Source organism: Oncorhynchus gorbuscha, linkage group LG01 (assembly GCF_021184085.1).
Source record: "Oncorhynchus gorbuscha isolate QuinsamMale2020 ecotype Even-year linkage group LG01, OgorEven_v1.0, whole genome shotgun sequence".
Taxonomy (NCBI): Eukaryota; Metazoa; Chordata; class Actinopteri; order Salmoniformes; family Salmonidae; genus Oncorhynchus; species Oncorhynchus gorbuscha.
In genome coordinates, this window is record NC_060173.1 from 42,464,928 (window position 1) to 42,585,860 (window position 120,933).

The window sequence follows — 120,933 nt, forward strand, 5'->3', positions numbered from 1 at the left end:
CGCCTCATGCCAATGACTCCTTATATGGCTGTGAATGAGCTACGAATCAGCTTACGTTTTCCACGCATTCCCCCAAGCTGTCTACAGCATTGTGACGTCTTTTTAGGCATTTCCATTGGAGAATGCCTGTAAGGGACCATATTTGACGAGTGGTCACATGCTGTCTCCCGGAGAAAATCTTGCGTAAAATACTGAGGTAGCCATTTTTCCAATCATTTCCTTATGAGAAAACAATTGCCTTGACGGATATATGATCGAATATATATGTTAAAAACACCTTGAGGATGGATCCTAAACAACGTTTGCCGTGTTTCTGTCGATATTATGGAGAAATGGAGTTTGGCGTTATAGTTGAAGTATTTTTTGGTCAATTTCTCAGCCAAAACTGATGAACAAATGGGACCTTTTTTTTGGAAAAAAGGAACATTTGCTATCTAACTGGGAGTCTCCTGGGTGAAAGCATCTGAAGTTCTTCAAAGGTAAATTATTTAATTTGGTTGCTTTTCTTATTTTTGTGAAAATGTATGTCAGCAGATTCTAGCATAACATTATACCATGATAAACTTACACAAATGCTTGTCTAGCCTTGGCTGTAACGCATATTTTGAAAATCTGAGATGACAGTGTTGTTAACAAAAGGCTAAGCTTGTGTTTGAATATATTTATTTCATTTCATTTGCGATTTTCATGAATAGGAAAAGTTGCGTTATGGTAATGCGCTTGAGGCTATGATTACGCTCCCGGATATGGGATTGCTAGTCGCTAGAGGTTAAAAACATCCTAAATATTGATTCTATACATCGTTTGACATGTTTCTACGAACTGTAATATAACTTTTTGAACTTTGTCTGAACTTTCGCCTGGACTTGCCTGCGCCTCGTGAGTTTGGATTTGTGAACTAAACGCGCTAACAAAAAGAGGTATTTAGACATAAATTATGGACTTTATCGAACAAAACAAACATTTATTGTGGAACTGGGATTCCTGGGAGTGCATTCTGATAAGTATTATCAAAGGTAAGTTAATATTTATAACGCTATTTCTGACTTTTACTGACTCCACAACATGGCAGGTATCTGTATGGCTTGTTTTTGTGTTTGAGCGCCGTACTCAGATTATTGTATGTTTTGCTTTTTCCGTCAAGCTCTTTTGAAATCTGACACAACAGTTGCATTAAGGTGAAGTATATCTATAATTCTGTGCATAATACTTGTATCTTTTATCAAAGTTTATGATGAGTATTTCTGTAAATTGATGTGGCTCTCTGCAAATTTGCCGTATGTTTTTGAGGCACAACATTACTGAACATAGCGCGCCAATGAAAACGGAGATTTTTGGATATAAATATGAACTTCATCGAACAACACATACATGTAAGTCCTATGAGTGCCATCTCATGAAGATCAAAGGTTAGTGATTAATTTTCTCTATTTCTGCTTTTTGTGACTAGGCTCTGACCTAACATAATCATACGGTGTGCTTTTGCTGTAAAGCCTTTTTGAAATTGGACACGATGGGTATATTAACAAGAAGTTAAGCTTTAATTTGGTGTATTGCACTTGTGAATGTATGAAAGTTAAATATTTCTGAACACAGACCTAAACTCACAAGCACTTAATGTGTCAGCATGTTTCAGTTTGGCTGGCGCTTAGTTGAACTCGGCTAGCTGAATTGAGCGAGTGTTCTCGCATACTCCTTTAAAAGACCTTTGCTTGAAAAATGAGAAAAAGCTGCAATAGTACTGGTTGTCCATTTTGAGACGCCATAGTCAGTATACACTTCCTCAAAATATTCCAAATTTATCCAAGACAACTCAAGAAATCTATAATTAAATTTAACGTTTTGCCATAGAGATTTTAGTTACGCAGTTTTGTATCTAACTAAGATGTTTGGTGCAGTGTTTAAAAAATAAATAAATGTGCATGAAAACGAGCCGTCTCTCGTTGAATGACAACAAAGACTTTATTGAATAATCCCTACTGTTGACCAATCACCTATGAAGGGGCGTAGACTTCGGCTTCGAACTTCGGGATACCTCCAGAAAAACTGTTGTGTGCCGAACAGCCGAGAAACCCTTGCGGAAGTCCAAAACGAACAAAAACGTCACAATGTTATCATAACAATATATATGCACGATCTCTACCAAACTGTTTTGGCTTGGAAGCATGCGGATGCCTTTACCCACTACGGAGCTGTCCTTGCAGATGGTTGAGTCGGAGTTGCAGGACAGGAATGCAGTGAAACTTATCCCTACCTTTAGGGTGTGGAGCTCTGTTCACTGTCTCACAGAGCTCTGACTCACAAACCACAGTCGCCACTCTACTGACTACATACAGCACACAGTTATACATATTTAATGACTAAAGAGATACATATTTTACATTTACATTACATTTACATTTCCGGTTCCGGTTGGAGCGAGTGGTCGCATCTGCACTTCGCTCCCGCGGGTAGTATAACTTTTTCATTATATTTCATTATATCACAACGGTTTGATTTGTCTAATCTTAGCAATTTCTTCTCAGCTAGCTACATAGCCGTCTTTGTATCAAAGATAATTGCGTAATTATCGTATTTCGCCGTCCTAACGTAGTCTTCACTAGCCAGCTAGCTAACGTCCACTGATTAGTTGCACTGGAGAAACTATTACACTCAACTGAATGACTTGATTAGTGTAGTGTTAGCTAGCTACATAGCTGTCTTTGCTGTCTTCGTATCATCGTATCCAAGATAATTGTGTTGTTTAGGTTTAGAGTGTGTAGTCTTGAGTGATTATCTTAATTTACCGAGGTTAGCTAGCCAGCTATTTGTCGTCCTTAACGTAGGTGACTCTGCTAGCTAGCCAACGCTAGCCAACGTCTTCTGTATAGAACTCAACTACCCGGTCGCATTCACAGGTAGTATCACATTTTCACTTCATTTCATTACAGTACAACGGTTTGATTTGTTTGATCGTAGCTAGCTACTTAGCTAGCTACATAGCCGTCTTTGTATCAAAGATAATTGTGTAGTCTAGAGCGATTTTCTAGGTTCGCTAGCCAGCTATTGTCGTTCTTTTAACGCAACGTAACGTAAACAACACTGCTAGCTAGCCAGCTAGCCCCGAATAGCAACACTGCAGAAACTATTACACTCAACGGAACGACTTGATTAGTGTAGTGTCAACAACGCACCCACTGCCAGCTGGCCTACTTCAGCAGTACAGTATCATTTTAATCATTTTAGTCAATAAGATTCTTGCTACGTAGCTTAACTTTCTGAACATTCGAGACGTGTAGTCCACTTGTCATTCAATCTCCTTTGCATTAGCGTAGCCTCTTCTGTAGCCTGTCAACTATGTGTCTGTTTATCCCTGTTCTCTCCTCTCTGCACAGACCATACAAACGCTCCTCACCGCGTGGCCGCGGCCACCCTACTCTGGTGGTCCCAGCGCGCACGACCCACGTGGAGTTCCAGGTCTCCGGTAGCCTCTGGAACTGCCAATCTGCGGTCAACAAGGCAGAGTTCATCTCAGCCTATGCCTCCCTCCAGTCCCTCGACTTCTTGGCACTGACGGAAACATGGATCACCACAGACAACACTGCTACTCCTACTGCTCTCTCTTCGTCCACCCACGTGTTCTCGCACACCCCGAGAGCGTCTGGTCAGCGGGGTGGTGGCACCGGGATCCTCATCTCTCCCAAGTGGTCATTCTCTCTTTCTCCCCTTACCCATCTGTCTATCGCCTCCTTTGAATTCCATGCTGTCACAGTTACTAGCCCTTTCAAGCTTAACATCCTTATCATTTATCGCCCTCCAGGTTCCCTCGGAGAGTTCATCAATGAGCTTGATGCCTTGATAAGCTCCTTTCCTGAGGACGGCTCACCTCTCACAGTTCTGGGCGACTTTAACCTCCCCACGTCTACCTTTGACTCTTTCCTCTCTGCCTCCTTCTTTCCACTCCTCTCCTCTTTTGACCTCACCCTCTCACCTTCCCCCTACTCACAAGGCAGGCAATACGCTCGACCTCATCTTTACTAGATGCTGTTCTTCCACTAACCTCATTGCAACTCCCCTCCAAGTCTCCGACCACTGCCTTGTATCCTTTTCCCTCTCGCTCTCATCCAACACCTCCCACACTGCCCCTACTCGGATGGTATCGCGCCGTCCCAACCTTCGCTCTCTCTCCCCCGCTACTCTCTCCTCTTCCATCCTATCATCTCTTCCCTCCGCTCAAACCTTCTCCCACCTATCTCCTGATTCTGCCTCCTCAACCCTCCTCTCCTCCCTCTCTGCATCCCTTGACTCTCTATGTCCCCTATCCTCCAGGCCGGCTCGGTCCTCCCCTCCCGCTCCGTGGCTCGATGACTCATTGCGAGCTCACAGAACAGGGCTCCGGGCAGCCGAGCGGAAATGGAGGAAAACTCGCCTCCCTGCGGACCTGGCATCCTTTCACTCCCTCCTCTCTACATTTTCCTCCTCTGTCTCTGCTGCTAAAGCCACTTTCTACCACGCTAAATTCCAAGCATCTGCCTCTAACCCTAGGAAGCTCTTTGCCACCTTCTCCTCCCTCCTGAATCCTCCGCCCCCCTCCTCCCTCTCTGCAGATGACTTCGTCAACCATTTTGAAAAGAAGGTCGACGACATCCCATCCTCGTTTGCTAAGTTAAACGACACCGCTGGTTCTGCTCACACTGCCCTACCCTGTGCTCTGACCTCTTTCTCCCCTCTCTCTCCAGATGAAATCTCGCGTCTTGTGACGGCCGGCCGCCCAACAACCTGCCCGCTTGACCCTATCCCCTCCTCTCTTCTCCAGACCATTTCCGGAGACCTTCTCCCTTACCTCACCTCGCTCATATCCCTTCTTTCTTTTCTCTCCAAAACTCTTGAACGTGCCGTCCTTGGCCAGCTCTCCCGCTATCTCTCTCTGAATGACCTTCTTGATCCAAATCAGTCAGGTTTCAAGACTAGTCATTCAACTGAGACTGCTCTCCTCTGTATCACGGAGGCGCTCCGCACTGCTAAAGCTAACTCTCTCTCCTCTGCTCTCATCCTTCTAGATCTATCGGCTGCCTTCGATACTGTGAACCATCAGATCCTCCTCTCCACCCTCTCCGAGTTGGGCATCTCCGGCGCGGCCCACGCTTGGATTGCGTCCTACCTGACAGGTCGCTCCTACCAGGTGGCGTGGCGAGAATCTGTCTCCTCACCACGCGCTCTCACCACTGGTGTCCCCCAGGGCTCTGTTCTTGGCCCTCTCCTATTCTCGCTATACACCAAGTCACTTGGCTCTGTCATAACCTCACATGGTCTCTCTTATCATTGCTATGCAGACGACACACAACTAATCTTCTCCTTTCCCCCTTCTGATGACTTACAACATTGGTTGTAAGTTAAGCTATTAAAAGAATAGTTCTCAACTAGTTTTGTGAAAATGATCAAAAATAGATGCAACAATTTAGTTAGTGATAGTGACAAGCACCATCTGTATGTGGCCTCATGATGGATTATCTTAAATTATTTCCACTACTAGCTTGCTAACTTGCTTATGATGGGGCGATATGCCAGACGATGGCATGCCATAGTCTGTTGTATATGACAGCTGGAAGGTCCTCTGTTCGGCAGATCCTAGAGCATATGTATGCTGTTTGACTTCAATCCTTGATTAGCGCAATTACTAAGGCAAAGAATAACAGAATGATCTACAGTTCAGTACAGTACATCAACATGACTATAAAAAATTATAGTAGGTTTGGAAGACAAAAATGGGCTGGCTCAAAAACATGACAAGTGATCAGAAATATACAGGCATTTATTTTCAGATACATAGAGTACCAGTCAAAAGTTTGGACACACTTATTCATTCAAGGGTTTTACTTTATTTTTACTGTTTTCTACATTGTAGAATAATAGTAAAGACAAACTATGAAATAACACATATGGAATCATGTAGTAACCAAAAAAAGCGTTAAACAAATCAAAATATATTTTATATTTGAGATTCTTCAATGTAGTCATCCTTTGCCTTTTTTTATTTTATTTATTTCACCTTTATTTAACCAGGTAGGCAAGTTGAGAACAAGTTCTCATTTACAATTGCGACCTGGCCAAGATAAAGCAAAGCAGTTCGACAGATACAACGACACAGAGTTACACATGGAGTAAAACAAACATACAGTCAATAATACAGTATAAACAAGTCTATATACAATGTGAGCAAATCAGGTGAGAAGGGAGGTAAAGGCAAAAAAGGCCATGGTGGCAAAGTAAATACAATATAGCAAGTAAAACACTGGAATGGTAGTTTTGCAATGGAAGAATGTGCAAAGTAGAAATAAAAATAATGGGGTGCAAAGGAGCAAAATAAATTAATTAATTAAATACAGTTGGGAAAGAGGTAGTTGTTTGGGCTAAATTATAGGTGGGCTATGTACAGGTGCAGTAATCTGTAAGATGCTCTGACAGTTGGTGCTTAAAGCTAGTGAGGGAGATAAGTGTTTCCAGTTTCAGAGATTTTTGTAGTTCGTTCCAGTCATTGGCAGCAGAGAACTGGAAGGAGAGGCGGCCAAAGAAAGAATTGGTTTTGGGGGTGACTAGAGAGATATACCTGCTGGAGCGTGTGCTACAGGTGGGAGATGCTATGGTGACCAGCGAGCTGAGATAAGGGGGGACTTTACTTAGCAGGGTCTTGTAGATGACATGGAGCCAGAGAGTTTGGCGACGAGTATGAAGCGAGGGCCAGCCAACGAGAGCGTACAGGTCGCAATGGTGGGTAGTATATGGGGCTTTGGTGACAAAACGGATTGCACTGTGATAGACTGCATCCAATTTGTTGAGTAGGGTATTGGAGGCTATTTTGTAAATGACATTGCCAAAGTCGAGGATTGGAAGGATGGTCAGTTTTACAAGGGTATGTTTGGCAGCATGAGTGAAGGATGCTTTGTTGTGAAATAGGAAGCCAATTCTAGATTTAACTTTGGATTGGAGATGTTTGATATGGGTCTGGAAGGAGAGTTTACAGTCTAACCAGACACCTAAGTATTTGTAGTTGTCCATGTATTCTAAGTCAGAGCCGTCCAGAGTAGTGATGTTGGACAGGCGGGTAGGTGCAGGTAGCGATCGGTTGAAGAGCATGCATTTACTTTTACTTGTATTTGAGAGCAATTGGAGGCCAAGGAATGAGAGTTGTATGGCACTGAAGCTTGCCTGGAGGGTTGTTAACACAGTGTCCAAAGAAGGGCCGGAAGTATACAGAATGGTGTCATCTGCATAGAGGTGGATCAGGGACTCACCAGCAGCAAGAGCGACCTCATTGATGTATACAGAGAAGAGAGTCGGTCCAAGAATTGAACCCTCTGGCACCCCCATAGACACTGCCAGAGGTCCGGACAGCAGACCCTCCGATTTGACATACTGAACTCTATCAGAGAAGTAGTTGGTGAACCAGGCGAGGCAATCATTTGAGAAACCAAGGCTGTCGAGTCTGCCGATGAGGATGTGGTGGTTGACAGAATCGAAAGCCTTGGCCAGATCAATGAATACGGCTGCACAGTAATGTTTCTTATCGATGGCGGTTAAGATATCGTTTAGGACCTTGAGCGTGGCTGAGGTGCACCCATGACCAGCTCTGAAACCAGATTGCATAGCAGAGAAGGTATGGTGAGATTCAAAATGGTCCGTAATCTGTTTGTTGACTTGGCTTTCGAAGACCTTAGAAAGGCATGGTAGGATAGATATAGGTCTGTAGCAGTTTGGGTCAAGAGTGTCCCCCCCCCTTTGAAGAGGGGGATGACTGCAGCTGCTTTCCAATCTTTGGGAATCTCAGACGACACGAAAGAGAGGTTGAACAGGCTAGTAATAGGGGTGGCAACAATTTCGGCAGATAATTTTAGAAAGAAAGGGTCCAGATTGTCTAGCCCGGCTGATTTGTAGGGGTCCAGATTTTTCAGCTCTTTCAGAACATCAGCTGAATGGATGTGGGAGAAGGAGAAATGGGGAAGGCTTGGGCGAGTTGCTGTTGGGGGTGCAGTGCTGTTGACCGGGGTAGGAGTAGCTAGGTGGAAAGCATGGCCAGCCGTAGAAAAATGCTTATTGAAATTCTCAATTATGGTGGATTTATCAGTGGTGACAGTGTTTCCTATCTTCAGTGCAGTGGGCAGCTGGGAGGAGGTGTTCTTATTCTCCATGGACTTTACAGTGTCCCAGAACTTTTTTGAGTTAGTGTTGCAGGAAGCAAATTTCTGCTTGAAAAAGCTAGCCTTGGCTTTTCTAACTGCCTGTGTATAACGGTTTCTAGCTTCCCTGAATAGCTGCATATCACGGGGGCTGTTCGATGCTAATGCAGAACGCCATAGGATGTTTTTGTGTTGGTTAAGGGCAGTCAGGTCTGGGGAGAACCAAGGGCTATATCTGTTCCTGGTTCTAAATTTCTTGAATGGGGCATGTTTATTTAAGATGGTTAGGAAGGCATTTAAAAAAAATATCCAGGCATCCTCTACTGACGGGATGAGATCAATATCCTTCCAGGATACCCCGGCCAGGTCGATTAGAAAGGCCTGCTCGCTGAAGTGTTTCAGGGAGCGTTTTACAGTGATGAGTGGAGGTCGTTTGACCGCTGACCCATTACGGATGCAGGCAATGAGGCAGTGATCGCTGAGATCTTGGTTGAAGACAGCAGAGGTGTATTTAGAGGGGAAGTTGGTTAGGATGATATCTATGAGGGTGCCCGTGTTTAAGGCTTTGGGGGGGTACCTGGTAGGTTCATTGATAATTTGAGTGAGATTGAGGGCATCAAGTTTAGATTGTAGGATGGCTGGGGTGTTAAGCATGTTCCAGTTTAGGTCGCCTAGCAGCACGAGCTCTGAAGATAGATGGGGGGGCAATCAGTTCACATATGGTGTCCAGAGCACAGCTGGGGGCAGAGGGTGGTCTATAGCAGGCGGCAACGGTGAGAGACTTGTTTTTAGAGAGGTGGATTTTTAGAAGTAGAAGTTCAAATTGTTTGGGTACAGACCTGGATAGTAGGACAGAACTCTGCAGGCTATCTTTGCAGTAGATTGCAACACCGCCCCCTTTGGCAGTTCTATCTTGTCTGAAAATGTTGTAATTTGGAATTAAAATTTCAGAATTTTTGGTGGTCTTCCTAAGCCTTGATGACAGCTTTTCACACTTGGCATTCTCTCAACCAACTTCACCTGGAATGCTTTTCCAACAGTTTTGAAGGAGTTCGCACATATGCTGAGCACTTGTTGGCTGCTTTTCCTTCACTCTGCGGTCCAACTCATCCCAAACCATCTCAATTGGGTAGACGTTGGGTGATTGTGGAGGCCAGGTCATCTGATACATCACTCCATCACTCTCCTGGGTCAAATAGTCCTTACTGTACACAGCCTGGAGGTGTCTTGGGTCATTGTCCTGTTGAAAAACAAATTATAGTCCCACTAAGCGCAAATCTGATGGGATGGAGTATCGCTGCACAATGCTGTGGTAGCCATGCGGGTTAAGTATGCCTTGAATTCTAAATAAATCACAGACAGTGCCACCAGGACAGATTTCCACTGGTCTAATGTGCATTGCTAGTGTTTCTTGGCCCAAACATTGGTGTACTTTATTGGTGTACTTTAGTAGTGGTTTCTTTGCAGAATTTCGACCATGAAGGCCTGATTCACGCAGTCTCCTCTGAACAGTTGATGTTGAGATGTGTCTGTTACTTGAACTCTGTGAAGCATTTATTTGGGATGAAATGGAGGCTGGTAACTCTAATGAACTTATCCTCTGCAGCAGAGGTAACTCTGGGTCTTACTTTCCTGTGGAGGTCCTCATGAGAGCCAGTTTCATCATAGAGCTTGATGGTTTTTGCGACTGGACTTGAAGAAACTTTAAAAGTTCTTGAAATTTTCCAGATTGACTAACCTTCAAGTCTTAAAGTAATGATGGACTGTTTCTCTTTGCTTGTTTGCGCTGTTCTTGCCCTAATATGAACTTGGTCTTTTACCAAATAGGGCTATCTTCTGTATACCACCCCTACCAAATTCCATCACGAACACCATCATTGTGCGCAGCTCGATGATGACAGATTTTGGCCTGCCTATGATCTCTGGATCTCTGTTACCCAGTAGCCCGTGTCCATGACATCAACCCCCTCCTGCCCACGGTTCTGGCCAACTACTCCAATATTGACACCATCATCACACACAGGTTTTAACAACCTTCCTTTTTTGCGATCTGAGAAACTGAGGAAGGAATACAAACCTTTTTTAGACACACTTGCTAGCACAAGGAAGATTATAATTATCTCTAGCCCCCTCCCGTACTGACAAAGGGGTTCAGAATGTTTCAGCCGACCCTTTGACCTGAACGAGTACCTGTAGAAACTTTGCAATGACAGAAATGTATTTTTTTGTGACAACACTGATTGGATGTAGGCACAACCAGCACTTTTTAAAAGAGACAGGATTCACCCTAACCACAGTGGTTCCAGGATTATTTCCAGCAACATCGCAAACTGTTTTAGAGACTGACAGACATGGTCTGGTAGTGCTCCAGTTCTCCCTGTCAGAATAAGCAACAGAGGACTTGGAAAACCAATCAACTCGTATAGAAATGGCACTATGGTTATTGTGAGTAACCTAATTTATGTTCCATTATCTCCGCCTACTGTAACATTCACTTTTCACAGAAACATGGCTATCTCGGGATATGTTGTCGGAATCGGTCCACTGGGCTTCTGCATGCATCACACCGACAGAGATAAACAGCTCTCTGGGAAGAGGAAGGGCGGGGTGTATGCTTTATGATTAACAACACACGGTGCGATAACAACAACACACAGGAACTAAAGTCCTTCTGCTCAACCAACCTAGAATTCCTTACAATCAAATGCCGACCATTCTACCTACCAAGAGAATTCTCTTCAGTTATAGTCACAGCTGTGTACATCCCCCCTCAAGCAAACACCAAGATGGTCCTCAAGGAACACTCGATTCTATGTAAACTGGAAACTATATACCCGGAGGCTACATTTTATTGTAGCTGGGGATTTTAACAAAGCAAATTTGAGATCAATGTTACCTACATTTTATCAGCATATTGATTGCACGACACGTAGGGCTAATACTCTCGACCACTGCTACTCTAACTTCCACGATGCAAACAAAGCCCTCCCCCACCCTACCTTCAGCAAATCTGACCACGACGCCATCTTGCTCGTCCCGGCTTATAGGCAGAAACTCAAACAAGATGTACCAGTGACGAGAACCATTCAACACTGGACTGACCAATCAGAAGCGACGCTCCAAGATTGTTTTGATCACGTGGACTGGAATATGTTCCAGTCAGCCCCAAAGAACGACATTGATCTATACGCTGACTCGGTGAGTCAGCGTATAGATAAGTGTATTAATAAGTGTATTGGAGATGACGTAACCACTGTGAATATTAAAACCTACCCTAACCAGAAACCGTGGATGGATGGCAGCATTCGCGCAAAACTGAAAGTGTGATCCACCACATTTCACCATGGAAAGAGGTCTGGGGATATGGCTGAATATAAACAGTGTAGTTATTCCCTCCGCCAGGCAATTAAACAAGCGAAATGCCAGTACAGGGACAAGGTGGAGTCGAAATTCAACGGCTCAGACACGAGACGTATGTGGCAGGGTCTACAGGAAATCACGTCTACAAAAACAGCCACATCACAGATGCCAACGTCACGCTTCCAGACAAACTAAACACCTTCTGTGCCTGCTTTGAGAATAATACGATGCCACCGTCGCGTCTCGCTAACAATGTCTGCGGTCCCCCACTCTCCTTCTCAGTGGCTGACATGAGTATAACATTTAAAAATATTAACCCTCGCAAGGCTGCTGGCCCAGACGGCATCCCTAACTACGTCCACAGAGCATGCGCAGACCAGCTGGCTGGTGTGTTTACTGACATATTTAATTGCTCCCTATCCCAAGTCTGTTGTCCCCAGATGCTTCAAGATGGTTACCATTGTTCCTGTACCCAAGAAGGCAACGATAACAACTAAATGACTACCGCCCCATAGCACTCAATTCTGTCAACATGAAGTGCTTTGAGAGGCTGGTCAAGGATCATATCTCTGCCACCTTACCGGCCACCCTAGACCCACTTCAGTTTGCATACCGCCCCAACAGGTCCGCAGGTGACGCAATCGCCATCACACTGCCCTATTGTTTTTTAAATATATATTTTTTTTACCTTTATTTAACTAGGCAAGTCAGTTAAGAACAAATTATTATTTTCAGTGATGGCCTAGGAACAGTGGACTGCCTGTTCAGGGGCAGAACAAACCATCTGGACAAAAATAATAGCTATGTAAGAATGCTGTTCATTGACTACAGCTCAGCATTCAACACAATAGTACCCTTCAAGCTCATCAAGCTGGAGGCCCTGAGTCTCAACACCTCCCTGTGCAACTGGGTCCTGGAATTTCTGAGGGGCCGCCCCCAGGTGGTGAAGGTAGGAAACAACAACTCCACTTCACTGACCTTCAGCACTGGGGCCCCACAAAGGTGTGTGCTCAGCCCTCTCATGTACTCCCTGTTCACCCACAACTGCATAGCCATGCACACCTTCAACTCAATCATCAAGTTTGCAGACGACACAACAGTAGTGGGCTTGATCACCAACAACAACGAGACAGCCTACAGGGAGGAGGTGAAGGCACTTGGAGTGTGGGGTCAGGAAAACATCCTCTCTCTCAACGTCAACAAACCAAAGGAGATGATCGTGGACTTCAGGAAACAGCAGAGGGAGCACCCCCATATCCACATCAAAGGGTCAGCAGTGGAGAAGGTGGAAAGTTAAGTTCCTGGGCGTACACATCACAGACAAACTGAAATGGTCGACCCACACAGACAGTGTGGTGAAGAGGGCACAACAGCGCCTCTTCAATCTCAGGAGGCTGAAGAAATTTGGCTTGTCACCCAAAACCCTGACAAAATTTTACAGATGCACAATTGAGAGCATCCTTTCCGGCTGTATCACAGCCTGGCACGGCAACTGCACTACCCTCAACCGCAAGGCTCTCCAGAGGGTGGTGCGGTGTGAACAACACATCAATGGGGGCAAACTATCTGCCCTCCATGACAGCTACAGCACCAGATGACACAGGAAGGCCAACAAGATCATCAAGGACAACAACCTCCCGAGCCACTGCCTGTTCACACCATCATCATCCAGAAGACGAGGTCAGTACAGGTGCATCATATCTGGGACTGGGAGATTGAGAAACAGCTGCTATCTCAAGGCCATCAGACTGCTAAAAAGCTATTTTTAACTCCGAGAGGCTGCTACCCACATTGAGACCCGATTACTGGACACTATAATAAATGGATCAATAGTAATTCTAAACAATAGCCACTTTAATAATGCCACAATAATGTTTACATATCTTACATGACTTATATCACATGTATATACTGTATTTTTTGCCATCTACTGCACCTTGCCTACGCCGCTTGGCCATCGCTCAGCCATATATTTATATGTACATATTCTCATTCACCCCTTTAGATTTGTGTGTATTAGGTAGTTGTTGGGGAATTGTGAGATATTACTGCACTGTTGGAACTAGAAGCACAAGCATTTCGCTACACTCTCATTAACATCTGCTAACCATGTGTATGTGACCAATAAAATTAGATTTCTAGTGAATTTATACAAGCCGTTATCTCCTACCTATAAGGGCAAAAGGCGAGACCCAGATGCAGACACAGGAGGCAGATGGTTTGAGTCTGTGATATTTATTAATAATTCAAAAGGGGTAGGCAAGAGAACGGTCATGGACAGGCAAAAGGTCAAAACCGGTTCAGAGTCCAGGAGGTACAGTGTGGCAAGCAGGCTCAAGGTCAGGGCAGGCAGAATGGTCAGACAGGCGGATACAGAGTCCAGAAAACAGGGAAGGTCAAAACCGGGAGGACTAGCAAAGAGAATAGAAAAGGCAGGCGCACGGGAAAAACACACTGATTGGCATGGAACATACAAGATGAACTGGCACAGACAAATAGAAAATACAGGGGATAATGGAAAAGATGGGTGACACCTGGAGGGGGTGGAGACAGGAGAAACAGATCAGGAGATCAGATCAGATCAGGAGAAACAGAACAGATAGATTGGAGACTGTCAGAAAACTTAGTTGTAATGTTAATAATTTGGTTGTTATTCCATTGGTTACCTCGAGGAAGATGCTCCAGGGGCAGAGTGGACCACACTCCTTGAATATGGCGTTTTTAAATGTTAGAGCAATCACAAGGAAAACCTTTCTCTTGAATGACCTCATTACTGAGCGCAAAATTGATTGCATGTATCTCACTGAAACATGGCTATCATCAGACTGTAGTGCTGCTCTTATTGAAGCCCCCCCCCCCGCCCCGGACTACATCTTTTAATACTCTATCAGAAAAGGAGAAAAGGGTGGGGGGACATCCTCTATTTTTACTCATGCTCTCAGCTGTAAGGACATTTCGTTTGGAGTCTTTGGATATTTTGAGCATCATGCTATACTGTTTAAATGTGAGCCACCAGTGCTGGCCATAACCCTGTATAGGCCAAAGTACTGCCCCACTTTCTTTACTGATTTATCTGAACTACTGTTTCTTGAGAACTATGATAAAATCATTATGTTGGGCGATTTTAATATTCATGTTGACAAATAGACTGACTCCAAAGCCATTGAATTTACAGTATGCATTTTTTGAGCTCTATGGACTTTATCCAACATGTTACTGGGCCCACCCGGCCATTCTCTGGACCCGGATATTACTAAGGGTCTTTCTACTGACATATCCTCTATTATTGATGTTGCTTTATCTGATCACCACTGAGTATTTTTTACTAGCTTGTTGCCCATAGCACAGTGTAATACTGAACGCATTATTAAGAAACACTATCTTACCTCTGAAGTGAACTTTCCTCCACATCTAAATGTGATGAGTTTGTGGCACACTTCAGAGATAAGGTTGGGCATCAGTCAAACAAGACCCGATGAGAAGTTTGATATGTGCCCTAGCCTACCACGCAAAGGCACTATGGATTTATTTCCCCTGGTTGACACAAAAAATGTTCAGGAAAGTGATATCACAACAAGCTTTAAGAGAAAATGAGAGAAATAAGCTTTTTGTGCGTGTGACACATTTCTGGGATCTTTTATTTCAGCTCATGAAACATGGGACCAACACTTTACATGTTGCGTTTATATTTTTGTTCAGTATAGATATTGGTGACTGAGTTATTTTATTGTTGGCGGAAGGTGTTATTCAATAAGTTAGCTAGGTTAAGTTTTAGGAGCATAATTAGACACTACCATGACACACTTCCACATCTCATCGCTAGGTGCAGCAGCAACAGAGTCCAGGTGCTGCGGATCAATTGACAGGTGGAAGCAATCAGGTGGATTATGTGAGAGGTGGCAGGAAGCCACTCAGCCTGCCTTTGTTTATTTTGTATTACCTTTACTTTTTGGCATGCCTTTGTGTATATATTTCTGTTTCGTCATCATCTGAACAAATAATAATGACCTTGGACTGGCTGACCATGGGAGTCATGACTCAGCTGGACCTAAGGTAAGGTTGCTGTCTCCCAGGTACATGCATTCAACACCTGGTCACATACGTTTATGCATACATCAAATCAGGCCACAGACCATGTAGCTATGTCTAAGACTCCTAGACATAATGAGAGCAGCAAAAATCAGTAGGCTAGTTATTGGTTTTGTAACAACAGTAATATTATTAAGAGCTGCACTTCACCCCCCTGAGTGCCACCCCAGTTATAGCTCTCCACCGGCTACATTGTTCCAACCGGGGCAGGATGTTGACGTGTTTGCCATCCCTCCATCCTGCTTAGTTCCAAGAGGAACAGGACGACAGAACACCAGTTGCCATCAAGCGCCATTCCTGTTGCATCCAGGCACCTGGCCAAGAGCACAGAGCAACAAAAAAGAGATTCCTCGTTGCGCCACTAGAGGTCATCGGTCCCTCAGGTGAGCGAGATTCCTCGTCACTTAGGACATCCTTACAGGCTGGGGAAGATTTTCATGCATGTGCAGTCTCCCCACCGGTGATGGACTGTGGTAGCTTGGGAACATTAAGCATCAGTCTGGTATCCTATTATGCGTTTGTGCATTTTTGCCTTTTGGCAACTTGGCTCCATTACTAGAGGATGGTGCTGCGTCCTTTATTAGAGCCAGGGAACATGAAGTATGTGTTCACGCTACTTCTCAGTTCCTGAAGAAGGTGAAGGGGGCAGGTCCTGTCGGACTGGGGGCAGGTCCTGTCGGACTAGGCCCCCGACAACTACCTTTTGTCTTAAGCCAACAATGCTATTGTATCTCTCGCCTAATCCTTGTACCCTGAATTGGTTTCCTTCGCCACACTTTAGAGTGGATGTTTTTCCCTCTCTCGGCTGTCACCCTGCATGAGCATAGCGTCATGGGAATAGCCTTCTAGGATCAGCTAGGCTCGTACAATCTCCTAGCTAACTAGTTCCCCATCCACTTGGTTAACTGTCCTGCAATGTCATTTCCATTCTATGCTACAAGAGGAATTTGACTGCACTGATGACACACAACCGATAGGGCTCGTTCGCACCCTTCATCTAATGGGCTAGTTCCAGACTGTTGGAGACAGCAGGCACTCTTCACTTTGCTGCTAGTAATGTGTGTACTTCCTAAGTTAATGTCTCTGTAACAGATCACCCTGCTCTGTTCCTGTGTTGGACTCATGCTAGACAGAGTGGCTTATATGGTACAGTGGTTACAGCCGCAGACCCCTGCTTGGGTTCTATTCCGGTCCACTGTCTTTTGTATGGATGTCTAGCAGTGGAGGCTGCGGAGAGGAAGGTTCATAATAATGGCTGGAATGGAGTAGAATGGTATCAAACACATGAAAACCATTCCATTTACTCCATTCCAGCCATTGTGAGCCATTCACCACTCAGCAGCCTCCCCTAATGTCTAGCCTCCCCAGTGTGGGCATGACTGTATACATGGGTGTTGGAGCAATGCGACGAGGGAAGCCTCCCTCTGATAGGTTGCTGTTAGGAGGGAGTGTGTTATACACACTAATCTCCAGTCCTATATTCACATTGCGCGCCCTGTCTGTTTTAGCGGTATCCAGTATAGTGACCAAGCAGACAGTCCCATACTGGAACTGTGCTTAAGACTATTTCACAGCCGCTGTCCATCCACACCAGACACGATCAGGACACACAGGTTGAAATATCAAAACGATCTCTGAACCAACTATATTAATTTGGGTACAGGTCGAAATGCATGAAACATTCAAGGCAATTTAGCTAGCTACGTTGATGTTGCTAGTTATACATTGGGTTGTTATTTTACCTGAAATGCACAAGGTCCTCAACTCCAACAATGAATCCACCGATAAAAGGGTCAACCGAGTTTGTTTCTAGTAATCTCTCCTCCTTCAGTCCTTTGGACTTTATATGGCGGTTGGCAATCAACTTTAAGGTGCATTACCACCACCGACTGGAGTGTGGACCTAATTTCATCTTTCAATCACCCACGTGGGTACATGCTCCTGAAAAACAATAAGGAGATGGAGGCGGGACTTGCAGCGCATCAAAAACAGAACCAAGTTCTATTTTAGTGCCTGGCTGTGCAGATGCTCTTTGACGCACGTGAGCTGTTTGGATTAAATGATTGAATAACATGTATTTTACAACGCTTGCGCACGTAATGTGAGCGATGTGGTCAGCATGTCAGTTTCACCACTTGTGGCTATACCTTGACCCGGGTTACTCCTAGTCCGTCAAACTCAATCAGCCTACAGGCCATATTTAAAAAACACAATGAATTTGTGGGCCAGACATAGTTTGTTTGACCACAATATGTCACCAAATTATTTCCCCAACACTTTCCCTGACTGCCACTGCTCTTACTCAACAACAATAAATGTCCTCTGTGTCATCACAACTTTTGGAGATATTTAAACAAATATCTTTGGTAAGTTGATCAAATGTTTTGAAATGTTGAAAAAGTTGGAGATATATTCCAATGAAGTTAGATCTATATACTGTTCAAAAGTTTGGGGTCACTTAAATGGCCTTGATTTTGAAAGAAAAGCATGTTTGTTGTCCATTAAAATAACATCAAATTGATCATAAATACAGTGTAGACATTGTTACTGTTGTAAATGACTATTGTAGCTGAACGGCTGATTGTTTTATGGAATATCTACAGAGGCGTACAGAGGCCCATAATCTGCAACCATCACTCCTGTGTTCCAATGGCACGTTTGTGTTAGCTTATCTGAGTTTATCATTTTGAAAGGCTAATTGATTATTAGAAAACCCTATTGCAATTATGTTAACACAGCTGAAAACGGTTCTGATTTAAAGAAGAAATGGCCTTCTTTAGACTAGTTGAGTATCTGGAGCATCAGCATTTGTGGGTTCGATTACAAGCTCAAAATGGGCAGAAACAAAGACATTTCTTCTGAAACTAGTCAGTCTATTCTTGTTCTGAGAAATGAAGGCTATTCCATGCGAGAAATTGCCAAGAGACTGAAGATCTGGAACAACGCTGTGTACTACTCTCTTCACAGAACGGCACAAACTGGCCTAACAAGAAAGGGGGTGGGAGGCCCCGGTGCACAACTGAGTTACCCTTTAACGTTATGAATGTGTTTCTACCTGTCATTTAGGCAGGTAGCCTAGTGGTTAGTGTTGGGCCAGTAACTGAAAGGTTGCTGGATCAAATCCCTGAGCTGACAAGGTAAAAATCTGTCATTCTGCCCCTGAACAAGGCAGTTAATCCACTGTTCCCCGGTAGGCCGTCATTGTCAATAAGAATTTGTTCTTAACTGACTTGCCTAGTTATTTTAAAACATTGTTTTGACAATGACTAGCCCAGTTAATGCTAGTTTATGCTAACTTGCAACTTCACTACCAGTAAATGATAACCAGCTAGCTAGTTAGCATAAGCTGCTAGGAGTGCAACTAGCGACCTTACTACCAGATCGCCTGAGGTAAAATACACAAAAAAAAGAAAATGGAACTCATTGCAGTTGTAAATGTTTTCACTAGTGACAGCTTTACAGTTAATGCTACTTTATAGCCTTTTATCTATTTTACACAGCATTTTATGTCATATAGCTAGATGGCTAGGTATGTTTTTTAAGAGTTTTTCCATTGGCTTCTCTCCCCCTGTTTTCAGTCACAGGTGGGGACTGGATTAGGTGTGAGCAGTGCAGGAGGTGGGCTCATGAGTTGTGCTACAATTTTACTGGGGATAGCTTTATTTGTGACCCATTTACAAATTGGAATTGTGCAATAGCAGAGCACAAGAGTTGCCACGATGTTACACTGAATTAATTAGTTAAATTAGTTATTGTTCTTAAAATCAAATCAATCCAATTATATTTGCCATGCGCCGAATACAACAGGTGTAGACCATACAGGAAAATGCTTACTTACAAGCCCTAAAACAACAATGCAGTTTTAAGAGAAATGTGTTGAAACCTCTTGAGGATCCGCCCCTTTTTCCAATTTTGTCCAACCTTTGCTGCTATGCCTGCAGATGTGCATAATATGCTGTAACCATAATCAAAGTATTTAATAACTCCAAATAACTTATTTTATTTTTTTAAACGCGCTTGGATCATAGATCACCGGTGCGATTGAGTGCAGCATTGCTGTGTGACGCAATCAATGTCTTGTAGTTGAGTAGCCAGCCTAGGCTACTGCTCAAATGTTGTATCAAATGTTGTATTAGGCTTACATGTTTCTCCTTCGCATGGTGTTTTTTTTTTGGGGGTGGTAGTATTAATTGTCAAGCTTTAAAAACCGAAGCCAGACTGCAACATTTTAGTAGCCTAGCTAGGACTGTGGCATGTCCGTACACTTTCCCTCCGCTGTGCAGGCTGTAAACGGGAGTCATGAAAGCAGCGCATTTGATGTTGAATTCACCGACGGGAGCGCATCAGGCTATGATGTCATGAAGTAAATGACTCAACTGTTGACTCATTACTCGCGCGCAGTGGTGGGAAAAGTAACCAGTTGTCATTAAAAGTAAAGATACCTTAATAGAAATGACTCAAGTAAAAGTGAGTTACCCAGTAAAACCCTTCTTGAGTAAAAGTATTTGGTATTAAATATACGTAAGTATCAAAAGTAAAAGTATAAATAATTTCAAATTTCCCATTAAGCAAACCAGACAGCACAATTGTATTTATTATTTTTATTTACGGAAAACCAGGGGCACAGTCCAACACTAACTTATTTAGGAACGAAGCATGTGTTTGGTGAGTCTGCTAGATCAGAGGTAGTAGGGATGACCAGGGATATTCTCTTGATAAGTGTGTGAATTAGACAATTTTCTGTCCTGCTAACCATTCAAAATGTAACGAGTACTTTTGGGTGTCAGGGAAAATGTATGGAGTAAAAAGTACATACGTTTTACTTAACTACTTTACACCACTGCTCGCGTGTGTCTTTGTCCTTTAGTAGTAATTTATACCCGCGTGTGAATGCTTTATTTTATAACTTTTTGACAACCAAGATTACATTTTCTGTAGGATACAGCAATGACCCGTTGGAACCGAAACTTGGCATGGACATTTAGCCTACAACACGTTCACACTTTTGGTCCCGTAGAAGATTCATCCAGTGTCATTAATGATGATATGATACAGCACACTGGCTGGCTCGTGTGTGGGTCTTGGAGGGGTGTGTGTGTGGCACTACTTGCTGTGACTTGTAGAGCAGGGCATCATGGGCGTTATGGAAGCGGCCCAAAATCAATTAACAACGCAAATCATTGCACAGCTGATAGAAATGTCATTTGCCGGATTGACAGTGTATGCAACAAGTGTATCATTAAACTTCTGCTACCATTTCTGCCAATCCGTCTACGCATACAGTTTGACGAATACGTTTGATAAATCCAAGGTATGCACCACACCCTACACACTGCAACTGCCTCTGCAACGCAAAAGCAGCGTTTCATTGGAAATTCATGTAATTCTGGTGTATCAAAATGCCAAGACGCTGTCGGTGTTTTCGAAGCGTCAACAGGCCAATTTTATCCTTTGGAGGAGTGGAGGTTAATATAATCGTGATGGTTTCGGAGCTCTTCCACCAGAAATATGGCTGCATCATGGGAATGGTTTAACCTGTTTTGGAGACAAAACAGTTTTTTTGTTCGGAATTTCGGATGACTGACATGCCCAAAGTAAACTGCCTGTTACTCGGGCCCAGAAGCTAGGATATGCATATAATTGGTAGCATTGGATAGAAAACACTCTGAAGTTTCTAAAACGGCTAAAATAATGTCACATGTTTGAGTATAAAAGAACTGATATGGCAGGCGAAAATCCATCCAGAATGTGTGTTTTGTTTTTAGGTCACAGGCCATTTCAGTGCTAGCCTATGGGAAATACAAATAGATAGGACCCAGATTGCAGTTTCTTATGGCTTCCACTAGAAAGGGAAGTGATAATTGCACAAGGGATTGCATAGGTTAATCAGCAAGGATGGTGGAATTGGAATTGACCACACCCATAAAGTAGGTGTTACCCCAGAAATGAGTGACCTCAACTCATATTAACATAGAACCAGGGTTACGTAACCTTGCATTTTTCTCTTTTAGAAGGTCAAATGATAGAAATGCACAAATGAAACTTAGTCTTTTTCCAACTAGAGCAAGAAAGAGAAATAGCCTACAGTGAAGTGTGATGATTTTATTTGGCTGAACATAACCATCTCCACTCAATCCAACACATCATCCACATATTCCATTTTAAAAGATGCATATGAATATAGTATGTATCCCAAAATCAAGTTAATCATTACTCCTTATGTTTTAACATTTTGTAAAATCTTCAAATAATTTATCATTTGATTTTAGGTTTAATGTGCGTGAAGTGTACAATGTAACAGTCATTATGTGAAAGTACGTAAAACACTGGAAGAAAAATATATATATAGCCAATTAAAAACGTGCATAGTATGTGCCAGACAAAGTCCAAAGCTACCCAGTATTTCAAGAAATCTGACACATAAACTGAAGCTGCAAAGCTACACCGCTTCAGTCCATGGCCCCTGCCTCTAGTATCTTACATGCCTTATAAAGCAAAGCAGGTTCAGAATGAAAACCTGAGTTTCTGCATCAGCTGAGACTGCACCAACCAGATGCTAACAACACTTCCTACCTTAATATGGCGGTCTATTTAAGCTGACCAGGTTCTGCTCACACATCCTCTGTCGCTTGCTGCTACTGCTAGTATGCATTTGTTTTTCTTGCTACAAACCACCACCAAAACCTCCACCACCCCAACCTCCACCTGTTTGGTTCTGTTTTCCTTCCTGCGGGTGGATTGGTATACCCATAGTTATTATATGTTGACGCTTTGCTCTGACAGTGAGCTACCCTGAAGGAGCGGAACCTATTGCCATGACCTATTGTACTGTTCATATTCTCTAATAAATGGTTAAACGAATACCTGGTGTTTCCTTTCTGGAATGTATTTATGCCTGGAGAGGGAGTCCTTCAGAGGGAGATACTGAGAGAGCTTCTCAGACTGGCTGACTCCAGGGTTTAGGTTCACAGGCCAAACAGACGTGTCTTTATATGCTCCTGTCCGCCCTCGTTATGGCAGCTAATTCTAACGAGCCCCATAGTCCAGACCACCACTTGAAGAGCAACAGGACACTCACTCTCCCACAGGGGCTTCATAGCTTCTGTAGGAGTCAAAAGGAGATGTTTGATTGTCAGATGCCAGTTTGTTCCAGTAACTGGCAGGGATTTTCTATATTATTAGTGATTATTCTTGATTAGGTCATTCTTACCTGCTGCCCTAGAGCTTGCATAGAGTTAAACTCGATCTGTTCCCTCTTGATTCTGACCCAGTCAGGCTCATCTGGGATCATAAAGGCTAGAACCATCTTGACCAGGATCAGGACATGCTAACAAACACATTTTAGTCATTAAGCAGATGCTCTTATCCAGAGCAACTTACAGGAGCAATTAGGGTTATGTGCCTTGCTCAAGGGCACATCGGCAGATTTTTCACCTAGTCTGCTTGGGGATTCTTCCCAGCAACCTGTCGGTTACTGGCCCAATGCTCTTAACCACTAGGCTACACTCACCTATGTTGGTTGGGCAGATAATGACACTAACATTCTGTAAATAAGACAATTGTTATGAACCATGTACTGTTATGAACAAGATACTGTACCTCCACCAGGAAGGCTCCCCAAACCTAACTCTCCTCCCTCATACTGTACCTCCACCAGGATGGATCCCCAAACCTAACTCTCCTCCCTCATACTGTACCTCCACCAGGATGGCTCCCCAAACCTAACTCCCCTCCCTCATACTGTACCTCCACCAGGATGGCTCCCCAAACCTAACTCCCCACCAGGATGGCTCCCCAAACCTACTGTCCCTCCTCCACCAGGATGGCTCCCCAAACCTAACTCCCCTCCCTCATACTGTACCTCCACCAGGATGGCTCCCCAAACCTAACTCCCCTCCCTCATACTGTACCTCCACCAGGATGGCTCCCCAAACCTAACTCCCCTCCCTCATACTGTACCTCCACCAGGATGGCTCCCCAAACCTAACTCCCCTCCCTCATACTGTACCTCCACCAGGATGGCTCCCAGTATGATGTTCTTCCACCAGGATGGCTCCCTAACTCCCCCCTCATACTGTACCTCCACCAGGATGGCTCCCAGTATGATCCCTCCCTCCAGACAGAACTCCTGGACGCGAGGGGACAGCAGTAGCAGCCAGCAGTTAGACATGACTGAGACAAAGCCCAGAACCTCAAACGCTGTCTGAAACATACACACAGGTATACAGTAATATGGTTACAGGTACATACAAGGACAGGCGCAAATACAGACATGTGCATAGGGACATAGATGGGCACTGATAAGGAAATAACATTGACCACTGCACGTTGCTCACATCTACTTATTTACCAGATTTAGCTTCATAACATTTCTGTCTGCATTAAAAATGCCCTCTCTGTTTGTTCAAATTCTCACATCGCCCCAAAACCCTCCTGACCTGCCACACCCCCATATTGGACACTGGGGCAGAGAATGGCTTCCGGAACAGTTTGCAGATCTTGTAGGCATCCCCTCGGATCTCTGTGATGTTGTTGAGAAGCAGGAGGACGGCGGTGAGCGGGTACACACAGGAGAACAGACTCAAATACCCAAACTGCAGCAGCAATTCAATGTACTCCGCAAACAGGCCCTGCAACGTAGCAACAGACGCAATAACACCAAAACAAATATACACCAAACATACAGTACATATGCAAATGCACCCAACCCTGATTCTATCCCTTATGGCACAGATGCAAAGAAACCAAGGCAGGCGAGCACAATGAAGAGAAATACAAAAGAAGAAAAAAATACACATTTTACATGGACTTACTGGATAAGGGGGAAGGCTTCTCTGGGCTCTGAGTTTGTCCATCTCTAGGTCGTCCTCCTGCTCTTTCTTATGGGGAGCACTAAGGAAGCGGTCGACTATAAACGGCACTACGACCTCTGTACACTGGTTTACCAGCTGGTTCCCAATTAGCATAGAGGCAAGCCTCTGGGCAGAAATCGATAGTAAACAAACATAAATAGTTACATACTGCATACACACTCTCTCTGGGATCAATTACTACAGACAGTGCACAGAGAGAATGTGATCTGCTCTGTTGTAGAGCTCAAGAAAATCTATTTGAGATCCATCTACCCTTTAAAATTAGGTATTTCCACATTGTATAACTTTTCCTCCGGCCATAGACAAACAGTGCTGCCCAGCTGAAATCTCTTACCTTGCGTAGCAGTGGTAGGTCCTGTTTGTAAAAGGCAATGTGGAAGAGCACAGCAAAGTTGTTGAAGAAAGTAAACTGAAAAGTAGAAGATGTTGGGGAGATGTTGGCTTCAATTAATATCTCTGGAGGCATGACTACAGATCCTGTATCTGATTTGCCTCCCACATCTGTTTATAAAAAAACAGCTGATACTATATGCACAGTACTCTTATCTGTATCACAATACATTTAGCTCTGCACCATTTTTTTAAATATTTGTCATTTACCAGAAGCGCCTATCCAGAGCAACTTACAGGCTAAATCCCTTGCTCAAGGGCACAACAACAGATGTAGCACTTAGTCGGCTCTGGGATTCGATCCAGCTACCTTTCGTTTACTGGCCGAATGCTTTTAACAGCTATGCTACCTTTCTCCTGGGAGGAGGAGGATGATAGACTGACAGATGGGGAAGGAACACTGACCAGGAGGACTTTGGTGGTATGATGGTTCTGGAAGGAGGACTCCTCTCTGTGGTTTTCTATGTGGGTAAATCAGAAAGATTTTCAGTGGACTTATCACTTATCACACACAAACTGTGATACTTTGCATCCAAATGCATTCTCTATTATTATATGACTCTCTGCTCTTTGAACTTAGCTCTGTGTTCCCAAACATTCTAACCCCTACTGCAATTATTCATCAACCTCACATTTATTTTCTCCCCCTCTTTTATAACCCTTCTCTATCATCTCTAACCCATCTCCCTCCCCAGTGCTCTCTCTCTCACCCCACTCGGTGAGTTGCATGGCCACAGCGTGGTACACATTCCCCAGCATGTTGGTGTAGACAATGTGGGCCATGGAGGGCATGTAGAGCAGAACTCCAGAGAACAGGGAGCCGCTGTCCTGATGGAAGCCCTGTACCAGGGCCTCTCCGTGGTAGAAGCAAGTCATTCCCAGCACCACCAGTCCCATTAACAGCCCCACTAGGGGCAACGACACCAGGCCCACACGCAGCTGCCTCTGCCACTCCGGGAACAGGGGCTCCAGACGGCCTGTTTCAGGGTTGAGCCCCAGGGTACCGTGGAAGCCAGGACGGGGCCCGGCGAAGCGCTCGGCCAGGTTCAGTGTGCCCCAGCGGTGGGAGAGGGAGGAGCTCCGGCGCTTCCACAATTCGATGAACAGCGTGGACCACAGCATGCTGAATACAGCCTGTACCATGTGACCGCTGACCGAGGGGCCATCGTCGTCCTCCTCCATCACCCCCTCCCCGGCCTGCTCCTTCACCACCCCACCACCTCCAGGCAGCAGAAAGGTCAGGACAAGGCCCAGGAAGGCAGGGGGAACCAGGGCCCAGGTGTAGAAGTCTAGAAAACTGAAGTAAAACGCCACGGTACTTCCAAAATATGATTGTATTGCATCTGCACAGGAAGAGAGCGATCATTAGCAGGACAAAGGAGCAAATGTTTGTTAGAGCCGGGCGATATGGATAGAAAATTAATATCACAATAAATTCACACATTTTTTGCGATAATGATAAATCAGCAATAAATTACAACAAAAAACATCCGGGATGGGCTAGGTGATATGGGCAAAAAGTCATATCGCGAATGTAACTTTTTTGCCCAATAACAACAATATACAACAATAATAAAAAAAATGTCAATGGACAGTTACTTTACATTAGTGGTCAGTGCCAGGTAAAACAACAGAGATGGTAGCATATGATTAAAACAGTAAGCTATTTCATTGAACTTATCCAGGAAATATATGATTTGAGATTTTGATGTGCAACCTGTCAAAATTCTTCAGAGAATTTGACAACATCTTTGCATATTGGCCTCATGGCTGTATTATTCACCACCTGAGGAAGTGGGAACTCAAAACATTTAGCGAGATTGCTAACGCTAAATATGATATTGTTGCTATATAGCCATGTAAGCTCAGTAAATGTAGGCTCGGTAAATGTCGTCTAATGTCCTACAAAAACCTTTCACCGCTATGCCTAAGCTACAGTTCCACTTGTAAAGTCGTACCATGAACTCAATATTAAGAGGTGAGAAATGCATGATCTACTCACAGAAATCTGTGACTCTCCTTTCTGTAACTAGAACAACATGAGTTGCTTTGAAAACGGTATTTTTCTCACATTATCATTTTGAGCAAAGGTCATATGCATCTCTACCTCCTCACAGTGGGGATTTGATTTGGATCTTTTAGTCCCCATTTGGACTAATCTTCCAAGAATCCGTAAACATTCAAATACAATTTATAATACGAACACATTTTCACATATAACACACTATTACAAACATACATAATATACCAACAATGACCCAATAAATACTCAATCTAAAAAATATTGATTATTCATCTACTATAGTCCCACATTTCTATGTATTTAAATGGTTTGAATTTATATTGAAATGTTTTTGGTTTGCTAAGTTAATTAATTCAATTTCTTTATTGCTCTAATTCATTTTTTTTGCCTATTTCTCTTTTCTGTCTGGATAACGCATAGATGGTGGACAATCTATTTTTAGTATTTACAGAATGTCTGTCTCTTACCAACTGAATACCGTTATGAATAGAACTTGGCCGTTTTAAATTATGTATATTATGAAATAACGTAAGTATGTTTTTTTCCAATTATCTTGTCGATTGATGACCTCACAGTGGGGAGATGGGCATGAGAGTCAGCAGCCAACAGCAAAACAGGGACAGGCAGATACTTTCATAGCAAGAATAAACATAATGCATAGACTATTGCTGTTGACCAAATTATGGTTTTAGCACCATCTACAGGAACGTTGTGTAACAAAATCACCAACATAGGAGGAAGGCAGTGTCTGTGTCTGTCATTTTGTTTATCATCCCAGCTCTAGTGTGTGGGTGAATACAGTATGTAACTATATTGTGTGTGTTTACTGTATGTTGTTGTTTACCGAGAGGCTGTCCCCATATCTGCTTCTTAGAGTACCACCTTCTGCCGAGGTCATTCAGTCTCTGCTGGTCATGTAGAGGGAAGATGTCCTTTATCACTCCTGCCCTCACCAGCTTCTGACCTACAGCACAGAGACAGGATGGATGGGCAACATCAGGGAACTGTACAATACCTCTATAATTATTACGCATACAGACGGGTAACCGGGGTTAACATAGCCAGAAGCTTGGCAGCATATGTAAGGGACAGTGCAGATCACAGAGCAGTGAGAGCAGACCGGAGAGAGCACTGAACTGATGAGCCAGAGGTGGTGCTCTGCTCTGCTGCAGAACAGCTTAGCTAAGCAAGATCATGACCAGAGGACAGAACATGCTGAGGTAAACCAGATAGCACACATGCGCACAAACAATACTACTCATATTACAGAGCAAGTGATAAAGCTTCAAATGATACCAACTTTTGCTTCGTAGCACCGACTTGGCAGTACATTGTGGAGTCACATATTCCAATTAATAATTTTTCAATTATGCATTAAAATACAAATGTCAAGTACATGTCAACAATCATTCCTATTGAAGGACCTTTCAATGGACATTTAGTGAAAATACCCTAAATAAGTCCTTTTTTGATCTAGTTTCGTGAGGAATCACCCAACATCCCAATTAATAGTATATCACTCTATTCACATACCTAAACACACACACGCACATGTAAAGACTCACAGATGTTTTCCCAGGCCTCTAGGACCCCTGGAGCCTCTGTGATTCCAGGGATTCTCTGCTTCTTCTGGGCCTGTAGAGAGTCCAGCTCATTCTTGACTATGTACTGACGCTCTGCTAGCGTCAGGAACTCCTGCATGTCATCTGGTAACACAGAGGACAGGCCTCAATCAAGACTGTCGTGTGTGTGTGGATATATAATATATATATACACACACACACACACACACAGTTCTGGAAAAAAATTAAGAGACCACTGCAAAATTCTTATTTTACTATTTAAAGGTATGTGTTTGGTAAATTGAACATTTTTGTTTTATTCCATAAACTAAAATAACGAAAAAATATGCAGTGTTGTCAGACCTCAAATAATGCAAAGAAAATAAGAAATCAATATTTGGTGAAAAAACTCAGATTTTCTATTACAGCTTTCATGCGTCTTGGCATGCTCTCCGCCAGTCTTTCACATTGATGTTGGGTGACTTTATGCCACTCCCGGCACAAAAATTCAAGCAGCTCGACTTTGTTTGATGGCTTGTGACCATCCATCTTCCTATTGATCACATTCCAGAGGTTTTCAATGTGGTTCACATCTGGAGATCGGGCTGGCTATGACAGGGTCTTGATCTGGTGGTCCTTCATCCACACCTTGATTGTCCTGGCTGTGTGGCATGGACCATTGTCCTGCTGGAAAAATCAACCCTCAGAGTTGGAACTTTGTCAGAGCAGAAGGAAGCAAGTTTTCTTCCAGGAAAACCTTGTACGTGGCTTGATTCATGCATGGATGTGAAACCTGGAGAGGCCTACAAGCCACAGTGTCCCGCACCCACTGCAAAGAAAAAGCCATATCTCAGACTGGCCAATAAAAAGAAAAGATTAAGATGGCAAAAGAACACACACTGGACTGAGGCACTCTGCCTAGAAGGCCAGCATCCTGGAGTCGCCTCTTCACTGTTGACGTTGAGACTGGGGTTTGCGGATACTCTTTAATGAAGCTGCCAGTTGAGGTCTTGTGAGGCGTCTGTTTCTCAAACTAGACACTCTAATGTACTTTTCCTCTCGCTCAGTTGTGCACTGGGCCTCCCACTCCTCTTTCTATTCTGGTTTGAGCCAGTTTACGCTGTTCTGTGAAGGGAGTGGTACACAGCGTTGTATGAGATCTTCAGTTTCTTGGCAATTCCTCGCATGGAATAGCCGTAATTTCTCAGAACAAGAAGAGACTGACAAGTTTCAGAAGAAAGGTCTTTGTTTCTGGCCTTTTTGAGCCTGGAATTGAACCCACAAATGCTGATGTTCCAGTCGCTCTGGATAAGAGCGTCTGCTAAATGACTTAAATGTAAATGTAAATGTAGTCTAAAGAAGGCCAGTTTTATTGCTTCTTTAATCAGAACAACCATTTTCAGCTGTGCTAACATAATTGCAAAAAGGTTTTCTAATGATCAATTAGACTTTTAAAATGATGAACTTGGATTAGCTAACACAACGTGCCATTGGAACACAGGAGTGATGGTTGCTGATAATGGGCCTCTTATGGAATATCTACATATGCGTACAAAAATCAGCTGTCTCAGCTACAATAGTCATTTACAACATTAACAATATCTACACTGTATTTCTGATGAATTTGATGTCATATTAATGGACAATAAATAAGAGCATTTCTAAGTGACCCCAAAATTTTGAACTGGTGTGTGTGTATATATATATATACAGTTGAAGTCGGATGTTTACATACACCTTAGCCAAATACATTTGAAGTAAGATTCACAATTCCTGACATTTAATCCTAGTAAAAATTCCCTGTCTTAGGTCAGTTAGGATCACCACCTTATTTTAAGAATGTGAAATGTCAGAACAATACTAGTTATTTATTTCAGCTTTTATTTCTTTCATCACATTCCCAGTGGGTCAGAAGTTTACATTCACTCAGTTAGTATTTGGTAGCATTGCCTTTAAATTGTTTAACTTGGGTCAAACGTTTCAGGCAGCCTCCCACAAGCTTCCCACAATAAGTTGGGTGAATTTTGGCCCATTCCTCCTGACACAGCTGGTGTAACTGAGTCAGGTTTGTAGGCCTCCTTGCTCGCACAACCTTTTTCAGTTCTGCCCACAAATTTTCTATAGGATTGAGAAAAGGGCTTTGTGATGGCCACCCCAATACCTTGACTTTGTAGTCTTTAAGCCATTTTGCCACAACTTTGGAAGTATGCTTGGGGTCATTGTCCATTTAACTTCCTGCCTGATGTCTTGAGATGATGCTTCAATATATCTACATTATTTCCCGCCTCATGATGCCATCTATTCTGTGAAGTGCACCAGCCCCTCCTGCAGCAAAGCACCCCCACAACATGATGCTGCCACCCCCGTGCTTCACGGCTGGGATGGTGACCTTCGGCTTGCAAGCCCCCCCTTTTTTCTACTTATCTATTGTTCACCTAATACCTATTTTTTTACTTAAATTGCACTGTTGGTTAGGGCCTGTAAGTAAGCATTTCACTGTAAGGTCTACACCTGTTGTATTCTGCGCACGTGACAAACCTTGATTTGAATGCAATTCAATTAACAGGTGTGCTTTGTTAAGTTCATTTGTGGAATTTCTTTCCTCCTTAATGCGTTTGAGCCAATCAGCTGTGTTGTGACAAGGTAGGGGTGGTATACAGAAGGTAAAGGACCAAGTCCATATTATGGCAAGAACAGCTCAAATAAGCAAAGAGAAACGACAGCCCATTACTTTAAGACATGAAGGTCAGTCAATACGGAAAATTAAGAACTTTGAAAGTTTCTTCAAGTGCAGTCGGAAAAACCATCAAGCGCTATGATGAAACTGGCTCTCATGAGGACCGCCACAGGAAAGGAAGACCCAGAGTTACCTCTGCTGTACATTAGAGTTACCAGCCTCAGAAATGTCAGCCTAAAGAAATGCTTCACAGAATTCAAGTAACACACACGTCTCAACATCAACAGTTCAGAGGAGACTGTGTGAATCAGGCCATCATGGTCTAATTGCTGCAAAGAAACCACTATGTACTAAAGGTTACCAATAAGAAGAAGAGACTTGCTTGGGCCAAGAAACACAAGCAATGGACATTAGACCGGTGGAAATCTGTCCTTTGTTCTGATGAGTCCAGATTTGAGATTTTTAGTTCCAACTGCCATGTCTTTGTGAGACGCAGAGTAAGTGAACGGATGATCTCTACATGTGTGGTTTCTATCATGAAGTATGGAAGAGGTGTGATGGTGTGGTGGTGCTTTGCTGGTGACACTGTCTGTGATTTATTTAGGATTCAAGGCACACTTAACCAGCATGGCTACCACAGAATTATGCAGTGATACACCATATGGTCTGCGCTTAGTGGGACTATAATTTGTTTTTTAAAGTTAAAATGTCCTAACACACCTCCAGACTGTGTAAAGGCTATTTCACAAAGAAGGGGAGTGATGGAGTGCTGCATCAGAAGACCTGGTCTCCACAATCACCCGATCTCAAACAAATTGAGATGGTTTGGGATGAGTTGGACTGCAGAGTGAAGGAAAAGCAGCCACAAGTGCTCAGCATATGTGGGAACTCCTTCAAGATTGTTGGAAAAGCATTCCAGGTGAAGCTGGTTGAGAGCATGCCAAGAGTGTGCAAAGCTGTCACCAAGGCAAAGGGTGGCTACTTTGAAGAATGTGAAAAATAAAATATATTAGTATTTGTTTAACACTTTTTTTGGTTACTACACGTGTTATTTCATAGTTGTGATGTCTTCACTATTATTATACAATGGAGAAAATAGTACAAAATAAAGAAAAACCTTGAATGAGTAGGTGTGTCCAAACTTTTGACTGGTACTTATATATATATAGTCCCACTAGTGTGTGTGTGTGTGTGTGTGTGTGTGTGTGTGTGTGTGTGTGTGTGTGTGTGTGTGTGTGTGTGTGTGTGTGTGTGTGTGTGTGTGTGTGTGTGTGTGTGTGTGTGTGTGTGTGTGTGTGTGTGTGTGTGTATCTATTCCTACAGAAGGTGTATTGGGTACTGAAGATCTACACAACAAGTTCAATTACTTATTAACTGCTGATACTGTTAATCTCCCTCTACTTTTCCCCCACCATTACCAACATTCTTACCAACATTGCTGAAGTTGTCTCTGTCGTGGTAGGAGAAAGCAACCATGTCTTCATTGTGGTATTTCTTACACAGACCCAGGTCCTCCGTGGCTTTGAGGAATGTGCAGCGAGGAGCAGACACCATGACCACATCCCCACACTCATCCTCTCCAGGGTGGGCCAGCAAAGCTGCTCCTAGTACAGTGAGGAGAAAAGGGTCAACTTCAATACTTCTGCCTCTACTGCAGTGATCTTAGAGGGTGTATATGCTTTTGTTTCAGTCCAGTACTTAATGACACAGCTAATAAACTAAGATACCCGTGCACTGATATATTCCCCCGCAGTTGTATTGTACAACACTTTGAGTCAAAAGTCTTTGTCAGGCTTAACCCACATGCATAAAGCATTCACTGGATGAGGGTACACTACTTTTAAACTCTTGATTCAATAAGAGAATCATCAAGCCCAGGGGAATCAATTGAATCAGAAGTGTTAATAGCACTCAGCAGGACCAAAACAAGCGACACAGACTGAAGAACAGTCAGACCTCTGCTGATAACCCAACATGACCTCTCACCTCCGTGTCTCTTTGAAGTTTCAATCAGGGAGATGAGCCACCTCTTAGTGACAGGCTGGACGTTGTCTGACAGCTGGATGAGGACCAGGGGCTCCACCTGCTTAGACACACAGCAGGGACAGCTGACCTGCGTCCATGAGTCCTGGGACAGGACCTTAGTCTGTGTCTGGACAGAGCCTTTATCACCCATAGACGTCATCACGTCCCTGTGGAGAGGCAGTGTGAGGAGGACAAGGAGTTTTACTGTATCTGTTATACACTCTGTAATCCACACATTTACAAGGGTCGTTCCACCCCAAAAAGGCACAAGAAAGAGGATTTTGACACCCACCATCTCAGATTGTTCTGAAATGGTTTCTGTAGTTTAGAAACAGATAAGATAAGCATTCCTGCAACATTATTTGGATGAAACATAATTTAATCTGAGAAATTAAACTAATAGATTGCACCTAAATTGGCCATTTTAATTTATAGTATTTATATAATATTCAATAAATATAGTACCCAACATCCAAATTGGACAAAACTTCTTCCTACCAATGAGTATTTAGATAGGTTTGCCAGTGTATATCTGTAATGGTAGACTCAGTAATTCCAGTTTAGTCTATTGTTTTTTTTTTTTTTTAGTCTATTGTTATTCCTACAGATTTAATCATACTTAATTATCCATTGTCTCCTGGCCACAGAACAATTAGCAAAAAATATTTGATATCGCTACTAATGTCACACATTACATTCATCCTAGGTGCTCTACTATCAACTGGCATGCTAAATTAGGCAGTTGTAGATGTGAAGGGGAAACAAAAATATTCATATTATCTATAAAGATTATAAAAAGGCCATTCGGTAGCGAGCCATCTTAAACACAATAGGATTATGATCAGGATGTCTGGTCTCTGTTTCACTGCATCTTAACTAAGCCTGTTGGATGAGCTAGCTAGCTAGGTTGAAACCAGACAGTATCAAAAAGATGGGCTACAGAGACAGGATGGATGTCGTTTCGCTCGTGCTGATGCTTTCTCCGGGTGAGATACACTATATACACATACAAAAGTATGTAGACACCCCTTCAAAATATTGGATTAGGTTATTTCTGCCACATCCGTTGCTGACATGTAAATAAAATTGATCACCAAGCCATGCAATCTCCATAGACAAAAATACTTTTTTTCATGGTTTGGGCTAGGCCCATTAGTTCCAGTGAAGGGAAATATTAACACTAGAGTATACAATGACATTCTAGACGATTCTGTGTTCCCAACTTTGTGACAACAGTTTGGGGAAGGCCCTTTGCTGTTTCAGCATGACAATGCCCCCATGCACAAACTGAGGTTCATACAGAAATGGTTTGCCGAGATTGGTGTGCAAGAACTTGACAGGCCTGCACAGAGACATGACCTCAACCCCATCGAACACCTTTGGGATGAATTGGAACGCCCACTGTGAACCAGGTTTAATTGCCCAACATCAGTGCCCGACTTCCAATAATGCTCTGTGGCTGAATGGAAGCAAGTCCTGCAGCAATGTTCCAACATCTAGTGGAAAGCCTTCCCAGAAGAGTGGAGTCTGTTATAGCAACAAAGGGGGAACTAACTCCAAATTAATGCCCATGATTTTGGAATGAGATGTTTGATTAGTAAGTCTCCACATACACTACATAACCTTTCATTTCGACATACTTTTGGTAAACTTACAAATATGTGCATAACATGGTGTTTTATGTAGGCTACACTTCCAATGGTGTAGCCTCATAGGCCTATGCTTATTATCTTGTCAATGTAGGTCACGGATTGTGTGGAGAAGGATTGCGAGTCCTTTCGGGATCAAGGGCTGCCCCCAAAACCGTGTCATGGACCTTGCCAGAGGGGCAAAGCCCCGTCTGAGACAGGTTATAATAATGTAACGTAAAATTATATAACAGGTCTAGCCACTAGCCTCTGGCTAAGGTGAACTAGTGGTAGCCTAAGTTAGCTTAATAACTTAATAACAAATAGCCTATAACGGAGATGATGCCCCTGTTTTGGGATAACCTATACATCCTTCATTCCTCCCATCCTTGAAGACTGATAGATGGATAGTTTATTTCACTTTTGTATATTATCTACTTCACTTGCTTTGGCAATGTCAACACGTTTTCCATGCCACTATAGCAAAACTTTATAGAGAATTCGGAGGGCAGACTGACAGGGACTCCCCAAATTCAGTTAAAGTTTTTTTTTGTGCTCACAACGCACCATGGCATTTAGAGTGTATTCCTCTAATCTGAAATGGACAGTTATTGATGCGCATTAAAACTATATATATAATTATGCGCGTGAATGCGCAGTGACACATGTTTGAACGAGTGTATTAGTTCACTTGATTGATAGCCGTTTGTTTTGCATACACACACAACCTGGCGTCTCTACCTATGTATGTAACCACGGTTCCTCATTCTGAAAATAATTTGTGGCACAACCTTTTCCAGGTCCTAATACTTATAATAATATGGTTATTATATGCTAAAATAGCTAGGATTTCCTTCTTACTAAAGCTAATTCTAAAGTATACAGTAGTTTCAGGGAGGCACTTATCCAAATCTCTACATTAATCTTGCAACATAACTGAGACTTTTTTCTCATAATGTCGAATTTATTCTTGAAGTATTGTCACTTTATTCTCGAAATGTCGTTGCTTTATTCACAATTTAATTTGTACTTTATCCTCGAAATATTGCCACTTTTTGAAGTACTATTATGCAAAAAATAATAATCCAGGTATCACCACCTATTGCTTGGCCCTAAAATTCTTCTGTAGCATAGACATTTAAAATTGCTGTGTTAGTTGACAAGTATAGGCTGTTTCGGTTTTCGTTACGTTTATTGTTTTGTAGTGTTTGTGTTTATTCGTGTTTACGTTGTTTATTAAACATGGATCGCAATCTACACGCTGCGGTTTGGTCCGACTCTCCTTCACACCTAGAAAACCGTTACAGAATCACCCACCACAAACGGACCAAGCAGCGTGTCAACAGGCAGGAGCCACAGAAGAAGCAACAAAGGCAGCAACAGCGGCGCAATGAGGATTGGATATGGGACGATATATTGGATGGCAAGGGTTGCTACACATGGTAGGAGATCCTGGCGGGAAGGGATCGCTTTCCAAGGGAACAGGTGGAGGCACTTAGGAGAGCAGAGGCAGCCGAGGGAACGAGGGATACGAGGGAACATGTTTGGCAAGGAAGCCCGGGAGTCAGCCCCAAAAATTTATTGGGGGGGGCGGAGGCTCACAGGGAGTATGGCTACGCCAGGTAGGAGACCTCCGCAAACTCCCTGTGCTTACCGGGGGGCTAGAGAGACCGGGCAGGCACCGTGTTATGCAGTGGTGCGCACAGTGTCCCCAGTGCGGGTGCATAGCCCGGTGCGGTATATTCCAGCTCCTCCTATCGGCTCAGTGCTCAAGAGCTCCAGTGCGCCTGCACGGTCCGGTCTATTCAGTACCACCTCCACACCCCAGCCCTCCGGTGGCAGCTCCCCGCACCAGGCTTCCTGTGCGTGTCCTCGGTCCAGTACCACCAGTACCAGCACCACTCATCAGGCCTACAGTGCGCCTCACCTCTCCAGCGCTGTCGGAGCCTTTCTCCTCTCCTGAGCTGCCGGAGTCTCCCGCCTGTTCAGCGCAGCCAGAGCCTTCCTCCTCTACAACGCTGCCGGAGTCTCCCGCCTGTTCAGCGCAGCCAGAGCCTTCCTCCTCTCCTGCGCTGCCGGAGTCTCCCGCCTGTTCAGCGCAGCTAGAGCCTTCTTCCTCTACAGCGCTGCTGGAGTCTCCTGCCTGTTCAGCGCAGCCAGAGATGCCAGCCTGCATGGAGCAGCCAGAGCTGTCAGTCTGCATGGAGCAGCCAGAGCTGTCAGTCTGCACGGAGCTGCCAGTCTGCAAGGAGCTGTCAGTCTGCAAGGAGCTGTCAGTCTGCATGAAGCTGCCAGTCTGCATGAAACAGCCAGAGTTGTCAGTCTGCATGAAGCAGCCAGAGCTGTCAGTCTGCATGAAGCAGCCAGAGCTGTCAGTCTGCATGGAGCAGCCAGAGCTGTCAGTCTGCATGAAGCAGCCAGAGCTGTCAGTCTACAAGGAGCTGTCAGTCTGCATGGAGCAGCCAGAGCTGTCAGTCTGCAAGGAGCTGTCAGTCTGCAAGGAGCTGTCAGTCTACATAGAGCAGCCAGAGCTGTCAGTCTGCAAGGAGCTGCCAGTCTGCAAGGAGCTGCCAGTCTGCATGGAGCTGTCAGTCTGCAAGGAGCTGCCAGTCTGCAAGGAGCTGTCCGTCTGCATGGAGCAGCCAGAGCTGTCAGTCTGCATTAAGCAGCCAGAGATGCCAGTCTGCATGGAGCAGCCAGAGCTGTAAGTCTGCATGAAGCAGCCAGAGATGTCAGTCTGCATGGAGCAGCCAGAGCTGTCAGTCTACAAGGAGCTGCCAGTCTGCAAGGAGCTGCCAGTCTGCACGGAGCTGTCAGTCTGCACGGAGCTGCCAGTCTGCACGGAGCTGCCAGTTTGCACGGAGCTGTCAGTGTGCAAGGAGCTGTCAGTCTGCATGGAGCAGCCAGAGCTGTCAGTATGCATGAAGCAGCCAGAGCTGCCAGTCTGCATGGAGCAGCCAGAGCTGTCAGTCTGCAAGGAGCTGCCAGTCTGCAAGGAGCTGCCGGATCCGTCAGTCAGCCAGGATCCGCCAGTCGGCCAGGATCAGCCAGGATCCGCCAGTCAGCCAGGATCCGCCAGTCAGCCAGGATCTGCCAGTCAGCCAGGATCTGCCGAAACCACCAGCCAGCCAGGATCTGGTAGATCCATCAACCTGTCTGAGCTTCCTCTCACTCCTGAGCTTCCTTTCACTCCTGAGCTTCCTCTCACTCCTGAGCTTCCTCTCACTCCTGAGCTTCCTCTCACTCCTGAGCTTCCCCTCAGTCCCGAGCTACCCCTCAGTCCCGAGCTACCCCTCAGTCCTGAGCTACCTCAGTCCGGAGCTGCCCCTCAGTCCAGTGGGGCCCGTCGTTAGGTTTCCTAGGCCAAGGTTAGCGGCGAGGGTCGCCACTCAAGGGACGCTAAGGAGGTGGACTAAGACAACTATGGAGTGGGGTCCACATCCAGCGCCAGAGCCGCCACCGCGGACAGATGCCCACCCAGACCCTCCCCTATAGGTTTAGGTTGTGCGTTCGGAGTCCGCACCTTGGGGGTTCTGTCACAGTCTGACCATCGTTCGTATGTGTTTTCCTTGTTTTAGTGTTGGTCAGGACGTGAGCTGGGTGGGCATTCTATGTTGTGTGTCTCGTTTGTCTATTTCCATGTTTGGCCTGATATGGTTCTCAATCAGAGGCAGGTGTTAGTCATTGTCTCTGATTGGGAACCATATTTAGGTAGCCCGTTTTGTGTTGGGTTTTGTGGGTGATTGTCCTTAGTGTCTTTGTTCCTGTCGCTGTGTTAGTTGACAAGTATAGGCTGTTTCGGTTTTCGTTACGTTTATTGTTTTGTAGTGTTTGTGTTTATTCGTGTTTACGTTGTTTATTAAACATGGATCGCAATCTACACGCTGAGGTTTGGTCCGACTCTCCTTCACACCTAGAAAACCGTTACAAGAATGTCTACACCCCCCTTGGAATTCATCACATTTTATTGTGTTACAAAGTGGGATTCAAATGGATTTAATTGTCTTTTTCTGTCAATGATTTATACAAAATACTGTCAGTGTTGGTACACATGCATGTTTTGGAATATTTTTATTGTATATTTTTGTTATTTTCTCTCTGTCATTTAGTTCATTATTGTGGAGTAACTATAATGTTGTTTTGGCCATCCTCGGTTTTCTCCCATCACAGCCATTGAACTCTGTAGCTGTTTTAAATCACCAATGGCTTGGTGACATCGCTCAGCAGTTTCCTTCCTGTCCTGCAGGTCAGTTCAGAAGGATGACTGCACCTTTGATATGTGTGAGTGCTCTAATACATCAGCCACAGTATAATTTTTTAACTTGACCATGCTTGAAGATGCATTCAATGTATGATTTATTATTTTTACCTATATACCAATCACTGCTCAGGCTTTCAAAAATTTCCCGGGTCTTTATTTGAATCTGTGCTTGAAATTCAACACTCGACTGAGGGACTTTAAAGATGTTCTATGCATGGGGGACAGAGGAAGGGGTAGTCCTTCAAAAGACATGTCAACCTCTATTTCAGAGTCCAAATAACGAATTATGTGATTTGTTAAGCCACATTTTACTTCTGAAATAATTTAGGTTTACCTAAACAAAGGAGGTGAATACTTATGCAAAGTACAGACTTTCTATGGCACTGTAAGTCTATTCACACAGTCATTGTTTGAATTTTGATATCACAAACAGTTTGTTTTAAGTTGTTTTAGGCAGTGGTGGCCCGCCCATTAGTTGCCCCACTGGTGTTGTTATTTTTGTGAAGGGTTTCAACACTGTTTCCCATGCATGTTCAATGATCCATAAACAATTAATGAACATGCACCTAAGAAACTAACAGTTTAGACGGTAGGCAATTAAGGTCACAGTTATGAAAACGTAGGACACTAAAAAAGGCCTTTCTACTGACTCTGGAAAAGCACCAAAAGAAAGATGCCCAGGGTCCCTGCTCATCTGCGTGAATGTGCCTTAGGCATGCTGCAAGGAGGCATGAGGACCGCAATGTGGCCAGGTCAATAAATTGCTATGTCCGTACATCGAGACGCCTAAGACAGCACTACAGGGAGACAGGACGGACAGCTGATCGTCCTCGCAGTGGCAGACCACGTGTAACAACACCTGCACAGGATCGATACATCCGAACATCACACCTGTGGGACAGGTACAGGATGGCAACAACAACTGCCCGAGTTACACCAGGAACGCACAATCCCTCCATCAGTGCTCAGACTGTCCACAATAGGCTGAGAGAGGCTGGACTGAGGGCTTGTATGCCTGTTGTAAGGCAGGTCATCACTAGACATCAATGGCAACAACAACTTTGGGCACAAACCCACCGTTGCTGGACCAGACAGGACTTGCAAAAAGTGCTCTTCACTGACGTTTTGTCTCACCAGAGGTGATGGTCAGATTCGCATTTATTGTCAAAGGAATGAACGTTACACTGAGGCCTGTACTCTGGAGCGGGATCGATTTGGAGGTGGAGGGTCCGTCATGGTCTGGGGCGGTGTGTCACAGCATCATTGGACTGAGCTTGTTGTCATTGCAGGCAATTTCAACGCTGTGGTTTACAGGGAAGACATCCTCCTCCCACATGTGGTACCCTTCCTGCAGGTTCATCCTGACATGACCCCGCAGCATGACAATGCCACCCCCCCTTTGTTCAGGGACACATTTTTCCATTTTTGTTAGTCACATGTCTGTGGAACTTGTTCAGTTTATGTCTCAGTTTTTGAATCTTATCTTCATTCAAATATTTACATGTTAAATTTGCTGAAAAACACAATTGTCAGTGAGAGGACTTTTTTTTTTTTGCTGAGTTTATGAAGTTATTTCAGAATGAAAGTTAACTGGCTCGGGCATCATGCTTTGTGACATTGTTTGATCATGTATTTTCAGTTATTGCATAGGCATGCTTGTTGCGTTCTCCCTAGTGCACTTATTCATTTATGCATTGCACCCCCCACCACACAGACAGCATCGTGAAGAAGGCGCAGCAGCGCCTCTTCAACCTCAGGAGGCTGAAGAAATTTGGCTTGTCACCAAAAGCACTCACAAACTTCTACAGATGCACAATCGAGAGCATCCTGTCGGGCTGTATCACCGCCTGGTACGGCAACTGCTCCGCCCACAACCGTAAGGCTCTCCAGAGGGTAGTGAGGTCTGCACAACGCATAACCGGGGGCAAACTACCTGCCCTCCAGGACACCTACACCACCCGATGTCACAGGAAGGCCATAAAGATCATCAAGGACAACAACCACCCAAGCCACTGCCTGTTCACCCCGCTATCATCCAGGAGGCGAGGTCAGTACAGGTGCATCAAAGCTGGGACCGAGAGACTGAAAAACAGCTTCTATCTCAAGGCCATCAGACTGTTAAACAGCCACCACTAACATTGAGTGGCTGCTGCCAACACACTGACTCAACTCCAGCCACTTTAATAATGGGAATTGATGGGAAAATATAAAATATATCACTAGCCACTTTAAACAATGCTACCTAATATAATGTTTACATACACTACTTTATTCATCTCATATGTATACGTATATACTGTACTCTATCATCTACTGCATCCTTATGTAATACATGTATCACTAGCCACTTTAACTATGCCACTTTGTTTACATACTCATCTCATATCTATATACTGCACTCAATACCATCTACTGTATCTTGCCTATGCCGCTCTGTACCATCACTCAATCATATATCTTTATGTACATATTCTTTATCCCCTTACACTTGTGTCTATAAGACAGTAGTTTAGGATCTGTTAGTTAGATTACTTGTTGGTTATTACTGCATTGTCGGAACTAGAAGCACAAGCATTTCGCTACACTCGCACTAACATCTGCTAACCATGTGTATGTGACAAATACAATTTGATTTGATTTGAGCTGCCTGCTTGTTGTGAACGGTATAATCGAATCTGTTCAAAACAGTGGCAGCATGTGCAGGAGTGGTCATGTTTTTTTTTACATGTTAGTGAAATAGGTGTATTTATGCTCTTGTTGAAATGCACAGATCGCTTTATATATCTCCTCTCCGAGAAACTACTGGTAGTTCGAAAACTTGGCATCATATTTCTGTCATGCTGCTTTGTTGACAACTCCAACCACCACCATGACCCTCCCCCTCACTGCCTGGGTAATCAGCAGCTGCAGCCACTGGTTTTATGAGGAGGTTATTTTTTTCTGCCTGCCTTTCCTTCACCAGTTGGCTGCCATCTGACAATGGCCCATAGAAACAACATCAAAACTATATCAACTAATTTCCTACAAAGGCATATAATAACAGATGTAGCCTAAAGACAAGATTACATTGACAGTAGTCTGATGGGTGACAATATTATCAATTGCCTTGTAGCCTCTGCCGAGTACATTTGCCAAACAACTTAAAATGAAGGCATGGGGCCTCCCGGGTGGCGCAGTGTCTAGGGCTCTGCTGTGCCACCAGAGACTCTGGTTTCGAGCCCAGGCTCTGTCACAGCCGGCTGTGACCGGGAGGTCCATGGGGCGACACACAATTGGCATAGGGTCGTCCAAGCCCTCGCTTGGCAGGTAGGGATGTCCTTGTCTCATCTCAAGCGACTCCTGTGGCGGGCCGGGGCGCAGTGCATGCTGACCAGGTCGCCAGGTGCACAGTGTTTCCTTCGACACATTGGTGCGGCTGGCTTCTGGGTTGAATGCGCGCTGTGTTAAGAAGCTGTGCGGCTTGGTTGGGTTGTGTTTCGGAGGACGCATGGCCCTCGACCTTCGTCTCTCCCGAGCTCGTATGGGAGTTGTAGCGATGAGATTGTCAATAGTAATTACTAACAATTGGATACCACGAAGCACAGACTACTAACATAATACAATTTAAAGTATGATATTCTGGTCTTTTGAAATAAAATGTACATATTTTTGAAACGTTTATAAAGACCTTTCTTATCAAAATAATGTTGACTTTCTTGTGAAGGTGTATAACACTTGAATTGTGGTGTGTTTTTTTTAACGTAGTGAGTAAACCAAACATCAGGAACACTTTCCTAATATTGCATTGCACCCCCCCACCCCTACTTTTGCCTTCAGAACAGCCTCAATCTGTACAAGACATGGACTCCTGTGTTGACTCCAATGCTTCCCACAGTTGTGTCAAGTTGGCTGGATGTCCTTTGGGTGGTGGATCCTTCTTGATACACACAGGAGACTGTTGAGTGTGAAAAACCCAGCGGGGTTGCAAGTCTTGACACAAACCGGTGCACCTGGCACCTACTACCATACACCGGTCAAAGGCACTTCAATCTTTTGTCTTTCCCATTAACCCTCTGAATGGCACACATACTCCATTGTGAACATGCACAATCCATGTCTCAATTATCTGAAGGCTTAAAAAATCCTTCTTTAACCTGTCTCCTCCCCTTCATCTACACTGATTTGAAGTGGATTTAACAAGTGATATCAATAAGGGATCATAGACTGACCAGGTGAATCCAGGTGAAAGCTGTCATGGAAAGAGCAGGTTCTAGATGTTTTGTATCCTCAGTGTACAATGTAAAACCAACTTTACCTCAGTGCCTACCTGCTTTAAAAAGTTGGGTAAACAATATTTTCTTGTGGATATTATGTCTCAAGTTTCAAGCAGCTGAAGGACAAGTTGCACAGACAACCGGTAGAGTAAGTTTAAATGTAAACATTTTTTCAACATTCTGGCTTGTAAGAAACATTCACACAATTTTTCAGGCATTAGTTTCAGGCTGAATATACCACATCTTGTATGACAGCCTGATTAATCAGACTAGCAGTATTTGAACAGACCAGCAACTTCCTCTTAGCTCTGCCTCTGTATACAGAGATACAACATGTAACATCAAGGCCAAGAAAAATGAATGAGAAGGGAGTGGGTAAGGAAAGAACGAGTGAATGAGGGGCTGTACAGTACCTGACAATGTGCTGAGGTTTAGGTCAATAGGCGTATGCGGATGTCTGGCCCACACCCCCTCCGATGTGATGTTTCAACACAAACTAATATACACACAATGTGGTCCTGAAATCAAGGTGGGGGCCTGTTCAGGGGTCCTGAACAGAGCCACAAACACACACACACTACGGATATGTCCTTGCAGATGGGTGAGTCGGAGTTGCAGGACAGGAATGCAGTGAAACTTCTACCTCCCTTCAGGGTGTGGAGCTCCCTGACTGGCACCTCCCAGCTCTGCCTCGGTCTGTCTGCAGCTCTGGGTCCTACTGTCCGACAGAGTAGAGGACTCTATTCCCACAGGAATCTCACAGTAGTCAGACACACAGCATTGGGATTACTTTTTATTTTTTACTTTATTTTTTTGTCCTGCAGATTATTTGGAAACAATAACAAACCAATGTAGATATTTATACATGCAACTTAGAAGTTTTATATCACAAAATGTTGATTTTAAAATATTTTGATCCTCAGAGCAATCTTATTTGATTTAGAAAAGGATATTCAAATGATCAGTAAGCTATACAAAACCTTGCGGAGCCTATCCAACTGACAATCTCTTAGGAAAAAAATATAAGCTATTGGAACCAAGACTCAAAAAGAACTGATGGCACAAGATGGAGGGAATGTTGGAACATAACTAATGAAATGACAGTCAACGAAAATATCCGCTTAATGCAGTATAAACCAATGTATAGAAAGAGACACAATTCACTAATTCTACAGCACAATGGCAGAGTCATGTCTTAAGTGTAAAACTAACAATGACTCAAGCCTTGCCTTCTGGGAATGTTATGAAGTCCAAAAGTGTTATGTGCGACGTTAGAAAGTTTTCTGTCAGAATTATTACAATGTAAATGCATTTTGAATCAGTCTGTCTGCATGTTTCAAGACATGACATAAGAGGGTGCAGTGAGATACCTGATGGGTTGGACCATACTTTTCTCGTCAATCATCTTGGAACATTTTCCAATTAAGAACATTCAAAACAAAAGTGAACAAAATATTAGACAACAATAGAACAATGTAACAGACGAGCGTAAAAATTTAATTATTTATATATACAAACATGCAATAAATACGTCATAATAAAGAGTAAAATAATAATGAGACATTGGATCATATGGTCACCTGCTGTAAGCTGCATATTATACATTAGGTGTGAAATATTATATAAGGATAAAATCAATGTGATGTGGGGGGAGATTCTCCATATAGTCAATAAAAGGTTGCCAAGTTCTGTAAAATGTCTAACTTATTCCTCAAGCAGTAAGTGATTTTCTCCAGTGAGATACAACTATTAACTTCCGATAGCCACATTGCAACTTGCAGGGAGGAATCCGATTTCCATTTCAAGGCAATACATTTCTTGGCAATCGCTAGCAATATTTCTGTTAGCTTTATAGTATGGCTTTGCCTAAGATTGGTGTTAGTAAAGTTACCCAGTAGACAGACCTCCGGGTCTAAAGGGAATGCAACCCCGTGAATTGAGGATATGGTATCGCAGACCCCCTGCCAGAAACCGTGTAGTTTTAAACACTGCCAAGTGGAATGGAGGAATGTTCCTTCATCTGTGCCACATCTAAAACATAGGGAGGAGATATCAGTGTTGGACTTGTTCAGTCTAGATGGGGTGATATAGAGCTGATGGAGGAAATTAAACTGGATCAGTCTGTATCTGGAGTTCAATGTGGATGTAACACCATCCCTGCATAGGCCACTTCATAGACCCTCATCAAGATCAATACCCAAATCTTTTGCCCATCTAAGTCGGGGTTTCTCTAGCTCAGGCAGTGTTAGTCCTGAAGTTAGAGCATCGTAAACATGGGAAATGGTCTTGACAAGTGGTTGGTCTGCGTGGCAGAGTTGTTCAATAGGTGACATCTTAGGTAGGTTCCATTGTCCCTTGAGTCACCCTAATAAAGTTTCATAGCTGTAGGTAGCTAAAGAAGTCCCTGTTAGGCAAGTGGTATTTCTGCTTCAGCTGATCAAAAGATCATAAGAACTCCCTCCTCATAACAATGTTCCAGAAGAGTGATCCCCTTATCAGACCATGGATTTTTCAACACCGATACCGATTATTGGAGGACCATCCCCCAAAAAGCCGATACCGATTAATCGGACGATTTTATTTATTTTATAAAAATCAATGACAATTACAACAATACTGAATGAACACTTATTTTAACTTATTATAATACATCAATAAAATAAATTTAGCCTCAAATAAATAATGAAACATGTTCAATTTGGGGGCGGCAGGGTAGCCAAGTGGTTACTAGTGTTGTACTAGTGACCGGAAGGTTGCAAGTTCAAACCCCCGAGCTGACAAGGTACAAATCTGTCATTCTGCCCCTGAACAGGCAGTTAACCCACTGTTCCTAGGCAGTCATTGAAAATAAGATTTTGTTCTTAACTGACTAATTGGTTTGGGATTTGAACCAGTGACCTGCAGTTACTGGCCCAACACTCTTAACCGCTAGGATACCTGATGCCTCAACACATTGGTAGGTTGCACTATTTAGATACTTCAAATATCTGCTATGCGGAGTTGGCAGCAGGACAGCTCTTTCATTGTTCAGCAGGATACTTCTGTAAGGAGTGGGGTGTACTCTGTGGGGATCTCAAACTTCAATATAGATATAGAGAAGGGATGGTGGAGACGGCCTGGTGACATTGAGCTGCCTGCCTATCCTTGGATATGCTGACCATCTATGAGCTTCCTCACCTCCCAGGATGCCCCTCATAGCGCTCCGGTGCTGGGAGATGAGCCTCCCGAAGAGGAAGAAATTGAGCTCGAGGATGGAGGATTAGGAACAGCCACAGGTGCAGCAGCCTTTGCTCCCATCTGTCCTGTCTGCAGAGCGAACATAAGTTATTAAATCATCCGATAATGCCTGCAGCCGCACCTCATGGTGGCCAATCACAGTTCATTGGTGGATGAGAGCCGACCGTAAGAGTTCAGCATGTTCCTCCTCTGCTGGGTCCATTGTTGGCTGCTGGGTCCATTGTAGGTCTACTGTTACAGTGATGCTGGTATGAACTCAAACTTAGTCGCAGAGAAACACCGTAAGCAGAGGTAACAGTAAATTCAGCTCTTTACTTAAAATCTTGACAAAAACAAGGCAACAGCACAAAACAAAACACAAGACCTAAGCACAGATACAAGCAACAGAGGAACCTAAATAGCAAGGCAACCAGGTGAACAGAAGGTAATCAAAACCAGGTGAAACCAATAAGTAATAATTAGGGTAACATGTAAACTAGAACACAAGGCAAGGGTGCCCTCCAGCAGTAACCCAAGGGAACAACAATCAAATAAACGGAACCTGTGACACTCATGACCATGGCTGCCCATCTGCTGGAGGTTTCAAGAAGCAGAGTTTATTGAGATGATCTAGCTACTATTGTAGCCTATAATTATTTTAAAATGACTTGCTGTTTATTTAGCGAAACAAGCACTTAGAGATTTTGTCTGTAAGGAAAAACACTATAAAAGTGTAATTTATTAATATTATGAAATACTACCTGAGACACCTTTTTGCTATTTGTCTCTGTACTCAATAAAAAAACATGAACATTATGCATGCCCACCATAGTATTGGGCAGCTGCTATTTGAGAACTCATCTGGTTTACAAATGATTGCAGAGCACAATGTACAACTGTTTTTAAAAGTTTTTTTTTTGCAATGTATGCTATATGTGTAGTTTATTCCATGAAAAAAATCAAAATATATGTCACATGCACCAAATACAACTGGTGTAGACATTACTGTAAAATAGTAACAAAAGAGGAATACAATAAAATACACAAGAATGGAGCTATACACGATGTGCACAATTATTAGGCATATTGTATTCCTCAGGATTCATCTTATTGTTGAATAAACACAATGTCAGTCAAGCCAAAATGTTATTGAACCTCAAACCTGAATGTTTAACAAAGGAAAAGTGAGTTTTGTCTTTCACAGAGGAATATATATGTGCACAATTATTATGCGACTATTAGTGTCCAGAAATAATTAGGCAACTAAATAATTTCTCCCAACCCATTTGTTTATTCTCAATGTTTAGCGTAAGTGTAACAAATAAGTAACACAAAATGACTAACAGTTTTGACCTTTCAAAAATATTCAGTGACCAATGTAGCCACCTTTCTTGCCATAACTACCATGAAACCTTCCATCCATGGAGAGAGACTGTCAGTTTGTTGATCTGTTCACAATCAACTTTCGCTTTGAACAGCCTCCCAAATGCTGTTCAAAGCGGTGTATTGTATTCCCTCACTGCAAATCTCACCTTTGAGAAGGGCCCACAAGTTCTCAATAGGATTTAAGTCAGGTGAGGAAGGGGGCCAAGTCATTATTCGGGCATCTTTCAGGCCTTTGCTTGCTAGCCAAGCAGGGGAGTGCTTGGATGCATGTGATGGAGCATTGTCCTGCATAAAGATCATGGCCTTCTTGAATGCTGATGACTTCTTCCTGTACCATTACTTGAACGAAAGACTCTTCCAGAAACTCTTCCCTGCTGATGGAGAGGTTGTTGTCCTGGTACCACACTGCTTGGTCTTTGACCTCCATCTTGTAGGCTGACTCATCGTCGTCGAAGATTAGGCCTACCACTGTCATGTCGTCAGCAAGATTTGATGATGGCGTTGGAGTCGTGGGTGAACAAGGAGTAGAGGAGGGTAATAAGCACAGCCAAAGCACTTCATAATTACAGATGTGAGCACTACAGGGTGATAGTCATTTAGGCAGGTTACCTTGAAGCTGTTGGTAATAGGGACAACGGTTGTCATCTTGAAACATGTTGGGATTACAGACTGGGACAAGGAGATTGAAAATGTGAGGACACTTGCCTGCTAGTCAGTGCATGCTTTGAGAACGTGTCCATTTACATAAGTATTTAGAACCTTTACTCAGTACTTTGTGAAGCGCCTTTGGCAACGATTACAGCCTCGAGTCTTCTTAGGTATGACGCAACAAGCTTGGCATCTTCTCTGCAGATCCTCTCAAGCTCTGTCAGGTTGGTTCGGGAGCGTCTCTGCACAGCTATTTCCAGGTCTCTTCAGAGATGTTAGATCGGGTTCAAGACCGGGCTCTGGTTGGGCCACTCAAGGACATTCAGAGACTTATCACAAAGCCACACCTGTGTTGTCTTTTAATGGTCAAAAAAACATGCTTTTCTTTCAAAGTGACCCCAAAGTTTTGAACGGCAGTGTACATATTGTGGTAGACGGCAGGGAGATGTGAGGGGAGTGGTTATTGAGGGGAGATATCTTGGACTGCCTGCCCCAACAAGGCAAGGCTGTGGTTCATTAAGCCAAGGAGTCCGGCACACAGGGGCAGAGAGGGGAGAAGAAAGAGCACAGGGAGAAGAAAGAGCATGAGCTGTGTGATTACCTGTTGTGATCTGGACTGTCTGATTACCCCCCTTGTGTACTGAACTGGATTGGCTGAGGACCTGAGTTTTAGGATTACCCCAGGAGAATGGAACGGACAACGAGACCAGTTTGTGGACTGTGAAATAATTTGTGAACCCCCTCCCCCTTTCCCCAGTGTACAAAAAACCCTAATAAACTCCCCATTTGCATTCTAGTTGTGCTACTGGTTTGTGTTTTGTTATTGAACTGGTTGACGTGGAAACCCCACAACCTTGAGCTTGCTACAATATGAATATAATATATATTCCAACATGAAGATCATCATTATTCATTGTTTTAACATTGTAAAATATTCCAGTAAAATGTATCATGTGATCTTAGGTTTATAATGTGTCTGAAGCGTACAATGTAACACTCATGAGGTGAAAGTACATAAATCACTGTGGAGAACATATTTTTTAATGATACAGCACTTGTGTGATTAGAGCAAATTAGATACTTGCATAGTATGTGCCACACAAAGTCCAAAGCTACCCAGTATTTTAGAAATCTCAGACACCTTAAGCTGAAGATGCAATACTGCATTAACACAATTAACAACGCTCCAAGCTCTTCATTTGGTTTGCCTTCAGTCTCAGACCCCCGCCTCTTGTATCTTCCATGACATGAGACTTATAAAGCAAAGCAGGTTCAGAAGGAAAACCTGAGTTTCTGCATCAGCTGAGACTGCACCAACCAGATGCTAACAACACTTCCTACCTTAATATGGCGGTCTATTTAAGCTGACCAGGTTCTGCTCAGACATCCTCTGCTGCTGTTTGCTGCTGCTGCTAGTATGCATTTGTTTTTCTTGCTGCCCACCACCGCCCCAAACCCACCTGTTTGGTTCTGTTTTCCTTCCTGAAGGTGGATTGGTATAGTAAACCTTAATCACTGCCTGTAGTCATTTTGTTATGTATTGATGCTTTGCTCTGACAGTGAGCTACCCTGACGGAGCAGAGCATATTGCCAAGACCTATTGTACTGTTCATATTCTCTAATAAATGGTTAAACGAATACCTGGTGTTTACTTTCTGGAATGTATTTATGCCTGGAGAGGGAGTCCTTCAGAGGGAGATACTGAGAGAGCTTCTCAGACTGGCTGACGCCAGGTTCACAGGCCAAACAGATGTGTCTTTATATCCTCCTGTCCGCCCTCGTTATGGCAGCTAATTCTAATGAGCCCCTTAGTCCAGACCACCACTTGAAGAGCAACAGGACACTCACTCTCCCACAGGGGCTTCATAGCTTCTGTAGGAGTCAAAAGGAGATGTTTGATTGTCGGATGCCAGGTTGTTCCAGTAACTGGCAGGGATTTTCTATATTATTAGTGATTATTCTTGATTAGGTCATTCTTACCTGCTTCCCTAGAGCTTGCATAGAGTTAAACTCGATCTGCTCCCTCTTGATTCTGACCCAGTCAGGCTCTTCTGGGATCATAAAGGCTAGAATCATCTTGACCAGGATCAGGACATGCTAACAAACACATTTTAGTCATTTATCAGATGCTCTTATCCAGAGCAACTTACAGGAGCAATTAGGGTTACGTGCCTTGCTCAAGGGCACATCGGCAGATTTTTCACCTAGTCCGCTTGGGGATTCTTCCCAGCAACCTGTCGGTTACTGGCCCAATGCTCTTAACCACTAGGCTACCCTCACCTATGTTGGTTGGGCAGATGATGACACTGTAACATTCTGTAAATAAGACAATTGTTATGAACCATGTACTGTTATGAACAAGATACTGTACCTCCACTAGGAAGGCTCCCCAAACCCAACTCCCCTCCCTCATACTGTACCTCCACCAGGATGGCTCCCCAAACCTAACTCCCCTCCCTCATACTGTACCTCCACCAGGATGGCTCCCCAAACCTAACTCCCCTCCCTCATACTGTACCTCCACCAGGAAGGCTCCCCAAACCCAACTCCCCTCCCTCATACTGTACCTCCACCAGGATGGATCCCCAAACCTTACTCCCCTCCCTCATACTGTACCTCCACCAGGAAGGCTCCCCAAACCTTACTCCCCTCCCTCATACTGTTCTCCACCAGGATGGCTCCCCAAACCTAACTCCCCTCCCTCAGTACCTCCACCAGGATGGCTCCCCAAACCTAACTCCCCTCCCTCATACAGTACCTCCACCAGGATGGCTCCCCAAACCTAACTCCCCTCCCTCATACTGTACCTCCACCAGGATGGCTCCCCAAACCTAACTCCCCTCCCTCATACTGTACCTCCACCAGGATGGCTCCCCAAACCTAACTCCCCAGGAAGGCTCCCTCATACTGTACCTCCACCAGGATGGCTCCCCCTCAAACCTCCAAGGAAGGCTCCCAAACCTTACTCCTCCCTCATACTGTACCTCCACCAGGATGGCTCCCTAACTCCCTCATACTGTACCTCCACCAGGATGGCTCCCCAAACCTAACTCCCCTCCCTCATACTGTACCTCCACCAGGATGGCTCCCCAAACCTAACTCCCCTCCCTCATACTGTACCTCCACCAGGATGGATCCCCAAACCTAACTCCCTCCCTCATACTGTACCTCCACCAGGATGGATCCCCAAACCTAACTCCCCTCCCTCATACTGTACCTCCACCAGGATGGATCCCCAAACCTAACTCCCCTCCCTCAAACCTCCACCAGGATGGATCCCCAAACCTAACTCCCCTCCCTCATACTGTACCTCCACCAGGATGGATCCCCAAACCTAACTCCCTCCCTCATACTGTACCTCCACCAGGATGGATCCCCAAACTAACTCCCCTCCCTCATACCTCCACCAGGATGGATCCCCAAACCTAACTCCCCTCCCTCATACTGTACCTCCACCAGGATGGCTCCCCAAACCTAACTCCCTCCCTCATACTGTACCTCCACCAGGATGGCTCCCCAAACCTAACTCCCTCCCTCATACTGTACCTCCACCAGGATGGATCCCCAAACCTAACTCCCCTCCCTCATACTGTACCTCCACCAGGATGGATCCCCAAACCTAACTCCCCTCCCTCAAACCTCCAAGGATGGCTCCCCTCCCTCCCTCATACTGTACCTCCACCAGGATGGCTCCCCAAACCTAACTCCCCTCCCTCATACTGTACCTCCACCAGGATGGATCCCCAAACCTAACTCCCCTCCCTCATACTGTACCTCCACCAGGATGGATCCCCAAACCTAACTCCCTCCCTCATACTGTACCTCCACCAGGATGGCTCCCCAAACCTAACTCCCCTCCCTCATACTGTACCTCCACCAGGATGGCTCCCCAAACCTAACTCCCCTCCCTCATACTGTACCTCCACCAGGATGGATCCCCAAACCTAACTCCCCTCCCTCATACTGTACCTCCACCAGGATGGATCCCCAAACCTAACTCCCCTCCCTCATACTGTACCTCCACCAGGATGGCTCCCCAAACCTAACTCCCCTCCCTCATACTGTACCTCCACCAGGATGGCTCCCCAAACCTAACTCCCTTCCCTCATACTGTACCTCCACCAGGATGGATCCCCAAACCTAACTCCCTTCCCTCATACTGTACCTCCACCAGGATGGATCCCCAAACCTAACTCCCCTCCCTCATACTGTACCTCCACCAGGATGGCTCCCCAAACCTAACTCCCTCCCTCATACTGTACCTCCACCAGGATGGCTCCCCAAACCTAACTCCCCTCCCTCATACTGTACCTCCACCAGGATGGCTCCCCAAACCTAACTCTCCTCCCTCATACTGTACCTCCACCAGGATGGCTCCCCAAACCTAACTCCCCTCCCTCATACTGTACCTCCACCAGGATGGCTCCCCAAACCTAACTCCCCTCCCTCATACTGTACCTCCACCAGGATGGATCCCCAAACCTAACTCCCTCCCTCATACTGTACCTCCACCAGGATGGCTCCCCAAACCTAACTCCCTCCCTCATACTGTACCTCCACCAGGATGGCTCCCCAAACCTAACTCCCCTCCCTCATACTGTACCTCCACCAGGATGGATCCCCAAACCTAACTCCCCTCCCTCATACTGTACCTCCACCAGGATGGCTCCCCAAACCTAACTCCCCTCCCTCATACTGTACCTCCACCAGGATGGCTCCCCAAACCTATCTCCCCTCCATCATACTGTACCTCCACCAGGATGGCTCCCAGTATGATGTTCTTGCCGCTGATCCCTCCCTCCAGACAGAACTCCTGGACGCGAGGGGACAGCAGTAGCAGCCAGCAGTTAGACATGACTGAGACAAAGCCCAGAACCTCAAACGCTGTCTGAAACATACACACAGGCATACAGTAATATGGTTACAGGTACATACAAGGACAGGAGCAAATACAGACATGTGCATAGGGACATAGATGGGCACTGATTAGAAAATAACATTGACCACTGCACGTTGCTCACATTTATTTTTTTACCAGATTTGGCTTCATAACACATTTGTCTGCATTAAAAATGCCCTCTCTGTTTGTTCAAATTCTCACATCGCCCCAAAACCCTCCTGACCTGCCACACCCCCATATTGGACACTGGGGCAGAGAATGGCTTCCGGAACAGTTTGCAGATCTTGTAGGCATCTCCTGGGATCTCTGTGACATTGTTGAGAAGCAGGAGGACGGCGGTGAGCGGGTACACACAGGAGAACAGACTCAAATACCCAAACTTCACCAGCAACTCAATGTACTCCGCAAACAGGCCCTGAAACGTAGCCACAGACGCAATAAGTTAATCACCAAAACAAAGAGACCCCTAACATACGACATGCAAATATTATAGGGTTGAAATAGACATTCGTGGTTGTATGAGTTTTGCCATAATTAAGCAGCTATGGTTATGTATATGTATGTGTAGTTGTGGAGCCACTTATTTGTGGAACTGCATCTCTGTGTATGCATGTGCCTATGATCACCCAGGATCCAACCAAAGAGTTCCTCATCTTTGATGGAGGTATGTATCGGGATCCATAATATCTAATGTCTGTTAGGCTGAAAACGATACTGCTTTAAATCCCTATGTTATTATGTGATAGTGTTACAGTTGTGTCCTGTATTTACAATATTATTGTCATTTTACAAATTTAGCACGTTGCTGTACGCTAAAGGTTAGCTAGCGTCTGTCCTGTACATTCCTTGCTAATGAGGCTAGTCACCATGTGAAGAGTAAATGTATTTTTATTTCATGTCTCTCATGTCTCTCAGATTTCATGACGGATTGGCAGTTGCTCTAAAGTGTGTGTGTGTGTCTGCAGGTACGGGCTCTCAAACTGTTATGGAACAGTATGTTACTGTACACGTGTATGGCCATCAGATGGAGTTTATAAGATGAGTGCACCTCTGTAGTCATGTTGTTAAAAATCTAAACAGCATTGAACCGTTACACATATACACCCAACCTTGATTCCATCCCCTAAGGCACAGATGCAAAGAAACCAAGGCAGACGAGCACAATGAAGAGACAAACAAAACAAACAAACACATTTTACATGGACTTACTGGAAAAGGGGGAAGTCTTCTCTGGGCTCTGAGTTTGTCCATCTCTAGGTCGTCCTCCTGCTCTTTCTTATGGGGAGCACTGAGGAAGTGGTCGACTATAAACGGCACCACCACCTCTGTACACTGGTTCACCAGCTGGTTCAGAATTAGCAGAGAGGCAAGCTTCTGTGTGCACAAATCGACAAAACAAATAAATAGTTGCATACTGTATACACACACACTGTCTGGGATCAATTACCACGCACAGTGCACAGAGAGAACATGATCTGTTCTGTTGCAGAGTGCAAGAAAACATATATTTTAGATCTACCATTTAAAATGAGGTATTTCCACATTGTATAACTTTTCCTCCGGCCATAGACAAACAGTGCTGGCCAGCTGAAATCTCTTACCTTGCGTAGCAGTGGTAGGTCCTGTTTGTAAAAGGCAATGTGGAAGAGCACAGCAAAGTTGTTGAAGAAAGTAAACTGAAAATGAGAAAGGGAGATTTTGGCATATTATTTGACAGTATTATTTGGCATTAATAGACTAGTTTTATGCACAACAACTTTCTATCCAAGCTGGGAGAGTGCACAAGGACAGCTCATGTTATGTATGTGTAAGCTCATGTTATGCAGGTTCAATAAGGCTATACAGCGCAGTAGTATTTCTTGTTTTTTATCAATTGGTTGTTGATTAGTATCCTGTTGTACAATCTGTAATGTTTGAATTTCCAACTTCAATAACTAAACAAGTAATTACATTATTGCCGCCAGCCAGCAGTTTAAATCATGGCAGCCTTGTAACACAGACCTAGGAGGGTTCCACAGAAACAGTGTTATGCGAGTGTACACCTACCTGTATCAGAATACATTTAGCACCAGGGACTATTGCAACACATGTACAGTGCCTCTCGGAAAATATTCAGATCCCTTGACTTTTTCCACATTTTGTTACTTTACAGCCTGATTCTAAAATGGATTAAATAAAAAATATCCTCATCAATCTACACACAATACCTCATAATGACAAAGCAAAAACATATTTTTTTAACATTTTTGCAAATGTATTAAAAATAAAAAACAATTAATTTTGCTATGACCCTTTGCTATGAGACTCAAAATTGTGACCTGGTGTATCCTGTTTCCATTGATCATCCTTTAGATGTTTCTACAAGTTGATTGGAGTCCACCTGTGGTAAATTCAATTGATTGGACATGATGTGAAAACACATCTGTCTTTATAATGTCCCACAGTTGACAGCAAAAACCAAGCCACGAGGTCGAAGGGATTGTCCGTAAAACTCCAAGACAGGATTGTGAAGCCACTCCCCAGTAAAATGCACATGACAGCCCGCTTGGAGTTTGCCAAAAGGCACCTAAAGACTCTCAGACCATGAGAAGCAAGTGTTAGAGCCGATTTGGACATATTTGTATAAAAGACCGAACATATGGAGCTCCATGTATATTTGTGTAAATATATTAAATATTAATGTAAATGATGAAATATTAGGTACGTACCTTTATGATTTATATTTACCCGATTGAGATATATTCATTTGTTGTTAGTGTAACTTAGTTTTTGGCCCCCCCTCTTGCCTATTCATTGTATTGTGGTAAGTGTGTTAGGATAAAGGCAGGAAGTTGGGCCTTCGGGAAAGAGTCCTTGCTAGATGCGGGAGCTGTATAGTTTTTTGACCATACATACAGACAGACAGACAGACAGACAGACAGACAGACAGACAGACAGACATAGACATACAGGTCATAATATGTATTTTCCATATCAAGTATTTTGTGCTTTAAGTTGATTGGAGACTCATTTATTTGTTAGATATAAGAAGAATAAACATTTTTGTTGCACCATATCCCTGGATGTCATGGAATGTTTGGCCGTTTGGAAACCTTTGAGTGTGGACTGTATGCGTACCAAACAACCCCGCTTCAGGCTTGGGCAGTGGCTATGGTAAAGACGAAAGGAAGCCACTACATTCAAGTCAAAAAACTCCGCGAAGGATTACTATCGGAAGGAAATCTCCGGTTCTGACACGCGCCGGATACTGTTCTATTTGTAATTGCATTCGGATCGTAAGGACAGCTCGCTTGGAAGGATTTGAACTCCTAGAATTCGCCAGCCGTGAGTAACCACTGCGAATGAATGAGCTGCCCTGTTCAATGCGATCATTTGATCATGCATATTATGGAAGCGCAAATGTGCTTTTAAATGGAATGTTTGATAAACTTGGGAATGGAATTCAAAACACAGCGTTGTGAAAACAATTAAGAAGTTTAAGTTTGGGAAACACTGAGATCCTACGCACAATGTAGCCTAATCTTATGTCTAATATTTGGCCTAACGTGGAAATGCAATGCATCAACGCAACAAATTGCAATCCAAGGATCTAAATATACTGCGTGTTTAAACTTAATTGAAGGGACAACTTATAATGGGATGAAATGTTTAAAACGCATCTAAAATGCCGAACTTGCACATGTTCAATTCAAAATGGGTCAATATGCTGAAATGGAGGACTGTGTTTTAAAGCATTAAAGGAGGTCTAAAGGGGCATTACGTTTAACAATCAAAAACCAACAACTGTGTCATTGTAAATTGAGTGAACTAAAAGTGAATGATGGAGGATGAAATCCCAAATAAGACTCCACTGGAGAGGGCAGAGGAGCATCTAAATTCACTCTATGCAGCCCGGAGAGGCAAACTTGGAGTGTGTACACGAAAAATGAATGAAATAAAAGCCCTTCTTGTTGATGGAGGAAACATTGAAACTGTGGATGAGAGTCTTGAAGCATTCCATGCTGTTCTCAATGACTTTAAGAATGCTCATAATTCTGTGCTAGAGCTGGTCGCAGAGGAGGAACAGGAAAGCATTAACTATTATCAACCAAGAATGAGAACTTATGAACATTTCCTGAAAGAGGTGGAAATATGGAAAAAAGCTGAAATCGAGCCACAAACGCTCATTGAACCACACGACAGCATTTCCAATGTGTCAAAAACATCAAGTAAAACGAAGTCTTCTAAAACTGCTTCCTCAGTGTCCTCTGCACGCCTAAAAGCTGAGGCAGAACGAGCAGCTCTACTAGCTCGCCAAGCATCATTACAGGACAAGCATGCATTGGAACTGGAGAAAGCTCAACTGAATGTTAGGATGGAAAAAATGGCACTGGAAACGGACATAGCAGCATATAATGCCAAACTGAAGGTTCTGGAGAGTGTTGAGTCAACTTCTCAATCCCATTCTGTGGCAGCCCATTTTCTAAGCCAAGAAGATGGAATGAACTCTTATTTTGAGAACCAGGAACCTGAGGTCTATAAGGAACCTGAACCATCACCTGTTGCATTTGCTGCATTAGGTGCAGTTCCAAAGACCCCACTACAAAGAGTTTTACAACAACCGACCACAAAGCCATCAAAACCTATTCAGAAAACAGTCATAAACCACACCCTTCAGCAGCCAACATCGAGGTCTAGCAATCAACACAGAATCAACACTGCGGGTATCAGCCATAATACCAGCCATGATAACCTCACTACTGTCATGCAAAGGCAGAATGAAATTGCTGACCTTGTACTACAGCACAAACAGGCCACACTCCCTGTTAGGGAGATACCTATGTTTGACGGTGATCCTCTAAACTTTAGGCCATTTATGCGTGCATTTGAGCATGGAATAGAAGATAAGACAAGCAGTCACCAGGATAGGCTCTATTACCTGGAACAGTACACCTCTGGTCAGCCCAAGGACCTGGTCCGTAGTTGTCTGCATATGGAAGCCAGAAGAGGCTATGCAGAGGCTAAGAGGTTGTTAAAGGAACACTTTGGCAATGAAATCAAAGTCACCACTGCTTACATGGAAAAAGCTTGGAACTGGATAAACATCAAACCGGATGATGGAAAGGGACTGGGTGGCTATGCACTCTATCTTAGAGGATGCTGAAACGCTATGCAAGACCTACAGAACATGGAAGAGCTTAATCTTCCCTCCAACATAAAGTTGATCATGTCAAAACTTCCCTACAAACTAAGGGAAAAATGGAGGTCTACAGCATGTGATATGTTAGAGAGAAGACACCTGAGGGCCCAGTTCAGTGACCTTGTGACGTTCATGGAAAAACAGGCCAAAATACTGCAGGATCCGTTGTACGGAGATATCCAAGATCCCCTGACCAACAAAAGGTTTTTTAAAACCAAAACAGAAGCTGACTTTAAACAGCAGTTCAAATCCAAGAGTAGGGGAAGCAGCTTTGCCACTGCAGTAGATGTACTGGTAGATTGTTCTTTTAGAGGTTTTTCCGAGTCACAAACATTCAAAGTCAAGAAACCAGGCGCCTACCCTTCTGATGCTCCCAGTATCTCATGTGTATTTTGCGCTGTTGAGCATTTCCTGGTCGACTGCCAACAGGTGAAGGCACAGCCACAGCCACACGAAGCCAAGGTTGAGTTTCTGAGATCAAAAGGCCTTTGTTTTGGCTGTTTGATGAGAGGACACTTAAGCAAAGAATGTAAAAGAAGGATGACCTGTCAGAAATGTCAAAGAAAGCACCCCACTATCCTGCACATTGAAGGAAGAGAGGGATTTAGATCTCTGAAGGCAGATACGAGGGGTGTAGCAGTAAAGCGGGAGGAGACTGTCAGCAGTGCTCTTGTTTCACTGGAAGCTGGTGAAGATACCGGGGCCGGTACAGATTGTGCACTTGCGATTGTGCCAGTTCAAGTAAAGATGGCAAATGGAAGCAAGTCTACGTTAACCTATGCATTTCTCGATTCTGGTAGCTCAGCAACATTTTGTACGGAGCGACTCATGAGGCAGTTGCAAGCTAAAGGCAGTGAGACTGAAATTCTGCTACGCACAATGGGGCAGGAGAGTCCTACCAAGAGCTTTGAGATATCTGGATTAGAGATTGGCAATGTGGAAGGTGACACATTTCTTGCATTACCAAAGGTCTACACCCAAAATAAGATCCCAGTGACAAGAGAGAACATTCCCACTCAGAAAGATCTCAAAAGGTGGCCATACCTGAAAGAAGTTCAGTTGAAGGAAATTGACGCCGACCTCCTGATTGGCGTAAATGCTCCAAAGGCAATGGAACCCTGGAAAATCATAAATAGCCAAGGCAACGGACCGTATGCAGTGAAAACTCTCTTTGGATGGGTGATGAACGGTCCTCTTAACAATTGTACCATGGCAGAAGAATCTGGGCATCCTACGGTGATGGCCAATCGTATCTCAATTGCCGACCTGGGGGTTCTTCTTGTAAATCAGTACAACCATGACTTCCCTGAGAGAGGGTATGAAGAGAAAAGTGAGATGTCAGCTGAGGATCGTAGGTTTATGGAGATCGTATCAAGTTCCATAACCCTCAAAGACCATCACTACTACTTACCGTTGCCCTTTTGCAAAAAAGACGTAGTCCTGCCAAACAATCGTGACATGGCAAAGCAGCGGGCTCTAAATATTGTCAGGAAGTTCAAGAAGGACAAAGGTTACGCTGCAGAGTACAAAGGCTTCATGGAAGAGATGATAACAAAAGGTTACGCCGAGAAGGTACCACAAGAACAGCTCCTCAGAGAGAAAGGCAAGGTATGGTACATACCACACCATGGCGTTCACCATAAGCGCAAAGGAACGATACGAGTAGTGTTTGACTGTTCATCATCCTATAAAGGTATATCTCTTAACAGTGAACTCCTTCAAGGCCCTGACCTGGCAAACACGCTTATAGGAGTCTTGCTAAGATTTCGGCAAGAGCACATTGCCATGATGGCAGACATCGAAGGAATGTTCCATCAAGTACGTGTCCATGAAGATTACTTAGACTTCCTGCGATTCCTATGGTGGCCGGATGGTGATACTAACAAAAGATTGGAGGAGTACAGAATGACGGTACATCTTTTTTGTGCTATATCCTCTCCAAGTAGTGCAAACTTTGCACTGCGAAAGACTGCAGAAGACAACTGTGAGAGGTACGATGAAGAGGTAATTCAAACAGTCAAGTCCAACTTCTATGTTGATGACTGCCTCAAGTCAGTGGCCACAGAAGAACAAGCCATAGCTCTCACGAAAAACCTCAGGGATGTGTGGATAGAAGCCGCACTGTGCTGGCTTCTATCCCTGATGAACACAAAGCCAAGCAGATAAAAGAACTGGACCTGGACAGAGAAAAGCTGCCTGTTGAAAGAGCACTTGGAATCCGATGGAACATTGAAAGTGATGCATTTACCTTCCGAGTCACTGTCAAGAACAGACCCCTTACAAGAAGAGGTATTCTCTCAACTGTCAGCTCTATTTATGATCCATTAGGTTTCCTCGCCCCATTTGTATTAAAGGCAAAGCAAATTCTTCAAGTGCTCTGCAAGCTGAAGTGTGGATGGGACGAAGTCATCCCTGAAGAACACTCTATTTCATGGCAGAGATGGCTCTCAGAGCTGGACCAGCTCTCCAGATTCCAGATAGACCGGTGTATGATGCCTGAGAACTTTGGTCAAGTCAAGACGGCACAGCTGCATCACATCGGTGATGCAAGTGAACAAGGTTATGGCACGGCAAGTTACCTTAGGTTCACAAACGGTATGGAAAAGGTTCACATTGCATTCATACTGGGGAAATCAAGGGTGACTCCACTCAAGCAGATGACAATCCCCAGACTGGAACTTGCTGCAGCAACATTGGCAGTGCGAGTGGACAGGATGTTAAAGTTGGAGCTCCAGATTGAACTTGAGGAGTCAACTTTTTGGACGGACAGCCAGTCTGTGCTAAAATACATCCGCAATGATACCAAGAGATTCCATACCTTTGTGGCTAATAGGGTTGCTATGATCCATGACCTATCGAAAGCAAAACAGTGGAGGTATTTGAACTCAAAACACAACCCAGCCGATGATGCCTCAAGAGGATTAAACGTTGAAATGTTCCTGGACTCAAAGAGATGGCGCAAAGGACCAGAATTCCTGGAGAAACCAGAAACTCAATGGCCGAAAGTCCCAGAGGAGCTTAGCTCCATCCCTCCGGATGATCCAGAGGTGAGAAAAGACGTAATCGTAAACCATACAAGTGTGAAAGAAAAGAGTCCAGCAAACTGATTGAGTACTATTCAACATGGAACAGCTTGAAGAAAGCAGTTGCCTGGATGCTGAAACTGAAGAAACGTCTTCTACAGTTAAGCCAGAAAAGGAAAATTATCTCTCAAACTGATCAAAGATCAGAGTCTGACAAACTCACTGAAGGAACAAATTGACAAGTTCAAACTGACGTTTGGAAAAGAAAGTCTGTCTGTGGATGACCTAGATGAAGCAGAAAAGGTCATCATTCGATTTGAACAACGACAGCACTTTAAACAAGAAATTGCACTAGTTGTGAAAGGAAAACAATGTGCCAAGAGAAGTGGCTCAATCTGTAAGCTTGATCCAATTATTGACAATGGCATTCTGAGAGTAGGAGGAAGGTTAAGCAAAGCTGCTATGCCTACGGAACTAAAGAATCCTATGATCCTGCCCAAAGACTCCTACATCTCTAGACTGATCTTACTCCACATCCATGAGCAGGTTGGCCACTCTGGGAGAGGTCACATGCTTTCTAGACTTCGCCAGCGATATTGGATACCCTGTGCCAACTCTTTAGCAAGGAAGATCCTTAAGAGCTGTGTCTTTTGCAAACCTTGAGTGTGGACTGTATGCGTACCAAACAACCCCGCTTCAGGCTTGGGCAGTGGCTATGGTAAAGACGAAAGGAAGCCACTACAGCAAGATTCTCTTGTCTGATGAAACCAAGATTGAACTCTTTTGCCTGAATGCCAGCCATCATCTCTGGAGTGACCTGAAAATAGCTGAGCAGCAACGCTCCCCATCCAACCTGACAGAGTTTGAGAGGATCTGCAGAAAAGAATGGGAGAAGCTCCCCAAATATAGGTTTGCCAAGCTTGTAGCTTTGTACCCAAGAAGACTCCAGGCTGTAATCGCTGCCAACGGTGCTTCAACAAAGTACTGAGTAAAGGGTCGGAATAATTATTTTTCCGTTTTTTTTATTCTAAAAACCTGTTTTTGCTTTGTCATTATGGGGTATTGGGTGTAGATTGATGAGGGGAAACAAATATTTCATACATTTTAGAATAAGGCTGTAGCGTAACAAAATGTGGAAAAAGTGAAGGAATCTGAATACTTTCCGTATGCACTGTATATATACAGTAGAGAAAGGGGCGACTAGAGGAGAGGGAGGAAGAGGATAATAGACTGACAGATGGGAGAGGACGACTGGGACTGACCAGGAGGACTTTGGTGATATGATGGTTCTGGAAGGAGGACTCCTCTCTGTGGTTTTCTATGAGGGGAAATCAGACTGATTTTCAGTGGACTTATCACTTATCACACACAAACTGTGACACCTTGCATCCAATTGCATTCTCTATTATTCTATGACTCTCTGCTTTTTGGTGAACTTAGCTCTGTGTTCCCAAACATTCTACCCCCTACTGCAATTATTCATCAACCTCACACTTATTTTCTCTCTCCCTCTTCTCTAACCCCTTCTATCATCTCTTCCCTATCTAACTCATCTCCCTCCCCATTGCCTAGTGCCCTCTCTCACCCCACTTGGTAAGTTGCATGGCCACAGCGTGGTACACATTCTTTAATATGGTGGTGTAGACTGTGTGGGCTATGGAGGGCATGTAGAGCAGAACTCCAGAGAACAGGGAGCCGCTGTCCTGATGGAAGCCCTGTACCAGGGCCTCTCCGTGGTAGAAGCCTGTCATTCCCAGCACCACCAGTCCCAGGAACAGCCCCACTAGGGGCAACGACACCAGGCCCACACGCAGCTGCCTCTGCCACTCCGGGAACAGTGGCTCCAGACGGCCTGTCACAGGGTTGATCCCCAGTGTGCCATGGAACCCAGGGCGGGGCTCAGCGAAACGCTCTGTCAGGTGCCGTGTGCCCCAGCGGTGGGAGAGGGAGGAGCTCCGGCGCTTCCAGAACTCGATGAACACCGTGGACCACAGCATGCTGAATACAGCCTGTACAATGTGACCGCTGACTGAGAGGCCATAATCTTCCTCCTCCATCACCTCCTCCCCGGCCTGCTCCTTCACCACCCCACCACCTCCAGGCAGCAGAAAGGTCAGGACAAGGCCCAGGAAGGCAGGGGGAACCAGGGCCCAGGTGTAGAATTGCAGAAAGCTGAAGTAAAACGCCATGGTGCCTCCAAAGTATGACTGGATTGCATCTGCACAGGAAGAGAGCGATCAAAATTGGTAAATGTTTGCGGTGGTGCCAGAGCTTGGCGATATAGAAAAAAAGTCCTATCGCGATAAATGTAACTATTTCGCCCGAAAACAACAAATACAATGATAAACCCCCCAAAATAAATGGACAGTTACTTTACATTAGCAGCAGGGGTCTGGATTTTTTTTTGTCAGTGCCAGGTAAGACATCTGAGATGGTAGCCGATGATTATAACAGTAAGCTATTTCATCGAACATATCCAGGAAATGCATGATTTCCACAAACCGATGCTGGCACTAAGACCATACTCAATGAGCTGTATACGGCCCTAAGCAAACAGGAAAACGCTCATCCAGAGGCGGCGCTCCTAGTGGCCGGGGACTTTTAATCCGTTTTACCTCATCTTTACCAGCATGTTTGTTAGAGGAAATTATAGTTGAAATGATTAATTATGTATACATTATTGATTAGAACCATTTATTCTAATACTATTATGTTATGATATGAAAAATATGAGTTTTTGGTTAAGCTGTTTACTGAAAATGTAAGCAGAACGAATTAATTGTCTGTGCCTCTTGGGAGGTTTAAGGGGAGTGATTCTATAGCTTTTCAGACAGATAAGAAATGTTTGGTGGTGTTCCATTAAGGGGAAAAGTATATCATTTAGACAGTTTGTAATGTAGTTATATGGGGGGAGTAGAGGGAGAGTCCAGACCTAAAAACAATGGGCTCTTGTGAGAATCGGAGAGAGGGTGGGAATCTGATGATGTCATTTCCAGTTTATAACCTGTGGAAAAATGTGTATGCGTTTAGTACTCTCTGGAATTAAACGCTCTAACCTGACTTTTAAGACTGGTCTCGATCTACTTCATACATAATTAATGAACTTACACCTCATTAATGAATTAGAAACGAGTGCGAATTTGGTTTTGGCTGTAAAACAATAAGGAATTTAGAAATTCCTCTATCAATGTTAAACGTGCATCCATAGGAAAATAAACTATAGACCACCTATAGTCCACACACAGATGTTTACAAAGCTCTGCCTCTCCCTCCATTTGGCAAATCTGACTATAACTCTATCCTCCTGATTCCTGCTTACAAGCAAAAACTAAAGTAGAAAGCACCAGTGAATCAGTCAATAAAGATGTGGTCAGATGACAAAGATGCTAAGCTACAGGACTGTTTTGCTAGCACAGACTGGAATATGTTCCGGGATTCTTCCGAGGGCATTGAGGAGTACAGCACATCAGTCACTGGCTTCATTAATAAGTGCCTTGATGACGTCGTCCCTACAGTGACTGTACGTACAGTGGGGAGAACAAGTATTTGATACACTGCCGATTTTGCAGGTTTTCCTACTTACAAAGCATGTCGAGGTCTGTAATTTTTTTATCATAGGTACACTTCAACTGTGAGAGATGGAATCTAAAACAAAAATCCGTAAAATCACATTGTATGATTTTAATTCATTTAAGTAATCAACACCATTATCCCTGAAACCTTAGACCCTCTCCAATTTGCATACCGCACCAACAGATCCACAGTTGATGCAATCTCTATTGCACTCCACACTGCCCTTTCCCACCTGGACAAAAGGAACACTTATGTGAGAATGCTGTTCATTGACTACAGCTCAGCGGTCAAAACGATAGTGCCCTCAAAGCTCATCACTAAGCTAAGGACCCTGGGACTAATCACTTCCCTCTGCAACTGGATTCTGGACTTCCTGATGGACCGCCCCCAGATCATAAGGGTAGGTAACAACCCATCTGCCACACTGATCCTCAACATGGGGGCCCCTCAGGGGTGGTTGCATGCTCAGTCCCCTCCTGTACTTCCTGTTCACTCATGACTGCATGGCCAGGTACGACTCCAACACCATCATTAGGTTTTCCGACGACACAACAGTGCTTGATCAACAACAAAGATGAGACTGCTTATAGGGAGGAGGTGCCAGGATAACGACCTCTCCCTCAACGTGATCAAGACAAAGGAGATGATTGTGGACTATAGGAAAAGGAGGACCAAGCACACCCACATTCTCATTGACCGGACTGTAGTGGAGCAGGTTGAGAGCTTCAAGTTCCTTGGTGTCCACATCACCAACAAACTATCATCTTCCAAACACACAAAGACAGTCGTGAAGAGGACACGACAATGTCTATTACCCCTCAGGAGACTGAAAAGATTTTGCAAGGGTCCTCAGATCCTCAAAAGTTCTACAGCTGCACCATCGAGAGCATGGTTGCATCACTGCCTGGTATGGCGACTGCTCGGCCTCCGATCACAAAGTCACTACAGAGGGTAGTGCGTACGGCCCAGTACTTGGGGCCAAGATTCCAGCAATTCAGGAACTCTATACCAGGTGGTGTCAGAGGAAGGCCCTAAAATGGTCAAAGACTCCAGCCACCCTAGTCATAGACTGTTCTCTCTGCTACCGCACGGCAAGCAGTACCGGAGCGCCAAGTCTAGGTCCAAAAGGCTTCTTAACTGCTGTCCCTGTACAGGGATCAACATCAGCGGAAATGTCAAGTTACAACTAATAGTACTCGATACAACTCAAACTTTCATTAAAACACACATGCAGGGTACTCAATTAAAGCTACACCCGTTGTGAATCTAGCCAACATGTCAGATTTTTAAAATGCTTTTCAGCGAAAGCATGAGAAGCTATTATCCGATAGCATGCAACCCCCGAAATACCCAAAGGGGACATAAAACAAAATAATTAGCGTAGCCGGCGCTACACAAAACGCAGAAATAAAATATAAAACATTAATTACCTTTGACGAGCTTCTTTGGCACTCCTATATGTCCCATAAACATCACAATTGGGTCTTTTCTTCGATTAAATCCGTCCATGTATACCCAAAAATGTCCATTTATGAAGCCCGTCTGATCCAGGAAAAAACTGCTTTCCAAAACGCAGCGTCATTTTTGTTAATTTAAAAAGTTGCCTATAAACTTTGACAAAACACTTCAAACTACTTTTGTAATCCAACTTTAGGTATTAGTAAACGTACTCGATGACAGGAAGTGCCTATTTCTCATTTCACCAAGGATTAACTTCAACCAAATTGCCAAGATTGCGACATAGTGTGGAAGCTGTAGGAACTGTAAACTGGGCCCTATCTATTTTGCCTTGCCATAGACAACAGAGACTGGCGGAGGGATGTTTTTTTGTGAACAGTTTTCCTTGGGGTTTTGACTGCTACACACGTTCTGTTATAGTCACAGACATGATTGAACCAGTTTTAGAAACTTCCAGAGTGTTTTCTATCCACACATACTACTCATATGCATATACTATATTCCTGGCATGAGTAGCAGGACGTTGAAATTTTTGTGCATTTATTTATTTATTTATTTATTTTTATTTATTTATTTATTTTAACAAAAAGCTGAAAAAATTCACAGCCTCTTTAAGAGGTTCAGCTTCAAAGATGGCATAGCAGTCAGACGTCCTTTGTCCTCGTCTTGTCGTGTCCAGTGTATATTTATATACAAAGATGAGTTGGGCATCTCCGGCGCGGCCCACGCTTGGATTGCGTCCTACCTGACAGGTCGCTCCTACCAGGTGGCGTGGCGAGAATCTGTCTCCTCACCACGCGCTCTCACCACTGGTGTCCCCCAGGGCTCTGTTCTAGGCCCTCTCCTATTCTCGCTATACACCAAGTCACTTGGCTCTGTCATAACCTCACATGGTCTCTCCTATCATTGCTACGCAGACGACACACAATTAATCTTCTCCTTTCCCCCTTCTGATGACCAGGTGGCGAATCGCATCTCTGCATGTCTGGCAGACATATCAGTGTGGATGACGGATCACCACCTCAAGCTGAACCTCGGCAAGACGGAGCTGCTCTTCCTCCCGGGGAAGGACTGCCCGTTCCATGATCTCGCCATCACGGTTGACAACTCCATTGTGTCCTCCTCCCAGAGCGCTAAGAACCTTGGCGTGATCCTGGACAACACCCTGTCGTTCTCAACTAACATCAAGGCGGTGGCCCGTTCCTGTAGGTTCATGCTCTACAACATCCGCAGAGTACGACCCTGCCTCACACAGGAAGCGGGGCAGGTCCTAGTCCAGGCACTTGTCATCTCCCGTCTGGATTACTGCAACTCGCTGTTGGCTGGGCTCCCTGCCTGTGCCATTAAACCCCTACAACTCATCCAGAACGCCGCATCCCGTCTGGTGTTCAACCTTCCCAAGTTCTCTCACGTCACCCCGCTCCTCCGCTCTCTCCACTGGCTTCCAGTTGAAGCTCGCATCCGCTACAAGACCATGGTGCTTGCCCTACGGAGCTGTGAGGGGAACGGCACCTCAGTACCTCCAGGCTCTGATCAGGCCCTACACCCAAACAAGGGCACTGCGTTCATCCACCTCTGGCCTGCTCGCCTCCCTACCACTGAGGAAGTACAGTTCCCGCTCAGCCCAGTCAAAACTGTTCGCTGCTCTGGCCCCCCAATGGTGGAACAAACTCCCTCACGACGCCAGGACAGAGGAGTCAATCACCACCTTCCGGAGACACCTGAAACCCCACCTCTTTAAGGAATACCTAGGATAGGATAAGTAATCCTTCTCACCCCCCTTTAAGATTTAGATGCACTATTGTAAAGTGACTGTTCCACTGAATGTCATAAGGTGAATGCACCAATTTGTAAGTCGCTCTGGATAAGAGCGTCTGCTAAATGACGTAAATGTAAATGTAGATAGCCTGCAGAGTTCTGTCCTACTATCCAGGTCTGTACCCAAACAATTTGAACTTCTACTTTTTAAAGTCCACCTCTCTAAATACAAGTCTCTCATCGTTGCCACTTGCTATAGACCACCCTCTGCCCCCAGCTGTGCTCTGGACACCATATGTGAACTGATTGCCCCCCATCTATCTTCAGAGCTCATGCTGCTAGGTGACCTAAACTGGGACATGCTTAACACCCCATCCATCCTACAATCTAAGCTTGATGCCCTCAATCTCACACAAATTATCAATGAACCTACCAGGTACCAGCCCAAAGCCGTAAACACGGGCACCCTCATAGATATCATCCTAACCAACTTGCCCTCTAAATATACCTCTGTTGTTTTCAACCAAGATCACTGCCTCATTGCCTGCATCCGTAATGGGTCAGCGGTCAAACGACCTCCACTCATCACTGTCAATAAGCATTTTTCTACGGCCGGCCATGCTTTCAACCTGGCTACCCCTACCCCGGTCAACAGCACTGGACCCCTCACAACAACTCGCCCAAGCCTTCCCCATTTCTTTTGTGCCGTCCGTTTTGTCACTAAAGCCCCATACTACCCACTACTGCGACCTGTACTCTCTCGTTGGCTGGCCGTCGCTTCATACTCGTCGCCAAACCCACTGGCTCCACGTCATCTACAAGACCCTGCTAAGTAAAGTCCCCCTTATCTCAGCTCGCTGGTCACCATAGCAGCACCCACCTGTAGCACGCTCTCCAGCATGTTTATCTCTCTGGTCACCCCCAATGCCAATTCCTCCTTTGGCCGCCTCTCCTTCCAGTTCTCTGCTGCCAAATGACTGGAACGAACTACAAAAATCTCTGGAACTGGAAACACTTATCTCCTTCACTAGCTTTAAGCACCAGCTGTCAGAGCAGCTCACAGAAGTAATCTGTGAGCTGCTCTGACAGCTGGTGCTTAAAGCTAGTGAAGGAGATAAGTGTTTCCAGTTCCAGAGATAGTAGTTCGTTGTAGTTCGTTCCAGTCATTTGGCAGCAGAGAACCTGTACATAGCCCATCTATAATTTAGCCCAAACAACTACATCTTCCCCTACTGTATTTATTTATTTTGCTCCTTTGCACACCATTATTTCTATTTCGACTTTGCACATTATTCCACTGCAAATCTACCATTCCAGTGTTTTACTTGCTATATTGTATTTACTTCGCCACCATGGCCTTTTTTTGCCTTTACCTCCCTTATCTCACCTGATTTGCTCACATTGTATATAGATGTATTTTTCTACTGTTTTATTGCCTGTATGGGAAGTGGTGCGCACATCGCGCACCACTTCCCAGTATTCTTCATGCCAATGTCCAGTCTCTCGACAACAAGGTTGATGAAATCCGAGCAAGGGTGGCATTCCAGAGGGACATCAGAGACTGCAACGTTCTCTGCTTTACGGAAACATGGCTTACTGGGAAAACGCTATCCAGGGCGGTGCAGCCAACGGGTTTCTCCACGCATCGCGCCGACAGAAACAAACATCTATCTGGTAAGAAGAGTGGCGGGGGCGTATGCCTCATGACTAACGGGACATGGTGTGATGAAGGAAACATACAGGAACTCAAATCCTTCTGTTCACCTGATTTAGAATTCCTCACAATCAAATGTAGACCGCATTATCTTCCAAGAGAATTCTCTTCGATTATAATCACAGCCGTATATATCCCCCCCAAGCAGACACATCGATGGCTCTGAACGAACTTTATTTAACTCTTTGCAAACTGGAAAACATTTATCCGGAGGCTGCATTCATTGTAGCTGGGGATTTTAACAAAGCCAATCTGAAAACAAGACTCCCTAAATTTTATCAGCATATCGATTGTGCAACCAGGGGTGGTAAAACCTTGGATCATTGTTACTCTAACTTCCGCGACGCATATAAGGCCCTGCCCCGCCCCCCTTTCGGAAAAGCTGACCACGACTCCATTTTGCTGATCCCTGCCTACAGACAGAAATTAAAACAAGAGGCTCCCACGCTGAGGTCTGTCCAACGCTGGTCACAGACCAAGCTGACTCTACACTCCAAGACTGCTTCCATCACGTGGACTGGGACATGTTTCGTATTGCGTCAGATGGGAATATTGACGAATACGCTGATTCGGTGTGCGAGTTCATTAGAACGTGCGTCGAAGATGTCGTTCCCATAGCAACGATAAAAACATTCCCTAACCAGAAACCGTGGATTGATGGCAGCATTCGCGTGAAACTGAAAGCGCGAACCACTGCTTTTAATCAGGGCAAGGTGTCTGGCAACATGACTGAATACAAACAGTGCAGCTATTCCCTCCGTAAGGCTATCAAACAAGCTAAGCGTCAGTACAGAGACAAAGTGGAATCTCAATTCAATGGCTCAGACACAAGAGGCATGTGGCAGGGTCTACAGTCAATCACGGACTACAAGATGAAATCCAGCCCAGTCACGGACCAGGATGTCTTGCTCCCAGGCAGACTAAATAACTTTTTGCCCGCTTTGAGGACAATACAGTGCCACTGACACGGCCTGCAACGGAAACATGCAGTCTCTCCTTCACTGCAGCCGAGGTGAGTAAGACATTTAAACGTGTTAACCCTCGCAAGGCTGCAGGCCCAGACTGCATCCCCAGCCGCGCCCTCAGAGCATGCGCAGACCAGCTGGCCGGTGTGTTTACGGACATATTCAATCAATCCCTATACCAGTCTGCTGTTCCCACATGCTTCAAGAGGGCCACCATTGTTCCTGTTCCCAAGAAAGCTAAGGTAACTGAGCTAAACGACTACCGCCCCGTAGCACTCACTTCCGTCATCATGAAGTGCTTTGAGAGACTAGTCAAGGACCATATCACCTCCACCCTACCTGGCACCCTAGACCCACTACAATTTGCTTACCGCCCAAATAGGTCCACAGACGATGCAATCTCAACCACACTGCACACTGCCCTAACCCACCTGGACAAGAGGAATACCTATGTGAGAATGCTGTTCATCGACTACAGCTCGGCATTCAACACCATAGTACCCTCCAAGCTCGTCATCAAGCTCGAGACCCTGGGTCTCCACCCCGCCCTGTGCAACTGGGTACTGGACTTCCTGACGGGCCCCCCCAGGTGGTGAAGGTAGGCAACAACATCTCCTCCCCGCTGATCCTCAACATGGGGGCCCCACAAGGGTGCGTTCTGAGCCCTCTCCTGTACTCCCTGTTCACCCACGACTGCGTGGCCACGCACGCCTCCAACTCAATCATCAAGTTTGCGGACGACACAACAGTGGTAGGCTTGATTACCAACAACGACGAGACGGCCTACAGGGAGGAGGTGAGGGCCCTCTGAGTGTGGTGTCAGGAAAATAACCTCACACTCAACGTCAACAAAACTAAGGAGATGATTGTGTACTTCAGGAAACAGCAGAGGGAACACCCCCCTATCCACATCGATGGAACAGTAGTGGAGAGGGTAGCTAGTTTTAAGTTCCTCGGCATACACATCACAGACAAACTGAATTGGTCCACTCACACTGACAGCGTCATGAAGAAGCGCAGCAGCGCCTATTCAACCTCAGGAGGCTGAAGAAATTCGGCTTGTCACCAAAAGCACTCACAAACTTCTACAGATGCACAATCGAGAGCATCCTGGCGGGCTGTATCACCGCCTGGTACGGCAACTGCTCCGCCCTCAACCGTAAGGCTCTCCAGAGGGTAGTGAGGACTGCACAACGCATCACCGGGGGCAAACTACCTGCCCTCCAGGACACCTACACCACCCGTTGTTACAGGAAGGCCATAAAAATCATCAAGGACATCAACCACCCGAACCACTGCCTGTTCACCCCGCTATCATCCAGAAGGCGAGGTCAGTACAGGTGCATCAAAGCTGGGACCGAGAGACTGAAAAACAGCTTCTATCTCAAGGCCATCAGACTGTTAAACAGCCACCACTAACATTGAGTGGCTGCTGCCAACACACTGTCATTGACACTGACCCAACTCCAGCCATTTTAATAATGGGAATTGATGGGAAATGATGTAAATATATCACTAGCCACTTTAAACAATGCTACCTTATATAATGTTACTTACCCTACATTATTCATCTCATATGCGTATGTATATACTGTACTCTACATCATCAACTGCATCCTTATGTAACACATGTATCACTAGCCACTTTAACTATGCCACTTTGTTTACTTTGTCTACACACTCATCTCATATGTATATATTGTACTCGATACCATCTACTGTATGCTGCTCTGTACCATCACTCATTCATATATCCTTATGTACATGTTCCTTATCCCCTTACACTGTGTATAAGACAGTAGTTTTGGAATTGTTAGTTAGATTACTTGTTGGTTATCACTGCATTGTCGGAACTAGAAGCACAAGCATTTCGCTACACTCGCATTAACATCTGCTAACCATGTGTATGTGACAAATAAAATTTGATTTGATTTTGATGTTTGTATTACTCCATGTGTAACTCTGTGTTGTTGTATGTGTCGAACTGCTTTGCTTTATCTTGGCCAGGTCGCAATTGTAAATGAGAACTTGTTCTCAACTTGCCTATGTGGTTGGTTAAGGGCTTGTAAGTAAGCATTTCACTGTAAGGTGACAACTGTTGTATTCGGCGCATGTGACAAATAACATTTGATTTGATATGATTGATATTTTGATGTGCAACCTGTCAAAATAGGATCCAGAATTATGAGTTTTATTTTGTTGACATCTTTGTGCATATTGGCCTAGAGCCTATACACTCTTCGAAAAAAAGGTTTTTATCTAAAACCGGATCTATAAGCGGAACCCTTTTCCCAGAGTGTTCTACATGGATCCCAATGGGGACAGCCAAATATCCCTTTTGGAACCCTTTTTTCTAAGAGTGTATTATTCAGCACCTGAGGAAGTAGGAAATCAAAACACACAGCTAGATTGCTCACTCTAAAAGAATTATGTCACTTTTTTGTGTGTGTTTACTGTATGTTGTTGTTTACCGAGAGGCTGTCTCCATATCTGCTTCTTAGAGTACCACCTTCTGCCGAGGTCATTCAGTCTCTGCTGGTCATGTAGAGGGAAGATGTCCTTTATCACTCCTGCCCTCACCAGCTTCTGACCTACAGCACAGAGACAGGACGGATGGGCAACATCAGGGAACTGTACAATACCTCTACCATTATTACACATACATGCAGAGGTTAGCAAATGGCACACATGTGCACAAGCAATATATTGACAGATGTGTCAAATTGTATTCTTTCATGTTTATATTATTCAATGTCCATTAATGTATGTAAGCAATGTGTTGTTGAAATCAAAATACTACTCATATTACAGAGCAAGCGGTAAAGCTTCATATGACACCAACTTTTGATTTGTAGCACCTTGTAGCACACCATTACAGTCTTAAAGGAGGCTTGGGTAAGTCCACAAATATTCTAACTTCAATGAATTATTTCTCAAGTATGTTTAAAGATACAAATGTCAAATATATGTAAACAATACTTTCTCCAAAAGAAAATCCCCCAAATCTTGTTCCTTATTTGTTCTAGTTTTGAAGGAATCACCCAACATCCCCCTTTACATCACTCTATACACACACACACACACACACACACACACGTAAAGACTCACAGATGTTTTCCCAGGCCTCCAGGACCCCCGGAGCCTCTGGGGCTCCAGGGATTCTCTGCTTCTTCTGGGCCTGTAGAGAGTCCAGCTCATTCTTGACTATGTACTGACGCTCCGCTAGCGTCAGGAACTCCTGCATGTCATCTGGTAACACAGAGGACAGGCCTCAATCAAGACTGTCATATACAGGACCAGTCAAAAGTTTGGACACATATATTGTAGAATAATAGTGAAGACATCAAAACTATTAAATAACACATATGGAATCATGTAGTAACCAAAAAAGTGTTAAACAAATCTAAATACATTTTATATTTGAGATTCTTCAAAGTAGCCACCCTTTGCCTTGATGACAGCTTTGCACACTCTTGGCATTCTCTCAACCAGCTTCATGAGGTAGTCACCTGGAATGCATTTCAATTAACAGATGTGCCTTGTTAAAGGTTAATTTGTGGAATTTCTTTCCTTATTAATGCGTTTGAGCCAATCATTGTGTTGTGACAAGGTAGGGGTGGTATACAGAAGATAGCCCTATTTGGTAAAAGACCAAATCCATATTATGGCAAGATCAGCTCAAATAAGCAAAGAGAAACGACAATCCATCATTACTTTAAAACATGAAGGTCAGTCAATCCGGAAAATGTTATGAACTGTCTGTGATTTATTTAGAATTCTAAGCACACTTATCCAGCATGACTACGCCAATCTGGTTTGCACTTAGTGGGACTATCATTTGTTTTCAACAGGACAATGACCCAAAACACACCTCCAGGCTGTGTAAGGGCTATTTGACCAAGGGGAGTGATAGAGTGCTGCATCAGATGACCTGGCCTCCACAATCTCCCGACATCAACCAAATTGAGATGGTTTATGATGAGTCGGACTGCAGAGTGAAGGAAAAGCAGCCAACAAGTGCTCAGCATATGTAGGAACTCCTTCAAGGCTATTGGAAAAGCATTCCTCGTGAAGCTGGTTCAGAGAGAGTGATTCTGTCACTATATTTTGATTAGTTTAACACTTTTGTCTTGCTTACTACATTATTCCATGTGTGTTATTTCATAGTTTTGATGTCTTCACTATTATTCTACAATGTAGAACATTTTACAAATACATTTTAAAAACCTTGAATGAGTAGGTGTATCCAAACTTTTGACTGGTACTGTATATTACATTTAATATGTCATTTTGTCTATATTACCACACTATTACAACAGTGAATGTGTATTTTGTTGATTCTATTCCTACAGAAGGTGTATTGGGTGCTGAAGATCTGTTACAACTTGTAACTGGTATTACCTTTAATATCCCTCTACTCCTCCCCCACTATTACCAACATTCTTACCAACATTGGTGAAGTTGTCTCTGTCGTGGTAGGAGAAAGAAGCCATCTCTTCGTTGCGGTATTTCTTACACAGACCCAGATCCTCCGTGGCTCTGAGAAGGGTGCAGCGAGGAGCAGACACCACGATCACATTTCCACACTCATCCTCTCCAGGGTGGGTCAGCAATGCTGCTCCTAGTCCAGGGAGGAGAGGGTCAACTACAGTACTCCTGCCTCTACTGCAGTGAGGGAATTATTGACACTTAATTCAGCTAATAAACTAAGATACACGGATTGCCCCTGCAGTTGTATTGTGCAACATTTCATCAGGATTAACCTGATGTTAGCTGACTACTTTGAAACTAGAGACTCAACTAATAAACAAATCATCAAGCCCAGGTGAATCAGTTGAATCAGATGTGTTCTACTCGGCTGGAACAAAACAAGCAACACAGACTGAAGAACAGTCAGGCCTCTGATCTGCTGCTGACTCTATCTGACCTGACCTCTCACCTCCATGTCTCTTTGAAGCTTCAATCAGGGAGATGAGCCACCTCTTGGTGACAGGCTGGACGCTGTCTGACAGCTGGATGAGGACCAGGGGCTCCACCTGCTTAGACACACAGCAGGGACAGCTGACCTGCGTCCATGAGTCCTGGGACAGGATCTTAGTCTGTGTCTGGACAGAGCCTTTATCACCCATAGATGTCATCACGTCCCTGTGGAGAGGCAGTGTGAGGAGGACAAGGAGTTTTACTGTATTTGTTATACACTCTGTAATCCACACACATTACATGGGTCGTTCCAACAACAACAAGCCCAGTCAAAACTGTTCGCTGCTCTGGCCCCCCAATGGTGGAACAAACTCCCTCACGACGCCAGGACAGCGGAGTCAATCACCACCTTCCGGAGACACCTGAAACCCCACCTCTTTAAGGAATACCTAGGTTAGGATAAGTATTCCCTCTCACCCCCCCCCCTTTAAGATTTAGATGCACTATTGTAAAGTGACTGTTCCACTGGATGTCATAAGGTGAATGCACCAATTTGTAAGTCGCTCTGGATAAGAGCGTCTGCTAAATGACTTAAATGTAAATGTAAATGTAAACAACAAAAAGGCACAACAAAGAGGATCTGACACCCACCATCGGAGTGTTCTAAAATGGTTTCTGTAGTTAGACATTATTATTTGGTTGAAATATAATTTGATCTGAGAAATTAAGCTAATAGATTGCACCTAAATTGGCCATTTTAAATTATAGGATTTATATAATATTCAGTAAATATAGTACCCAACATCCAATTTGGACTAAACTTCTTCCTACCAATGCTGAAATGACATGGGGGTCATACGGGGTTTAGATTGGTTTGGGTTTTGTTCACCTGCATCTGGTTGTCTTGACTTACAGAGATGCAGGACTGAGATGAAAGGTCTACTTGTTTGGCTTGATAGCTAGCTAGCTGGCTATTTGAACAACAAATGCATGCGGTGGTCGGGGATGGCAGAGAAGGCTGAGGGACTAGTTCCTAACCACTGTCGATGTGTTTTGGCTTTTGAGAGCTATTTCAGCAGCCGTGACACAATATCGGCAAGGGAGGACCAGTATTGCGGATTTTGTAATATTCCTGTCAAGTTTTTTTATATGAATGTCCCCTATGTTTAAAAACAACAACTCAATCAATCAATCAATCCATCAACGACTCACATGGAGATCTCAAATGGCCATAGAAGGCTGTGGCTACAGGTTAGAGAGCAGTCCCATTTGCATGTGATGCGGATAGGAGATGGTAACAGCCCACTAAGCACAGACCGGCCTTGATCTAAATGTCCACGGACGTTGGTCCGGCCTCGATTTGGCCCAAACATCGACATCTAAAATTGGTTCCGATTTGGTCTGGACCAGCCTTGATTTTTTACCCCAAACATAGACATCTATGTTTCACAAGTTTGGACAGCACCATACAACACAGTACAGTACAATAGAGCACAGCAGAGTACAGTACATTACAGTACAATAAAGAAAAGTAGAGTACAGTACAGTAAAGAAAAGTAAAGTATAGATAGATAGGTACAGTAGAGCACAGTAGAGTTTTGTACAGTATAATGTACCCTACTTTACTCTAATGTAATCTACTATACTGAACTAAACTGTACTGTACTCTACTCTACTAAATTGAACTGTACTGTACTTTACTTTATTTCTACTGAAATAAAAACAGCCTAGATGTCTATGACTCACAAAAATTTGGTTTGGTCCCAACTACCCAATTTTGTACTTGTTTGGTGGCGGACTTCAGTAGAATAATACCCAGTATCCCTTTCAAGTGTTTGTTTTTACATTTACATTTACATTGTGGTCATTCAGTAGACACTCTTATCCAGAGCAACCAGAGCAAGTATTGATGTCAACTGCACAAGTACAGTGAAATGCATTTTTTGCAAGCCAGCTAAACCCAGCAATGTGGTAATCAATATCAATATAGTACTAAAAATAACATAAGGTAGAACAAAAACACAAATAACAAATAAGAAGAACACATGAAGGTAAGAAGCTAAACTCAGCAAAAAAAAGAAACGTCCTCTCACTGTCAACGTTTATTTTGAGCAAACTTAACATGTGTAAATATTTGTATGAACATAACAAGATTCAACAACTGAAACATAAACTGAATAAGTTCCACAGACATGTGACAAACATAAATTGAATAATGTGTCCCTGAACAAAGGGGTGGTCAAAATCAAAAGTAAACAGTCAGTATCTGGTGTGGCCACCAGCTATCTGCATTAAGTACTGCAGTGAATCTTCTCCTCATGGACTGCACCAGATTTGCCAGTTCTCGCTGTGAGATGTTACCCCACTCTTCCACCAAGGCACCTGCAAGTTCCCAGACATTTCTGGGGGGGAATGGCCCTAGCCCTCACCCTCCGATCCAACAGGTCCCAGATGTGCTCAATGGGATTGAGATTCAGGCTCTTCGTTGGCCATGGCAGAACACTGACATTCCTGTCTTGCAGGAAATCATGCACAGAACGAGCAGTATGGCTGGTGGCATTGTCATGTTGCGGGGTCATGTCAGGATGAGCCTGCAGGAAGGGTACCACATGAAGGAGGAGGATGTCTTCCCTGTAACGCACAGTGTTGAGATTGCCTGCAATGACAACAAGCTCAGGCTGATGATGCTGTGACACACCGCCCCAGACCATGATGGACCCTCCGCCTTCAAATTGATCCCGCTCCAGAGTACAGGCCTCGGTGTAACGCTCATTCCTTCTACGATAAACGCAAATCCGACCATCACCTCTGGTGAGACAAAACCACGACTCGTCAGTGAAGAGCACTTTTTGCCAGTCCTGTCTGGTCCAGCAACGGTGGGTTTGTGCCCATAGGCAATGATGTTGCCAGTGATGTCTGGTGAGCCCTCAGTCCAGCCTCTCTCAGCCTATTGAGGAACGTTTGACTAATGATGGAGGGATTGTGCATTCCTGATGTAACTCGGACAGTTGTTGTTGCCATCCTTTACCTGTCCCGCAGGTGTGATGTTTGAATGTACCGATCTGTGCAGGTGTTGTTACACGTGGTCTGCCACTGCGAAGACAATCAGCTATCCGTTCTGTCTCCCTGTAGCTATGTCTTAGGCATCTCACGTTATGGGCATTGCAATTTCTTGCCCTTGCCACATCTGCAGTCCTCATGCCTCCTTGTAGCATGCCTAAGGCACGTTCACACAGATGAGCAGGGACCCTGGGCATCTTTGTTTTATTTTATTTTTTAGAGTCAGTAGAAAGGCCTCTTCAGTGTCCTAAGTTTTCGTAACTGTGACCTTAATAGCCTACCGTCTGTAAGCTGTTAGTGCATGTTCATTAATTGTTTATGGTTCATTGAACAAGCATGGGAAACAGTGTTTAAACCCTTTACAATGAAGATCTGTGAAGTTACTTGGATTTTTACAAATTATCTTTGAAAGACAAGGTCCTGAAAAAGGGGTGTTTCTTTTTTTTCTGAGTTTATATACCGGATCAATTCCAATACCATATTTATAATGTGTAGGGATACTGGAGTGACAAAGGTAGATATGTATAGGGGTAAGGTGTCCAGGCATCAGGATCAACAAAATAGCAGCAGCACAAATGAAGAATGTATGTGTGTGTGTGTTGTGGTAGACCAGGGGGTTTGGTCAAGACGTTTACACAGATCAGACACGGACAGAGTAAGATTAGCTCGGTTTCAAGGGTGTTTATTTAAATAATAAATAAAAAAGGATAGGTCTCCCCCAGGAGACCCTCTCCACGACACCGTCTTCTGGGTCTTGCTGTACGGCACAAAACTGCACTCACACCTGTTACATTCCCCAACTTTACAGGATTATTTTCTTACCCAACTCTCTCCCTGTGTGCTGTCCTTCTGGCAGCTTTATGGGCCTTGTACAGCTGGTGAGCAATCAGCCCTTGATTACTCCCAATCAGCCCCAATTAGTCCTGGCCGGAGCACCCGTCGAGACCTGGCATGTCCAGGAGATGTAGCCATCGCCTTGAGACATATACACCGTCTGTCACCAGGCCTCGACGAGTCTCCCACTGGTGGCTGACCTGCTGTATACCACAGTGTGGAGTCATTTTTTTTTTTTTTTAATCTTTTGCCCTCAGAACAGCCTTAATTTGTTGGGCCATGGACTCTACAACTGTCAAAAGCATCCACAGGGATTTTGGCCCATGTTGACTCCAATGCTTCATACAGTTGTGTCAAGTTGGCTGGTAGTGGATCTCTACTCTGAATAGCTCGTTCCATCTCATCCCTTAAAAAGTCTAATAAATCCATGTAATACATCTTGCTCCTTCACAATAAATCCATCCTTTATTTTAGACAGGTCTAAAGGAAAATGTAGTCTACTTCAGAAAAACAGAATTGCATACTCTGAGTTGTCCTTATGTTAGGTCCTTATCTGGCTATGCCAAATATCTGTGGGCCACCCTAGTTCATTTAGCAGACAAGATTGTCTTAGAATTCCGTGGCATTATTTTATAATATTTTATAGTACATAGTTTAAAGAGTATAATTGATAAAAGCTGAATAAAACGTAAGTATTTTATCCAAAAGATTTGAGGGAGTGTGCACATATGGCTATTCTGTGTTGAGCGGTTAACAAAGAAATAGGTACTCCTATATGCTTAACTTAGTCATTCGTGTAACTTTAGTTGTTCTACAAACTTTGGGCTACATTACCAGTCAAAAGTTTCAGAACACATACTCAATCAAGGGATTTTCAGATTTTTTTATATATGTTCTACATTGTAGTGAAGACATCAAAACTATGAAATAGCACATATGGAATCATGAAGTAACCAAAAAAGTGTGAAACAAAATATATTTTATACTTTAGATTCTTCAAATAGCCACCCTTTGCCTTCATGACAGCTTTGCACACTTGGCATTCTCTCAAACAGCTTCATGAGGTTGTCACCTGGTCCTTCTGTAGCTCAGTTGGTAGAGCATGGCGCTTGTAACGCCAGGGTAGTGGGTTCGATTCCCGGGACCACCCATACGTAGAATGTATGCACACATGACTGTAAGTCGCTTTGGATAAAAGCGTCTGCTAAATGGCATATATTATTATTATTATATTAAATAACCGGTGTGCCTTCTTAAAAGTTCATTTGTGCTCTGATATATGACACTGTTATAGATCCGTCCTCCCTTACAGACACTGTTGCTTATACAACTCTTTTAGCTAGATGGCTAATACTACAGAACTGGAAGATGGCAGCTCCCCGCCATCTTATAAATATTGGGTGAGAGATGTGTTGTGCTCTCTGAAACTAGAAAAATTTCAATTCAATTCACGTGGGAACCTCAAACTGTTTAATGAGGCTTGGACTCCATTCCGTTCTTACTTTAAACAGTCCATCCTCTGACGGCATTCCAATTAAAACTAAGTCTGTATTTGACCCCCCTGTGACTTAAGGGTTGGAGGAGCTTCTCTCTGTGTTTTTGCTGGGGGGTTATTAAGGTCCATGTGCTTATTGATTGTGACCCGCGGATGCCTTGTTCATCTTGCCCAGGCAGAGACTGAAGTGTGAGCTTGTTTTCCCCAGTTATTTTTACATTTTGTTCGGCACTACATTAATAATCATTCTATATTTATTTTATTTTAAAGCATTGTAAACTTTATTTTTGGTCCAGTGGAGGGTCAGTCTGTGGCCATGACTGTCTGTGAGTGGTTGCATTTCTCCACCCTTATCCCTTGACTGTTTACAGGAATCAGTGTGAATCAGCCCTTCATGGTCGAATTGCTGCAAATAAACCACTACTAAAGGACACCAATTAGAAGAAGAGACTTGCTTTGGCCAAGAAACTCGAGCAATGAACATTAGACCAGTGGAAATCTGTTCTTTGGTCTGATGAGTCCAAATTTGTGATTTTTGGTTCTAACCGCTGTGTCTTTGTGAGCCGCAGTGTGGGTGACCAGATGATCTCCGCATGTGTATTTCCCACCGTAAAGCATGGAGGAGGAGGTGTGGTGGTGTGCGGGTGCTTTGCTGGTGACACTGTCAGTGATTCATTTAGAATTCAAGGCACACTTAACCAGCATGGCTACCACAGCATTCTGCAGCGATACGCCATCGCATCTGGTTTGGGCTTAGTGGGACTATCATTTGTTTTTCAACAGGAAATGACCAACACACCTCCAGGCTGTGTGAGGGCTATTTGACCAAGAAGGGGAGTGATGGAGTGCTGCATCAAATGACCTGGCCTCCACATTCCCCTGACCTCAACCAAATTGAGATGGTTTGGGATGAGTCGGACCAGAGTGAAGGAAAAGCAGCCAACAAATGCTCAGCATATGTGGGAACTCAAGACTGTTGGAAAAGCATTCTAGGTGAAGCTGGTTAAGAGTGTGAAAAGCTGTCATCAAGGCAAAGGGTAGCTATTGAAGAATCTCAAATATAAAATATATTTTATATTTGTTTAACACTGTTTTTGTTTACTACATGATTCCATATGTGTTATTTCATAGTTTTGATGCCTTCACTATTATTCTTCAATGTAGATGAAAATTGTAAATAATAAAAACTCTTGAATGAGTAGGTGTTCTAAAACTTTTGGCCGGTAGTGTATATGTTTTGATTTTAAATACATTGTAAGGCTACATGATATGACTCTAATAATGATTTGAAAAAAATCAGTGACATCACTTTTTGGCAATAATGCACCCTAAACAAATCCATGCATTTTGCATTGTGCTGTTCTCCCTGAGTGCTGGGTGCTCCTAAGCACCTCACATTCACATGGCTCTCCATCACGTGATTGGGTCTTTCTCACAGGCTACAAGTGAAGACCTGCATTGCTTGCTGTTCTGTACTGATGTAAGCTTTATAAATAACTTTGATTGATTCATTTATTGACAGACACATTGGTGATGCAACTGCTCGCGTCCTTATCCAATTCAGAGATGCATATTGAAGATATTGGAAGAACTGTCCACATTTACTTTTCGGCAGCAAAACAAAATGAGTAGGCCTAACGAACAGCAATCTGTCAATCTACTATCCCCCGTAGTACAAAAGTCGACCTATTCTATTCTGTGAGAGAAATAAATATTCCAAGCATAGTCTGGGACAGTTGTGGAATGCAATAGATCCCAAATCAATACAACCACTTGCATCAAAAAAGAAAAACGTTTTAATGCAATGTGGCTGACGCAACAGATCAGAATATTTAGCCTAAAATGTTGATAAACTATTAGGCTATTTCTTCACATTATACGTGAAGCAACGCACACATGGCAGTAGGCTATAAGCGCAAATGTTCCAGTAGTGGGAAAACACCATTATCCAAAGTGACCACAAATGTGATTATGCATGTAATGCTTTTATTATAAAGGTGCATTTTTATGGTGAAAATTATCTTCCCCAAACTTGAAACTCACGCACTGTTTATGTATGCCAGTTAGTCTTTAAACCCCTTGGAAAGCTGATTAATATGCTTAATTTTAAGAAGTTGTTTAGCCACTTTAGCTGTGATACAAACCTTATAAAAACATATAGGCCTATGGGCTAGACTGCATGAGATGTGCGACAATGAATAGAAAAAGTCGCAAAAAAATATGTTTCTTATGCGTTGCATCATTTACAAGTGATAGTATATAATTCACAAGTGATAGGCTAATATTGTCACCCATCAGACTATTCTTGATTTAATCTTGTCTTTACATATACTAAATAATATATGTGTTAAATTGGTTTGGATTTAGAATGGACCATTATCATGCACCTGTCTTGAATCTGTGTAACGGCGTTCGTTTGTCAAAAGAGAGTCAGACCGAAATGCAGCGTGGTGGTTACTCATGACTTTAATGAAAAAAAGTGACACAGGAAATAACTATACAAAAGCAAAACAACAAACGGAACGTGAAAACCTATCTGGTGAAACTACACAGAGACAGGAACAATCACCCACGAAATACAAAGCGAAACTCAGGCTACCTAAATACGGTTCCCAATCAGAGACAACGAGAATCACCTGACTCTGATTGAGAACCGCCTCAGGCAGCCAAGCCATTACAACACCCCTAATCAGCTGCGATCCCAAATACTACAAACCCCAAATACGAAAATACAATAACATAAACCCATGTCACACCCTGGCCTGACCAAATATATGACGAAAACAGAAAATACACTGACCAAGGCGTGACAGAACCCCCCCCCTAAGGTGCGGACTCCCGGACGCACCTCAAAACCATAGGGAGGGTCCGGGTGGGCGTCTGTCCATGGTGGCGGTTCCGGCTCGGGACGTGGACCCCACTCCATTAAAGTCATAGTTCCTCCCCTTCGCGTCCTGGGATAATCCACACTCGCCGCCGACCATGGCCTAATAGTCCTCACCCAGAACCCCACAGAACTGAGGAGCAGCTCGTGACTGAGGGGCAGCTCGGGACTGAGGGGTAGCCCGGGACTGAGGGGTAGCCCGGAACTGAGGGGTAGCCCGGAACTGAGGGGCAGCCCGGAACTGAGGGGCAGCCCGAACTGAGGGGCAGCTCGTGACTGAGGGGCAGCCCGGGACTGAGGGGCAGCCCGGAACTGAGGGGCAGCCCGGAACTGAGGGGCAGCCCGGAACTGAGGGGCAGCCCGGAACTGAGGGGCAGCCCAGTATTGAGAGAAAGCCCAGTACTGAGAGGAAGCCCAGTATTGAGAGGAAGCCCAGTACTGAGATGAAGCTCAGGTAGGTAGTAGGCTCCGGTAGATCCTGGCTGGCTGGCGGATCTGGAAGATTCATGTTGACTAGCAGATCTGGAAGATTCTGGTTGACTGGCAGATCTGGTAGAATCTGGTTGACTGGCAGATCTAGCAGATCATGGCTGACTGGCGGATCTAGAAGATCATGGCTGACTGGTGGATCTAGCTGCTCTATGCAGGCTGACAGCTCCTTGCAGACTGACAGCTCTTTGCAGACTGGCAGCTCTGGCTGCTTTATGCAGACTGACAGCTCTGGCTGCTTCATGTAGACTGACAGCTCTGACTGCTCCATGCAGGCTGACTGCTCCTTGCAGACTGACAGCTCCTTGCAGACTGACAGCTCCCTGCAGACTGGCAGCTCAGGCTGCTCCAAACAGGCAGGAGGCTCTGGCAGCGCTGTAGAGGAGGAAGGCTCTGATAGCGCTGAACAGGCGGGAGACTCCGACAGCGCAGGAGGGAAGGAAGGCTCTGGCTGTGCTGAACAGGCGGGAGACTCCGACAGCGCAGGAGGGAAGGAAGGCTCTGGCTGTGCTGAACAGGCGAGGCGCACAGAAGGCCTGGTGCGTGGTGCTGGAACTGGTGCTACAGGATCGAGGACACGCACAGGAAGCCTGGTGCGGGGAGCTGCTACCGGAGGACTGGTGTGTGGAGGTGGCTCTGGATAGACCGGACCGTGCAGGCGCACTGGAGCTCTTGAGCACCGAGCCTGCCCAAGCTTACCTGGCTCGATGCCCACTCTAGCCCGGCCAATACGAAGGGCTGGTATGTGCTGCACCTGTCTATGCACCCGCACTGGAAACACTGTGCGCTCCATAGCATAACACGGTGTCTGCCCGGTCTCTCTAGCCCACCGGTAAGCACAGGGAGTTTGAGCAGGTCTCCTACCTGGCATAGCCATACTCCCATTAAGCCCCCGCCCCCCCAATAATTTTTGGGGCTGCTTTTCGGGCTTCCATCCGTGTCGCCGTGCTGCCTCCTCATACCAGCGCCTCTCCGCTTTATCCGCTCTAGTTCCTCCTTGGGACTGCAATATTCTCCCGGCTGCACCCAGGGTCCTGTTCCGTCTAATATCATCTCCCAAGACCAGAAGTCCCTATATCGCTGTTCCTCACGATTAACAGGGAGAGTTGGCACAGGTCTGACTCCTGACTCAGCCACTCTCTCTCTGAGCCCTCCCCCAATAAATATTTGGGGGTTACTTTCAGTTTTCGCTCTGCGCCGCCGTGTTTTTCTTTTCAACTCCATTCGCCTATAGCCCTCTTCGCACTGCTCCAGCGAATCCCAGGCGGGCTCCTGCACTCTCTCTGGGTCGGCCGCCCACCTGTCGATTTCTTCCCACGTCGTGTACTCCATGCCTCTGCTGTCCATAACGTCCTCCCTTCACTGTTCAAGCTGTCGCTGCCTGTTAACACGCTGCTCGGTCCGTGTGTGGTGGGTGATTCTGTGTAACGGCGTTCTTCGTTTGTCAAAAGAGAGTCGGACCGAAATGCAGCGTGGTGGTTACTCATGACTTTAATGAAAAAAGTGACACAGGAAATAACTATACAAAAGCAAAACAACAAACGGAACGTGAAAACCTAATTACAGCCTATCTGGTGAAACTACACAGAGACAGGAACAATCACCCACGAAATACAAAGCGAAACTCAGGCTACCTAAATACGGTTCCCAATCAGAGACAACGAGAATCACCTGACTCTGATTGAGAACCGCCTCAGGCAGCCAAGCCATTACAACACCCCTAATCAGCCGCGATCCCAAATACTACAAACCCCAAATACGAAAATACAATAACATAAACCCATGTCACACCCTGGCCTGACCAAATATATAACGAAAACACAAAATACAATGACCAAGGCGTGACAATCTGGGGCAGCGGGAAAAGAATACATATCATCTATGCACGTAAATAGCGAATGGAGATTGCTTTTCCCATGGTTCATTTTCATGGCAGCCAAGTAGGCTATACTCCTGTTGTAAATATAAACCATGTGCTTAATATTAGGAAAGTAGATAAATAAGTATAGTAGGCCTAGCCTATAGAAAACAGATTGATGGCCTCTACTAAAAATAGGAGGATTCCATCTGTTTTCTCGTGCAATTGCATAGCCTATAGAAATGTTGAGCAACATGAGCTCATGGGCTCTCATGAAGTGTTTGATTAGATTTTCGAACATATCTGCATTGATGTCAGAGTGATTGGAGGGACAATAGAGTGCTAGGCAGTTAGTAAGTTTGGTTGGCTTCTAATGACCATCAGCAGCATCAGAGCTTGGAGAGGCTTAATTACCGTGACTAAATGGTCACGTGGAATTTGACTGCCTTCATGACTCGTGACCACCGATGTGTCGGTATTACGGTCACCGCAACAGCCCTATCCAATTCTCCAGTGTCCATTGTTTTTGTTCTTTAGTTCACTGCAATAGCAGTTTCTTGTTTTTTTGCTGAAAGAAGCGGAACTCTGTAAGGTCATTGGCTGCCATACCCCATTCGTGTCAAGGTACGACGAGTTGTGCATTATTTTATGGGTCTTTGGGCACCAATGTTGCACTGGACTGTCAGTTGACTAACTGTCTTTTGCTCTGCACAATTTGTGTCAGCCTCCTTTGTCCTTTTTCATCAATGGCCAGTGTTCGACCACTGGCCTGATGTTGGCTGGATGTTCTTTGGGTGGTGGGCCAATCTTGATACACGGGAGAAACGGTTGAGAATGAAAAACCCAGCAGCGTCGCAGTTCTTGACACATACTGGTGCACCTGGCACCTACAACCATACCCTGTTCAAATATTCAATATTTTGTATTGCCCATTCACCCTCTGAATGGCACTCATACACAATCCATGTCTCAATTGTCTTAAAGCGTATGTCTTTAACCTGTCTCCTCCCTTTCATCTACACTGATTGAAGTGGATTTAACAAGTGACATCAATAAGGAATCATAGCTTTCTCCTGGATTTACCTGGGCAGTCTATGTCATGGAAAGAGTAGGTGTTTCTAATGTGTTGTACATTCAGTGTAAATATGTTATGTGTGTGTTGGAGTGTCAGTGTGTTTGAGTGTGTAGATGCCTGAGAGTGTGCATAAAGACAATGCAAAAATCTAAATAAAATACAAGGGTCAACACAGATAGGCTGTGCAGCCATATTGTTAGCTATTTAGCAGTCTACTAGGCCACTCCGGAACATTCAATGTCATCTTGGTAAGCAACTCCACTGTATTTGACCTTGTGTTTTAGCTTATTGTCCTGCTGATAGTAAAATGTGTCTACCAGTGTTGGAAAGCAGACTGAACCAGGTTTTCCTCTAGGATTTAGCCTGTGCTATTCCGTTTCTTTTCATCCTAAAAAAAACTCCCTAGTCCTTGCCAATGACAAGCATACCCATAATATGATGCACTGACCACCATGCAGAGTGGTACTCAGTGATGTGTTTTGTTGGATTTGCCCCAAACATAACACTTTGTACTCAGGACATGAAGTACATTTCCTTGCCAATGTTTTTGCTGTTTTATTTTAGTGCCTGATTGCAAACAGGATGCATGTGTCACATTCGTCGTAGTGAGAAGACCAAGGCGCAGCGTAATGCGTATACATGATACTTTTAATAAAGATAGACACTAAATAAACTATACAAAATAACATGCCGCTACGATACAAAAGTGCAAACACAGGCACATAGACAATAACCCACATAATACCAAAAGATGGCTGACTAAATATGGTTCCCAATTAGAGACAACGATAAACAGCTGCCTCTAATTGAGAACCAATCCAGGCAACCATAGACATACATAAACACCTAGATAGTAAACGACCCCATAAACCTACAAAAACCCCTAGACAGTAAAAAACACATACATCACCCATGTCACACCCTGACCTAACCAAAACAATAAAGAAAACAATGAATACTAAGGTCAGGGCGTGACAGCATGTTTTGAAATATTTTTATTCGGCAAAGGCTTCTTTTCATTCTTGCATTTAGGTTAGTATTGTGGAGTAACTACAATGTTGTTGATCCATCATCAGTTTTTAACTTATCACAACCATTAAACTGTTTTAAAGTCACCATTGGCCTCATGGTGAAATTCCTGAGCAGTTTCCTTCATCTCCAGCAACTGAGTTAGGGAGGATGCCTGTATCTTTTTAGTATGTGGGTGTTATGATACACCATCCAAGTGTAATTAATAATTTCACTATGCTCAAAGGGATATTCAATGTCATTTTTATTTATTTACCCATCTACCATTAGGTCCCCTTCTTTGCAAGGCATTGGAAACCCTTCCTAGTCTGTGTGGTTGAATCTGTGTTCGAAATTCATTGCTCGACTGAGGGACCTTATTGCACACAGAATGTGTCCATGCAATTGATTATGTGACTTGATATGCAAATTATTACTCCTGGACTTAACTTATTTAGACTTTCCATAACAAAGGGGTTGAATACTTATTGACTGAAGATATTCCAGCTTTAAATTTTTAATTCATTTGTTAAAACTTTTTTTTAATCCACTTTGGCATTATGGGGTATAGGCCAATGACACAAAATCTAAATTTAATAAATGTTCAATTCAGGCTGTAAATCAACATAATGTGGAATAAGTCAATGGGTGTGACTACTTGCTGAAGGCATTGTATGCAGTCACTTACACACACTCCTCAATGACTGATGAACTGTCAAAGCGGTGGACACAACTGTACAATATATACTGAATGAAAATATAAATGCAACGTGCAACATTTTCAATGATTTTACTGAGCTACAGTTCATATAGAAAAATCAGTCAATTGAAATAAATTCATTAGACCCTAATCTAGACCCTAACCCATTAGACCCTAATCTATGGATTTCACATGACTGGGCAGGGGCACAGTCATGGGTGGCAGGGGCACAATGTTGGAAGCGACATATGGTAGAGAAATTAACATTCAATTATATGGCAACAGCTCTGATAGACATTCCTTCAGTCAGCATGTCAATTCCTCAAAACTTGAGCTATCTCTGGCATTGTGTTGCCACAATCTGCTCATTTTAGGTGCACAAGATGCACCTGTGTAATGATAATGCTGTTTAATTAGCTTCTTGATATGCCACACATGTCAGGTGGATGGATTATCTTGGCAAAGGAGAAATGCTCACTAACAGGGATGTGAACCCCAAAAAAGATGAATCGAGGTGGGTGAAGGTAGAGTGGCATGCAATTGAGATTGTGTCGTCTATGGATCTATTGGGCGGTATGCAAATTGAAGTGGGTCTAGGGTGTCTGGAATGATGGAGTTGATGTGTAAATGTTGCCTGCTGCCAGCAGAGCTAGCATAGCATTATGCCATGATAAACTTACACAAATGCTGATCTAGTGTTGGCTGTAATGCATATTTTGAAAATCTGAGATGACAGTGTTGTTAACAAAAGGCTAAGCTTGTGTTTGAAAATATTCATTTAATTTCATTTGTGATTTTCATGAATAGGAAAAGTTTCTAGGGGTATTTATGTCCGCTGCGTTATGCTAATGCATTTGAGGCTATGATTACGCTCCCGGATACGGGATTGCTCGTCGCAAGAGGTTAACCAGCCTTTCAAAGCACTTCATGATTACAGATGTGAGTTCTACCAGAACTAACATCCCAGAAACCCTAGACCCACTCCAATTTGCATACCGCCCAATAGATCCATAGACGACACAATCTCAATTGCGCTCCAACCTGCACTCACCCACCTAAATCAATATAGATTTTATTTTACATCCCTTTACCTCGCATCCCAACCAGATGCCATGGATAACAGGCAACATCCGCACCGAGCTAAAGGCTAGAGATGTTGCTTTTAAGGAGTGGGACGCTATAATCCGGACTCTTATAAGAAACCCTGCTATGCCCTCAGATGAACCATCAAATAGGCAAAGCGTCAATACAGGACTAAGATTGAATCCTACAACACCGGCTCCCAGGCTTGTCGGATGTGGCAGGTCTCAAAAACTATTACGGACTATAAAGGTAAACCCAACCATGAGCTGCCCAGTTATGCGAGCCGACAGTACCAGACGAGCTAAATGCCTTTTAATGCTTGCTTCAAAGAAAGCAACACTGAAACATGTATGAGAGCACCAGCTCTTCCCGGACAACTGTGTGATCACACTCCATAGCCGATGTGAGCAAGATCTTTAAACAGGTCAACATTCACAAAGCCACGGGGCCTGACGGATTACCAGGACATGTACTCAAAGCATGCGCGACCAACTGGCAAGTGTCTTCACTGACATTTTCAACCTCTGGATTTCCTGACGGGCCACCCCCAGGTGGTGAGGGTATATAACAACACATCTGCCATGCTGATCCTTAACACTGGAGCTCCCCAGGGGTGTGTGCTCAGTCCCCTCCTATACTCTCTGTTCACCCACGACTGCATGGCCAAGCATGACTCCAACACCATCATTAAGTTTGCAGACAACACAACAGTGGTAGGCCAGATCACAGACAACGACGAGACAGCCTATAGGGAGGAGGTCAGAGACCTGGCTGAGTGGTGCCAGAATAACAACCTATCCCTCAACGTAACCAAGACTAGGGAGATTATTGTGGACTACAGGAATAGGAGGACCGAGCACGCCCCCACTCTCATCGACGGGGCTGTAGTGGAGCAGGTTGAGAGCTTCAAGTACCTTGGTGTCCACATCAACAACAAACTAGAATGGTCCAAACACACCAAGACAGCCATGAAGAGGGCACGACAAAGCCTATTCCCCCTCAGAAAACTAAAAAGATATGGCATGGGTCCTGAGATCCTCAAAAGGTTTTACAGCTGCAACATTGATTGGTTGCATCACTGCCTGGTAAGGCAACTGCTCGGACTCTGACCGCAAGGCACTATAGAGGGTAGTGTGTACGGCCCAGTACATCACTAGGGCTAAACTCCCTGCCATCCAGGACCTCTACACCAGACAGTGTCAGAGGAAGGCCCTAAAAATTGTCAAAGACCCCAGCCACCCCAGTTATAGACTGTTCTCTATACTACCGCATGGCAAGCAGTATCGGAGTGCCAAGTCTAGGACAAAAAGGCTTCTCAGCAGTTTTTACCCCCAAGCCATAAGACTCCTGAACAGGTAATCAAATGGCTACCCAAACTATTTGCATTGTGTGCCACCCCTAACCCCTTGTTTTATGCTGCTGCCACTCTCTGTTAATCATATATGCATAGTCACTTTAACTATATGACCAACCAGTGCCTCCACACATCGGCTAACCGGGCTATCTGCATTGTGTCCCACCCACCACCCGCCAACCCCTCTTTTACGCTACTGCTACTCTCTGTTCATCATATATGCATAGTCACTTTAACCATATCTACATGTACATATTACCTCAATCAGCCTGACTAACCTGTGTCTGTATGTAGCCTCGCTACTTCTATAGCCTCGCTACTGCATATAACCTGTCTTTTTACTGTTGTTTTATTTCTTTACCTACCTCTTGTTCACCTAATACCTTTTTTGCACTATTGGTTAGAGCCTGTAAGTAAGCATTTCACTGTATGGTCTACACCTGTTATATTCAGTGACAAATAAACTTTGATTTGATTTGATTATGTTTTTAATTTTCTTAACTCTATTCTTTGAACTGCATTGTTGGTTAAGGGCTTGTAAGTAAGCATTTGATTTACAAGGTGATCCAGTTCTTGGGAACAAGAATGATCAGTAGTGTAAAAAGTACCAGAAAGTCATACTTGAGTAAATGTAAAGATACCGTGGAAGGACCACCAGGAGGCAGGCTGTGTCCACTGAGTATCCCAGCCCAGCACGTGAGTACAGAGAATCAGAGGCAATTAAGCACACCTGGCGGCACTAACCACCTATTCTCTTCCTCCTACATAAGATACAGGAGAACCAGAGGAAAACATTGGAAAAAGGAGACTTACCTGACAGACGACAGAAGAAAGGAACGGACTACCTCACTGGAATGGCAAACACTGATTCTCACCACCACCAGAAATGAGCTCTCCACGAACGTAGCTCTCCACGAACGTATAGTTAAGATGGTGACACACCCGTAATGTATGCTATAGTTAAAGGTTACTCACCTTGTTTTCCTAATTCCTGTAAAGAAGAAGATTTGTGTTATCCTTGTGAGATGTTGCTTGGTTGTGTGGGCATGTGGGAGAAGAAAAGATACCTCAATAGAGAACTTGACAAATGACAACTTGCTCCCAACTTGTTTATTCCACCTTTCCGCTTTAGAGCAACAGACAAAATACTTGGTCCACTCACAATACATTCAAGATACCTCAAAGTAAAAGTGAAAGTAACCCTGTAAAATATTACTTAAAACTATTAGGTATCAAAATTTAATGTAATTGCAAAAATAATTTCAAATTGCTTATATTAAGCAAAGCAGACGGCACAATTGTATTACTTTTGGGTTTAAGGGGAAATGGAGTATGGAGTAAAAAGTAAGTTATTCTCTTTAGGAATGTAGTGAAGTAAAAGTAGTCAAAAATATAAATAGTAAAGTGAAGTACAGATACCCCCAAAAACTACTTTGGTAGTACTTAAAAATAGTTTTACTTACACCACTGGGAATGATGATAGTCATCTTAAAAGGTGGGACAAGGAGAGGTTGAAAATTACCATGTACAGCACATATGTCAGAGTCAAGGCCCGCGGGCCACATCCGGCCCGCGAGAAGGTTTTTTACGGCCCCTGGGATGATCTTGATTTATTATTAGAACCGGCCCGCAGACCGCAGCAAGCCGGCAGCCCGCAGATCTTTTACACGCACCAATACTACATTTCCCACAATGCAACGGTGACGCACCGAGCAGTAGGCTGCTTCATTTCAATATTTATTGGCACAGCAGTTGTCAGCATCACAGTAAAATTAACTTTCAGATACCCATCAAAAATGGCAAAACGGAAGGTGGACACTGAGAACCGGGGGTTTCAAACAAGGTGGGAGTCGGAGTATTTGTTCACGGAGGTAGCTGGAAAACCTGTGTGTCTTCTGTGTGGAGAAAGTGTGGCGGTACTGAAAGAGTATAATCTGAGACGACATTATGAAACGAAACACGCGGACAAAAACAAGAATATGGACATGGAACAAAGGCTACAAAAGGCAGAGGAATTAAAACGAGGCCTCAAATCTCGACAGGCTCTGTTCAAAAAAGCCAAATCACAAGGCCAGGCTGCTGTCAAGGCCAGTTTTATTTTGGCAGAAGAGATCGCTAAATCAGCCCGGCCATTTACGGAGGGGGATTTCATCAAAAACTGCATGATTAAAGTTTGTGACGAAGTTTGCCCAGAAAAAAGGCAACTCTTTTTAAATGTGAGTCTGAGCAGAAACACCATTGCCGAGAGAGTAGACCAGTTGTCCATCAATCTAAAAGAGCAGCTTGTGAAAAAGGGAAAAGATTTCATTGCATATTCCTTGGCTGTGGATGAGAGCACCGACATTTCTGACATTGCCCAGTTGTCAATTTTCATCCGCGGAGTGGACTCCAGCCTAAGCGTGACAGAGGAGTTTTGGCTTTACGTCCTATGCATGGCACAACTACGGGGCATGATTTGTATGAAGAGGTGTCAAGATGTGTAAATGAGATGGAGCTGCCTTGGGAAAAACTTGTGGGTTTGACAACCGACGGAGCACCTGCGATGTGTGGACACAGGAGCGGACTGGTGGCAAAGATACGGGAAAAGATGCAAGAGGAAAACGCGACAGGTGAGCTGACAGCTTATCATTGTATCATACACCAGGAAGCATTGTGCGGTAAAGCCTTGAAAATGGAGCATGTAATGAGCATCATCACGCGCACAGTTAACTTTATCAGAGCCAAAGGTTTGAATCACCGCCAGTTCAAGGCATTTCTGACGGAGTTAGAAACGGAGCATGGTGATTTGCCTTATCACACAGAGGTGCGATGGCTAAGCCAGGGAAAGGTGCTTCAAAGATGTTTCGAGCTTCGTGAGGAGATTTGTCTGTTCTTGGACAGCAAAGGGAAAGACACAACACAACTCCGAGACAAAATGTTTCTGTGTGAAATGGCTTTTCTGTGTGACATTACGAGTCATCTGAATGCAATGAACTTGCAGCTGCAGGGTCGGGATCGTGTCATCTCTGATATGTACAGTACAGTGAAGGCATTTAAAACCAAACTGACTCTGTGGGAGACGCAGATGCGGAAAGAAAATTTGAGCCACTTTCCCAGCTGCCAGACCATGAAAGAGAAGCTCTCTACCAGTGCGTTCCCGAGCGCACAGTTGGCTGATAAAATAGGTATGCTTGCCGCTGACTTTCGACGCCGATTTGCTGACTTTGAAGCACAAAAAAGCAGGTTGGAACTGCTCGGTAACCCATTTGCTGTTGACGTGGAAAGCTCACCACCAAACCTCCAAATGGTGTTGATTGACCTCCAATGCAATGATGCACTGAGGGCAAAATATGCGGCAGTGGGTGCTGCGGAGTTCGCCCGTTTCCTCCCCGACACAATGCCCCAGCTGCGCATCCAGGCTGCTCAAACGTTGTCTATGTTTGGCAGCACATACCTGTGTGAACAACTGTTTTCTTTGATGAACTTGAACAAAACATCACACAGAAGTCGACTTACTGCTGAACACCTCCACTCAATTCTGAGGATTTCCTCAGCTCAGAGCCTTACCCCGAACATTGATGAACTTGTGGAAAAGATGGGACACCACCAAGTATCACCCTCAACCTCAAACAAGTGAACATTACTGTGCAATCACATATTTAGAGTTTTTACTCAGTTCAAGTTTAAAAGTTAAAGTTTAATATTTGTTTTCACTGCATGTTACTTCTCCTTAAACAAAGTGTTGTTTTTGATTAATAGATTTTTGCACTTTATTTTATTGTATTTCAATCCAATTATATTTAAAAATATTTCAGTTGAGTGGATGATAGAAAATTGCTATTATTGTTTTTTTCTTTGAAGTAAATTTAGCCCACTTTTGCTAAAATAGAAAATATAGGCTACTGATGGTGCCTTGAATACCGGTTTCTTTCATTTAATGTTCATGTTATGGGGATTTTTATATAAAGGAAATTTGTCTTTTGTGTCTGTTGAAAATTAAAGATTACTGACAGAGCCATAAGAAAATATTGCTTTATTTATCTGATCATATTGGAATATATTTGTTAGGTTTTCAGTAGGTTCAATTAGGTTCACTAGACTATATGCATCATTTAAAAAAACTTCAATGAACATTCGAACAGTCCGGCCCTCGGCTTGTAGCTAAATTTTTTATTTGGCCCTCCGTCCATTTGACTTTGACACCCCTGATGTACAGTATATACCTGCCAGCTGAAATGTGCATGCTTTGAGAGCGCCTTAGAATACCATCTGGCCCCGCGACCTTGTGAGTGTTGACCAGATTAAAGACCTTACTCATTTCGGCCTCGGAGAGCGAGCCTCACCCCCTGTACGGTGTTGTTACTGTTGAAGCATGCATAAAATATGTTGAGTTCGTCTGGGTAGAGAGGCATCATTGGGTAGATCATGGTTGGGTCTAATCCGTAATGTACTGTAGCACCTGCCACGTGACCGGCGTCGTACCCTGTGTAATATGAATCTACTTTATTCATATATTGTCCTTTTGCTCATTTGATGGCTCTGTGGAAGTCGTAAGGAGAATTATTGTACTTATTCCTGTCCTGAACCTCAAGGTTGCCTGTGATGGCCCTGTGTGTGGTAGCCCTTTATTTTAGCTTATCTTCAACCTCTGTGTTAATCAGGGTTAATTGGGGAGGCAGCAAATCTTCACTATGGGGATAACATCTGCTTGTAAACAAGTGTTTGCTTGTAAACAGGAAGCAGGAGTATGGAGTCATGATCTGATTTGACCAATGGCGGATGAGGGAGGGTATTGTATGCTTACTTATGGGTAGAGTAACAGTAGTCTAGGACTCTATCCCCCTAGTAGCGATGGGACGTGTTGATGGAAGATGGGCATCGTGTCTTAATGATGCAGAATCAAAATCGGCAGCAACAAGGAAGACAGCTTCAGGTGTAGGTTTTCCTGCTTGTTTATGGCTTCCTACAGTTTGTTAAGTGCCAGCTTGTTATATTTCTTGACCTGAGGTGGAATGTATACAACAGTCACAATAACAGCTGAACGCTTGCTTGGGAGGTAGAAGGGTCGGCATTGGACCACTAGGTATTCCAAGATGAGCAAACAATGGGTCGAGTCAGACCATCGTTTGTTGTTGATGAAGAGGCACACCCCTCCCCCTTTCAATTTCTCTGACTCTGCTGTCCTGTCCTCTGTGAATGGAGAATGCATCGAGTTGGATAGCCATAGGGGGTATTTTGTCCTAAAGCTATGTTTCACCAAAAGCGGTGTTCCCTTCGCCTTAATCTTGCTAGGATTCCCCCGCTCTTTTCTCTATAACAGCGGGGTTTTCTCTTGGGTACTCCAACAATTGGGTCGGAATTGGGGCAAGGAACTGTTGATCTGATGTTCAGAAGTTGTTGGTTATAATAAATGATAGCGGATACATTTTGTGAAATTAAAGTAAAAATAAAAGCCAAAATAATCAAAAAATAGCAAAGCTGGGTCAGAACTCACAAAACAGCTTTGGGTCAGAGCTTGCAGTACCACGCCATCTTAGTCCGAGGAAAATTAAAGATGGATAAAGAAGGAGGAAGGGATTATATGCTGAGGTTTAGGTCAATAGGCGTACGTGGATGTCTAGCCCACAACCCTCCGATGGGACGTTTTAACACACACACTATCATACATACACTGTGGTCCTGAGATCACGGTGGGGCCTGGTCAGGTGTCCTGAACACAGACCCCAACACACACAACAAATATGTCCTTGCAAAAGGGTGAGAATTATTTGCAGGACAGGAATGCAGTGAAACTTCTACCTCCCTGCAGGTTGTGGAGCGCTGTCTGTTTTATTTTTCCTCCCTGACAAGCGCCTCCTAGCTCCGCCTGCTGTTCAGTAACTTACTACTTTGCCCATCATTGATCCTGCTAGTAGCAGAAGCGCCGCAGGTGAATAGGCAGTGCTTGGATTGTATTGCAGCTATTTGCTATGAGGGGGAACTGCCACAGCATACATTTTAAGAGCACAAAGTAAATGGGTCGTCCTCGGGCGCTTAGATGTGCGCTCAGTCAGAACTTACGCCAGATGGTCTACTTCCGCACATGAGACTAGATCTGCTCTATCAAGTAAAGATGGTGCTAAAGCAAAAATCACATTGTAATTAACTAAATACATTATCATAACAGTCATGGAAGCTTGGTACCTGATAAACCAGACATCTACATCCAACAAGAGTTGAAGGACAGAGGGATATACTAGCTAGAACCTTCTTATCGTGGATCTGGTAGGACAAAAAAGCATGACTGTGGCTGGCCAATTGTATTGTTTCCTGCTGTGTTCATAATGTTGTACTGTAGGTGACAGGGCAACATGCTATGGGGACTAATACAGTATAACATTTACATTTACATTTAGGTCATTTAGCAGACGCTCTTATCCAGAGCGACTTACAAATTGGTGCATTCACCTTATGACATCCAGTGGGACAGTCACTTAACAATAGTGCATCTAAAACTTAGGGGGGGGGTGGGGTGAGAGGGATTACTTAACCTATCCTAGGTATTCCTTAAAGAGGTGGGGTTTCAGGTGTCTCCGGAAGGTGGTGATTGACTCCGCTGTCCTGGCGTCGTGAGGGAGTTTGTTCCACCATTGGGGGGGCCAGGGCAGCGAACAGTTTTGACTGGGCTGAGCGGGAGCTGTACTTCCTCAGTGGTAGGGAGGCGAGCAGGCCAGAGGTGGATGAACGCAGTGCCCTTGTTTGGGTGTAGGGCCTGATCAGAGCCTGGAGGTACTGAGGTGCCATTCCCCTCACAGCTCCGTAGGCAAGCACCATGGTCTTGTAGCGGATGCGAGCTTCAACTGGAAGCCAGTGGAGAGAACGGAGGAGCGGGGTGACGTGAGAGAACTTGGGAAGGTTGAACACCAGACGGGCTGCGGCGTTCTGGATGAGTTGAAGGGGTTTAATGGCACAGGCAGGGAGCCCAGCCAACAGCGAGTTGCAGTAATCCAGACGGGAGATGACAAGTGCCTGGATTAGGACCTGCGCCGCTTCCTGTGTGAGGCAGGGTCGTACTCTGCGGATGTTGTAGAGCATGAACCTACAGGAACGGGCCACCGCCTTGATGTTAGTTGAGAACGACAGGGTGTTGTCCAGGATCACGCCAAGGTTCTTGGCGCTCTGGGAGGAGGACACAATGGAGTTGTCAACCGTGATGGCGAGATCATGGAACGGGCAGTCCTTCCCCGGGAGGAAGAGCAGCTCCGTCTTGCCGAGGTTCAGCTTGAGGTGGTGATCTGTCATCCACACTGATATGTCTGCCAGACATGCAGAGATGCGATTCGCCACCTGGTCATCAGAAGGGGGAAAGGAGAAGATTAATTGTGTGTCGTCTGCATAGCAATGATAAGAGAGACCATGTGAGGTTATGACAGAGCCAAGTGACTTGGTGTATAGCGAGAATAGGAGAGGGCCAAGAACAGAGCCCTGGGGGACACCAGTGGTGAGAGCGCGTGGTGAGGAGACAGATTCTCGCCACGCCACCTGGTAGGAGCGACCTGTCAGGTAGGACGCAATCCAAGCGTGGGCCGCGCCGGAGATGCCCAACTCGGAGAGGGTGGAGAGGAGGATCTGATGGTTCACAGTATCGAAGGCAGCCGATAGATCTAGAAGGATGAGAGCAGAGGAGAGAGAGTTAGCTTTAGCAGTGCGGAGCGCCTCCGTGATACAGAGGAGAGCAGTCTCAGTTGAATGACTAGTCTTGAAACCTGACTGATTTGGATCAAGAAGGTCATTCAGAGAGAGATAGCGGGAGAGCTGGCCAAGGACGGCACGTTCAAGAGTTTTGGAGAGAAAAGAAAGAAGGGATACTGGTCTGTAATTGTTGACATCGGAGGGATCGAGTGTAGGTTTTTTCAGAAGGGGTGCAACTCTCGCTCTCTTGAAGACGGAAGGGACGTAGCCAACGGTCAGGGATGAGTTGATGAGCGAGGTGAGGTAAGGGAGAAGGTCTCCGGAAATGGTCTGGAGAAGAGAGGAGGGGATAGGGTCAAGCGGGCAGGTTGTTGGGCGGCCGGCCGTCACAAGACGCGAGATTTCATCTGGAGAGAGAGGGGAGAAAGAGGTCAGAGCACAGGGTAGGGCAGTGTGAGCAGAACCAGCGGTGTCGTTTGACTTAGCAAACAACACCTGTTGTATCACAAAGCATGATCAAATTCATTTGCCAACTACAGTAATTTTGAGAAACATTGAGAAATTGTTAGGTCATTTTGTTTGTCAAATGAATGTCTTAATCGAAATTACGGATTGCTCTTATGCGCATGTCATCCCCTTATGCTATAGTTTGTACATCTCAATTGTCAGTAGAAACCACATTGTTTAAGCAAGTCAGCCATATCAGCTATGTTTTTTAAAGGCAGTTAATTCAGCAATGAATTGTTTCGCGGCCAGACAAGTCTCCACTGATAGCCAGGTGTAGTGGTGGTAAGGATTCACTCCATGGTGCTGAAAAGAAAGCTCTGCTGTTGGGACAGTTTTATGTATGCCCTAACAGTTTGTGGGCACCGTTTGTCACCTTTATAGTGCAATTAATGTATTGTTTAGTGTTGTGCTGTGTTGTGTAGTAGTGGCACACATTTAAAATGTGTCTAAAGACCTGCCTTTTCAAAATAATAATTTATTTGTGAAAGTGTATAACACTTGAATTGTGGTGTTGTGTTTTTTAGTTTTTACATATAGCCTACATTAACATAAACAAAATAACATTTTATTTAAAAGAATATCATACTTTAACTTTTATGTTAGACTACTAGTCTGAGTTTAACGGCCTATGTCTATGCTGCCACAAGTGTATAACATGTAGAACGCATTGAATAGAGGCTGTAATATTCCTAGGGTGGTGGTGGTTGGAGTTGTCAACAAAGCAGCATGACAGAAATATGATTCTAAGTTTTTGAACTACCAGTAGTTTCTTGGAGAAGATATATAAAGTGATCTGTGCATTTGAACAAGAGCATAAATATACCTATTTAATTTTAACTTTAAACCCAGAATGATCACTGCTGCACATTCTGCCACTGTTTTGAACAGATTAGATGATACTATTTAGAAGGTGCAGACAGCTCACAGACGAGTGCCCCAAGGGGAACGCAACAACCATGCAGATGCAATGAGTAAAAAATACATTCTCTAAGTAGGGATAGCTAACACATAATGTCACAAAGCATGATGCGCTAGCCAGTTAAACAAATATTCCAGTTAATGTTCAACTGGTTAATGAGCGAGCTAAGACGGACATAGTCAATATAACTATTTGTTCAGCACTTTTAAAATGTACGTGGACAGAATTCAGAACATGGGTCATTCTTACAGTATTCTCCCTGTACAGCAAGTCAGAACCGTATGATAAATAAAGGTGGCATATAAGCAGACAATGAAAGCTCTTACAATATTCGATGATGACATTTCTCTAAAACAGGCTATAGGCTACATGTGCACCACTAAGTCAGAACAGTAGGCTAAGTTATGAGGGGGAAAGGGACCAACTTATTAGGGTGAGGCACAGCTTACTTTACAACATACACTTAGTATTACTATCTTAGCTACAATATACATATCTCCCTGGCATAATACATCATTTATGGACTCACCTTGTTTTGCTGTGCTCTCTTGAACAGGAAGGTGGTGAGGCAGTCCTTCTTGTGGGCAAATTATGTCATCAAACTTTGTCATCAAAGGCTGGCATTCTCATGATTTATGCTGTTTTCAAGGCAACTGGGAACTAGGGAAAAGAAACAGGGTTGAATCATGATGTCAGTGATCTTCAGCTCAGAGCTCTAGAAAGAGGCCAGAGTTCCCGACATGGAATTCCGAGTTGGATGACCGTTCAAAATGTATTTTCTCAGTCGGAGCTCATTTTTTCAGTTCCCAGTGGTCTTGAACTCACTGAAGTTTTAAATTTCCCACTTCCAAGTTTAAAGTTTTTCTGAATGTGGCAGAAGTCATGCTGGATTGACAGCATGGCCAATTTATTCAACCATTTCTAGCCCATAGAATGTTTTTCCTTTTAAACTTAGAAAAGAGACCCTTAAACCCAGACCTCTCCACTGAAGAGCAGGCTAGTGATTGCTTTGCAACTCTTGCAGTTAGCCACTGATTCATTAGAAAAATAACTAATTGTTGAATTTACGATTTCCAACTTGTTGTGTAATGTTTACAGTGCATTCGGAAAGTATTCAGACCCCTTGACTTTTTTTCACATTTTGTTATGTTCCAGCCTTATTCTAAAATTGATTAAATAAAAAAATGTCCTCATCAATCTACACACAATACCCCATATTGGCAAAGTGAAAACAGGTTTAAAGAAATGTTTGCAAATGTATAAAAAAAACTGAAATACCTTATTTAAATATGTATTCAGACACTTTGCTATGAGACTCGAAATTGAGCTCACGTGCATCCTGTTTCAATTGATCATCCTTGAGATGTTTCTACAACTTGATTGGAGTCCACCTATGGTAAACTCTATTGATTGGACATGATTTGGAAAGGAACACACCTGTCTATATAAAGCCCCACAGTTGACAGTGCATGTCAGAGCACAAACCAAGCTATAAGGTCGAAGGAATTGTCCGTAGAGCTCAGAGACAGGATTGTGTCGAGGCACAGGGAAGGGTAACAAAAAAAAGACTCTTCCTAGAGCTGGCAACCCCGCCAAACTGAGCAATCGGGGGAGAAGGGCCTTAGCTAGGGAGGTGACCAAGAACCCGATAAAGACACATGACAGCCTACTTGGAGTTTACCAAATGGCACCTAAAGGTGCCTCTCTGACCATGAGAAACAAGATTCTCTGGTCTGATAAAACCAAGATTGAACTCTTTGGCCTGAATACCAAGTGTCACATCTGGAGGAAACCTGGCACCATCCCTACGGTGAAGCATGGTGGTGGCAGCATGGGACTGGGAGACAAGTCAGGACAGAGGGAAAGAATAACGGAGTAAAGTAGAGAGAGATCCTTGATGAAAACCCCCTCCGGGGCGCTCAGGACCTCAGACATGGAGTGAAGGTTCACCTTCTAACAGGACAACGACCCTAGACAACCAAGACAATGCAGGAGTGGCTTCGGGACAAGTCTCTGAATGTCCTTGAGTGGCCCAGCCAGAGCCTGGACTTGAACCCAATCAAACATCTCTGGAGAGACCTGAAAATAGCTGTGCAGCAAGGCTCCCCATCTAACCTGACAGAGCTTGAGAGGATCTGCAGAGAAGAATATGAGAAACTCCCCAAATACAGTTGTGCCAAGCTTATAGCACCATACTCAAGAAGACTTGAGGCTGTAATCGCTGACAAAGGTGCTTCTGAAGCGTAGTTCATTCTGTGTTGTGTACTTTTAATTAGGACGCTGCCACAACTGAAGGTCTGCTAGTTTAATTATTTTTATTTGCCCTGCACACGAAGAGACAACACACATTATGTTAACCCTTGGCGCAGTCCTAGCTCTCACGCACCTGCGCAAGCACACGGACACTCACTCAAACACTGTCCCAAGTACTCACAAGTTACAATATATACCCTAGTTAGCGAGATTTGTGAAACTTGTTAACATAAATCTTTATATTATCCACATTGTAACAAACTTATGCTAGCATAACAATACATTGTGTAACATTATGATGGTTTCATATTAAACCATTTCGGAGCCAAGGACAACATACTGTACCTTGCTAGCCGAAGGTCAGGCAAAAGAGAACAATAAGGGGGTACAGAAATACAGATAACCCGCGATGGGCCAAACCAAAATAAACAAAAGCGCGAACCATTGCTTTTAATCATGACAAGGTGACTGGTAACATGACCAAATACAAACAGTGTAACTATTCCCTCCGCAAGGCTATCAAACAAGCTAAGCATCAGTATATAGACAAAATAGAATCTCAATTCAACGGCTCAGACACAAGAGGTATGTGTCAGGGTCTACAGTCAATCGCGGTCTACAAGAAGAAAACCAGCACAGTCACGGACCAGGATGTCTTGCTCCCAGGCAGACTAAATAACTTTTTTGCCCGCTTTGAGGACAATACAGTGCCACTGACACGGCCTGCAACGAAAACATGCGGACTCTCCTTCGCTGCAGCCGAGGTGAGTAAAACATTTAAACGTGTTAACCCTCGCAAGGCTGCAGGCCCAGACGGCATCCCCAGCCGCGCCCTCAGAGCATGCGCAGACCAGCTGGCCGGTGTGTTTACGGACATATTCAATCAATCCCTATACCAGTCTGCTGTTCCCACATGCTTCAAGAGGGCCACTATTGTTCCTGTTCCCAAGAAAGCTAAATTAACTGAGCTAAACGACTACCGCCCCGTAGCACTCACTTCCGTCATCATGAAGTGCTTTGAGAGACTAGTCAAGGACCATATCACCTCCACCCTACCTGACATCCTAGACCCACTCCAATTTGCTTACCGCCCAAATAGGTCCACAGACGATGCAATCTCAACCACACTGCACACTGCCCTAACCCATCTGGACAAGAGGAATACCTATGTGAGAATGCTGTTCATCGACTACAGCTCGGCATTTAACACCATAGTACCCTCCAAGCTCATCATCAAGCTCGAGACACTGGGTCTCGACCCCGCCCTGTGCAACTGGGTACTGGACTTCCTGATGGGTCGCCCCCAGGTGGTGAGGGTAGGCAACAACAACATTTACATTTACATTTAAGTCATTTAGCAGACGCTCTTATCCAGAGCGACTTACAACATCTCCACCCCGCTGATCCTCAACACTGGGGCCCCACAAGGGTGCGTTCTGAGCCCTCTCCTGTACTCCCTGTTCACCCACGACTGCGTGGCCACGCACGCCTCCAACTCAATCATCAAGTTTGCGGACGACACAACAGTGGTAGGCTTGATTACCAACAACAACGAGACGGCCTACAGGGAGGAGGTGAGGGCCCTCGGAGTGTGGTGTCAGGAAAATAACCTCACACTCAACGTCAACAAAACTAAGGAGATGATTGTGGACTTCAGGAAACAGCAGAGGGAACACCCCCCCTATCCACATCGATGGAACAGTAGTGGAGAGGATAGTAAGTTTTAAGTTCCTCGGCATACACATCACAGACAAACTGTATTGATCCACTCACACAGACCGCATCGTGAAGAAGGCGCAGCAGCGCCTCTTCAACCTCAGGAGGCTGAAGAAATTCGGCTTGTCACCAAAAGCACTCACAAACTTCTACAGATGCACAATCGAGAGCATTCTGGCGGGCTGTATCACCTCCTGGTACGGCAACTGCTCCACTCACAACCGTAAGGCTCTCCAGAGGGTAGTGAGGTCTGCACAACACATCACCGGGGGCAAACTACCTGCCCTCCAGGACACCTACACCACCCGATGTTACAGGAAGGCCATAAAGATCATCAAGGACATCAACCACCCGAGCCACTGCATGTTCACCCCGCTATCATCCAGAAGGTGAGGTCAGTACAGGTGCATCAAAGCTGGGACCGAGAGACTGAAAAACAGCTTCTATCTGAAGGCCATCAGAATGTTAAACAGCCACCACTAACATTGAGTGGCTGCTGCCAACACACTGACACTGACTCAACTCCAGCCACTTTAATAATGGGAATTGATGGGAAATGATGTAAAATATATCACTAGCCACTTTAAACAATGCTACCTAATATAATGTTACATACCCTACATTATTCATCTCATATGCATACGTATATACTGTACTCTATATCATCGACTGCATCCTTATGTAATACATGTATCACTAGCCACTTTAACTGTGCCACTTTGTTTACATACTCATCTCATATGTATATACTGTACTCTACACCATCTACTGTATCTTGGCTATGCTGCTCTGTACCATCACTCATTCATATATCTTTATGTACATATTCATTATCCCCTTACACTGTGTATAAGACAGTAGTTTTGGAATTGTTAGTTAGATTACTTGTTGGTTATTACTGCATTGTCGGAACTAGAAGCACAAGCATTTCGCTACACTCGCATTAACATCTGCTAACCATATGTATGTGACAAATAAATTTGATTTGATTTGATTTAATTAAAATTTAAAAATACACTGAATTATTATTATCAAATTATTAACATCCCCTCTTGACCTGGCCTATTCGAATTGGTCCTTGTGTGCAACTTGGTGCATAATCTAGGGGAACAACATCACACTGCTACACTTCAACAAAGTACTGAGTAAAGGGTCTGAATATGTATGTAAATGTGATATTACAAAAGGGTGGTTCCATGACGCCAGTGTTTTCACTTTTTCTTCCTTAATAATCTTTTCTTCCTTCTGAGTAGTTTGTTGTCTTTCAGCATGCTTGCAGTGCGGTACTACCGTTGCTAATGGCTCAATCTCCCAACTGATGCAGGTAGTCCTCACAGCTTTCTCCAGGCCCGGTGTCAGACCCCTCACCAGGGCGTCTTTCAGCAGATCCCCATATGCATGCTCGTTTGGTCTGATACCACTGTGTAGCCTGAAACAGGTCTCAAGTCTCTTTCTGAAAGTCTCCAGGCCCTCCTCTTTCTTCATAGTACATTCTCTGATGCAAGTCCAGTCGGTCTTAGTTGGATACATCTCCACAATTCTGGCCCGCAGCGACGTCATCTGGTCCTGATTACGCACCATTCTCAGCCCACAGGTAGTTGCAATCAAACTGTCCCTGTACATCTGTCCACCTGAGTCCCAGTTTTTTTTTACAGATATAAGTAAAAATATAATATAAATCTCATCTGCAGATGGTTTGTACTGACCCACCAATACCCTCATCTCTGCTGAATATTCCACAGCGTCCTTACTTGGATCTGGTAGGTCTTCTACAATGTCTTTGATTTCATCATGTCTCCACGTTCTCTGGACATACACAATGGGGTTCCATGCTGCATTAGCATCATCTGGTCGAGGCTGAGGGTTAGGACAGGCCATCAGAGGGTATTGTCGATACATGTCTGATGCTGGGTCTTATGGGGAGACAGGCCTCTCCGTCCTGGCCCGTAGACGGTCCTTCAGCGGGGGAGTCAGCTGGAGTGCCCCTCCGTCTTCACTTTCCTCACTGGAGCTGAATGGAGGAGCCTTGAGAAAAGGATTATTGGTCTTCTTTCCCTTCTGATGTGCTCCCCCAACAGCGCCTCCAGTGGGACTGGCCGGGGTCACTCCAGACCCTTTCAGGGCATCAGCTAGGCTCCGTGCCAGACGATCAATCACTGTGGTGTTGGGAGAAACAGGGGGTGGGGCTGCAGGTTGTAGTGGTCTTGCATCCAGCTGGAGGTGGCGGAGGCGGAGGGAGGTCCGGCAACACTGAGTAGAGAGTTTGAGGAGTACAGTAGGGAGGGGGACAGTCTCTGTCATCATCATCCTTCCTATTCTTTCTCACTGATTCATATTTCCCCTTCTTTTCTCCTCTCAGTCTGAACTACCATATTCTGACAGGGTTTTCCCCGAAATGGGTCCTGTCTCTTCTTTCGTTTGTCAGCTTCCCTTTCCCATTTCCTGAATTTCACCCAGTCCACTTTATCCTTTTTCCCTAGTTCACCTTGCTTCTCTACCAATTTCTGTCTTATCTCATCTAACAGTGTCACACTTAGTGTCCCTGTCAAAGGAAAACCACCCTCTCTATGCCATAGTGGTTCCTGTTCCAGAATATCCATAACCCATTTATCTACCATAACCTTCAAGGCGGCAAGGTAGCCTAGTGGTTAGAGCGTTAACCGAAAGGTTGCAAGTTCAAATCCCCGAGCTGACAAGGTACAAATCTGTCATTCTGCCCCTGAACAGGCAGTTAACTGTCAGGATTTGGCCAGGGTTGTTCCGGTTTTTGGTCACTAGATGCCCCCATTGTGCCTTTTGACCTTTTGTTTTCCCTTGATCCCCATTATTATTTGCACCTGTGCCTCGTTTCCCCGATTGTATTTTAACCCTTTGTTTTCCTCAGTCCTTTGCTCTGTGTTTGTATGTTAGCACCCAGCCCTAGTACTCTGTGAACTCTTGTTGATCCCGGTGGACTCTCTTGTGGAATTCTGTTTTTTGTTCTTGTTTGTTTGTTTTTGAGTATTTTTTAAAGCTTTTTGTGCTATACCTTCCACCTTGTGGATTTACCTTTTTGTCTTGGAGGATTACCTTTGTTCTTGTGGAATTCCTTTTGAGGTTGTGGAGTTACATGTTTTCCTGAAGAACTTCACTTTTTACTTCATTAAATATACCATCTCAAGTACTGCTGTGTCTGCCTCATCTTCTGGGTTCTGCCAACTATTCGTGGCTCAGTTGGTTCTCACTCCGGAGACCCGGGTTCGTAACCGGGTCCTGACAGTTAACCTACTGTTCCTAGGCCATCATTGAAAATAATAATTTATTCTTAACTGACTTGCCTAGTTAAATAAAGGTAAGAGGGTAGGAGGGTCCCTCCTAGGAGGGTCTGGAATGCCTGGTTCTTTGCATTCCTTAGGGGGTTTCTATGTGAGTCTTATCTTATCCATTGGGGAGCAACTGTTTCACCCTAAAAATATATCTCTATTAATGTCTGCAATGGCAGATTCTATGTCCCCTTACACTAAAAATTGTGGTCTGTCAGACTGTATGCCTACCTGATGCAACATCAGGGAAGACATACCATGGCTGCAGACACTACCACACACATCCCCCAAGGCCAAAATGAGGGCGTCACTGGCGCACAGACATTGTGGAGACAAGTAATTGGTTCCCCATTAATCACACCTCTCCCCTCTCTGAGCCCCAGTTGACTGAGCCCCAGCTGAGGGAAGAAGTGCAACTGCCAACAACAGAGTCCCGAAGGGATACATTCTAATAACAAGTGTATCACATAAGCATATTATGCAGATAAAACATCTTAACTATCTATGTTACCCAACTAATTCTGATTTATCCGCCACACTAGTTAAACTTTACAGGGAATACAATTCTCTCAAAATGAAAGGTTAACATCACATTACATCCTTTCACAAATAGTTTCATCTTTACTCATTCATTTCATACAAGAATTAGATGCAAACACCATAATTAAGAAATGTACACATTCAGAGATATAGATATGTGTGTGTGTCACGCCTTGGTCTTAGTATTTTGTGTTTTCTTTAATTATTTGTTCAGGCCAGGGTGTGACATGGGGTTATTGTATTTTCGTATTTGGGGTTTGTAGTATTTGGGATCGCGGCTGAGTAGGGGTGTTGTATAGGCTTGGCTGCCTGAGGCGGTTCTCAATCAGAGTCAGGTGATTCTCGTTGTCTCTGATTGGGAACCGTATTTAGGTAGCCTGGGTTTCACTGTGTATTCCGTGGGTGATTGTTCCTGTCTCTGTGTAGTTTCACCAGATAGGCTGTAATTAGGTTTCACGTTCCGTTTGTTGTTTTGTATTTTGTATCGTTATTTCATGTGTCACTTTTTCTATTAAAGTCATGAGTAACCACCACGCTGTATTTCGGTCCGACTCTCTTTCTACAAACGAAGAACGCCATTACAGAATCACCCACCACACTCGGACCGAGCAGCATGTTAACAGGCAGCGACAGCAGGAGCAGAAAAAGGAGGACGTTATGGACAGCAAAGGCATGGAGTATACGACGTGGGAAGAAATAGACAGGTGGGCGGCCGACCCAGAGAGAGTGCAGGAGCCCGCCTGGGATTCGCTGGAGCAGTACGAAGAGGGCTATAGGCGAATGGAGTCGAAAAGGAAGACATGGCGGCGCAGAGCGAAAACCGAAAGTAACCCGGTCCGACTCTCTTTCTACAAACGAAGAACGCCATTACAGTGTGTCCTGTCCTTCATGAGGTACCCAAATGAAACACACTCAACACAACTGTCCTCTAAGTGTCCATGAACCATTCCCACATGCTCACAAGTGGACATATTGTTTCATTCTCCCATTTTGGGAATTTAGGAGTTCTGCCATGTGAAATCCTTTGTTCACTCTGCAGTCTCTCTCTGTCTGCATGAAAAGACAGAGAGTCTCCACCAGGAATTTACAACCTGAGATCACAGAACCTGGGTGTAGGAGAGAGTGAGAGAGGGGGAAGCCACGATCTACACCCAGAATGGACCATGTCATGATAGTAGATATAACGTGATTTGACATAATATTATCTGTGGCCAATTACCTTGGGCCTTCTTGGATGGGCAATTCTAATGTACATCTATAGAAGCACCCAAGGGACTTGAATTTTCAATCTCTCCCTGTAGATTTTGTGGTGATGTAGTGTTTCCACGAATGACAGAACACTGAGCCAATCACGGGTGCAACTAGAGAACACCACCAACCCCTACGCTCTGTATTTTCTGCTGGCTGCCCCACCACCACCAAATGCACTGAGCTAGGCTGAAACGCCTGCATTTGGATCTTCCTTACTTAAGAAAACAAAAACAATGGCTAAACAGGCAGGTGGGGCTCAAAACAGGTGCTGCTCTGCCCTGAATGACGGGTCGCCACTTCAACCTAATGATATGATTTGCAATAGTATTTATTAGACAGTTAGAATGCTCCGAATGGGATCGCCTCATTCACATTACCCATAAGCACTCCGTTATGTCATTAATTTGAATGGGGACCATCCACAACAGAGTGGAAGACATTGCAAGACGGACACTGCATACTTTACATTTTTCCTGAAAATTGAGACCTGCCATATCATTCCTTCCGCAACCATGGAGCTAGTGTTGTAGGTTTGTTCCTCGATATGATCTATAGGCTATTCATCAAAGTAGCCTATTTTGTATTAATAACCAAATATAATCTCAGCAACTGTTCAAACAGTAAACCAAACAACAATAATACACCCAAAAATGTATTCTGATTAGAAGTTATGATTACTAGTGATTCCAGGCTATTGTGAAATGGTAGAACCTGCTGTAGCCAACTACTGTAGCTTGCCATGTGCTTTCGTCTCTGTATTTTTAGCTGATATGGGAATGAATACACAAGCAGCATATTAAACTGGGAAAATAATTTAGCTTTGTGATTTAAATGTTATACTTGTGCTCTTCTAATAACTAATTTCTGTGTTCTATTCATGTGCTGTTCTAATAACCCATTACTGTGTTCATGCAAGTGACAAGTGAACAAATCCTCACTTATCAGTATGTGCCATTTGGCAGTATGCCCAGACCTTGTTTTAAGAACGAAAGATATCGTAGTTTCAAGGTCTCAGCTTAGAGAGAAGAAGCCTCATGAGGTATTGGTCTGTTACATGAATGAAGCAAACGTTGATTAATTATGAATGATGAATAACCTAAATCATGCAAATATGATTTGTCTGCAGTACATAAGGAAACTAACGGGACTGCCCCGTTAGTGCTCCTAACACACGTTCACTATGGTGCATTGATTTTGTTGCAAACTCTCCAGCTCGCTGACAATAAACAATGATTCATTTAAGATAGACTTTGAGTGTCCCTCGTGGTAATTTCCATGACATGGTGTAGAATGTCCACGACAGCTTACCCCGGCAAATATACAAAAACTGGTGGGGATTAACAACTCACGTCCTGTTGTAAATCAAGGAAGAAGATCCAGGCTCTCCCTCTCCAAATTCACCAAAGGAATGTGCTTTCTCAACAGAATTTTCCCACTGAAACTCTTACACGTTCAAAAGTGAATAATGGAGCAATATTTCTAACATAGAATGTGGGGAATGGTCAGAGGCGATATATAGAACACTAATGTCATTTTGATTGTTATTTTGTGATGTCATTAAAAATGTTATGAAGGAAATATTCTAACTTGGAAAGTATACCCACCACATGTATAAAGTTTCCATACTATGCTTTGTGCATGTAACATGAAAAAGGGATTTGAAAAGCTATAAGAGATTATTGTTTTTTATAACTTTGAGGTTATGATTAATAGGTTGACTGTTTATAGATGTGACAGGTAAAGACCTTTTAGAGTTTAATTTGGGAGATGATAACTCTTTAAAGAACCGCTCTCGTGGTGCCCCAGATCCTAATGAGTTAATTGTTACATGATGAATTGAATCGGGTAACAATTAAACATAGTTAGTTAATTAGATAAATAACAGTCTTAAGATTAATGTTAAAGTCCAGTCACAACATAAGGAACATTTACAGGATGTAATTTCAGGCTGTATATACCAATTCATTGTGACTCCTTTCAGGAAACTAAGCTTATTTCGTATGTCATTACTTTACAGAAGCGGCAACAATTTTTGTTTTGCAGAAATTCCTTCTGGAACATGTGAACTTTCATGTTTCTTAATAACATAAATATGAATGAAAGTGTTCATTTCGGGCCTAATTGGTTTAGTCACAGAAACTAGCTATGATTGGCTGAGATAACGAATGGGCTGGACCTACTGGGAGATGAGTTAGGATTGGTCGCCCATGTAGCACAAATCTGTTTATAACATGAGCTGCTCAGTATGTGTTGCTAGGATGTTTTGGAAGATATAATGTTAGCCATCGAGAACTACAAAACTTTTGCTACTTTTCTCAACAACATTGATGCCCTGAATTTAGCAGACACTATCAAAAGATCAGTTGGAAAAAGTGATGGGCTACTTTCTGCACATGCCACTGTTAGTGTGAACCGGAGTGACTTGACACAGCGCTGGCCAAACAATATGTACTGTTAGCTACAAACAAAACAGAGTTAAATGGTTCCAGTCTTCCGTGAAGCGTTCATCCATGTATATCAGTAAGAGTCAAGCTACATTTTCAGACGTTTCTTATTTTGTCAGAAAGTATTTTTTATTGCAAGTTAAAGCGTAATGTTACTTAGCTAGCAAACGTTAGCTAATATTATTTGAATCAGAAATCTGTTTTCAAAGCTAGTTATAGCCTAATGTTCGCTAGCTAACATTGGACCTAGTTTGTTAGCTTTAGCTACCTGCAGATTCATACTAAAGCTATGACAATGTTTGTATTGGTAGTAGTATGAGTTTAGATTATTCCGGTTCATCGTTTAGCTAGCTAGCTAGCTACATGTCTAAACAAAAGACTCTTCTTCGGCCGGATTAATACATGACCCATCAAATTAGCCAGGTGGGTCTGGGGGTGATTACGGCCATCCATTCAAATCAAATCAAATCAAATATATTCATTAAGCCCTTCTTACATCAACTGATATCTCAAAGTGCTGTACAGAAACCCAGCCTAAAACCCCGAAACAGCAAGCAATGCAGGTGTATAAACACGTAACACCCTAGAAAGGCCAGAACCTAGGAAGAAACCTAGAGAGGAACCAGGCTGTGAGGGGTGTGCCAGGTGAAACTTATAACAGAACATGGCCAAGATGTTCAAATGTTCATAGATGACGAGCAGGGTCAAATAATAATAATCACAGTGGTTGTCGAGGGTGCAACAGGTCAGCACCTCAGGAGTAAATGTCAGTTGGCTTTTCATAGCCGATCATTCAGAGTATCTCTACCACTCCTGCTGTCTCTAGAGAGTTGAAAACAGCAGGTCTGGGACAGGTAGCACGTCCGGTGAACAGGTCAGGGTTCCATAGCCGCAGGCAGAACAGTTGAAACTGGGGCAGCAGCACGGCCAGGTGGACTGGGGACAGCAAGGAGTCATCAGGCCAGGTAGTCCTGAGGTATGGTCCTAGGTGGTCCTAGGGCTCAGGGCCAAACAGGTAGGATATAACCCCAACCACTTTGCCAAAGCACAGCCCCCTCACCACTTGAGGGATATCTTCAACCACCAACTTACCATCCTGAGACAAGGCCGAGTATAGCCCACAAAGATGTCCGCCACAGCACAACCCACTCAAGTGACGCAGCCCTCCTAGGGACGGCATGGAAGAGCACCAGTAAGCCAGTGACTCAGCGCCTGTAATAGGGGTAGAGGCAGAGAATCCCAGTGAAGAGAGGGGAACTATTGTATCTATTATATTACATGAACATGTGTACATGTCTAGATGTTAGTGACCCATCCACTAAGTAGATTCATTGAAATTACATTTAGACTGAAAAAGATGGCTTTTAGCACATTTCTTATAGAGGGTATCAGCCTTGCATCAAATAGTGAATTCCACTTTATGCAGAATGCTGCATGCATGTCTGCACAGTGTTATATTTTCACAGCTCACTGTCAGTAAATATCGTACAGTAAATGTTTAACTACAAGAGAGTTGCAAGCCTGCAAGGTAGAGTTATTTAAAGCTTTGAATGGGTCGATTGGGTTCTGGAGGTGTGTGTTTACAGCAATTGGGCAGGGTTGGTGTGGCCTGTGGTGGTGGGGCCCAATCTGATACAGTTGAAGTTGGACGTTTACATACACTTAGGTTGGAGTCATTAAAACCCATTTTTCAACCACGCCACAAATGTCTTGTTATCAAACTATAGCTTTGTCAAGTCGGTTAGGACATCTACTTTGTGCATGACACAAGTCATTTTTCCAACAATTCTTTACTGACAGATGATTTCACTTATAATTCACTGTATCACAATTCAAGTGGGTCAGAAATGTACATATACTAAGGTGACTGTGCCTTTAAACAGCTTGGAAAATTCCAGAAAATTATGTCATGGCTTTAGAAGCTTTTGATTGACATAATTTGAGTCAATTGGAGGTGTACCTGTGGATGTATTTCAAGGCCTACCTTCAAATTCAGTGCCACTTTCCTTAACATCATGGGAAAATCTAAATAAATCAGCCAAGACCTCAGCAAACCCTCCACAAGTCTGGTTCATCCTTGGAAGCAATTTCTAAATGCCTGAAGGTTCCACGTTCATCTGTACAAACAATAGCACACAAGTATAAACACCATGGGACCACGCAGCCGTCATACCGCTCAGGAAGGAGGAGCGTTCTGTCTCCTAGTGATGAACGTACTTTGGTGCAAAAAGTACTGATCAATCCCAGAACAACAGCAAAGGACCTTGTGAAGATGCTGAAGGAAACATGTACAAAAGTATCTATATCCACAATAAAAGAGTCATATATTGACATAACCTGAAAGGCCGCTCAGCCAGGAAGAAGCCACTGCTCCAAAACTCCCATAAAAAAGCCAGACTACGGTGTGCAACTGCACATGGGGACAAACATTGTACTTTTTGGAGAAATGTCCTCTGGTCTGATGAAACAAAAATAGAACTGTTTGGCCATAATGACAATCATTGTGTTTGGAGGAAAAAGGGGGATGCTTGCAAGCCGAAGAACATCATCCCAACTGTGACGCACAGGGGTGGCAGCATCATGTTGTGGGGGTGCTTTGCTGCAGGAGGGACAGGTGCACTTCACAAAATAGATGGCTTCATGAGCAAGGAAAATTATGTGGATATATTGCAGCAACATCTCAAGACATCAGTCAGGAAGTTAAAGCTTGGTCGCAAATGGGTCTTCCAAATGGACAATGACCCCAAGCTTACTTCCAAAGTTGTGGCAAAATGGCTTAAGGGCAGCAAAGTCAAGGAATTGGAGTGGCCATCACAAAGCCCTGACCTCAATCCTATAGAAAATTAGTGGGCAGTACTGAAAAAGCTTGTGCGAGCAAGGAAGCCTCCAAACCTGACTCAGTTACAGCAGCTCTGTCAGGAGGAATGGGCCAAGATTCACCCAACTTATTGTATGAAGCTTGTGGAAGGCTTCCCGAAACGTTTGACCCAATTTCAACATTTTAAAGGCAATGCTACCAAATACTAATTGAGTGCATGTAAACTTCTGACCCACTGGGAATGTGATGAAAGAAATTAAAGCTGAAATAAATCATGCTCTACTTTTATTCTAACATTTCACATTATTAAAGTAAAATGCTGATCCTACCTGACCTAAGACAGGGAATTGTTACTAGGATTACATGTCAGGAATTGTGAGAAAAAAATGAGTTTAAATGTATTTGGCTAAGGTGTATGTAAACTTCCGACTTCAACTGTATCTTTTCATGGGGCCCAAACTCTCTGGCGGTGCCCCTGAGTAGGATACCGAACTTGAAGCAGTGAATGATGATAGTATGTGAATAATGCAACAAAGATAGGCTAAGGCATACAAAACAGAAAGACGATCGTTTCAAAAGATTTTTCTGACTGCCTGCTCCCGAACGCAGCATGAAAATGTGCACCGCGACACAATCATTTCTGTCGGGCCGCGGTTTACGTGATTATCTTGCAGGAATGCAGTCCTCTACTCTGTGGGACAGTCGAAGGACCCGGGGCTGCAGACAGACTGAGGCAAGCAGCTAGGAGGTGCCTGTTAGAGAGTAAAAATAAACACACAAAGCTCCACACCCTTAAGGGAAGAAGTTTCACTGCATTCCTGTCCTGGAACTCCGACTCACCCATCTACAAGGACATATCCGTAACGTGTGTGTGTGTGTGTGTGTGTGTGTGTGTGTGTGTGTGTGTGTGTGTGTGTGTGTGTGTGTGTGTGTGTGTGTGTGTGTGTGTGTGTGTGTGTGTGTGTGTGTGTGTGTGTGTGTGTGTGTGTGTGTGTGTGTGTGTGTGTGTGTGTGTGTGTGTGTGTGTGTGTGTGTTCATGACCCCTGACCAAGCCCTACCTTAATTTCAGGACCACAGTCATTCTCATGAAACTGACATTTTACCAAAAAATTCACATGTCATTTTTTACAAAATGCCCTCTTGAGGTGAGATTATAATCTGTATTTACGATTTCATAATTGTTATAATGTTTTTAGATCTGATAGTCTGAAAAGTAATAAATAAATAAATAAATAAATAAAATTCTCTTCTTCTTTTTTTTACATTGTTCCCTTACTGGAAACTGAGTTTAACATAAGACTGAAAATAAAAATATTTTAAATTAAATTATAAAATTATAGTAAAATGAAATCAGACTTTTTCCCAATTTGAGATATTTCGGTCATGAGAAAGGCAAGCGGGGTAAAGGGGGTGTTTGAGAAAAAGAGCCTCATTCTGAAGGCATATCAGAAAAAAATGACTTAACTGCTCCTACTCTTCTAGATGATGCATCACTGGTGAATAAAACTTAGTTAAAAACTGATTGGAGATTTTGCACTAACTCGAATAATTGTTACGGTAATGAGACACATGTCCACAGGCACTGTGTTTGTATGAAAGAAATATGATAGTTTAATGTAAACTTCAACTAGTATAGTATTTGTATGAGTTATGGACAATCTACAGCAACATATTTTGTGTTTTATTGAAATACCGTACAGTCCCTCATTCCCTCTTCTTTTTTCCCCTTTCCCCCACTCCTTTCCTCCTTACCTATCTAGCTTTAATTTTCCTCTGCCTTGATGTAACATGTTGTATCTCTGTATACTGTACAGAGGCAAAGCCTCACAATTGTGACCGACCGCCTCGATTCGGTCTTATGTAGCAAAAGTTTGAAATTGTGTTTTTTACATTAGATAAAAGTAGACTTGGAGCTAGAAAATTGTATATCATCAGTTGACGAACAATGAGAAAGTAATTATGCTTTGAAAGTTGATAAACCTGTAATCCCACTTTTGAGAAATTGGCATTTTAATATTTTGGTACACCTACTGGAGAGTTCTTTGTCTACAGACATTCATCATCGTTCACACCCTCTTAATCATTAGCCCCACGTGAGGCCATGTGGTAAACACACGCTAAAACCTAGCAATGGAGGCAATGCCCATGATTTTGGAATGAGATGTTTGTGCAAATTAATTACTTAAAAATCATACAATGTCATTTTCTGGATTAAAAAAAAGGTGAACCTATGAAAAAAATGACAGACCTCTACATGCTTTGTAAGTAGGAAAACGTGCAAAATCGGCAGTGTATCAAATATTTGTTCTCCGCACTGTATTTGTGAAAACTGGAAAGCTCTCACAAATAAATCGGGATCTGATCAATTGTGAGCTGGGAATTCTGTCTGTTTTTTTGAAGACCAGAACCAGAACTTCAGACAGAAAAAAGATAATTGAAATTGATGAACATTGATTACAAAATTACTTAACAGGACTACAAAGGGAAGCACTGCCACAAGCTGCCCAGTGACTCCAGCCTACCAGATGAGCTAAACAACTTCTATGCTCGCTTTGAGGCAAGCAACACTGAAGCATGCATGAGAGCATCAGCTGTTCCAGACAACTTTGTGATCACTCTCTCTGCAGCCGATGTAAGACCTTTAGACAGGTCAACATTCACAAGGCCAGACGGATTACCAGGACGTGTACTCCGAGCATGCGCTGACCAACTGGCAAGTGTCTTCACTGACATTTTCAACCTGTCTCTGACTGAGTCTGTAATACCAACATGTTTCAAGCAGACCACCATAGTCCCTGTGCCCAAGAACACCAAGGTAACCTGCCTAAATGACTACCGACCTGTAGTACTCACATCTGTAGCCATGAAGTTTTTTGACAGGCTGGTCATGGCTCACATCAACACCATTATCCCTGAAACCTTAGACCCACTCCAATTTGCGTACCACCACAACAGTTTGATACTGTTATTTTATTGTTGCTACTTAATTATTTGTTATTTTTATATTTTTCTTCTTTATTTTTTTTTATTTTTTATTCAGTTTATTTTATTAAATACTTTCTTAACACTTATTTTTCTTAAAACTGCATGGTTGGGTAAGGGCTTGTAAGTAAGTATTTCACTCTGAGGTCTACATCTGTTGTACTTGCATGACAAATAGCATTTGATTTGATTTAATCCCTGTTAGTGAGCATTTCTCCATTGCTAAAATAACCGATCCAGCTGACAGTTGTGGCATATCAAGAAGCTGATTAAACAGGATGATAATTACACAGGTGCACCTTGTGCTGGAGACAATAAGGGCCACTCTAAAATGTGCAGTTCTCTCACACAACATAGTTCTCTCACACAATCTCAAGTTTTGAGGGAGCATGCAATTGACATGCTGACTGCAGGAATGTCCACCAGAGCCATTCTCAGAGAATGTAATGTTCATTTCTCTACCATAAGCCACCTCCAACGTCATTTTAGAGAATTTGGCAGTACGTCCAACCGGCCTCACAACCGCAGACCATGTGTAACAAAGCCAGCCCAGGATCCCCACATCCGGCTTCTTCACCTGTGGCATTGTCTGAGACCAGCCACCCGGACAGCTGAAGAGTATTTATGTCTGTAATAAATCCCTTTTGTGGGGAAAAACTGTTTCTGATTGGCTGGGCCTGGCTCCCCAGCGGGTGGGCCTATGGCCTCCCAGGCATGTGAACTCCATAGATTAGGGCGTAATGAATTTATTTAAATGGACTGATTTCCTTATATGAAATGTACCTCAGTGAAATTGTTGCATGTTGCGTTTATATTTTTGTTCAGCATACATTGCCTTCGGAAAATATTCAGACCCCTTGATTTTTTCCACATTGTTAGGTTAGTCTTATTATGAAATTGACAAAATAGTTTTTTCCCTCAATCTGCATACAATACCCCATAATGACAAAGCAAAAACAGGCTTTTATTTTCAGATGACATTTACATACGTATTCAGACCCTTTACTCAGTACTTTGTTGAAGCACCTTTGGCAGCAATTACAGCCTCGAGTCTTCTTGGGTATGACGCTACAAGCTTGGCCCACCTGTATTTGGAGAGTTTCTCCCATTCTTCTCTGCAGATCCTCTCAAGCTCTGTCAGGTTGGATGGGGAGTGTCGCTGCACAGCTATTTTCAGGTCTTGGCATTCAGGCCAAAGAGTTGAATCTTGATTTCATCAGATCATAGAATCTTGCTTCTCATGGTCTGAAAGTCTTTAGGTGCTTTATGGCAAACTGCAAGCGGGTTGTCATGTGCTTTTTACTGAAGAGTGGCTTCCGCCTCTCTACCATAAAGGCCTGATTGGTGTAGTGCTGCAGAGATGGTTGTCCTTCTGGAAGGTTCTCCCATCTCTACAGAGGAACTCTAGAGCTCTGTCAGAGTGACCATCGGGCTCTTGGTCACCTCCCTGACCAAGGTTCTTCGCCCCCGATTGCTCAGCTCTAGGAAGAGTCTTGGTGGTTCCAAACTTCTTCCATTTAAGAATGATGGAGGCCACTGTGTTCTTGTGGACCCTCAATGCTGCAGAAATGTTTTGGTACCCTTCCCTCGATCTGTGCCTCGACAATTCCTTCGACCTCATGGCTTGGTTTTTGCTCTGACATGCACTGTCAACTGTGGGACCTTATATAGACAGGTGTGTGCCTTTCCAAATCCTGTCCAATCATTTGAATTTACCACAGGTGGACTCCAATCAAGCTGTAGAAACATCTCAAGGATGATCAATGGTAACAGGATGCACCTGAGCTCAATTTCGAGTGTCATAGCAAAGGGTCTGAATACTCATGTAAATAAGGTATCTGTATTTTATTTGTAATACATTTGCAAACATTTCTAAAAACCTGTTTTCACTTTGTCATTATAGGATATTGTGTGTAGATTGCAGCAGGAATTTTTTATTTTATTTAATCAATTTTAGAAGGCTGTAACGTAACAAAAATGTGGAAAAGTCAAGGGGTCTGAATACTTTCCGAAAGCACTATTCAGCAAACACATGGTTTCCAGGGGTTTGATGCCATTCCATTAGCTCTTTTCTGGCTTCCTGTGCTTTAAAACTATGTTTAGCTGATAGGTATAACCCTGCCATGTGAGAGTCTCTGTTAATTTAACTTATGTTATTTTAGCAAATTGCCTATATGGCCCAAAATTGGGGGGACCATGGCTGCCACATAGCCTACGCCTAAAACAACATTTGTACGACTGCGGTCGGGTTCGGAACCAGTTCTTGCGGTAGCAGGTGAGAGTGGGACTAAAAACACTTTGGGAGTGAGCGGGTGCGGTGGGAAAAGCTGCAGGAGCTGGCGGGAGTGGAATGGAGATATCAGTCCAGTGCAGAACCTTACCACAGAGCTCACACAGACTCACAGACCACAGCTGCCACACTAATGAACTAATCAGCAGGCGGCATACATACTGCACAGCTATCCATTTTTAATGACTATAAAGATATATATTTTACATTACATTGGTGGTAAATTGAGCTTTTAAAAGAGAACTCAACATAGGCTTAAAGAAATTATTCAATATAAATTCAAAAATGTTCTGGAGATTGTGGAGTTTGTGACAAAGCTCCTTCTGAATTATACTAAATAAATATACTCCTTGATGGATTATACCACTACTAGCTTGCTTTCTTGC

The 120,933-nt window shown here is 44.0% G+C and overlaps 2 protein-coding genes and 1 long non-coding RNA gene across 3 annotated transcripts; 1 reads left to right on the forward strand and 2 right to left on the reverse strand.

Moving 5' to 3' along the window:
• The first annotated feature begins 15,374 nt into the window (after window positions 1-15,374).
• On the forward strand, window positions 15,375-32,811 carry LOC124038007. The gene is made up of 3 exons (XR_006839286.1): window positions 15,375-15,566; window positions 15,850-15,985; window positions 32,631-32,811. It is a non-coding gene; the product is annotated as an uncharacterized LOC124038007 (long non-coding RNA).
• LOC124037996 (anoctamin-10-like) lies at window positions 21,696-43,937 on the reverse strand. Its single transcript, XM_046353336.1, has 13 exons — window positions 43,708-43,937; window positions 33,114-33,319; window positions 32,558-32,731; window positions 28,454-28,594; window positions 27,733-27,852; window positions 25,576-26,208; window positions 25,271-25,326; window positions 24,810-24,884; window positions 24,416-24,580; window positions 24,041-24,232; window positions 23,683-23,805; window positions 22,813-22,929; window positions 21,696-22,704 (listed from the first exon to the last, which is right to left on the reverse strand). The coding sequence occupies exons 2-13, from the start codon at window positions 33,310-33,312 to the stop codon at window positions 22,696-22,698; spliced, it is 2,004 nt and encodes a 667-aa protein (XP_046209292.1). The 5' UTR covers window positions 33,313-33,319; window positions 43,708-43,937; the 3' UTR covers window positions 21,696-22,695.
• A 5,414-nt stretch (window positions 43,938-49,351) lies between these two features.
• On the reverse strand, window positions 49,352-76,372 carry LOC124038002 (anoctamin-10-like). Its single transcript, XM_046353346.1, has 12 exons — window positions 76,054-76,372; window positions 75,562-75,735; window positions 74,223-74,363; window positions 73,586-73,705; window positions 63,232-63,864; window positions 62,909-62,964; window positions 55,046-55,120; window positions 54,654-54,818; window positions 53,668-53,859; window positions 53,295-53,432; window positions 50,525-50,641; window positions 49,352-50,416 (listed from the first exon to the last, which is right to left on the reverse strand). The coding sequence occupies exons 1-12, from the start codon at window positions 76,250-76,252 to the stop codon at window positions 50,408-50,410; spliced, it is 2,019 nt and encodes a 672-aa protein (XP_046209302.1). The 5' UTR covers window positions 76,253-76,372; the 3' UTR covers window positions 49,352-50,407.
• Window positions 76,373-120,933: the final 44,561 nt, after the last annotated feature.

Bases quoted from the DNA above. Each gene is read 5' to 3' on its own strand.
- LOC124038002 (XM_046353346.1), bottom strand. From the start codon at position 76,252: ATGACATCTATGGGTGATAAAGGCTCTGTCCAGACACAGACTAAGATC. The intron at 53,860-54,653 runs GTAAGTCCATGT...GCTACGTTTCAG, and splicing joins GAAGACTTCCCCCTTTTCCA to GGCCTGTTTGCGGAGTACAT. The intron at 50,642-53,294 runs GTACAGTATGAT...TGTGTTTGTTAG, and splicing joins TGGGAGCCATCCTGGTGGAG to CATGTCCTGATCCTGGTCAA.
- LOC124037996 (XM_046353336.1), bottom strand. From the start codon at position 33,312: ATGACGTCTATGGGTGATAAAGGCTCTGTCCAGACACAGACTAAGGTC. The intron at 26,209-27,732 runs GTAAACAACAAC...CTTCCTGTGCAG, and splicing joins GATATGGGGACAGCCTCTCG to ATGCAATACAATCATATTTT. The intron at 23,806-24,040 runs GTCAGGAGGGTT...TGTATGTTTCAG, and splicing joins CCAATATGGGGGTGTGGCAG to ACAGCGTTTGAGGTTCTGGG.